The sequence below is a fragment of the Apodemus sylvaticus genome, chromosome 20 (assembly GCF_947179515.1).
Source record: "Apodemus sylvaticus chromosome 20, mApoSyl1.1, whole genome shotgun sequence".
Lineage (NCBI taxonomy): Eukaryota > Metazoa > Chordata > Mammalia > Rodentia > Muridae > Apodemus > Apodemus sylvaticus.
In genome coordinates, this window is record NC_067491.1 from 11,830,207 (window position 1) to 11,972,866 (window position 142,660).

Here is a 142,660-nt window from a genome sequence, read left to right on the forward strand (position 1 = left end):
GTTTTACTCCACTAGGTATAAAGGGGAATTGAAACATTCCAACTCCGGGAATAAACTCTTTAAACTCAGGAAGTAAACAATTCAATGATTCCCCAGAAACTAGACAGATTAACAAAACCACCCCTCCCCCACACTATACACTCTTAGACCAGCAGTACTGCCTGGGACCTGTTCCACCAGCTGTACTGTACACGCCAGGTGATCTGTCACTTATACTTAGCATCGGTGAGGTGGCTGTCTTTGCATCATTTCTGCTCCTGTAAGTAACCCCAGTAAAAGCCAGTGGTTCACCAAGCCTGAGTTTTGTGGTAGCCTCGTTTTATAATCTGTCATCAGTAGCGCATCTGGTACCTATCTGCAGTGAACAGATGTTTGTTCATGTGTTCCCCAGAAACAGTGTCACCCAAGATATGTCAAACACATGTATTAAAGTTAATTCATAAAATAGTCAGACCTGGTGGCAACCTGGAACCCGGCACTCTGGAATTTGAGGCAAGAGAACAGGTAAGGCCAACAAGTTTCAGGCTAACCAGAGCCAGGCAGACTCACCCCTGCCGCTAAAAGTTAGCCAAACCTTACCCTCTGAGGCTGATACTGTTGCACTCTACATACAATGAGTAAACTGGGATAGACTTAATGTGACATACATGACATAGAGGAGCAGGCTTAGGATTTAGATGAAGCTGCTGTGTTTATACCATTCCACACTGTAACAATAGCTCGGCATCAAATAAACAGTGAACGGGACTTCCTACGAATGTTTCCCCTCTCTCTCCTTTTTTTTTTTTTTTTTTTTTTTTTTGACTGTTTCTCTCTGTAGTCCTGGCTGTAAATCTGGCTGGCCTCTAACTCAAAGATCACCTGCCTCTGCCTCCTCTGTTTTGGGGTAATGGTAAACGCCACCATCACCCGGAACGCTTTCGGTTTTCTCTTTCTTTCTCTTTGCATCATTTCTTTTCTTTCTTTCTTTCTTTCTTTCTTTCTTTCTTTCTTCCTTCCTTTCTTTTTTTTTTTTTTTTGTAGGCAAATTTAGTAATATTTAAACTGGGCATGGTGGCTCATGCCTGTGATTCCAGGATTTGTGAGGTTTAGGCCAGCCTTGAAAACTTGAAAAATGGGTGAAAACCAGCCTGGGTTATGGAGTGTGATCTTGCCTCAAAAGCAAAACAAGTAAATAGAAATAGTGGATTTTTAAAAACTGTCAGATCCTTTAAGCTTCTGGACACGTGGGGCCACTGGAAAGGAATTCATCAACTGACTCAACACGTGGTTTGAACCACATCCACTTTTCCAATCTCAGGATGTTGGCACGACAAAGCTATCTGCCACCTGACCAGGTTCTTTTGGAGGAAGTGCAGAGTAAGGAATTCACGCAGACGCTCTAGGCAGGGCGCAACGTGGCCGGTCTTTTAAAAGCTAAGAGGACCTCAGTAACCTGGAGCTAGGAGGGCGGGATGCGATCTCCCAGCATGCACCACAGGCCCGTCGGTCACGCCCCCTGCGAACTCCAGGGAGCACGTGTGCGGTCCTCCGCTCGGAAGTGTCCCATGCGCACTGCACGCTGGGAATTGTAGTCCCCCGGGCCCAGCCCACGGGTGGCCATCTGCACTCTTCTTCCATGAGGCTGCTGCTGGCGCGGGTCCGCGCGGCACGACGCGGGGGGCGTGCCTCGCGCTGACTCAGCGGCGGCGTTAGCGGGCCCCTGCGCAGTTTTCCTTCCAAGGCCGCCGACTCCGCCCGCTGGCTTGCCAACCTGCCCGCCCCGCTCCGCGCCACGCAGGAGAAGGCGCCCGGGGAACGCAGAGCGCCGAGAGGAGCGCGGCCCGGGCCGGCTCCGGCGCTAGCGCTGCGGCTGTAGTGGAGGACTACAGCGACAAGGACGTGGGCCGCTCTCCGTGCTCCCTGCGTACGGCGCCGCTCCTTGCGGCTGGCCGACCCTCGGGAGTGCAGGCGAGGAAGAGATATTGGAGTGATGGTGACTGGAGGCGGCGGGCGGCGGGCGGCGGGCCGGGGACCCTACGTGGCCGGGAGAGCCGGACTTGGGATTGGGGACGATCGGCGGCGGCCGCGTCCCTAGTGCGTGGCTGCCGGTTGCCGGGTGTTTCATCACCCCAGTGGCCACGAGGCTTCGCCCAGGAAGGAATCCGGACGAAGGATAGGGGGCGAGGCCGGCCTAGGAAGCTGCCCCCCAACCCCATTTGTGATAGTTTTAGAGTGCTTCCCACCAGTTTGAGCTCTAGGGACCTCAAAGTTGCTTCGCTCCCCACCCCGGGACCAATAGGAGAGAAAGTGTTATTTCTGCGTAGTAATTTGCCAGCAGGGACAGCCTTTTCCTCTCTTTGCTGCTTTACACTCTTGTAGCAGTGGAGAGCCTTGATGTTTCTCTGTAACCTGAAGAACGAGTACTTTTTGGAAGCCTTAATTAGTTGTTACTGGGGGAAGTTACGTTGTATTAAAGCGACTTGTCAACTTGATGTTAAAAGGCTGGAAAGATTAAGTCGATCTCAAACAGGCTTAAGTAGGTGTGGAGGAATTTTCCACAGTGTTTAATTCTTCTTGACTTAATGGCTGAAGAAAAAAAATAAGGCTTCCTATTTTACGTGTATTTCTCGCCCCCGCCCCCACCACATCCACCTTAGCAGGTGGTATAAAATGTTTGCCATATTGTAACAATGTTTAAACCTGCAATATAGGTCAGCATACTAAGCGTCCTTTCCCGGTCTTTATTAGGAAATTGTTACCTTTTAACCCTGTGTTTTATTCAAAGATGGGTGATGTACTGTCTCATTTTATTTTGGTCTAATGTTTTTTTCCGAATGTGTAGAGGGCGAAGGTTTGTGAGGGATTCTTTTTCTATGGATAACTGTAACAAGTTTGCTGAGGATTTTTTGTTGTTGAGCATGTGCTCTGCCGGGCCTCTTGTTTTTTTTTTTTTTCCTCTTGTCAAGATTAGTGTGAAATGACCAAAAAAAAAAGCCACTAAAAAACAACAACAAAAGAACGCTTTTCTTTCTGAGCATTTATAAGAGGAATAATAAATACTGAGCATTTATAAGAGGAATAATAAATTTATTCCCTATTGGAGGCATGCTTCACACACATGCACACATATAGTCTTTCGGACTTTGCCCCTTTTCTGCTGACAAAATGGAATGCTTGGCCTAGCTTCGATTTTTGTTTTGTTTTTGAGACATTATCTCACTGTAGCTCTGGCTAGCCAGAGCATCCATATGTACATAGACCAGGTTGGTTTTAAAGTCTCAGATCTCTACCTCCCTCAGTGGGATTAAAAAGTGTGTGCATGCCTTTAATCCCAGCACTTGGGAGGCAGAGGCAGGTGGATATCTGAGTTCGAGTCCAGCTTGGTCTACAGAGTGAGTTCCAGGACAGCCAGGGCTACACAGAGAAACCCAGTCTTGGAAGAAAAAAAAAAAGCCAAAACAAAAAACAAAAACAAAAGGTGTGTGCAATTTTGAGTGACTGAGTGGTTTTCTTGGTGTGGGTGTGTGGTTGGTTTTTCCAGCCTGGGGTTTTCTCTGGGTAGCCCTGGCTGTTCTGGAACTCTGTAGACCACACTGGCCTCTAACTCAGAGATCCTTCTGCATCTGCCCCCTCAGCACTGGCATTAAAGGCGTGCACCAACACTGCCTGGCTGGGTTTTGTTTTTTGTTTACAGGATTGGAATATAAATCTAGGACTTTAAAAAAAATACATATATTTATCTTGTATATGTACAGATGTGTTTGCAAAGGTGCAAGCTCTGTGTACATCTATGAGTGTGTGCATGTGCTGTGTACATGCACAGTTCTCTTCCATCATAAGCATCTAGGGAATCGTCATCCCTGAGCCATCTCACTAGTTCAAACCCAGAGCACTAAAAAACCCAAAACCTGTGTTTTTAAATTTTAGGAACATAGCGATGCATGCATATTTCACAATGATTTTTGTTTGGTTGGTTTTTTTGGGTTTTGTTTTTTGGGTTTTTTTGTTTGTTTGTTTGTTTTGAGAAACCAAACTGTCACGTGGTAGACTGTGGAAGGGATTGTCAGGAAGGGACTATCCTGATTTGACGGGATTACATAGAGGGTCGGAGCTGAATTGCTGCATGAGTTGATACTGAAGTTGAGTATTTAGTTGTGGGGTTTAGTCTCGAAGCTGGAAAGAGCCTCGTGTGCATGGGTGTGAAGTGAGGTGTGCTTGAGAGCTGCCATGTCACGTGGTAGGCGCTGCTGGCCGTCGTCCTGAGGAGCATGAAGAATGGTCAGGGGGTTGTTCAGAAGTGTTTGTATCTTAATCCTGTTGGCAGTAGGAACTTAGATTGCTTTACTGTGGTCTGCAAGGTTGCCATGATCAGAGGAGGGGTTTAGCTTAGATTCCAAAAAGATCAAGCAAAACAGAAAAGTGTAGAGATCTGCATCTTGGCCCCAGCTTGACTGCTCCTAAAAGGCTGCACGGGATTCCCATTCATCTCTTGGTGTCTTTATGTTCTCTGTGGAAGCTAATAATTTAAAAACTCCTAAGTAAAAAAAGATGTATAGCTTTATAATAGGGAAATAAGAATATATCTGTATGTGCTTATATGTAGGCTTATATACATGTGCAGACGGTAGGTATGAAGTCCAGATTAGGTGTCTTCCTCTGTTGATTTTTCACTATATAACTTATTTTTTTTTGACAGTTTCATACATGTCTATAATACATGCTGCTTATTTTCCTGCTTTGCATATTTATCAAAACTCCCCACCCCTCCTTGTTTTTTGAGACAGGGTCTCGCTGAACCTGGGGCTTACCAGTTTGGCTAGAGTCACTGGCCAGAGAGCTTTGGGGATCTGACTATTATTTCTACCACCACTACCCTCCTTCCCCCAGCACTTCATGAATGTTTCTAGAAGAATTACTCTCTATACTTGGCTGGCGAGCGTTGCAGGACAGTATCACCTGAAAGCTTTAGTGGTGTACTTGGTTAGAGTCTACAGAATTATGCTGCTGTGTGCTACAGGGTCCACTCTAGTTCTCGTGAGGTCTAGGCTTTGTTAGCTTAAGGTGGGTTTTGACTCTGCAGGAGCTGTGTATTCTCAGCCACTTGTCATATTCTAGATAATCATCTTCTGTTTTCTGCCTGCAGATGATTGTGGATTCTCCTGTGGGATTAGAAGCCACGTCTCTTGTGATCGGAAAATTCCAGGAATAGCAGCAGAGATGGACGAACAGGCTCTTTTAGGGTTAAATCCAAATGCCGACTCAGACTTTAGACAAAGGGTAAGTAAGTCAGTGTAATTATTTTCTAAAGTGTGCAACCACAAACGTGCATTAGAGGATTTAGACAGCAAACACATCTGGTGATAGAGCTATAATTTGAATAAACATTAATAAAACCAGACAGATTTGAGGCATGCTCTGAATATTGAAACATCAAGTGTTGTGATTGATTTTTGTTAAATTGGCTGAGCCAGAGTCCTGAAATCAGACCTGTTAAGGCAGGTCTTTCTGCAGCATTGGACATTGCTAGTTTTTGCAACATTGTAACACAATTACAAAGACAGTGTTTTACTTTGTGGTTGCTTACCTTGGACTGTAAGTTGCTTAAGCCTGAACTTGGTGACAGTGAGCCTCCTTGTTATTTATATTTTAGTCTTTTCAGACTGAAAGTAAGCAGTTTCGATATGCCACACCTTAAGTTAAATGATTCTGTGACAAAATCCATTAGGAGATGCCGGTATATGTGGATAAATGTGAACAGTTAAACTCAAGTATAAGTGTATAAGTCTAGTAAGTACTGTAGCTGAATGATAAAAGAAGACTCTAAAAGAACAAATGTGAACAGTTAAACTCAAGTGTAAGTGTATAAGTCTAGTAAGTACTGTAGCTGAATGATAAAAGAAGACTCTAAAAGAACAACAAGCCTTTAATTAATTTTTAAAGACCTGAGCCTTCTGAAGGTTGGGATCAAAGGAAGGAGGGTTGCTCTTGTAGCAAAGGAGAGAACTTGTCATAAATGAGCCAGAATTAACAATCCCACTGTGTATTAGAGCCATACTTGTTTGGCTTTTACGTGCTTTAAGAAAAACACAATTTCCCAAGCAGTCTCTGATATGATGCATACCTCTGCTGATTAGAAGGCAGTAACCCTCCAAATAGAGCAAATAATAGGAATGTAGGTATCAGCATCTATTCAGAACATCAAAAACCCAGCAGTCAAAATCAGGTAGTGGCGGCGCAGAGTTTGGGAGGCAGAAGCAGGTGGATCTCTGGGTTCAAGGCCAACCTGGTCCTGGTCTACAACAGGATAGCCAACAGTACATAGAGACACTGTCCCAAAAATAAAACAAAAGGCCCCTAGAAGTCCAGACTTTTTGTATATGAATGGTTTTATTTTCATAGGGATTTAAAGCACCTGCTTTCTATTAAAAAAAATTATTATATATGAGTACACTGTAGCTGTCTAAAGACACCCCAGAAGAGCACATCATATCCCATTACAAATGGTTGTGAGCCACCATGTGGTTGCTAGGAATTGAACTCAGGACCTCTGGAACAGCAGTCAGTGCTCTTAACCACTGAGCCATCTCTCCAGCCCAACCACCTGCTTTCAAAGCAGCTGAAACATCACAGTCTTAACCTCAGTCTGCTTTGGTGTTGCATTTCGATTATAAATAAAAGTTTTATGTTTCAGATGATTTGGGTTTTTTTGTTGTTGTTTGTTTTTATAGTACTGGGAATTGAATCTAGGCAAGGACTCTACCTGTGACGTTTGTGCTTGGTTTTTTTCTTTTTGGACTTTTTGTTTGTTTGTTTGTTGTTTTGTTTTTTTGTCCTGATTTGTTTTGGGGGATTTTTGTTCCACTTCAACTCTGTGGGGTCTCAGGGATTTTTTTTTCCCAGCCTGCCTTGCAAACACAGTTTAGCTTGTTTGAGTCACAGTCTTGCTGTGTTACCTAGACTGTGGCCTGGTGATCCCCGTGTAACTCATGTTTACCTTGAACTCCTAGCAGTCCCATCCTCCCTCCGCCTTCAGCTTCCAGACTGCCAGGATTACTGCAGTAGTCTACCATAAGGCTTTTCTTTTAGGAAATTAGTTTTAGAATGACTGTTCCCGTGGCATGCATGTGGAGGTCAGAGGGCGAATTTGTGGAGAAGAGACTCTCCTCCCCCTTTGATGTGGGTTCTGGGATCACTCTAAAGTCACTCACTCATGAAGAGCTTTGTACCTGCTGAGCAATCTCCCTAGTGCTTTCCTCTGCTTTCATTAGTGTCTGTTGGACCGGTTAGGGGTGGGGGGTGGGGCAGCGTGGTTATTTTCCACTTATTTGGGGGGCGTGGCATTGTGAGCCTTGTCATAGTAAAAAACCCTTTTACTATGACCAAGAACTCTTTATAACGACAAACATTTACTTGAGGCTGGCTTACAGGTTCAGAGGTTCAGTCCAGTATCACCAAGGCTGGAACATGGCAGCATCCAGGCAGGCATGGTGCAGGAGGAGCTGAGCTCTACATCTTCATCTGCAGGCCTCTAAGAGAAGATTGACCTCCAGGCAGTTAGGATGAGGGTCTTAAAGCCCACGCTCACAGTGATACACCTGCTCCAACAAGGCCACACCTCCTAATAGTGCCACTTTCTAGGCTAGACATACACAAACCATCTTGACAAGCTGCAGAAGTGTTTCTCCCTCCCCTGCCAGGTGGGCTCTAGGAATCAGAGTGTATACCTCAACCATCCTGCTAGCTTTTTTTTTTTTTTTTTTTTTTTTTTGGAGATAGTCTTATGTAGCCCAGGCTATCCTTGAAAAGCCATTGCAATTGAGGTGGTCATGGCCATTCTGATTCTCCTGCCTCATCCTCCCCAAGTTATTATTGTATATGAATTATTATATTAGGCATGACCCGCCATGCCTAGCACTTCCTGTTTGGTGATTTTGTTGTTTGAGACAGAAGCTGACACTGTAGCCCAGGCTGGCCTCCAGGTTTGGTTGTTATTTGAGTTAGCTGTAGGTTTGACTCACCGGGTCTGGTTCTTACCCTATTTCTTTTTTAATGCACTCTTTTTTTTTTTTTTTTAAACAGCTGAGGACCGAACCCAGGGCCTTGCGCTTGCTAGGCAAGCGCTCTACCACTGAGCTAAATCCCCAACCCCAAATGCATCCTTTTTTAAGTTCCAATATTCATCATTTTAAAAATGAACAATTTAGCCGGGCGGTGGTGGCGCACGCCTTTAATCCCAGCACTCTGGGAGGCAGAGGCAGGCGGATTTCTGAGTTCGAGGCCAGCCTGGTCTACAGAGTGAGTTCCAGGACAGCCAGGGCTATACAGAGAAACCCTGTCTCGAAAAAAACAAATCCAAAAACAAAAATGAACAATTTAAGCCGGGTGTGGTGGTGCACACCTGTAATCCCAGCACTTGGGAGGTAGAGGCAGGCGGATTTCTGAGTTCAAGGCCAGCCTGGTCTACAGAGTGACTACAGCCAGGACTACACAGAGAAACCAAACCAACCAACCAAACAAAATGACCGATTTAGTTACCTGTGCGTGCAGGTGTGCGCTGTGGTGGGGGTGGGGCCCCAGCGCCGTTGTGTTCGCCTGGAGTCTGTTCCTTATTTTCCACCATACTTGGGTTCTGGTGGTTGAACACTGGTGGTTTCCAGAACAGAACCCTGATGTATTAGTGTTTTATTTTTGTTTTGTAGAATGGAATAGAGTTTATTTAGGGCATGGGTGGGGGAGTGGAGGGGGTAGAGTCAGAGAATGGCACAGAGCAGGGGGAGGGAGGGAGGTAGAAAGGGGGAGATGGGGGTGGGGGTGGGAGGGTAGAGGCCGGTCATGAACCCTTGGGGGGGATGGGGAGAGAAGGGACAGACAGGTAAGAGGACAAGAGAGTAAAAGTTATTAGCAGTTTTAATAATTTTTTTCGATAAGAATGTGTTCTGTGATGGGAATAATTTACGCCTCTGGTTTCATCCAATTTCATGTTGCGCCAGGGTGAATTGATGAAAGAGTGTTGAGAAAGCAAAGGTTTTGTTGTTTTTTTGTTGTTGTTTTTTTTTTTAAGATTTATTTATTTATTTTATTTATATGAGTATACTGCAGCTGTCTTCAGACACCCCAGAAGAGGGCATCAGATCTCATTGGGGATGGCTGTGAGCCGCCATGTGGTTGCTGGGATTTGAACTCAGGACCTCTGGAAGAGCAGTCAGTGGTCGGAGCCACTGCGCCATCTCTCCAGCCCCACAATGAAGGTTTTGATGGTCGTGCTGCTGCAGCACAGGGATAGTGAGAAGCTACCGTCGGTTGGGCCGACGGCAGCCTTCCAAGCGTCCGTATGTCAGGCCGTTGCTGTGTGGGCATCAGTCAGCAGCAGTGTCAAGAGGCCCGGTTGGCAGTTGCTGGGTGACACGGGAGCAAGGTGGAAGAACCTGGAGGTTGGGGCCGAGTCTTGTTCATCATCGCCACAAGATTTCTTTCTGATGCAAGTCGTACATGGATGCAGAATCCAGAGACAGGCCCTGCAAAGACTTCTGGCAACCCCCACCCCACCCCACCCCACCCTGGTTTCCCCAGCTTTGGTTTAAATACCCATCTTTAGCTTGAAATGTTCTCTTTAATTTTTGGAGACTTATGTAGCCAAAGCTAGCCTCAAACCAGCTGTGTATCTGAGAATGATCTGCTCATGCCTCAGAACTTAGAGAACCGACAAGCCCCTCCCACCTGACCTTGTGGCGCCTCAGGGACTTCGTTTGTTCTCTGTCCTAGCTTCTGAGATGTTCCCAGCGAGAATTCTGGGTTTGTAGAAACTGAAGTCAGACCATGTGTACTCCTAAGGACAGCCTCCTTCCACAGATTGGGTAACCGGCTACAGTGGCTCGGGACCCGGGAAGGCAGGGCACTTGGTATTGCCAGTCTGTTAAAAGGAAACAGCCAGTGGGAGAGTCGGCTCCCACGCCTCCTTCCTTGTCCCCACAGTGTTCGCCAGCCTAGAGGGTGGGGGCTAAAGAGATGGCCACCCCTGTCCCCTCCATGTGCCACCCTTGTCCATCCTAGATTCCTCGTTGGGTTGAACGTTCTGTTACTTTATGTCACATCTGCTTACAGCGGGAGGACTCGTGTGCTGCACGCCCTTCCTTCGCACGCCCTTCCGTGGCTGTGTGTGCCTGAGTCTGAATGCACTTGATAAAACACTGAGCCATTTCTTCTGTCACCGCCATCGCCCAGTGGCGCCCACAAGCCGCTCTTGCTCCATCTTTTTTTACCGTAAGGAAACGAGCTTAGCGGCTGATCGTTGTCACTTACTGATCTACTTTTAGGGGTGATCTGGACGCCGCCTGGATTGGATGTTTTAGCTTCTGTATTAATCCAACATTGCTGGGTTTTTTTGGTTCACTCCACCCTTTGTTTAGTGTGGGCTGGGCATCAGAATTCAATGTTAAACATGTTATTTCATTTTGCAATCTTTCAGGCCCTGGCTTATTTTGAGCAGTTGAAGATTTCTCCAGATGCCTGGCAGGTGTGCGCAGAGGCTCTAGCGCAGAAGACATACAGGTAATTAAGATAGATTCTCCATATTGTCTGGAAAGATAAGATTTCTATGAGGCATTATAGTTTTTTCTTTGGGAAATGTTTCTTTGTTTTGTGTTTTAAGATTCTGTGACTTGCCTTTTAGAAAACTGTTAGTAGCACAAAAAGATAAAAATCGCAAACCAATTTTTTTCCCTGAGACAGGGTTTCTCTGTGTAGCCCTGACTGTCCTAGAACTTACTCTGTAGACCAGGCTGGCCTCGAACTCAGAAATCCACCTGCCTCTGCTTCCCAAGTGCTGGGATTAAAGCTGTGCGCCACCACACCCGGCCCTCGCAAACCAATTTTTGAACTAATCCCGAATTGATTTTTCGGTAAAATCACCCTTTTCTTTCTGTGTGTGTGCCTGAGAGCCAGTCTTCACTGGCTTAGGCCACACTAACCATGTCTCTGTCTTATTATTAGGAGTTGGCAAGTGTTTGTTTGTTTGAGACAGTGTTTCTCTGTGTAACAAGCCCTGGCTGTTTGGGGCTGACCTCAGAGTCACAGAGCTCCACCTGCCTCTGCTTCCCCGGTGCTGGGATGAAAGGCTCAAGCCACCATGTCGGGCAGCAGTATACCAATATTCCATTACTGTTCTTTGGTGTTGGGACCACCCTGTAGGCTTTCCAGCATGGGACACAGTGGGGGTGAAAGCAGGTCTCAAAGCCCAGCTCTTCTGTCCCTGAGCACTGAGGCCAGGCCACATGGGAAAGGCTGTCGTCCCCTGCAGCCTGTCGTTCTGTTTAGTCTTTCAAGAGCAACAAGCAGTTTCACAGACATAGAAACTTGTATGCTCATTTCATTGTTAGTAAAGTTAGGTTTTTACAAAAGAAGACAACTGGCAGAGAAAAGCTTGTGAGAAGCAGTTAGCCAGCCGGACATAAGCAGCCTGCGGATGGGGGGGCAGTGGGATGGGGAGGCAGTGCATGCGGAGGCTGCTGCTGCTGCTGCTGTTCTGCTGCTGCTGGAGAGCTGTGGCTGCAGCTTTGTTTGGTCACAGCCTATATCAATTGACTTTGCACAGAGACTTTTCCTGAACATGATGAGTATCACCATTCTTTTTTTGTTTTGCGGGGGGAGTTCAAGACAGGGTTTCTCTGTGTAGCCCTGGCTGTCTTGGTTCTCACTCTGTAGACGAGGCTGGCCTCGAACTCAGAAATCCGCCTGCCTCTGCCTCCCAAGTGCTGGGATTACAGGCATGCGCCACCATCGCCCGGCCATTCTTTTTTTTTTTTTTTTCTGGATTTTTTTGTTTTTTTTTTTTTTCTGTATGGCCTAACACTAAAGAAATGGATAAACAGGCATTGTGTTTTATTTCCTCCCATCTTTCTACCCCATTTATTTAGTGTTTGGCTGTAAGAACACTGACTAAGGGCACTTAAGTTTCAAGTAGGCCAAAGACAGCATCTTTGATTTTGATCAGTGTCCTGTACCTGCACCGTCTGTCACCGGCGTCTCTATCCATTCTAAAGTCAAGCACAGAAATTGTTCCGGGAACCTCAGCTCTCCATGTTTGAGGCGATGACCTCTCTTTACAAAGTTGTGTGTTTAGGGTGTGTATTAGAGCTTGTGGTTCTGTGGCTTGTATAATGTAATGGAATTCCACATGTCAGGAGCTGTGTTTAGAGCTGTAACCCTTTAAGCAGAGGGCTTGGGCCTGTGGCTCACTGGTAGAGCCTTTGCCTGGAATTCAGGAGGGAGGCCCTGAGTAAGGTACCCAGCCCTGTCATAAAGCAAAGAAGATAGTAATTAAAACAAATAAAATAGAGTCGGTCGATAGAAACCCAGGCAAGAGGCCTCTTTTGAAAAGCATCACAGTTATTACTGGTATTTTGCCTTTGATTTTCCCAGTCCATTCTCTGATTATCTATTTTTCTTTTGCTTTTTCAGTGATGATCACATAAAGTTCTTCTGCTTTCAAGTATTAGAGCATCAAGTAAAATACAAGTAAGGCCATTTCACTGTTTTCGATCTCCAAGGTTTGTTGGGGTAGGAATGTTTTAACTTGCTTCTCCAGCCTTGAGGAAACCAAAGTACAGATGGGAAACTAACAATGTAGACGTCATCTCTAGGCTGGGCATGTGTTGTGATTTAGCCCAAACTGAGTCAGTCAGTCTACAGGCTGAGTCTGTAGACCACAGACCTCAGTACACAGTCTGTCTGAAAAATCACACACCTGTTGTTTTGTTCGCTCGAGAACTGAATGGAGAGTCTGAAATCAGATGACTATATAGCCTATCTGATACTCTGATCTGTGAGTTCTTCGATACTGTGACAAAGGGTGGTCTACCTTGTTTTGGGAACCCCTGAAATTAGCTCCATTTCTAATAGGTAAGGTTTACTTTGAGAAGCACAGACCACAGACGTGGCGACTATTGTGTCTTTACCAGGTACTCAGAACTAAGCACCGCTCAGCAAGAGCTCATCAGGAAGACACTTCTCTCTTGGCTTCAGGCTCAGGTAAAATAGTTGTCATCCCGTGCCTCAGGCCATCTGTTGCTTCATCCATTATATCCAAAGTGCTAGTCTTAAAGACCATGAGCAGGAACAGTATTAACTTGAGATTGTATTAATAACCAAGATTGTTGGACTTGCGGTAACATGCTATGGAAGCGTTCTTTTGGACCAGTCTCGCTGTGTATCCCTGGCTGGCTGGGAGTCGTGCCCCTGCCTCCCAGCAGCCAGGACCAAAGGTGCCAGCCTGCCAGCCTGCCACCACACCTAGCTGGAACTTGGGTTTTAAAAAGAAAGTTTTTTTTTTTTTGATTTGGTTTTTTGGAGACAGGGTTTCTCTGTATAGCTCTGGCTGTCCTGGAACTCACTCTGTAGACCAGGCTAGCCTCGAACTCAGAAATCCGCCTGCCTCTACCTCCCGTTTATTGATATTCTTAAACTCCTGCTTTTCTGTTTGGTCCTTAGAGCCGGCCTGTGCTGACAGCTTATTGCTGAGGCCCTTGTGGAACAATAAGTTGTTTATTCTCACACTCCTCCTGGTGAACTGTGGTTAAGCTTAACATATAAAGCCTCAGGTTTAACCGGAGCCTCTTCCTTTAAGATCTAACCAAATAAGGAAAAACAATTGAATTTTTTTTCTTAGAAGAAATTATGGGAACAGTTAAAATTCTGCTCTTGAAACTTAATTACTAAGAGTTGTGGGTTCAGGACTGTATCTCAGGGTTCAGAAGGCAGACGCAGGAAGATTGTCATTTTGCAGCCAGCTTGAAGTTTGAAACAAGTTAAAGTTGAACTGCCGACCTTGTTTTTCAAGGATGGACCTGGTGGCTCAAACCTTGATTTCCACATAGAGGCAAAGGCAGAAAGTCAGGCACATCTCTGAGTGAGGGCAGCCTGGACTACAAGTACTTCCCTGACTCAAAACAAGCAAACACCCCCTCTTCAAAAAAAAAAGTCCAGACCATGTGTGTCTGGTAAAATGCTTGTGTAACACACAGATTCATCCCCAACACTGGAGGAAAATAAAAATTCTGAGAGGCAGCCATTATATAGTCATGTGAGCAGTCACTTGCACACGTGGGTAAATTTGCACAGCTGTAGCCGGGCATGGTGGCGCAAGCCTGTAATCCCAGCACTTGGGAGGCAGAGGCAGGTGGGTTTCTGAGTTCAAGGACAGCCTGGTCTACAGAGTGAGCTCCAGGACATCCAGGGATACACAGAGAAACCCTGTCTGGAAAAAAAACAAAACAAAAAAGAAAAAAAAATTTGCACAGCTGTGCTGGCACGAATCTTGGCCGTGGTGAAGTCTGGCTTCAGTTTTGCCAACTAGCGTGATAAATAGAAGAAGACAGTGTGCTCCTGGATAGTTGGAATGTGTCTTCACGAATGTTTCTGTCTGTCAGATGCTGAATGCCCAGCCAGAGAAGACCTTCATACGGAACAAAGCCGCCCAAGTCTTCGCCCTGCTTTTCGTTACAGAGTATCTCACTAAATGGCCCAAGTTTTTTTTTGACATTCTCTCAGTTGTGGACCTAAACCCCAGGGGAGTGGATCTGTACCTGCGGATCCTCATGGCCATCGATTCAGAGCTGGTGGATCGGGATGTGGCTCACACGTCAGAGGCAAGTCACTTGGAGAGCACCGGGTTTGAGTTGGAGGCTGTGTAGGGGAGGCCAACATGACAGGAAGGCCAGAGAGCCTCCTTCTCTGTCACGTGCTTAGATTACATATGTACCGAGCACCTTGAATTTGCCGACAGTGCAATTTAACCCCTCCCACCCCCTAGATCGGGATTAAAGCATTTCTTAGTTCTTTAAAACTACGCCGCTGCCATCTCCACAAATTACACAAATTAACTGTTGCATAGCTCCTGTGACATGCTGTCCATACTTAATGCTTCTGAGCAGGGGAGAAATAACGGCTTATGACATGGGCCTCACTGCCTCCTCCTCCTCGGGAGTCTGAACCAGTCACAGTCCCCGAGCCCGTTACTCTTCTCTGCATACAGCTCACCATCTCCTTTGCCTTCTTCTAAAACTCTGTTTGTTGCTGAGTAGCACTAGTAGTTGAATATACTGTATCATCTCTGCCGGGGACTTTTCAGGACTGAGGAACACCCTCAGGCCAGCCTTAGGCGTGGTAAGCAAGAGAAAGTCCTGGCCAGCCAGCCCAGCAGTGCAGCACCGGCCTAGTGTGCAAGAGGCCAGTGTTTGATCTCTGTCACTTCAGTATAAAATGATGAGTACAGCGTGTGAGAGTTTTAATTGGATATTTCTAGTAAGCACTTGGGAATGGATTGGGGGGGGGGGGGGCGGTTCCCAGCTTGCAGCCATCCTGAGTCATATTGAGAAGCTGACTCAGAAAGAAAGAAACAATGAGGAAACTAGAGACGTCTTTAAATGTATAATAGTTTGATGATAGTAATGTAAATATTCATAAATCTAAAGGACATTGTGCATTTAAGTCACTGCCATTTCTAAATAGCTTAAATCCCATGTTTGTGCAATATTTAGAAATAATTTCACATGCTTAAGTTTCTAAGCAGTGCTTATTTATAGTTTGTATTTAATGAACTAAGTCTGGCACCGAGGAGTAGAGCAGAAAAAGGAAACGCAGAGAATCGCAGGATGTAATTGTAGAGCAGATAAATAGGAAGCCACGGTAGGGACTGTTAGGGGCCTGGAAGTCTCCTGTAGAGGAAGTCACTGTGTGCCGCCGGAATTGGACACCAAGCACTGTTCCAAAACCGCCCTGACTTTGCTGTTTTGTTTTCAGGAGGCCCGCAGGAACACTCTGATAAAAGACACCATGAGGGAGCAGTGCATTCCAAATCTGGTGGAATCGTGGTACCAGATTTTACACAATTACCAGTACACTAACTCAGAAGTGCTGTGCCAGTGCCTTGAAGTAGTTGGGGCCTACGTCTCCTGGATAGACTTATCCCTTATAGCCAATGATAGGTGTGTATGCCTATAGCTCTTAAACTGCAGATGTGCAGTTAGGGTCTAAGACTCGCGATCTGAAAACGTTAAGACTTTTATTCCCCCGTCACCAGGTTTATAACTATGCTGCTAGGTCATATGTCAGTAGAAGTTCTACGGGAAGAAGCATGTGACTGTTTGTTTGAAATTGTAAATAAAGGGATGGACCCTGTGGAGAAGATGAAACTCGTAGAATCCTTGTGTCAAGTATTACAGACGGCTGGGTTTTTCAGCATTGACCAGGTCAGTGGATGTCTTTGAAAACTTAAGCTAAACTCACGTAGCTTTTCCCTCCACTGGGTTTTGGGGACTGTCCTTGGACTGACGGTGACCACCGTACTCTGAAAGCCACAACTCGGTCACACCCATCCTGACACTTGACAGTGAGAATGCGTGTGCATGTTATGAGCTTGCAGCCCTGAGGAAGAGGATTCCTCGGACATGTCCGAGCTCTGTATATAATTTATGTAGTGCATGTCAGTGTGTGTATGCCCAGAGAGAGAGAGAACAACTTCCTGGAGTCAGTGCTTTCCTCCCACCAGGTGGGTCCCAGGGCTGATCTCGGCTTGTCAGGCTTGGTCCCAGACTTCTTTCTATTGGTGGTAATGACAGGAATATAGCATTAGCAGGTTCCTTCTTTGTGGACCTAAGGTGGCTTTATTGCCTTCTCCTGTCTTACTTAGGATCTGGGTTGCTTAAGAAAAGAAAATACAAAATGGCAGATGAAGAGCCCCTGTCTGTGGGAGAAAGGTTGAAGGGTAATTAAAGGAATAACCCAGGCCTGCCTGTAACCCTGGCAGGGACTTGAAGCTGCCACTGTGTAGTAACTTTGTGTCTCTCTGTAGGGAAGTTAAGGCCTAAGTGAAACAGTTGCAGAAAGGACTGTTGGTTACACATACAATGCAGCAGCACTGATGTCATAGACTGTGCTCAGTAAATTGAGCAGTTAGGGAAGAAGATTCTAAAACCCTTCCCCCTGCTCCCTGTTTTGTTTTGTTTTTTACAAGATTGGTAATATCCATAGAACTCTCATCATTAAAATACAGTTACTAATGGAGACATGACTCAATGTTAGGAACCCTGGGTGTCAGTCTTCCAAAGTCTGTAATTGCAGCTCCTGGGGACCTAGTGCCCTCTTCTGGCTTCTCGAAGCACCAGGCCTACATGTTGCATGGATGTACATGCAGGCAAAACCACCAAACATTAATTATTTTTTTTAGTTAAAAAACAAAACAGTTGCTTTTAAAGTACTATTGGGTGATGGCGGTTGCAGAAAAATTCAAATTCTGATGATTTTTCTATCACATTGACAAAATTGGTAGCTGTTGTCTTAGTGTTGAGTCCAGGCAGAGGGAGGAAGCGGACGGTTGGTTACTGTGGCACATACGCCCGCCCACACTGACCCCTGCTGTCAGTCATGGATTGCATCATTTGTCTTTTTAGACTGAACCCCGGAATTGGCTGAAGGTCAGAGGTCCTCCTTCCTGCGCAGGTGGTTGTAATCCAGGTCTTTGCTCCTTGCTTATAGGAAGAAGATTTGGACTTTGTGGCCAGGTTTTCTAAGCTGGTAAATGGAATGGGACAGTCGTTAATAGTTAGCTGGACTAAATTAATGAAGAATGGGGCCGTCAGGAATGCGCAGGAGGCACTGGGAGCCATTGAGACCAAAGTGCCGCTTATGTTACAGCTGCTGGCTCACGAGGACGATGACATCTCCTCCAACATCATCGGGTTCTGTTACGATTACCTCCATATCCTCAAACAGGTAAGCCAGTGCTGTCCATTAGAGCTGACGGAAAGCGAAAATAGAGAAAAAGTAAAAGAAAAGACACACAGATAGACAGACACCTCAACATCCTAGATTTTATTAATTCTTAGGAATATAACTGCTTACATGCAGAATTTATGGGATTTTAGCATTGGAAAAACTGACCTTCCCACAGTGTTTTATCTTAGAATTCTAAGCTTCATTTGCTTTGTTTTGGAAAGCGTGGCAGTGCATGCCTTAATCTCAGCTGTTGGTACGACTGAGGTAGATCTCTGAGTCAAGGACAGTCTAGTCTATAGCATGAGTTTCAGGCTCACCATGACTAAATAGTGAGACTGTCTCAAAATTGCCCTTCACTGCCTTACAGCATAGTTCTTTCTAAATGTATGAGAAAACCAATCAAAGTAATGTTATTGCCTATATATTAAGTTATTTATTAGACAAAATTATTACATGTAAATTTAGGACTCTCTTAACTATAGATTCGCTGTCAAATCACTCAGCAGAAGTGTGTGTATTTTATTTTCATATTGGACTCGGAGACCTGTGCATGCTAGAAAGATGTTCTGACCCCTAATTGTACCAGAAGCTCCATTGTGTATGTTTTAGAAAAATTGATTAGAAAAATACTTTGATAAGCAAATAGAGCATCAGAAAACAAAGTAAATTATTGTTTCCTTTTTATTTTCAGCTTTCAGTGCTCTCAGATCAGCAAAAAGCTAATGTAGAGGTAAGTGGCTTCTTTTAAACCAGTGGTAGATCTGTTTTCTCAAATCAGTTGGGGTCACTCAGCGGGCTGTGGGTGAGGGATTACTGCCCAGGCAGCTGCTTCACTGAGAAGCCACAGTCATGGAGTTCCCTGCACAGTGTGTCGGAGAGTCTTCCCTGTGGTCCTTCCTGGGTGAATGGCCCTGGGGAGGGAGGGCCTTAGTGAGGCTGCTGAGTTTCAGGGACTTCTGCTGAGTTGTTTGTTTCCTGAGTCTCACGTCGCCTCCACTGCACCTCAGCTCCACCTCTGCTCCCTTGAGATTCCCTGAGCAGTGGGTCAGACAACGGCCCATCTGAAGCTGATGATCAGTTCTTTGTCTGAAGCCTGCCTTGAAATGTAAGCGCAACTTCCAGATTAAAAGGAACAACTAACAGATGTTATTTTATTACTAATTTTAGGCAATCATGTTGGCCGTTATGAAAAAATTGACATATGATGAAGAATATAACTTTGAAAATGAGGTGAGGAGTTTTGCACCAAATAAAAACAAGTTTTAATTTTATTGTTTGTTTACAGCAAATTAGTATTTTATATTGTAGTTTTAGAGTTCCTTTAAAAAAAATAGCGTGTTTTAATCAACCTTGTTTATACTGATGTAGTTATTTATTCGCTGTTAGTTTGGGGCAGCGCTAGCAGAGCCCTCAGCATCCTTAAGGGGTTGGGAGGGCATCTGGTAAAGTGCTGTGGGCTTGATGACTGTAGAAGGCTGGATTTGGTCGTGCATGCTTGTAATCCCATAGCTGGGAAGGCAAGCAGGTAGATACCTGGAGTTCATTGCCTAGTGTAGACACTGAGTCCCAGGTCTTGATCAGAGAACATGCCTCACACACATAAAAAGTGGATAGCTCCTGAGGATAGTACCTGAAGTGTGAGCATGTGTGAGCAAGTATGCACATGTGTACACACATACACACACACACACACACACACACACACACTTACTTTCTACGCTGGGAATGGTGGCACATGCCTGAAATCCCAGCAGTTGGCAGCCTTAGAAACAATACTGTCTGTCATAAATGTGAAGCCAGCCTGGCTACATACTGGACCGTACAGTGGGAGCCTTTCTCAAAACAAGAAAAGATCCTATTAAAAAAACTGTGGGGTTTGGGCTCAGTGGCGGAGCCTTGCTTACTGTACACAGGTCCTGGATTATGTCTATAGAATGAAAAAAAAAGAAAAGCAATACTTTTGAGTTTGCCAATGACGTATTATTGATGATCTTACCTCAGTTTACATTTAATCAGTGCTGGATCAAGGCCCAATCCACAGGCCTCAAGTCACCAGCCAGGAGGGAGGGCAGGGATGGGACTCTCCTGGGCATCTTTAGCTACAAGCCTGCGCCTCAGCCTCCTGATAATTTTAGGGGCCGTCTACCACTTTCTGGAAACCCGGGTTACGTGTTGGTTAAATGCTGGGTTTGGAATGAATGTCAAAGGGGGATGGATACTGAGTTTGAGCAACACGTCAGCCCCAGTCCTCCCTAATGATGCCAGCGCTTGGGGAGGACGGAGGGCAAGCGGGACTGTGGGACCCACACCGCTCAGCCCTGCCCTCCGCCAGCCTTATGACGCAGGCCTTTGACTATTTTGGAATTACTAATTAATGAGAAATGGAAGTACTGCTGAGCATTTGTGATTGTTTTTTTTTTTTTTAGTTATTCGAAGTTAAAAGGTATGAGGTAAATCACTTATGTAACTTTAAGATCTCAAAATTAAATATATATTGGTGTATGTGGGGGTGTATAAATGTGTATATATGTGTGTGTGTATGTGTGTGTATAAATTATATATATATAAAACATTGCTGTCTGTGTGGTTGTGAGTGGGGTCCAGGGTGTTGCTGAGGACACTTGAGGACAGCTTTTGGTGTTGGCTCCCTGTTCCCACACCGAGCACTCCTAATGGCTGGGTCACCTTGATGCTATCACCTTCCAACTTAAGATGGGGCTTTTAACTGTGTCACAGGGCGAAGATGAGGCCATGTTTGTAGAATACAGAAAACAGCTGAAGTTACTGCTGGACAGACTTGCTCAGGTGTCGCCAGAGCTGGTGCTGGCTTCAGTTCGCAGAGTCTTCAGTGCCACGCTGCAGTAAGTTCTCCTGCCTGACTAAGCTCTTCTCTCGGGTCTGGTAGGGATTTGCAACCGCTGAGTCCTGTCGTGTTCGCCCCTCCTCATGTGCCAGCAAACAGTTGGCTTTGCTTCTGTAATACTTTCTGTCTCTCTCTACTTCTGTGGTTTAAGTTGCTTGGCAAAATTAACAAATGAATGCTATAACTTTTTAATCATTCAGGACTTTTTAAAGTGATTTTTTATTAGCATGTTAATTATGTGTAATAACTGGTTTCTTTGTGGTATTTGCATACCATACATGCACTTAACGTATTTCACGCACCTCCACCCTCATGCTGTTCCTGTCTCTCCTCCCCTCCTACAGTTGTTGGCAACCCGGGGTTTCATTAGGGTTGGTTATGGGAACGTGGATAGTGAGGGGTCGTTAGAGGAGGAGTGGCACTGCCGTTGCGAGGACTTTGTGGTGGGCTACTGTCCTGTGTATCAGGAGTCCTACAGACGGTCACGTTGAGATCTCAGAGACCCACAATCCTGTGCCTTGGCAGGAACTGGCAGAACACACGCTTCATGGAGGTGGAAGTGGCCGTGCGCTTGCTGTACATGCTGGCGGAAGCTCTCCCGGTGTCCCATGGCGCTCACTTCTCAGGTGACGTGTCAAAAGCGAGTGCTTTGCAGGACATGATGCGGACGGTAGGTATACACAGGACCCTCCCCAGAAACGTGTTTGTCCTTTGTGCTGTGCTGTAAGCTCACGGGGATCTTAATGGGTAGAGCTCGGTGTGATTTTACAGAGGGACTTTTGGATGCTGCAGTAAGCAAGAATAGGTTTCTTCATTTCCCCTCTAGTTGGTGACATCAGGAGTCAGTTCCTATCAGCACACATCCGTGACCTTGGAGTTCTTTGAAACTGTTGTTCGCTATGAGAAGTTTTTCACAGTTGAACCCCAGCACATTCCGTGTGTACTAGTAAGTGTGCGCTTTGAATGTCCAGCTCGCAGTCTAGTCTGGCTTTGTTGTCTGTAAGTTTTCTCTTAGTCTGTAAGAACTACAAGGTTATCTAAACCTGAGAGATAGTTACTAAAACCAGTCCTTAAGGGCCTACCTGTGTGTACCATAACATTACCTCTGTATTCTCGGTCCCTGCCTAGGATGCAGAGTTGGATGTGAGCGAGTGCGGTATGGTGCTGGGCAGTGGTGGGGCACACCTTTAATCCCAGCACTCAGGAGGCAGAGGCAGGCTGGTCTCTGAGCTTGAGGCCAGTCTGGTCTACAGAGTGAGTTCCATGACAGCCAGGGCTGCGCAGAAACCCTGTTTAAAATGTAAAAGGCAGCGAGCGTGACAATGAAGTCCTTGAATGAGAACAGAGATAACAAGTGTGTCTTTCCTTAGATGGCTTTCTTAGATCATAGAGGTCTGTGGCATTCCAGTGCTAAAGTCCGGAGCAGAACCGCCTACCTGTTTTCTAGATTTGTCAAATCTCTCAAGTAAGTATTGGCTTTCAGTGCTGCGTGTGTTTGCGTGGAGGCCGCCGAGAGTGGATGGTGGTTTGGATGTCTGTGGGGTGAGGAGTACATTCGTGTCGGGGCAGACGTGAAGAAGAGGGGACAGCCTTCCCACTGTGGGAGCAGGCTGACAAACTCGGGCCAGCAGGGTTGCAGGCAGTGCAGTCACAAGCTGAGCCGTCCCCCTAGGTCTCGGTGCATATGTGTTGTTGATTTTCTTGGCCCTGGGGATGACAAATTCCAGGTTGCTCCACCTCTGTCTCCCTCCAAGCACGGGGAAGCCCAGCTTGAAACACATGATCTGTTGTGTGCAGTGTTCTTTGTAACTCTCTTTTCGATTGGTACTTACTGGTCATGCACCATGCCTCAGTAGTAGTCACATCACTGCAGAGCGCACAGACTTTCTAAACTGCTCCTCGTTAGTTTCCGTGGTCAGAGCAGCTAGCGCAGAAGTAAGCTTCTGCTTCCTGGAGTTTGAATGGGAATTCGATCTTTCAGCAGCTTGAGAACATCTTACTTACATATTGTTTTCCTTTTGATTTTATTCAGTAAACAAATGAATCCTTACATTGAGGATATTTTGAATAGAATACAGGATTTATTAACCCTTTCTCCACCGGTGAGTATCTCCCCAGGTATCACTGAGACTGCTCCAGCCTCATTTCTCATGGTGGGAGGGTGGGCAGGGTTTGCTGTACTCTGTTTGCCGACTTGTCTTGGTAACAAGCACAGTGGTAATGGAAGGAGGTTGGCAGTGTGGAGTGTGTTCCGATTCCTCTCTATTATTAAATGTAGCTGACATATTTAATGAAGAGGGAAGAAATTCCACTTCTAAATTGTTCTCATGTCGGGATTGTGTTTGTCATGCTCAGTGCTACTTAATTTGAAGTTTTTTTCTTCAGACTTAGTGTTAAAATGTTAATCCTTCCAGTATCTAAACGGATTTAGGTTGAGATGGTTTATAAGTATATTTTGATCTACATGTGGTTTTGATTTTTAGTCATCTGTATGCCTGTTCTGCCTGCCTGGCATGTTCTCTTCACACCACATCTGTGTAGTAACTCCAGGGGCCAGGAGAGGGCGCTGGCATCCCCAGGAGTGCGGTTACACATGTCCTACTTGCCTCCCGGGTGCTGGGAATGGAGACCCAGTCCTCTCTGTGAGAGCAGCCAATACTTTCCTGTGCTGAGTCACCTCTCCAGCCCTCCTACACTGTTGTGTTGAAAGCAAGATAGTAACATTCATTTAACGGACTTCTTCACCCTTGGTACCCAGTTCATGCCAGCTTTTGTGAGCAGTTTGCTGACCCTTGCAACTCAGGCATCCAAAGAGTCAGATAGTAACAGTTATCTTAGGATCATCTGCAGAGTTGGTCAGGACCGAAGTGTAGTTAATTGATATACTGGCTTGCTCATGTCCAGGGCTAGGGTTTATCCCAGAGCCTCAGGTATCAGGACACAGGGTACCAGGAAGCAATACCCTTAGCCCAGCACAAGATTAGAACTGTGAGATTTTAACCTCTCCTTCCATTTTAAGTGTCCTCTTCAGTCTGGGATTGTAGCAGAAATTTTTTTTCTATGAGTACTTGGTATAAGAGCCAATGTGGTAGGTTCTATTTCCTGACAAAGTCTCCTTGTAGGAGAATGGCTACCAGTCCTTGCTGAGTAGCGACGATCAGCTCTTCATTTACGAGACAGCCGGGGCGCTGATTGTCAACAGTGAATACCCCGCAGAAAATAAGCAGGCCTTAATGAAGGACCTCTTGACCCCACTGATGGAGAGGTTCAAGGTTCTGTTGGAAAAGCTGATGATGGCGCAGGATGAAGAGAGACAAGCATCTCTTGCAGACAGCCTCAACCATGCCGTTGGATTTGCCAGGTGAGCCCTGGTGCAGCTAAGATTGCAAAGCTGTGCGTCTGTGTGGGTAAAGGTGTGCATCCACATAGGTAAAGGTGTGCATCTGGGTAGGCAGGACCTTTGTGTGAGTCTTCCTAACATCGGCACACTCAACTGTTTTCAAAGCTGAATCAGTTACTTGAGGGGTTGTATAACCCGTTGTCTCTTCAATAAGTTAAAAGGACAGCCAGCAAAGAGGACAGAGCCTTGGCTAGCCACATGTTCATCATGAAGACGGTCTAAACCCTTAGTACCCTGGTCCTGACGCCTAGTGTGCGTCAGTCTTGTGTTTCAGGAGGTCAGCGAAAGCTCTGTGTACCAGCAGCACGCTGCTACGTTGTGCTCTGTTGGCCCTTGAAGATGTCCTCACCTCCACAGTGTTACATTGTGTCTTAAAGACCCAGCCGCCGGCTACTTCCTCTTCCTCTCCCTACATTTTTTTTTATTAACAGCATGGAAATTGAAGTGATTGCTGATAAGTTGTCCTGGGAGGTTGGTCTACGCTCTAAAGTCCAGCAAAAGAGCCAGGCCTCGGTGACATGAATAGCTTGGCTGTGAATGTGACTAAGTTGTTTTTTAAATTTCCTGAGTAGCACAGATTGCCTGATGGCTTAGTCACAGGGAATACATCTTTATTCCTGCGGACTCTATCAGGGTTTTTAAAAGGCTTGTGGGTAGACACAGCTTATGTCTAACTGCATCTTGTTTGCTTAACTTATGTCAATGTAATGACATACTTGACTTACATAATTGACTTATGTCAATGTAATGACAATCTGGAAGCAGTCAGTTTCACATGACTGAACTAAGGATGGACTTGATTCGGTGTTAGGCTTCTTTTTTTATCTTATACTCTGAACTTTTAAAGACTAACAGTAAACGGGGTTGCTTGCTTTTTGGTCATGTAGTCGAACCAGCAAGGCCTTCAGCAACAAGCAGACTGTGAAACAGTGTGGCTGCTCCCAGGTCTACCTGGACTGCTTGCAGACCTTCCTGCCAGCCCTCAGCTGCCCTCTGCAAAAGGACGTCCTCCGGAGCGGGGTGCGGACCTTCCTCCATCGAATGATCATCTGCCTCGAGGAGGAGGTGCTTCCCTTCATCCCCTCTGCCTCAGAGCACATGCTCAAAGACTGTGAAGCCAAGGACCTCCAGGAGTTCATCCCACTCATCAACCAGATCACGGCCAAGTTCAAGGTAGCGCAGTGCTAACTGGACCGCAGGGTGCTGGGACTCCCGACTCCCGGGATTCACTGCTCCGCGGGCCTGAAAGCAAGTGCATGTGTGCATCGCGGAGAGCTGTTAGGTTTTGTCCCTTTTCTCTCTCCTCCCATCCTCCGTGGGTCCTGGGGATTAGACCTGGTCGCCAGGCTTGAACATTGTGTGCATTTGCCTGCTGAAACAGCCGGAATTAGAAGTTAACGCTCAGTGCGTTAAGATTACTCTCCGTGTGTGTGATGGTTTGTCTGACTGCACACCTGTGCGCCCTGTGTGCAGTGCCGGGAGAAGCCAGAGAAGGCACCAGGTTCCTTGGAGCAGAGCTTCCGGATGGTTGTGAGCTCCCCTGAGGGTTCTGGGAACTGAACCAGGTCCTCTAGAAGAGCTCTCCAGCCCCATACCTGCTGAGTTTAATCTTGAGTCTTTGGAGTGTGTGTGTTTGTGTGACATTTTCTCCCTAGAGCATCACTTCTGAGGTGCATTAACAGCTGTTGCTCTTTCCAGATGCAGGTGTCCCCATTCTTACAGCAGATGTTCATGCCCCTGCTTCACGCCATCTTTGAAGTGCTGCTGCGACCAGCGGAAGACAATGACCAGTCAGCAGCGTTGGAGAAGCAGATGCTGAGGAGGAGTTATTTTGCCTTCCTACAGACGGTCACTGGCAGTGGGATGAGCGAAGTGATCGCGAATCAAGGTAGGGCACACGCTGTGTATGGTCTGTGTAAATCAAGGTAGGGTGCACGCTGTGTATGGTCTGTGTGAATCAAGATAGGGTGCACGCTGTGTATGGTCTGTGTAAATCAAGGTAGGGTGCATGCTGTGTATGGTCTGTGTAAATCAAGGTAGGGTGCACACTGGGTATGGTCTGTAAATTAAGGTAGGGTGCACGCTGTGTATGGTCTGTGTAAATCAAGGTAGGGTGCATGCTGTGTATGGTCTGTGTAAGTCAAGGGTAGTGTGCACGCCATGCACAGTATTTGAATCAAGGTAGTGTGCACACCATGCACAGTGTGTGTAAATCAAGGTAGGGCGCCTGCTGAGTATGGTCTGTGTAAATCAAGGTAGTGTGCACGCCATGAACAGTATGTGAATCAAGGTAGTGTGTACGCCATGCACAGTGTGTGAATCAAGGTAGGGCGCACACCATGCACAGTGTGAATCAAGGTAGGGCGCACACCATGCACAGTGTGTGTAAATCAAGATAGGGCGCACGCCGTGCACGGGTGTGTGCGAATCCAGGTAGGGTGCACGCCTTGCATGTTACGTCCCAGTCACAGTGTACACTATGAGCAACAGCAAGGGGAAGTGGTGCATGTCCAGCAACCTAAGATTACTTTATGTTCAGTGTGTCCGTTCCTGTATTCTTTAGTTGCTGTAAGTAGCACATTGCACGGTGCAAGGATTGACCTGACCATGGAGTCTTGCTGCCAGTTTGAAATTAATAACTGACCAGCCACAGTAGTGCATGCCTGTAATCCCACTTACCTGGGAGGCTGAGGCAGGTCAGTCAGATGCATAAGAGTTTTTTTTTTTTAAACTTTATTTTATGTACACTGTAGCTGTCTTCAGACATACCAGAAGAGGGCATCAAATCCTATTACAGATGGTTGTGAACCACCATGTGGTTGCTGGGAATTGAACTCAGGACCTTTAGAAGAGCAGTCAGAGCTCTTAATCGCTGAGCCATCTCACCAGCCCTCAGGGAGAGTTCTTGAGGCCTTTTCTTAAAAAAGAAAAGGGATAAATTGGGCACAGTGAGTGTCTTGGGCTAGTTTTCTATTGCTGTGATGAACCACTATGACCAAGACAACTTTCAGAATACAGATCTTGTTGATGTTTACAGTATCAGCAAAGGCTCCAGCAAGGCCTCGCCTCCGCCAGCAAGGCCTCGCCTCCGCCAGCAAGGCCACACCAAACTTTGGGTCCCCCACTGGGGACCAAGCATTCACATACATGAGCCTGTGGGGGGCATTCTCATTCAAACTATCAAATGGTGCCTTTAAATTCAGTATTTAGGAGGCAAAGACAGCCAGACATCTGTGATTATGAGACTAGCCTGGTCTGCACAGCAAAGTCTTTTAAAAAAAGCATTCAGAGGAACAAACCATTACAGGAGTCTTGGCTTTTCATAGCTTAGTTTCATGCTCAGTTAATGGAGTAAGTGACGGGATTTTATAACGGTATAGGTGTGTTTTGACTTAACTGTATATTTTGAAATGGGTGCTTTAGGTTGTGTTTTCCATTTGAAGTTAAAGTGTAGTTTTTGTTGTTGTTTTTGTTTTCTCTTCAGGTGCAGAAAATGTAGAGCGGGTGCTAGTTACTGTTATCCAGGGCGCCGTTGAGTACCCAGATCCGATTGCACAGAAAACGTGTTTTATCATCCTCTCCAAGCTGGTGGAGCTCTGGGGTGAGACGAAGGTTTTGCTTTTGTTTGGGGTTTTATCCACCATCCCCACCCCCTACCCCCAGTCCTAGGCCGAGAACCCCAGGCTTTGGGCATTCTAGTCAGTGGCCCTGCAGCAGGCAACACCTCCAGCCTGCTATCATTGCTTTAACCCTTCATTCCCCAACCCATTTCCCATCTAAATAGAAGCAGGAGCTGGGAATTGGTTTTCCCTGGCCTGGACTGGTTTTGAAGCAAGATAAAACTTCGTGTTCTCTCGGCAGGAGGCAACGACGGACCTGTGGGCTTCGCTGACTTTGTCTATAAGCACATTGTCCCCGCGTGTTTCCTGGCGCCTTTAAAACAGACCTTTGACCTGGCAGACGCACAGACAGTCTTGGTGAGCGCCTCCGAGTCTGTGTTTACCATGTGAAGACCTCACACATCCTGGCTCTCCTGAAAGAGTGGCTTTGTTTCCATACGAATCAGTGACTTTCATCAGCTTACTTTTGTATTCAGGGGATGGAACTGGGGGTGTTATGCAGGTGCCTCACCACTAAACCTCCTTCCTCCCCGCCCCTCCCTCCCTTTCTTTCCCACTTGTCTCCGTCTTTCTCACTCTCCCCTTTCCTTCTTCCTTCAGTGTCCCTCCTCCCTTTGGTTTTGCTCTGTTGATGTCGCTGGTGGGGTCTCAGTGCGCGCCAGGCTGCCCTCAGACTGTAGGCAGTCCTCTTGCCTGCAGACCCCAGGCATGCTCGCCATCACACCCTGCTCCCGCCACTCTGCTCAGCAGTGCTCCCTTTGAGCCATTGAGGGAGTTAAAAGGCAGTCTTCTAGCCATGGCCTTTGACCCAGCTCAGAGCACCGTGTGGGAGAGAGTTCTTTTCTTGGTTCTCAATAGTTGGTAAAGCCCGTATATTAGGACTGCAGCTTGTATTCCATTGTTGCTCTTATGTTTGTGGGAGTTTGGGTGTGTGCTTGGGTGCCGTCTGTAAGCCTGGTGCCCTCTGAGGACAGAAAAGGGAGTTACATGCCCAGGACTAGAGTCAGGCATGGCTGTGAGCCACCATGTGGGTGCTGGGGTCCCCTGGGAGAGCGACCTGTGCTCCTGACCGCTGAGCCCTCTCCTTAGATGTGTTTGTCACTGTGCAGCCTTGTTATCCTGCCACTGTTCACGCCCTGCACACAGTCAGCTGTCAGTGTTTTCCGAGCAGTAGCTTGAAGGCGGGAGGGTTAGAAGGCGGATTTTGTAGTGAAGAACTGCTTGCATTAACGTTTGGACTTGTTTTTTACAGGCACTTTCTGAGTGTGCCGTGACTCTCAAAACAATCCATCTCAAGCGGGTAAGGCCCAGCCCTGGCCCCGTCTCTCTGGTGCACGTGCATGTGTTTCAGTTGGGTCTGCACTGATTCTGTGGGTGGTTGGGGAGGGGGAAGGAACATGGCTCTGACCAGCTGTCCCTCACACCACGGGTCACGAGAAGATAATTTCCAAGTTCAGCATCTACACAGCTACATTTCTCTGCCTTGTCTCTTCTCTGTGTAGGTGTGAGTATGTGTATGTGTGCATGTGTATGTGTGCATGAGCGTGTGCAGGGGCGAAGCTGCCACTGAGGGTGCGCATATGTGCTTGTGCAGTCGGGTCACTCCTCAGGTGTTACTGAGACCGGGTTTGTCACTGGGACCTAGGGCTCACTATTAAGTAGGCTGGCCATCCATCCCAGGAGTTCCGAGTCAGTAAAAAAAAAAAATCCTAATTCAATCACAGGTTTTTTTTCATTGTTCCTGTTTCCTGATTTTGAATATTTGAGTGCAAGTTTATTTTCCAAGAATAAAGAATAAACTCCCTTCCCCCCCCCCCCCCCCGTGTGTGTGTGTGTGTGTGTGTGTGTGTGTGTGTGTAAATGTGTGTATGCTGTAGCATAGGTATGGCGGTCAGAAGCCAGCTTTGAGGGGTCAGGTGTCTCCTTCACTGTGGCCCCCTGGGATTGCAGCTGCTCGTCAGGCCTGCAACTGATGCTTCTGCCTTCTGAGCCATCAGATCCCCTGGCCCCAAATCCTAGGTTTTTAGGGGATGTCCGTGCATGCATGCATTTGTGTCTCCCCCCCCCCCCAATAGTAATATGTTGTGTAAGAATGGTGGGCAGGTGGACTCATGGAAGGGAGAAGTCCCAGACTCCTCGGAACAAAGCAGGGGTCCTTCCCAATACTTGTCCTCCAAAGAGGGGTCAGAGGGCGGAGACCTAGGCCCCTCTTAAGTAGAGGGCCGTGAGTCAAGGCAGTAGGGAGGTGGAGGAATCCTGGGATTGAGGAGGACCGTGATGGCCGACAGGAACCCAGATGTTAAACAGGGAGAGGTACCCTGAAGACCAGGAGATCACCTTTTGATTTGTTTTGAGGCAGGCTGACTTCAACTCCAACTCCCAAGTGCTAGGCATGGTCCACCGAGTCTGTTGGGTTATTTACATTCAGGGTGGAGCCAGCAACTTACCTACGCCTTAGAAGTTGTCACAGGCAGCGCAGGGAAGATGGCTCCGTGCATCCACTCTTACCACATAAGGACCTGGATTTAGGTCCTGGGCACCCAGGAAAGGCGGCCGTGGCTATGCACATCTGTATTCTCAGTGCTGTGGAAGGGATAGGTCCAGGCAGGGGGTCGGCCCTGGAGTTGACTGACTGGCCAGCCAAGCCAAGTTGGCCAACTCCAGAGAGACCCTGTCTAAACAATAAGATGAACAACAGTGTGAAGACACCCGCTACCCACCTCTGGGCTCCAAGTGACCAGATCCAAATGTGTCCCTTTCCTTTTTTAAAGTATTTGTTCAAAATTTTTATTGCTGTCCTCCCAGAAATAACATTGCTAAAAAGGAAGTGTCTTTCAGAATGCCCTGGGTTCCCTTGTGGTCACTGGAAACTTGCACAGCTTAGAGTTATTTCTGGCCTCCTCTCTTGCACCCCTGAGTTTAGCACCCTTCTCCCAGAAAGAGGACTAAACCGTGGCTGATCTGATAGGTTGTACGCGCAGGGAAGCCAAGAATCAGAGCCTTGACCTCTGTGTTCTGACTCCTCCGCCTGGCCCCTCCCTTCCTGGTCTGCGTTCCCATCCCTGTCCCCTGTTCCCTGTCTTCTGCTCCCTGCTTTGTTGGAGAAGGAAAATCAGTCTTAGCCTGGGCCACTCAGAGGCTCCTCTCCCCACACCCTCACCTTCCCGCATGCCCCCATGAGCTGCTCTGCTCAGTGGCAGGGTAATGGGACCACCCTGGTCTGCCGGTCCTCCTGCTCAGGAGGTCGTGGCTGTCAGCAGGCTTTAGCAATACTTAGCACTGATGTTAACAACTACTGAGTGCTTAGTATTAACTCCAAGAAATTTATATGTTGGGTACTATGTATTACATAGTACATTGTCTGTATGTAATACGTAAGATACTTACATACTTCATCAAATCTTCCAATAACTTAATTTTTCAGATGGAGAACTGGGGGCTTAGAGCATCTCATTTGATTAAGTTGACACAGAGTCAGGCTCCCGACCAAGGCAGAGTTTGTGTTCTTGGTCATCATACTGTATTGCATTGTAAAGCAGAGATGCATTCTGTCCCTTCTCCAGCGTTATCAGTGCAGCGTTATCAGTGCCCAGAAAGGCGATGGCTCAGTTCTCTTTTCATCCGCAGGGCCCCGAGTGTGTTCAGTATCTTCAGCAAGAGTACCTGCCCTCCCTACAGGTTGCTCCAGAAATAATTCAGGTATGATCACTCTTAAAGATGTAAAGCTTTTATTAAATTAATGCTTATTACATTCATTTATAAATTTATAATTTTATTAATGTTAGTGTATACTTCAAATCTAAATTTTAATTCAAGAAAGCCAGATAGAATTCAGTGTGTTTGGCTGAATGGCTTGGAGTCTAGACTTCGAAGTAATCCATGAAACTGAATGGGAACAATGTTATGCTTTTAGTCTTACTAAACTCTGACACATTTAATCTCCTCCTATTCAGTAAGGGATAGGTCATGTGTGCACACATGTGCAGCAGCTGCTGTCCACCTCACAGACAGTCTCTCACTGGCCTCTGGCCGCTTCGCGAACCCAGCTGCATCCTTCTGTCCACTCCCCAGGCCATGGGCATCACAGTAGCCTGCCTGGGACCACGCTTGGCAGGTTTATTGGGTTCTGAGGGTCTGAGGAGTACCCCAACCCAACGTTACATACATTTTCATGTCATAGAAGGTGGCACTACTTGGAAATGTTATTTGGCTTGTCACTGTCTTGAAATTATGAGAGATTGAATTCTGCTACCAAACTAAATATTCTACAAATCAGAACGTGAGGCTCATTGGGTGAGAGCACTGGATGCCCTTGCCCAGAACCCAGGTTCACGTCTCAGCACCCACACATCCACCCGACTCCATCTCCAGGGGATCCAGAGATGACCCGCGAGGCCCTCTGGCTTCAGAGGCTCTTGCACATGCGCTCATGCCAGCACATACACACAAAGACACATGAATTCCTTTAAAATTGAAAGTGCTTTATAGTTGCTTTCCTTTCTAATCTTGTGGCATTTTATGCATTTGAAAAGAAGACATTACTGGGGGGCAGGAGTGGCCCACGCCTGTAGTCCCAGCACTCTGGGAGGCAGAAGCAGCCGGATTTCTGAGTTCGAGGCCAGCCTGGTCTACAGAGTGAGTTCCAGGACAGCTAGGGCTATACAGAGAAGCCCTGTTTTGAAAAAACCAAATCCAAAAACAAAGCAAAACAAACAAACAAACAAAAAAAAGCCATTAAGGTGGACGTGTCCTCCCATGCATGAAATCCCACCACTTAGGAGACTAGGGTGGGAGGGTTATCCTGAATCTGAACCTGCCTTAGATCATACACTGAGTTCTGGCCCGGCTGCGCTGCAGATTGAAAGTCTGTTGACAAGCAAACAAAAAAGAAATTCTTTAGACGTGCATGAGTGATGCTGTGCTTGCTTGTCTGCCACGGGTAGGACAGGACAGAGAGAAGACGGAAGGACATAGAAAGGGGAAGCAAACAGAACAACAGAACATGCAAGAGCCTCTGCTGGGGCCGCAGCAGGTTCTGGTCCTATGTACCATGTACGCTGGCACTTACGTAGCCCGTGCTTTGTTAGACAGCTCCCACACTGCTTGTCAGAGGTCCATGCAGCTAGCAAAGTGTCAGACTGAACCTGAATGTCCCGCTAGAGTCAGATGCTCTTGTATAAAGGGGCCGGCAGACAGGATGACCAACAAGCCACCAAGCCTGAAAACCCCACCCACACAGACGCTTCATTCTTCAGCTGTGTTTGGGGGTTTGTTCAGTTTCATTGAACTGAAAAGACATCACACAGGGTGTGGCGTAACATTTTTAAGTCTTCTGTGCAGTGTTAATGAAGGACCAGTGTTCTGTTTATACAGCATTAGATAGGTCTTTTTACATAATTTCTTCCTGTTACTAAGTTCTCATTTTCAGGTGCTGGCAACCCCCCTGCAACACTGATTCTATAACTTTGACTGTTTTAGAGTCCTCATAGAAGTACAGTTGTGCTGGGATTTGTTTGTTTGTTTGTTTTTTGTTCTTTCTGTGACTGGTTGTTTGATTTATCACAATGTCCACAAAGTTTATCTGTACTTGGTCTATACAGCAGGGTGTGTGTGTGTGTGTGTGTGTGTGTGTGTGTGTGTGTGTGTGTGTGTGTGTGTGTGTTTGTACATGTGTAGATCCTTGTAGACCCCAGAGGTCCACCCTGGGTATCATTTCTCAGGAGCCACCACCTGTTTCAGGGTCTGTCACTAGGACCTGCAGCTCTCTGTTGAGCTAGCCGGGTGTTTGTTCATGCAGGAAGACAGACACTGTGAGACTACCCCACATATGCTGACCAGTACTGTGCTAAGCGTGTAGTGCTTATGATGTACGATGTGTTCATTAACCATAATGTAAAAAGAATGCCATGGGCTTGGATTAAATGGAGTTTTCTATCTTCTCTTCCTTGTCACCCAGGAGTTCTGTCAAGCACTTCAGCAGCCTGATGCTAAAGTTTTTAAAAATTACCTAAAGGTAGGTATTTGGGAAATGGTCATCTCTTTGGTGATCTTTGAGCACGATGTTTAACTAATTCACCCAGGGAGGCTAGAGGATGGCTGCTCGAGTTAAGTTGAATGGATCTTAAAGCATAAAAGTTGGGGTGTAAATTATATGCTTAAATTTTGTTGTGAAACTTTAGTATTAGATAGCAGGCAAAGGAGACCCCTGGGATTTGTCCAACAGGGCTGGTTTTTTACACTAAAATAAATAAATGATATAAATTTTATAAATAGATAAAACAGAACACTTCAGTTGGAGTTGCATCCAGTAATCCCTGCAGTTGGAAGATAGAGGCAGGAGGATTACAAATGAACGATCAGCCTCTGCCATATAGTGGGACCCTGCCTGAAAATAGGCTGTAGGAGAGTGCCCTCCACACGTGGGACCGCTTTTTATGTGCCAGACACTAGGTGATGCTTTTCCCTGCTCAGGGAGCTCAGTCTCGGTACACCAGAGCCCAGCCCTGCGGCTCAGAACTTACACTTGTATAAACTGCAAAGCAAAGCCCCGCATGCTGTTACTTCATGGTAACAGGTTATAAGTAAATGGCTCTCGGGCTTAAGTTAGTAGAATTCTTAAATCAAGAGCTGGAGCTGATGGTAGAACATTTGCCTAGCATGTACAATTCAGTTCAGTTCCTAGCATGGCAAAACACCCACAACTAAACTAAATAGAAACTAAATAACATTTACCTTCCTTTCGGTTACATTGTCTCTTGTTAGCTACCAGCACGAAGGAAGAATTTTTTTCTTAAAAAAAAATTGGGAGAAACATGCATGGTAACAAGGAAAGCATCCGTGGGAATAGCTGAACCTTTGCTGGGGGGCAGGGAGGGGCACGGGTGGGGGGTGGGGGGGTGCAGATCTGGCGCATGGCAGGCTTGTGTTGAGTGTATCTGCGTGTGCATCGCACTGACAGAGGCTTGCCTCAGCTTTCAGTGACAATAGTTCTTGGTATTAGTGCCTTAATTTTTTTCTTTATATGAAACTTTAAAACTGACTAACAAATCGAATGTTCTATGTGTGCAGACACACAAACTGGGGAAACAATCAAAATGTAATCTTTTGTAGCTAGCCACTACATTTCTTTAAACTTTCAGTGCCAGTGTGTATTCTATAAGAGAATGGGTTCCTAGTTAAGCCAGTTTCAAAATGGTGCTGGTGTTACACATTTTTTATAAAAAGTAAACTTTACATAATGAAATACACCAAGTCTTTTCCAAAATTATTACAAAGACCCCCTCATTTTCCCACCTTAGGATTTTTAAAAAAATTTTTTAAAGATTTTTTTTGTATTTAAGTAGTCTATCTGCAATTATATCTGTGTGCCAGAAGGGGGCGTTAGATCCCATTACAAATGTTTGTGAGCCACCATGTGGTTGCTGGGATTTGGAGTGAGGACCTTTGGAAGAGCAGCAGTCAGTGCTCTTAGCCGCTGAGCCATCTCTCCAGCCCCACCAGCAGTTCTTTTAAAGCTGAAAATTTTAGTCTTTATCTTTGACTTTTTTTTTTCTATTTAATTTTGCATTGTTAATTTTATCAGTAAATACAAATCTTCCAAGAGCTCTTTCCTCATAGCAATAGTCTTTGTTACCAAAGGGTGACAAGCATTCAGAAGCCTGGGGGGAAAAACTATGGTGTCTGACGTGTGTGCTGTTTCAATGCTTGTCTTCCAGGTGTTCTTCCAGAGAGCAAAGCCCTAAGGACTGGACCTCCTGGCCCCCATCGTGATCATAATTTATAAAGAGCAGTCTGTGCGTGTGCCGTCTACACTGGTCCTTTACCACTGTCTCCAGCATATTGCGGTGTATGTGGGGTTTTCTGTAAAATGGGTGTAATTTTTCCCTTAAAAAAAAAGGTGTGTGACAACAAGAGAAGTTGTCTGCATGCCGGTTTAAAATAGTTTATGTAAAAATGCTGTTATAAGACATAGATTTATCCTAGTACCTTAATTTTTTTCCTTATACAAAACTTTTAAAGTTCTTTATAAAATACAGCAGTGGAACACTGACGCTAACAAATCGAATGTAAAGTTAGGAATGTTCAGTTCTATGTGTGCAGACACATAAGCTGTGGGGTAACAATCAAAACGTAATTTTTTTGTAGATAGCCATTACATTTCTTTAAACTATTTCAATGCCAATGTGTATTCTATAAGTGAATGGGTTCCTAATTAAGTTGGTTTAGAAGCAGGTGCTGGTGTTACACATTTTTTATAAAAAAATAAATTTTGCATAGTGAAATACACCAAGTCTTTTCCAGAATTATTACAAAGAGCCTCCTTTTCCCACCTTAGTCACGCTCTGATTCCCACCTAACGATCTGCAAATGGGAATGTGGGTGCCTTATTCCACAGACTGTGCCCCAGCGGTCACTCACAACATAGGTCTTTTTTAAATGCACCAGGAACCGGCTCTGTGAGTCTCTGATAGAATCATAAAGCCCAGTGTTTTCCTATGATGTTAGATGTCCTCAGAGCACAGCACATTTGAGGTTTTGGCATTGTCTTGAGGCTGGGTCTCACTGTACAGAACAGCCTGCCCCCAGCTGCTGGGACTAAGCTGAGAAGCACCAAGTCTGATCACTCATGTATCATGTTTGCAGCCACTATGATCACTACGTATGCTGCTTAGTGCTACAAGAAAGTCAGAGGAGCAGTAGTGGTGTGGGTGGGGGGCCTCGGGAAAGACAGACAGAAGTCCAGCAGCACGGCTGTAGGCCTTACATTGAAATCCAAGTTTGTATTGTAAACGCCCAGTGAAGGCCAGCTTCCATCCCAAGCCCTGCATACAAGCAGAGGGCTAGAAATGGATAGGGGTCAAAAGTTCCAGGTCCCCCTCAGCTACGTGGTAAGTTTGAGGTCAGCCTGGGGGGGCCTACCTGAGAGACTGTCTAACAGTGCACTCAGTAAAAGCCTGGTCTGCTGCTGGAGTATGTCACTTAGTGGTAGAGGGCTTAAGGGACCCACGTTCCATCCCTAGCACCACAGAACAGGGAGAGGGGACACAAGATTTCAGGAGACACTTGTCCTCTTATTCTCTGACTATGCGTTGTCTAGGGACATAAATTCCCTAGAATCTTTTTAAAGTGTGTTTATGTGCACATGTCAGGGAGGGGAGGATGAGAACTGTACTATTTGAAACGGTCTTCTACTCAATGTTTCGGCCGGTTCCCAGTCAGGGGTGGCAGGTGTTGACAGCTGCCGGGTTTGATATGGGATCCAAATTCAGGCCCCCGTCTTGTGGATCGAGCACATTGCCTGCTTGAGCCCACCACCCCTTAGATTTTATTCTAAATTGTGCACATGAATCTTTTTCTGATTTTTTTTTTAACTCCAGAAGAGATAGCATTTTCCTTACATTATAAAATAAAGGCAGTGAAGTAAATTGACAGCTAAGAATCTATTTCATCTACCGAACGATGAAAATAGTGAAGTATATATAGTACTTCTATAAATAATGATTTTAAAAATATAGGTAAGTGGGCCAGGTTCGGTGGCTTCTGCTTGCAATCACAGCATTCAGAGGGGGCCGAGGCCAGTCTGGGCTAGAGCGAGACTCTTGTTTCAAAAACAACATAAAACAAGAGGAGCAAAGCCAGGTGTTTCTTTGCTATGCTCCTGTGCACTGTGGGAGATGTAGCATCTGCGGGCCACAGTGAGATTGTACGAGGTATTATAGTGCTGCATAGCGGGGCCCAGTAGTTAAGAGCTTGTATAGTGTGGACTCTGGGTCCAGATTAAATAGGTTCAAACACCACTTAACACCAGTAACTGATTTTAGGACCTTGAGCAAGTTAAATAACTTATTTCTGCCCTGGTTTCCCTATCAGAAATGGAGGGAAAGCAACGGTAGCTACCTCATAACTTGTTAAGAATCCATTGAATTACCACACAGGTCTCAGTATTAGCTTGTATTACTGTACTATCGAGTCCATACATGACTCTTTAAAGCCCCACAGTGGGTTCACATGTGTTTAGACCTGAGAAATCAGGGCATAGAAACCCGAGTGTATAAATAAGGAACTTCATGTCAATGTAATCATGTCTAATAATCCTCATCTTCATTCCTTGAAATTACCCAAGTATGATCATGATCAAGAAACCTTTCCGTCATTAAGTACCTTAGTTTTAAAAGCAAGCACCCAAATAATTATCTCATTTGTTACAGGCGAGAAAACAGGCAAACGAGAGGGTTTTATGGTGCCTGAGTTAGTCCTGTGCCTAACCAGTTGTTTCAGTCTCCGTACTTACTAATGGTTTCACAAGTGGCTTGGCCTTTTTAGAAAGTATTATGTGGTATTTTACTGTGTATCACTTCTGTGGTAAACATGTGAAGTCCTTTGGCTTAGTCATATTTCCTCCATAAGTTCTGAGCTGTTGGGTTTTTCTGTTGGAAGAAACTTGGATGTGCCTGTCATGTCATTATCAGAACTGAAATAGATTTTATTGTAAGCAGGAAGTGCATTTGCTGTTAGAATGGTTTGGTTGCCTAAACTGTCTAAAATTCTAATAAAATAACTTTCTAAGAACTTGTTGGATTGGGCCTTTTAAAATCTCCATGTGAGTTTGATGAAAACAAGTCAGGAGTGGGCAGAGATGCAGCTTCAGATCCTTGTCTGTTTCAGTCAAAGCCTCTGCCCTTAACCACTTGCCCCTCCCGTCTGCTCGCCCTCGGTCTGGAGTCTGCCTTGGGTAAAAAGAAGGCTCTCCGTGATCCGTGGAAGTCACGGACTGCCGTGCTTCCGTGGAAGCAACTCCTTTGTAAGGAATACCTGCTTGAGCAGGACTCGATCACATAGTAGTTCAATGTCAAGACTCCAGTATTACCATTTTCAAAAACAGAAACCGAAAGAGCATGCTCACGCGGCAGAGATCGGCGGCCAGCCCTCTGTCCACCTGTGGCCGCGGGCATCGCCACTTCGCCACCGCGCAGTTTTTTACCTCCGCCCGGGAGACTGCGGCCCGGGCGAGCTCGGCCTCCGTGGAGTGCGCACGCGCAGGCGAGCCCCGCCATCGGTCACGTGCTCCGTGGCCCGGGCTGGCGAAGCCGGAAGTAGCCTGGGGCGCGAGAAGGCCCCGGAGCCGCGGGCTGTATGCGGTGGACGCTCGCTCGGTAAGCGGGGCGGGCAGAGGCTGGCGGGGGCGCCCGCGGACGGGGCGGGCAGGCGGGGGGGCGCGCCCAGGGGTCGGGGAGACGGCGTGCTGAGTCAGCGCGGGGCCGGGGCCCCGGGAGCCCGGCAGCCTCGCGCTCGCCCGGGATGGGCCCTGGCGGCCGCCCGGGCAGAAGCGCTGCCCTGCCCAGAGTTGACTCGCCGCTCCCACCCTTGGCCCAGCGGCCACCACGGGCAGTGTTTAAACGGACTGGCGTTCTCGAGGGTTGACTCACCCGAGGACACCGACGCGAGACGTTTTCAATGTACACACAGCGAAATGCAAATCCCCATGTCTTCTCGTTCCTCTCTCACCTGCTGGATTTATTTCCCTGATCCATTTCCCTAGTGTTTTTCTGCCAGTCGTCCCAAGGCAGATTATTCCCCGAGAACTGTCAAATGCATCATCAAAACGTAACCCTTCCCATTCTGGGACCTCTGCTCTCTGCGGAATAAATGGGTGACACACAGGCAGAGTTTGGAAATCCTGGAACTTTTGTCCGTACGCCATGCCACCAAACCTGTTTTATCCTTGGTAACTTTCGTTTTAAGCAATTGAAGGAAGACTGCCTACCGAATCAGCAATAACTTACTTGTTGAATGCCAGATAGTACACTTGTCAGAATTTGGGGAGATTTACTTAGCAATCGTCCGGTGGGTGTGCTGAGTCATGTTTTAGTCCTGAGGGGGTTCCTGGAAAAAAGTTTCAAATCATTACTATTGCGGACCCATCTTTTTATATTGGTATAGAGAGAGCTTATCTTATGTATCTTAGCTGATGTGTGTGTACTCCATTACCCACCAGACACATATGTGTATTTAGCAGCAATGCAGCATCACTTAGGGAAGGTTTTTTCAGTACATATTTGGGTTTATTGTCCCTTGAATGGAGCCTAGTTAAATGATAAGTGCGTTTATCCTTTGCAAAAAGGGGGGCCTTTGTTTGTTCAAATGGTTGTACAAGCAATTCCTTATCTAAATTACATAGGGGATAAAATTCTAAGTATAACTAGTGTGTAAGACATTGGTGAAACTTGGACTCTTGGCCATTTCCCATGATACTGTCCTTGGAAGATCAGAGGTTTAACTTACTGGAAATGGACTGTAAGCTTGCTGTTATCTGACCTTACAACAGGCTTAAAGGAGTCTGATGTGGGTTGTATGTGCCTCCACAGGTGTGTCTGGTGTCCGTTATGTTAAAAGTCAAGACTGCAGTTGGTGCATCTTAGGATTTGGTAATACATATTTGGTTTGTGTATACCCTGTCTATTTAGAAGTTAGGGAAATGACTACTTTTTGATGTTTTTTACATTTGTGTGTGTGTGTGTGTGTGTGTGTATGTGCGCGCATGTGTGTGGGCTCACACATGCTGTGGCACAGATAGTCCTCATGGGTCCCGGGGACTGACCTTAGGCTGTGAGGTTTGGCAGGAAGCCTATTTGCACACTGAGCCATTTCACTATCCTTACCCAAAATCAAAAGAGTTACTGGCTTTTCAAGAATAGTAACTTCTGTACTTTTCAGTTAAAATTTCTCTGTAGGTGGAATTTTGCCTTCTGGGACGATCATGTAGCGGTGACTGTTCTCTGTGCTTCCGTAATTTCTTTAATTGGTCACCCAGCATGTGAGAGGCAAAGGCAGGAAGGTTACAGGTTCGAGGCCAACTCTCGAAAGAGATTCCTGGTCAAAATATATATATATATATATATATATATATATATATATTTTTGTAAATCAGTAATTAATCTTCCAAAGCAATTGGAGGAGATAAATAGTCAATATTGTTTCAATTGGCAGAGACACTATTAGGTGGTAAAGGGATGTTTCTTACAGCTCTGAGATGTAAATTAAATTGAATATATAGAGAACAAATCCAAACATGGGGGCTGGCAGAGGCTAGGAACCCTTGCTACGCTCGCGGAGGGTGGGCTTGAGCCCCCAGTGCCCACAGCAGGTGGCTTACAACATAACCCCAGCTCCTGGGAATCCCACTCTCACCCTCTGGCATCACAGGCACGGACTCATATACTCACATCCAATTCTTTTTAATTAAAAAAAAAAGCCAGATATGCCTGTAATTCACCGTTCTGGAGGCTAAGACAGAAGACTGGTCTGGGTTATACAGAGCGTTGAAAGCCAGGCTGGGAAGTTTGGTAAAACACTATCTCCAAAGCGTAACATGAATGATGGAACGTATGTGGTTTACTATTGCACTGTTGCTGTTACATTGTTGGGGACATACTGTTCACCCTGGTCTATTGATGCACTTCAGTCTAATAGTAAATATCGGGCGGTCCTACTTCAGGCTAACCATGGCTGACACGTTTCTCAGCTGTGTTATTTCCTCAACAGCGTACATGCAGATCTCTGCTTCCCCCTTATCGTGAGGAGAAGCACCTAACCAAGCCAAGATGCAGAGCACTTCCAACCATCTGTGGCTTTTGTCTGACATCTTGGGCCAGGGGGCCACTGCGAACGTCTTCCGAGGAAGGCACAAGGTAGGTAGAGCGCTGTCTGTCATGCTCTCGGCGTGGTGTGTCTTCTGACAAGCACTGAAGAAAAGGGATTTTATGGTTTCTGTGATTAAGATCTAATTTGTAAGCCGGGCAGTGGTGGCGCACGCCTGTAATCCCAGCACTCTGGGAGGTAGAGGCAGGCGGATTTCTGAGTTCGAGGCCATTCTGGTCTACAGAGTGAGTTCCAGGACAGCCAGGGCTACACAGAGAAACCCTTGAAAAAAACAAAATCCAAAAAAACCAAAACCAACCAAACAAAAAGATCTAGCTTGTATTGGGACGGTGAACACATTTACATAGTGGTGCTAGTTTCTGAGATTACAGAATGGAAAAAAAACTGGAAGAGATTTCAAAGTGTTTCCTACCTGCCTTTCAGGTGGAGGAAGTGGAGGGAGGCCTGGTGGACAGGCAGATGCAGAGTTAAAGGAGCCCACAGGTGATTCGCATCGATAAATAGCATCATCCAGGGTAGATTGGAGTTGGAAGGCCATATTCTAGTATGAGGCAGTCTGCAGCTGGTGGAAACGGTGGGATTAAAGGGGGCTCCCCACAGTGCATCAGGAACCCACAGGGTTCTGTGGATTCTGTGATGGCGGATGAAAGTAAAGCTAACTAGACCAGCCAGGCGTTGATGGCGCACACAGGAGGCGGAGGCAGGCAGGTCTCTAAAGTGTGAGTCCAGAGCAGCCTGGCCCATATAGAAGAACCCAGTCAAAAAAAAAAAAAAAAAAAGGAACTAGAATCATTTAAAATAAAGAAATTGAAGATAAATGTGAAGAAAGCCAGAAAAGGGCTGGAGCAGGAATCCCTTCTCCAGGTGAAATGCTGCCTGTTTTCCAGCACTCTGAATGCTTTAGGGTGAGTTTTGATTGGAGCCCTGCAATTCTTATTTTCAGACACTGAACATGTTACTGGCGGGGTGGAGGGGCGGCGTTCTTGGTCTTCCCGTAGCTGTGAGATTGTCACTGCGTCAGCATGCGTGAGGGGTGAGGGGCTCCTTCCTCACAGGCAGCTGCGTGGCTCATAAAGCATGAATCATAAGTCACGTGCGGCGGCTTCTAGCGGTTTCCTCTTCGTTCTGACTCTGCTGCCCTCAGGCTCTGGAGTCTTCTTTATGTTCACTTCCACCCTTCCTGCCTAGGTCTTAGCTAGAAATTGCTTTATGTTGGTTTGTTTCATGCCAAGAAGAGAACAACAGAATTTAGTATTAACACATCCAACCTTCTGTCTTCCTTTGTTCCAAATGACCATAATGGTGACTTAGTGTGTGTCAGGCACTGTGGAGCCTGGAATTATTACATATAACATATGTCCCTGCACGTGACAGGTGTGATTTTGTATGGAGGTGGCATTAGGAAGGATGTAAGCTGGAAACAAACTGACAGTCAGGAGCTGTAACTTGGCTGAGGTGTTTAGAATGAAGGCATTGCTGGATAGTTTGTTTCCAGGTCCTTTCCCCTGATTAGCTACTCCGAGTCCTTCCTGTAAGTGCCTAGATGGCCGCGGTGGATCTTCGGGATGCTCTCAGAATGGAAGTGTAAATGGGTGGGAAGGTCCCAGTGATAGTGATGACAACTCCAGGTATTTACGATGGCACTAGAAGGCAGGGTGTGAGGCGTGGGAGTTGGGGGGGAGCGATGGCTCAGAAGTTAAGAGTACACACCGCTGGTGCAGACCTGATTCTAGTCCCCAGCACTTGTGTCATGGGGCTCACAGCAGCCTAGAATCCAACTCCAGGGAGATCTCATGCTTCTGCCTTCCACAAACATCTGCAGTCACTGGTTACACAGACAAGTAACCACGATTAGAAACAGGAAAATTGGGCTGGAGAGCTGCCTCTGGTTAAGAGCGGTGTCTACTCTCACAGAGGACCAGGGTTTGGTAAGCAGTGCCCACCCACATGGTGGCCCACAGTGGTCTGCACCCAGTCACAGATGATCTTATGCTTTCTTCTGCCCTTCAAGAACACCAGCAAACACAATTCACAGACATATATGTGGGCAAGATACCCGTGTACATAAAATACATATAATAATAAAAAATAAAGTCAAAATTAATCTCTCTTGTAAATCTTGCTTCCCTTTGGTTGTTTAAGAAATTTTTTATTTTTTTATTATATGGTTTTTCGAGACAGGGTTTCTCTGTGTAGCCCTGGCTGTCCTGGAACTCACTCTGTAGACCAGGCTGGCCTCCAACTCAGAAATCTACCTGCTTCTGCCTCCCAGCGGAAAATTTTGATTTTGATCATGATATTGACTTAGGACACCATGTCCATAAATACACTGCCATTCAAAATATATTGCTTATTTAATCTTTAAGACTGTTTTATTAAAACACATGCTGCCGTGACATATCTCCTGTCGGTTGTGGAATGGAACTCTGGTCATCCAGTGTGCTTGGCAGGTGCCTGTCCCCGAGCTGGCTGGCTAAAGGTGAAGAGGTGTGGCCTGTCGGCACGTTTGCTGACCATGCTGATCTTTACATAGAATTTGTGTAACTGGCCTGTGACAGAGAATGGCAGGTGACTGCAGGTGTTACCTCCCAGTGATAACTGCAAACCTTTCCAGAATGCAGACCCTGACTAGCCTGGCTTCCTCGCAACAATGTTGTTTCCCCTGCTAGCGCTTGGTCAGAGAACTCCTGTTTGAGGGATAAGGTGGTTTAGCAGGTCAGGTGTTACCAAGTGTAACAACCTAAATTTAATCAAGTCACACCCGGTGGAAAGAGAAAAGTGACTCTACCACCGCCTGACCTCCACCCATACACACCCAGGTAGTAAAATAAATAAATGTAGCAAAAAAGTTTTTAAGGAAAAGAAAGTTATGTTAGACTGAGTTTGAGATAGTTATAAGGAAATCGACATGTCTGTGTTTGGTGTGACCCGGGCAGTGGGGTCATTTAGAGACAGACGTCTTCAGGTCCTGATATTGAGAGGTGGGTCATTAACAACAGCAGATAGGGTTTTTTTGTTGTTGGTTTTTGTTTGGTTTTTTTTTGTTTTTTTGTTTTTTCGAGACAGGGTTTCTCTGTGTAGCCTTGGCTGTCCTGGAACTCACTCTGTAGATCAGGCTGGCCTCAAAACTCAGAAATCTGCCTGCCTCTGCCTCCCAGAGTGCTGGGATTACAGGCATGCGCCACCACCGCCTGGCTAGCAGATAGTTTTATACGCACATGCTTCTGGGGAGAAGAGAAAGGCGACTGGCTCTGTGGAAGGTGAGGTACAGTACAAGGGAGAGGTCACCCTGGATAAAGAGGGAAACTGAGGCTGATTGCAAACCTTGAGGGGAACTTGCTGGTCCCAGGGATTGAAAGAAAGTGGGTGAGCCTAGAAGGGAAGAGTTTAGGGCGAGGTGGAGCTTGTCGTGCTAAAGGTCGCAGCTGTGTGTTGAGGTGCTGTGTGTTATCTGTGACCCGCGGTGGCACGATCTAACCAGGAAGTACCCTCGACCTCAATTCTCAGAGGCCTCCTCACAGACACACATTGGCACAGCTAGTGGAAAAAAATGACAAAATTGAATTGCGTTACTTTGCTAACTTTGACAACAATGTTTGTATGTGGAGTGTAACTTCCCATGTCTCTGTTGTATTTGCGAGTGTTTGGCTCTGAGAGACCCTTGGAGTTTCAGTTTCAATTTCTTCTCTGAAGAGGTTCCCCTTTGACATTAGAGCTGTTAGCGTCTGTGACCTGTATAACTGTCTTTGCCACAAGTGTTTCCATTTCTAAGTTCTGCTTATAGTGTAAGAGATGGTGACCTTTGGGGGATCCACTCTTTACCTTTGGTAGGTCTGGAAGCTCGGTCGAGGGATAAATACATAAAAATTATTTATGTGTGAGAAGACACACTTGGGCTGAGGGTGTATATGCTGAGACACACTTGGGCTGAGGGCACGTGTGTGCTGAGACACACTTGGGCTGAAGGCGTGTGTGCTGAGACACACTTGGGCTGAGGGGGCGTGTGTGCTGAGACACACTTGGGCTGAAGGCGTGTGTGCTGAGACACACTTGGGCTGAGGGCGTGTGTATGCTGAGACACGCTTGGGCTGAGGGTGTGTGTGTGTGTGTGCTGAGACACACTTGGGCTGAGGGCGTGTGTGCTGAGACACACTTGGGCTGAAGGTGTGTGTGCTGAGACACACTTGGGCTGAGGGCGTGTGTATGTTGAGACACACTTGGGCTGAGGGTGTGTGTGTGTGTGTGTGCTGAGACACACTTGGGCTGAGGGGGCGTGTGTGTGCTGAGACATACTTGGGCTGAGGGCGTGTGTGTGCTGAGACACTCTTGGGCTGAGGGTGTGTGTCTGCTGAGACATACTTGGGCTGAGAGGGCGTGTGTGCTGAGACATACTTGGGCTGAGGGGGCGTGTGTGTGCTGAGACACACTTGGGCTGAGGGAGTGTGTGTGTGCTGAGACACACTTGGGCTGAGGGTGTGTATGTGTGCTGAGACACACTTGGGCTGAGGGTGTGTGTGTGTTGAGACACACTTGGGCTGAGGGCGTGTGTGTGTGCTGAGACACACTTGGGCTGAGGGTGTGTGTGTGCTGAGACACACTTGGGCTGAGTGTGTGTGTGTGCTGAGACACTTGGGCTGAGGGTGTGTGTGTGCTGAGACACACTTGGGCTGAGGGTGTGTGTGTGCTGAGACACTTGGGCTGAGGGTGTGTGTGTGCTGAGACACACTTGGGCTGAGGGAGTGTGTGTGTGCTGAGACACACTTGGGCTGAGGGCGTGTGTGTGCTGAGACACTTGGGCTGAGGGTGTGTGTGTGCTGAGACACACTTGGGCTGAGGGGGCGTGTGTGCTGAGACACACTTGGGCCGAGGGGGCATGTGTGTGCTGAGACACACTTGGGCTGAGAGTGTGTGTGCTGAGACACACTTGGGCTGAGGGGGCGTGTGTGCTGAGACACACTTGGGCTGAGAGTGTGTGTGCTGAGGCACACTTGGGCTGAGGGGGCGTGTGTGCTGAGACACACTTGGGCTGAGAGTGTGTGTGCTGAGGCACACTTGGGCTGAGGGGGCGTGTGTGTGTGCTGAGACACACTTGGGCTGAGGGGGCGTGTGTGTGCTGAGGCACACTTGGGCTGAGGGAGTGTGTGTGCTGAGACACTTGGGCTGAGGGTGTGTGTGTGCTGAGACACACTTGGGCTGAGGGGGCGTGTGTGCTGAGACACACTTGGGCCGAGGGGGCATGTGTGTGCTGAGACACACTTGGGCTGAGAGTGTGTGTGCTGAGACACACTTGGGCTGAGGGGGCGTGTGTGCTGAGACACACTTGGGCTGAGAGTGTGTGTGCTGAGGCACACTTGGGCTGAGGGGGCGTGTGTGTGTGCTGAGACACACTTGGGCTGAGGGAGTGTGTGTGCTGAGACACACTTGGGCTGAGGGAGTGTGTGTGCTGAGGGGATACAGGTTGCCAGCATGCCATCACTGACTCGTTCTTGTTTCTTTTAGAAAACTGGTGATCTCTATGCTGTCAAAGTATTTAATAACATAAGCTTCCTTCGCCCAGTGGATGTCCAAATGAGAGAATTTGAAGTGTTAAAAAAACTCAATCACAAAAACATTGTCAAATTATTTGCTATTGAAGAAGAGGTAAGTACTCAGGCTTGTGTTGTGTTGTGTTGTCTACTCAGAAGACAGGACCTAGGAAAGGGTTCCAGACACCGCAGGATTCATGGCTCCTATGAGAGTGTTCCATCCGCACACTTCTCTAATGCAAACAGTGTCACGAGGATGGAAGCAGAAAGAAGAAAGACAGGTGTCAAATTAGGCACCTTTAACCCCAGCACCTGGGAGGCAGAGGCAGGCAGGTTTCTGAGTTTGAGGCCAGCCTGATCTACAGAGTGAGTTCCAGGACAGCCAGGGCTACACAGAGAAACCCTGTCTCAGAAACAAACAGCCAGGCGGTGGTGGCGCATGCCTTTAATCCCAGTACTTGGGAAGCAGAGGCAGGCAGATTTCTCAGTTCAAGGCCAGCCTGATCTACAGAGTGAGTTCCAGGACAGCCAGAGCTACACAGAGAAACCCTTGGGGGGGGGGGGGACCTGGGGAAAAAAACCAAACAAACAAAATCAGTTTCTTGTATTATTTATGTGAAAAAGAAAAGAAAAACTAACTAAAGTAAAATTCACATAATTATAGAAAGACCAGGCTCTGGAGAATAGTTCAGGGCTAAAGAGAACTGGCCACTCTTCCAGAGGTCTGGTTTCAGTTCCCACACCAGGCCCTTCAAACAACCTGTGAGCCCAGCGTCAGCAGGTCCCAGACACTGCGAGCCAGACACTTGGGTGCCCACACACATACATGTCAATAAGGAATAAAATGTGTTACAACAAAACAAAAAGACAGTGACAGAAAAATGAGAAAACTCACAGTAATTTAGAGATTAACATCTTAATTAGAAAGATCTTGGGGAGAATGGCTAAAATTAAGTGTACCATTAGGAAAACTATTCGAGATAATGAAGCAGAGATCCTACTCTTAGATGTGGCTGTTCAGTAAAGATCTTCTTAAAATAGTGTTGTACACTCCTTTCCCTGGTGACCTCGTTCTGAGTCATTATTTCTTAGGGTTGATCAAGTATCAATTAGAGTTAGTGTGTTAAGGTGTGAATTGGTGCCCTCCTAGTAACGACTGCTTGAGAAGCTGTGTGAGTACGGCGCACAGCGGCTCGCTGCCCGGCGTGGCCAGGCTCAGACCAGGCGTGGCACTGCTTGTCTCTTAGCTGAGGTGGGGATGACCAAGCCAGGCCTTTGAACTCTTCTGCCGTCTTGTTTCTTTCTCTGTTTTCCTCAAGTTTGGTTTTTATTTTGAGTTCTGTGTTATGTGTATGTGTATTGAGTACATGTATGTACTGGTCAGGTATCCTTGCGAGCAGAAGAGGGCGGGCAGCAGGTCCTCTGGTGGGCACTGCAGGAGTCGAAAGCTCTCTGATGGAAGTTCAGCCCCCACCCTCCCTCGGAGGAGCAGCGCACGCTCTTAACCTCTGAGCGCCTCGCCGCTAGCTGATCATTTTCATGGCTAGGACTCCATTTCGTGAAGTAAAAGTACTTAGTGTAAGAAGGAGATTTGTCCTAAATATGTTGTTATGCAAAAAAACCTAAATGATTTGAACAAAAGCATTAACACTGCCACTATGAGATTTGCCTAGTTTTCACTGACTCACCTTCCACACGAACTGAACTTTAGTTTATAAGTGATATGATCTATCTATCTATGAAGATTTATGTTTTATTTACATCTGTATGCTCACGTGTGTTCTAGTGTCTGGGGAGAACAAGACAGTGATGGAGCCCCCAGAGCTGGAGTTATGTGAGCCACCCCGTGTGGTGCCTGGGTGTGTGAGCCTCCCCGTGTGGTGCCTGGGTGGTGTGAGCCCCTCCCCGTGTGGTGCCTGGGTGGTGTGAGCCCCTCCCCGTGTGGTGCCTGGGTGTGTGAGCCTCCCCGTGCGGCGCCTGGGTGGTGTGAGCCTCCCCGTGTGGTGCTGGCATCCCAGCACAGGTCCTCCTTATGAGAGCTCATAATCGCTGAGCTATCTCCAGCCCCTCAGCTTTATGTAATAGCAGTTTGGAAGCCATTATTATACAGATATAGCATTTTCTCAGTCCCGGTGAACAAGTTCTTAGTAACTTTGCCATTGTAGCGTGTCCTGCACTGGAATGAGGTCTGGTAGGCAGGTACTGCCTAGAGTCAGCCGGCTTTGGTCTTGTTCGTTTTCCTGTGGATTCTCAGTTAGTAACCTTTTTTTTCTTTTTCCAGACAACAACAAGACATAAAGTACTTATTATGGAATTCTGTCCCTGTGGGAGTTTATATACTGTTTTAGAGGAGCCATCCAATGCCTATGGACTTCCAGAATCAGAATTTTTAATTGTTTTACGAGATGTGGGTATGTTTATATGATTTTATATTTGTGTTTGCTTATATGGTTTCATGCATATATTATTTAAAGATACAGAATGAAAAAAATAATTCCCTACATTCAAAACAAAAAGCTCTTGTTCAGTTTTTTCTAGGAAACCACACTAAAAGCACAAGTGCATAAAAGAAAAATTAGATAAATTGGACTTTAGCAGCATTAAAAACTTACTTTAGGACTCGAGACAGGGCTAAGCAGTGGACCACACCTCTGCCCGCCGGAGGACCCAAGCTGAGTTCCCGGCCCCCACAGGGCTGCTCCCAGCCGGTCTGCTAGTGGCCTTCCCTGGCCTCCACAGGGACTAGGCATTTAGTGTACAGCTCTTCATGCAGGCAGAGCACACATACATAAAATAAACAAAAAATTAAAACCACAGCTTATTTGCGATGATAATTGAAAAGAGAGCCCATAAAGCAGAAAGTGTTTGAAGATTACACATGTTGTATGTTGTCCAGACGCCCTGCCCAAAAGACAACTTTAGAATTTGTCACAGGGTTTGACCAGACATTTGTCAAAAAGCATGGATAGACAGATGTTGGACAAGTGGACTAAACAGTACTCATCACCGTTAATCGTTGAGGCAGTTCTAAGGAAAATCAACTTCCTACCATGAAGATGGACTGCTTGGCAGACCAAGAGCAAGCGTTGGCAGAGTGGAGAGGTGGCTTTGCCTCGCACGGCACCGCTGTAGGGTTGTGCAGTAATGCAGCCCTTTAGACAGCAGTCCTAACAGTTCCAGAAGACTGAATACAAACTAACTATGCTGTGGCGATTCTGACAGGCATGCCCAAAAAGCTAAAAACACAGCCACATAAAATGTTACATATCTGTGTCCATTGAAGCACTATTCAAAATGGCCAAAAAATAAAATAAAATCAAAACAACCCAAATATCAACTGACAAATAGATTAAGATATTTTATAGCTGTATAATAAGAGTACTACTCATTCATGGAAGAAATGGAGCCACGTGAGGTAAGGGAAGTACATGTTTCCAGCACTTGGGAGGTGGAAGCAGTTTTTTCTAGTTTGGTGTTTTTTGTTGCTGTGTTGCCCACGGTGACTGAAAGTACTGGGGAGGGAAGGGTTGGCTTGGCTTCCGGTTCCTGATCACAGGCCTCTCTGAGTGAGGGAAGCCACAGCAGGAACTGGATGGACTGTGGAGGAACACCCTTGATCTCTCTCGATCGCTCAGGCTCGGTTTCAGGGCGGCACTGCCCACAGTGGACTAGGCCCTTCCACATCACTAGTAATCAAGATGCCACAGACATGGCTAAAGGTCAGTCTGATGGAGGCCTGTACCCACCAACCGAGGCTTCCTCTTCCCTCTTGATTCTAGTTTGTGTCAAGTGGGCAAGAACTAACCACACATACATATAAAAAATAAATACATCCCTTAATTAAAAAGCAACAAATGAAATCTTGACATATGCTAAAATGAGGCTGAGACAGAAATGGAAGAAGCAGGAGACAAATCAGAGTATCACACAGTCCCAACCACATGATGTGTCAATCCAGAGACAAATAGCAGGCGAGTGACTGCAGAGTCTGACAGCGCCTCCTAGTGGCTGTACTGCTAGGCCAGGTGGAAACAATTTTTATTTGGAGCATGAGAACAATGTGCGGTTAATAGTGACAGTTGTACAACTCTATTAAAAACTATTAAATGGTACACTTCCTAAATGAATGGCAAGGTATGTGTATATAAATGACTATTTTTAAAAGACAAATGAAATAACTCTTGGAAAGAAATGAGTCAAATGTTTGAGGAGCTGAAGATGGAGAGTCTGTGATGTCAGCTGATGCCTGCCCGTCAGCCCCACAGCTCAGCTGCCACAGCGCCAGGCCCTTTCCTCTGGAGAGGACAGAGACTGCCTGGTACTGTCACCGGAAGGAAGCCATCTTTATCGGTCACACTGCGTCCGCCCCCCTGCTACTCATTTACTGTTTTCTATGTTGAAGCCAGTTTATTTCTTGTGACTTTTTTCCCCAAAATAAAGCAAGGTGGCAAGGTGGCACTCAGCTTTAAGCCCAGCCCGGGGGGGGGGGGGGGGGAGCGGGGGGGTGTCTTCGTGAGTTCAAGGACAGCCTGGGCTGTCGTCTCAGAAACAACGACAAAGTGTAAAACTGGTGAAAGATGGCCGTCTGTGGGAGTTGTCTGTGTCACCAGAGTATCAGGAGGCCACAGCTTCGAGACTCTTTGGTCCATTTGCCCAATAATTACCAAAGACAGCACAATTCCGTGGACCATAATTCTTACTAAAACTTCTTGTGAAACATAAGAATGTCACACACTTGTGCCTAGGGAGTGTGAGTGTGGGCATTGTACAGAGGGGGATAGAATAGAAGGACCTCAAGCCAGCTTGTACAAAGCTGTACGTTTGGGTGAGGGTGAATGCATCCTGTCCGTGAGTTTGGGACTCGTGTACAGATGGAGGCTGACATTAAGATTCCTTGTTTTGTATTTACTGCTGAAGTGGGCGGAATGAATCACCTCCGAGAGAACGGTATAGTGCACCGTGACATCAAGCCAGGAAACATCATGCGCGTCATAGGGGAAGACGGGCAGTCTGTGTACAAACTCACAGACTTCGGGGCCGCCAGGGAGCTGGAGGACGATGAACAGTTTGTGTCTCTGTACGGCACAGAAGAGTACTTGGTAAGTCACGCGCTATTGGTGATTTCGTTTAATAACCAGATGGGTGTATTATACGTGGAGCTACTGGTCACAGGCCTATAAAGTATTCCATAATTATTGTTTTCTGTTCCGATGGATATGGTGTGTAATAAGGAAATTAGGAATTGATTTCTAACTATACTGTCATTTTCTGTTGGACAATCTCAGAAGTTGTCCCAGCTGTGGTGACTCACAGCTTTGATCCAGCACTCGAGAGGCAGGAGCAAGAGAATAGGTACAATTTCAGGGCTAACCAGATCTACATAGAACATTCGGGATCAGCACGGGCTAAATAGTGAAACCCTAACTCAAAACAAAAAAGCCAGCAATAAACATTCTTGATAGTTTTACAGTTATATACTAAATCAATGGATTTGTTTTATTTATTTTTATTTTATGTGCATTGATGTTTACCTGCCTGCATGTCTGTGTGAAAGTGTCAGGAGCCCCTGGAACTTAAGTTTGTGAACAGCTATGTGGGTGCTGGGAATGTAACCTGGGACTTTAGGAGAGCAGCCACTAGTCGTAAGCACTGAGCCGTCTCCACGGCCCCAGTGCATGGGTCTATCTGTACAAGAAGAGGCACAGGAGACTTGAGAAGCCCCTGGCCAGGAAAGGCCCCAGTGTGGGCGGGCTCAGTACAGTGAAGAAGGGGTCTGCTTTGATGGGATGCAGCAAATTAGGTCATTGCCACAAAGGAGGGCGGGGTCTGTCTAGAGTTGATGAGCTTACATTCTTATTACATGTGTGTTCTATGGCGCCCCATAGGAGTCAGGACACCTTGTGGCGGTTACCGCTCTCCTTTTACCATGGAGGTCCCAGAAATTGAACTCAGGGTCACCAGACTTGCTTGCAGGCACCTTTACCCACTGAGGCCATCTCCCCAGCCCAAATCAGTCTTTTGAGAATGGAAAAGTGAAATTATTATGAAACGTGATAGGACTTGTAGCATTGTTGAATACTAGTTTCATACTCCGTACGTCACCAGCCTGTGCCTTCTCTTTAGCACCCGGACATGTATGAGAGGGCAGTGCTGAGAAAGGACCATCAGAAGAAGTACGGGGCGACCGTTGATCTGTGGAGTGTGGGCGTGACATTCTACCACGCAGCCACGGGCTCGCTGCCCTTCAGACCCTTCGAGGGGCCTCGGAGGAACAAAGAAGTCATGTACGTGTCTGCGTCTGAACTTCCAGGTCATTCCTACTGTGTATATTAACTTACTGCTCCAGATGTTTGAGGGAGCTTTTTCTAATACTTCATGCTTCCTGGCCTTTGCAAGAATGTAACCTTCTAAAAATGTTGTCTTAGATTTCCAAGTCATGTTTAAATGTGTACAAAGTATCAGTGCTATCCAGCCTTGGGCTCAGCATTGCATAACCCCATCTTCTGAGCTCTCCCGCAGCACACTTCGTTTCTGTTTCCCCATGCGCTGAAACACACAAAAATAACGCTACATTCCTACAGAGAACAGGACCAAGGGAAGTCTTCCCTTCCGCTGAACCAAGGGGCTGACCTTTTTAAAAATGGTGTTTTGGACATAATTATTTTTCCGTGTTGCAGGCTCCAACCAAACATAAAGCATTTCAGTTCTGTAGTGAACATTTAAAAATTTTTATTTTGTGTGTATAGTTTGTATGTATAAGTGTTTTCGTGCATGTATGTCTGTGTACCTGGTGCTTAACGAAGCCAAAAGATTGCCTGAAATTGACGTTACAGGTGGTTGTAAACTGTTGTGTTGGTGCAGGGAACTGAACCCAAGTCTTGTGCAAGATGAGGCGGTGCTCTTAACTGCTGAGCCATCTCTCCAGCCCACAGCGTTGTACGCAGTTATACGCTGCCATATCGTTGGAGAAATGATCAGTGCGTGCAGTCTTGAATAGTAAACAAAAAAAATCAAGGAAAAGATAGACTTGTGGAGTGAAGCTTATTGTGCAATTCATCTGAACGCTGTGTGTTAGGGTCTCTGCTGCTGTGGTAACTAGCGCAGTGACCAAAGGCAGACTGGGGAGGAAAGGGTGTTTCATCTGACAGTTCGTTGGCCATTGAGGGCAGTCAGGGCAGGAACAGGGAGGCAGGAGCTGATGCAGAGGCCATGGAGGGTGCTGCTTCCTGGCCAGCTCGGCCTGCTTTCTTAACTATTCAGGGCCACCTGCCTAGGGCGGACACCACCGTGGAGGCCTCGGCCCTCCCTTGTTAATTATTAATTAAGAAAATGCCTTCAGGTTTTCCTGTAGTCGTCTTTCGAGGAGGCATTTTCTGTACTAAGATTTCTTCCTCCCAGACATGCCTAGATTTGTGTCAAGGTGACCAAAACCAGCCAGCACAGTGTGCTTCCTTTTATTTTTAAAAGGACCTGGCAGAGCAGTTGTGCCCCCACCACCCTGAGTGTGGGAGTCCTGTGCATGCCCCCATTCCCAGCTTCTCCTTAGTCACAACTAAAACTGAGCCTTCTTTCTCACCTCAGAAAACTGGTGAAGAAAGAAACGCATTTTTCCTTTAACGTTATTTGAGGAAGCAGATAAAACAAGTTCAGATGGTATATTGGCTTGTCCTGAAGCTTGAGCGTTTGCGTGCGTGCTAGTGGAAGCACTGTGTCTGAACATGGAGACGGTAGCACTAATTGCTCTAAAGTGATGCAGTGTCAGCCTGAACTGCTCTATAGCCACGCCCTTTTGATTAAACCTTCTCCTTAGCAAAGGCCAAGCCCCCTTTGTTTCCTCAGTAAATATAAGCTGTACCCGACGGCTCTTCTGCTCTCATAGATACATTTTAAAGCACTGACAGCTTACGCTGCTCTAAAAATGGATCAGAGTGTGTGTTGCTTGTAAGAAAGGAACCATGACTCACAAGCCACCTGATGGCTCTGGGATGCAAGGCTCTGTGCATCTATTACTGGGATGTCTTCATTTGCACAGACACTGACCTCTGTGCTGGGACTGATGGTAGATGTGGTGTGGCGTCGTTATCAGTGGCTGTCTGACCGTCCTGGAGAGTGGTACCTCCTCTCCCATCAGCCACTCAGCACGCAAGCTCAGTGCGCCTCACGTCAGCACATGATGACAGTTTACATGAAAAGCCTATAGAGATTAAACTTCTGAAGAATTTGCACAGCACAGCAGTGCGGTCGTTAATTCTCCTCCCTTCTGTCTGTGCATTAACCCCTCATCTCCACTTACTCCTCTGCAACATCTCTTTTTTTTTCCGAGACAAGGTTTCTCTGTATAGCCCTGGCTGTCCTGGAACTCACTCTATAGACCAGGCTGGCCTCGAACTCAGAAATCCACCTGCCTCTGCCTCCCAGAGTGCTGGGATTAAAGGTATGCACCACCACCGCCCAGTGCAACATCTCTTAAGGCAAGAACTACAGCCACCTGTGTGGAGGAAGCTACAGTCTGCATCGGTCTGGGTTACTGGTTGGCTCCGGTTTTAAAAAAACATATTGATTTACTCAGAGCACATTTGTGTAACTGGTGAACTAAAAATGATCAGACAGAAACCCTGATGTTGCCGATGTGAGACACTGCTGACTGGAGCTGGATGCATTCATGCAGTACAGAAATTCCCGGCAGGACCCGGTCTGCGGCCCGGGGGCCTGAGGTCTGGCCAGCCTGCTCCTGCCCGTCTGTTCTCACCACACTTGCCAGTGTGGACAGTCGTGTAGAGCATCTCTACTTGTGTCTGTACTTTTTGTCTACATGGAGGATTTTTCTGATACTGCAATATGTATAGTTTTATCTCCTGCATCTTTTAAAAAAAAGTAATTTGATGGCTCATTTTGCAGTAGCCTTATAGTCTACTTGGCTGGGTGAGGTGCTTTTTATAGTCCAGACAGACTCAGATGGACCTTTTTTTGTGTTTGCCTCATTTTTTCAGACGGAAAAATAATTTTGTGAATATCGGACACACTGGGCTCCCAAATGAAAAGTAACTGGTTTGTAGATGGTATTCTCACACCACTGTCCACCTCAGTCGGTCAGAGTACTGATTGTCTCATCGTCACAAAGGGCTCTATAGATGATTGCAGGCGCAAGTGAGGGGAGCTGGCAGTCTGTTAGGCCGTGCTGTAATGACCTGCCTCACCTTATTCTGCTCTTGTTTCTCTAAGGTATAAAATAATCACTGGGAAGCCCTCTGGTGCAATATCTGGAGTACAGAAAGCAGAAAATGGACCAATTGACTGGAGTGGAGACATGCCCCTCTCTTGTAGTCTTTCTCAGTAAGTGTGGTGTACCTAACTGGTGACCTTTAGAACCTTGTGGTTAAACTTTTGTATCCTAAAAATCATAAACACATGCAAATCTTCTAAGCATATTTCCAGGGCTGGCTTTGTTGTTTCTGTCAGTTTTGTTTTTTGAGTCAGGGTCCGCTGTGTAGCCCAGGTTAGCCATGAACTCAGTATGTGACACAGACTGATAATTCTCCTGGCTCTGCCCCCACATGCTGGGGTGACAGGCATGGGTATCACTGCTGGCTTTCTACTCAGCTTTAGTTTGATTAAGTTGAGCCGTGTGATGGCGTGCACTGGTGTGATGCCGTGTGCTGGTGTGATGCTGTGCGCTGTGTGATGCTGTGCGCTGGTGTGATGGCGTGCGCTGGTGTGATGGCGTGCACTGGTGTGATGCCATGCGCTGGTGTGATGGCGTGCGCTGGTGTGATGGCGTGCGCTGGTGTGATGGCATGTGCTGTGTGATGCCGTGCACTGGTGTGATGGTGTACGCTGGTGTGATGGCGTGCACTGGTGTGATGGCGTGTGCTGTGTGATGCCATGCGCTGGTGTGATGGCGTGCACTGGTGTGATGCCGTGCACTGGTGTGATGCCATTCGCTGGTGTGATGTGAACAAACATGCTGAGGTCTAGGCAGGATTTCCTGAGGACACAGGGCGTGCGCTCTTCAGATTGTTCTTCCCAAAGTAGGAATCATACTGATGACTTTTATATTGACTTTCATACTGATGGACCACGAATAGTGGTATAATAGGAGTTAGTTTTTAAAAATTGGACTTAGAAAAGAAAAAGATTAATATTCTCCTTACTTTAAAAAACTAACATTCATTTTATTCAAAGAATACAGAATAAGCATTTTTAGGCCCAGCACAGTGACTCAAACTTTTAATCCCATGGGAAGCAGAAGTAGGAGGATCTTTGTGAGTTCGAGACCAGAACTCTAAGAATTATATCATCAGACAATCACAAAGAAAGAATTGGTTAACAGTAAATTGAAAGTAGCTGGGTGTGGTGGTAACACACCTATAATCTCAACACCTGGGAAGCAGAAGCAGAAGGAGTACCACAAGTTCAAAGCTAGCCTGGGGTACACAATTCTAGGATAGCCTGAGCTGCATGGAGACCCTAACTCAGAAAACAAACTAAAAAGCCAGGTGGGAGTTCGTGCCTATGACCCCAGCATTTGGGCGGCAGGAAGATCGCCGTGGGTTTAAAGCCAGCCTGAGCTACCTAATGGGTTTCAGGATAGCCTAAAGTACAGAATGAGACCCTGTCTCAATCTCCCTCCTACCTCCCCAAGGTAAAAAGAAAAAAAGTAATGGTAACACTTCCCTAAGTTTTATTTTTTACTTTTTTAGAAAATATTTTCTGAAGTAAACTCATGTAACTAGATTTGCCAAAAGAAGTGTGTTATGTCACACACTGTAACTATAAAGAGCAGAACTTTACAGTTACAGTGACTTGTGTTATATTTGAATTAGGAAATGTTACTCTTCGGGACCTCGGGGAATCTGAGAGTGTACTGGCTCAGGCAGGGATCTTGTGATAGTTATTACTGTGTTCCCCAGTCAGTGACCTCACGGTGAGCTGCAGACAACGGCTCAGTTCTAGAGGGAAGCAAACCTCGCCCACCACTGCTGAGAAATCTTTCATCACAATTACAACATTTCAAAAGTTGCTTTTTGTAACTTTTGTTTGTGTTAAATAATACAATTTTAAGTCAAGTGGAACAGTGAAAACTACTACTCAGAGTGTAGTGACCTGAGAAAGAAAAGTGCGAGTTAGCCATCCTCCATCCTGCGTTACTCATTCTCCGTCCTCCATCCTATGTCAGCAGTCCTCCATCATCTGTCCTGTGCCCTCCGTCCTCCATCCTGTGTCAGCCGTCCTCCATCCTGTGCCCTCCGTCCTCCATCCTGTGTCAGCTATCCTCCATCCTGTGTTAGCGGTCCTCCGTCATGTGTCAGCCGTCCTCCATCCTGTGTCAGCTGTCCTCCGTCCTGTGTCAGCCATCCTCCATCCTGTGTTAGCCATCCTCCATCCTGTGTCAGCTGTCCTCTCCTCCGTCCTGTGTCAGCCGTCCTCCGTCCTGTGTCAGCCGTCCTCCGTCCTGTGTCAGCCGTCCTCCATCCTGTGTCAGCTGTCCTCTCCTCCGTCCTGTGTCAGCCGTCCTCCGTCCTGTGTCAGCTGTCCTCCGTCCTGTGTCAGCTGTCCTCCGTCCTGTGTCACCCGTCCTCCATCCTGTGCCCTCCGTCCTCCATCCTGTGCCCTCCGTCCTCCATCCTGTGTTAGCCGTCCTCCGTCCTGTGTCAGCTGTCCTCCATCCTGTGTTAGCCATCCTCCATCCTGTGTCAGCCGTCCTACGTCCTGTGTCAGCCGTCCTCTCCTCCGTCCTGTGTCACCCGTCCTCCGTCCTGTGCCCTCCGTCCTACGTCCTGTGTCACCCGTCCTCTGTCCTGTGTCACCCGTCCTCCGTCCTGTGTCACCCGTCCTCTGTCCTGTGTCAGCCGTCCTACGTCCTGTGCCAGCTGTCCTCCATCCTGTGTCACCCGTCCTCCGTCCTGTGTCAGCTGTCCTCCGTCCTGTGTCAGCCGTCCTCCGTCCTGTGTCAGCCGTCCTCTCCTCCGTCCTGCGTCAGCCGTCCTCCGTCCTGTGTCACCCGTCCTCCGTCCTGTGTCAGCTGTCCTCCATCCTGTGTCACCCGTCCTCCGTCCTGTGTCAGCCGTCCTCCGTCCTGTGTCAGCCGTCCTCCGTCCTGTGCCCTCCGTCCTCCGTCCTGTGTCACCCGTCCTCCGTCCTGTGTCACCCGTCCTCCGTCCTGTGTCAGCTGTCCTCCATCCTGTGTCACCCGTCCTCCGTCCTGTGTCAGCTGTCCTCCGTCCTGTGTCACCCGTCCTCCGTCCTGTGTCACCCGTCCTCCGTCCTGTGTCACCCGTCCTCCGTCCTGTGTCACCCGTCCTCCGTCCTGCGTCACCCGTCCTCCGTCCTGTGTCATCCGTCCTCCGTCCTGTGTTAGCCGTCCTCCGTCCTGTGTCAGCCGTCCTCCGTCCTGTGTCAGCTGTCCTCTCCTCCGTCCTGTGTCACCCGTCCTCCGTCCTGTGTCACCCGTCCTCCGTCCTGTGTCACCCGTCCTCCGTCCTGTGTTAGCCGTCCTCCGTCCTGTGTCAGCCGTCCTCCGTCCTGTGTCAGCTGTCCTCAAGGCTGCATAGCCAGCCAGCCACAGGGAGGAGCTGAGCCTTCTGGGAAGTTGGTATGGGAAATGCTGCAGAGTCATGATACCATAAATGGGAAATCCCACACATCTCCACATGTGCAACCAGAATGTGGACTCACTAAAAAGACTGAAAGCCTTCAAGCCATGTATATTGTGAATATGTGAAACAAATTACATATTTGGACTTGGATCTAATCCCCTGATAATCTCATATGTACAAATACCCCCAAAATCTATGAAAAAAAAATCTAAAGCTCCACCATTTTTGGTTCCAGATATTTTAGACAAAGGATATACAGTCTATAAAATACTATGAATTTGTCTTAGTGTTTTACTGCTGTGAAGAGACACCATGGCCAAGGCAACACTTATAAAGAAAGTGTTAGTGTTGGGGCTGCAGTTACAGGGAGAGAAAGAGAGCAGAGCAGCACCTTCTAAGCCTCTCCTGATGCTACTGTCCATGGTGACTGAGTCTTCAAACCTGTGAGCCTGGGGGCCGTCCTATCACACAGCGCACAAGTCCTTTGATTCGTGTTTTCTCTGTAGATGTGGCTTTGTACTATGATACTTTCTCTTCAAATAATTTTTTAAAATACTATTTTAGGGGTCTTCAAACACTGCTTACCCCAGTTCTTGCAAACATACTTGAAGCTGATCAGGAGAAGTGCTGGGGTTTTGACCAGTTCTTTGCAGAGACTAGTGATGTACTTCACCGGATGGTAATCCATGTTTTTTCGCTACAACACATGACAGCACTCAAGATTTATATTCATAGCTATAACACGTAAGTGACTCTGCATTTTTGTCCTGTCTGTGATTGTGTAATGTACTCTATTGCATAATGTCATAAACATCTCTTAAACCAGGAAAACAAATAGAAAAAAAATGCCTTACCTTCACAAATAGCATGTCTCATTAGTAAAACTACATTTAAGTACTTAGTAAAGTCCTGATCCTTATTGGAAATAAAAAGAATTAATTTTCTTAAATGTATAACTAAGTTACTTTGTACTGAAACTGCAAGTTTGACAGAGCTGATTCTATGACTTCTTTCAAGTGCTATGTATTTATAAAAATGAGCTGTTTTATTAAAGATATAGCCTAAGTCTTAATATAGTGGAGTTCTAAATCTAGTTTAGTTTGATTTGTATAGTTAACATAAAACACTTTGGATATTGAAGAAATATTCACTATTTGTTTTGCATAAATGAAAACATACCATGGGATTTTCTTAACTCTCGTGTAATAAGGCTGCATATGACTAAGGGTATACCTGCATGTCAAACCAGGGAAAGGGTTAGAGGATTGTATCAGAGTAAATGTATTTAGTGGTGACAGTTTACTATGTAGCAAGGTGCTATCACTGAGGGAACCTGGGTGGAGGGGCAGGCATCTGCCTCCATTATTTCTTATAACTGCATAATGCAGTTAGTAATCCTAGTACTTGGAAGAACGGGGCAGGAGAGTCATCCTGAGTTCAAAGCCAGCCTGGTCTACATAGGGAGTTCCAGGCTGGCCAGTACAGTATATGGTGAAACTTGGTCTCAGAAAACAACACCCCCCAAACAAAAAAAAGAAAGAAAAGAAAAAAGAATCAGATTTGTTCTTTGCACTTTAGTCTGTTTGACAGACGTTAAGTAATAGTTTTGATGTCTCAAAATCCATGGACAGAAGGCCGGGAGTCGGCTTAGTGATCCGAGCACTGAGGAGGACCCAGGTGTGATTCTCAGCACCCACTTGGGTCTTTATAGCCGAGTCACCTGGTGCTATTGTTATATGTAAGACATCCCCTTGAGCTTAATTAGCCATCCAAGCCTGAGCCAGGGAAAAGGGGGCTTGCAGTAGGCCTCATTGCAGCGTTCACTTCTGTGCTTCTGTTCTCTTCTAAAAGTTCATTCTGAGAATACTCTAATTTCTTAGTGTATTTTTAAAAGTCAAGTAGTTGCGTTTCGAGCCATGTTCTTGGTCTTCAGCATAAAGTTGGCTTGGGTTAGATGGATTCCATACTGGGCCTTTTTGGTGTCCTTATCAACAAGGCAGTGTGAGACCTGGAAGCGAGCGAGCGAGCGGTGCTGGCCCTGTACGATTTCCGGCTAGCTCTACCCTGCACTCTGACATTCCTTCTTGAACTCCCCTCACAGGGCTGCTGTGTTCCATGAACTGGTCTATAAACAAACCAAGATTGTTTCTTCAAATCAAGAACTTATCTACGAAGGACGACGCTTAGTCCTAGAACATGGAAGACTAGCCCAGCATTTCCCTAAAACCACAGAGGAAAATCCCATCTTTGTCACAAGCCGGGAACAACTCAATTCCATAGGACTAAGATATGAAAAAAGTAAGCTGTCTTTTTATCACACTTTAAATGGTCATTAAAAAGCAAACATCTGCCGGGTGGTGGCACATGCCTTTAATCCCAGCACTTAGAAGGCAGAGGCAGGTGGATTTCTGAGTTGGAGGCCAACCTGGTCTACAGAGTGAGTTCCAGGACAGCCAGGGCTACACAGAGAAACCCTGTCTCGAAGAAAAACAAAACAAAACAAACAAACAAACAAAAAGCAAACATCTGTCATTGTAAAACTGATGCTTTCTATGAAACTGACATTGGTTTTGATATAAAGCTTTCTATAAATGTTGATATTTCATATATTAGTTTATAAAGATTACAAAATTGAAAAGCCTTGTAATTTTCTTTAATTTTACTTCAATATTTTGTTTCGTGAAGTGATGGTTTGTTGTGGTTTACTGTAACTTCTTTTGGGATTTTGATAACTCCCAAAATAACATTCCCATCATAACTTTCAGCCAATATTATTCTAACCAGTGTACATTCTTCAGAGTTAAGAAAAAAGTAGATCTGCATCTTTGAAATTATTTAAAATGTGTTTAACCAGAGTTTTGCAACCATTTGAGACTTGAATATTAAGACAAGTATGGATTTCATTGTGTTAAATATATTTAATAAGAAATGAGGCTTGGAGTGGTGGCTCCCTGGGTAAAGACACTTGTCACGGAAGCCTGGTGCCTGTTCAATGGCAGAACTCTGGAGGTGGAAGGAGAGAGCAGCTCCATACAGTTGTCCCTGGCTTCTGCACTGCGCCATAGTGTGTGTGCGTGCGTACGTACGTGCGCACGAGCACTCAGTGACTGCTTAGGAAGTGAACACTATTGTCTCAAGGGGTGTGTGTGTGTGTGTGTGTGTGTGTGTGTGTAGGCAGAAGGCCAGAGGAGGACTTAACTCTGTCCTCTGCCTATCCCCTTGAGACAAGGGCTCTTGTCATTTTTCAGCTAGGCAGGCCAGCCAGTCTCCTCCCGTCAGTGCGAGGATCACACACACACACACTGAGCTGCTGCCCCTGCAGCTTTTCCGTAGGTGCTGGGTCAGGTGTTCTGGCCCAGCCACCCAGCATCTCCCTAGCCTTCTCTAAAGCCATGGAGAGGACTGGAGAGAGTTGCCTCACACGTGTAATTTACACATCTCCTTGTCATAAAGAAGGCAACCATTTATCCAAACATTCTTATTTCTAATTCTAAGTCTTTTACTTCATATTTCAGTTTCCCTGCCTAAAATACACCCACGTTATGATCTGGATGGGGATGCCAGCATGGCCAAGGTCAGTGTTCTGACGAGTTACCGGTAGGCTCACTCATCAGTGTGCTGTGTCTCTGGGTGACTTAGGAGAACATTGTCTTAAAGTATTTATTACCCACTCCGAGTTGTTTCTCATTCTAATGTCCTTTATTGAACTCAGTAAGAGGAAATGCTCTCCACTGAAACATTTATATAATGTTAATAGCTAAAATGTTTGTTATAGCTATATCTGTCTAGCTGTCAGACACTGGTAGTTTATTTTCCTGATGAAAATACAAAAGTCTGCAATGTTTTAAGTTTCTCGTACCTTGTCTACTGTCAGCAGCAAATCCTAACTTTGTCTCTCACTAGGCAGTGACCGGGGTTGTGTGCTATGCCTGTAGGACGGCCAGTACCCTGCTGCTGTATCAGGAATTAATGCGGAAGGGGGTACGGTGGTTGATGTAAGTAACAAGATGCAATCCTATACGCATCCTTCCCTCTGATTCGCTAAGCCAGGGGCGGCACCACACCCCTCTGCCACTGCCTGCAGGGGTCCTGACTTGATTTGGTTGCCTCTCACCTCTCACAGGCAGCACTATTTCTGTTGACTTCCTGCAGTTACGTAGAGACATGCAGGACAGACTGTGCTGTGACCTGCATGGCTCTCTGAGTGCAGTTCGCGGACTGTGGCGGTGCTCATTTGCTGTCTTGCTTCTTTTTTCTTTTTTTTTTTTCCTAAGATATGTGTATTGTGTATAGTGTTCTGTCTGCATATATGCCTGCATGCCAGAAAAGGATCTCAGATGGTTGTGAGCCACCATGTGGGTGCTGGGATTTGAACTCAGGATCTCTGGAAGAGTAGTTAAGAGTAGTGCTCTTAACCTCTGAGTCGTCTCTCCAGCCCTTGGAAGACTTTGATTGACATATTCAGCAGTCAGTTTTCTGGGGATTCCTCCAGTTCCTACCTTTGCATGCACATGACTTGAACAGAACTATTGAGCTATAATTCCTAACTATGTAATTCACCCATTTAAAGTGTACAGTGTGGCACAGGGTGGCGGAAGCCCCCCAGCCTCCTGAGATCGGACCATTCTGTGACTTCAGAAGTCCTGTGCCCAGTGGCCTTTACCCCCACTCCTGCAGCCCCTCCAGGTCACTGATACACCACCTCTGCATAGATTTGCCTGCCTTAGACCTTTCATGAAGATTGACCCAATGAAATAGTCTCCTGAAAATCATCTTAGGAACTCCAAGTGTTAGGTTGGGGATGCACTTAGGTGGTAAAGTACTCGAAAGGATGAGGATGGGAGTTCCACTTGGAGCCCAGACTTTTTTTTTTTTTGAAGGAAGCGGGGCGTTGTGGCATAGGCTTACAATCCACCCCTGAGAGAGCAGACCAGCAGCCACTCCGCCTTTCTGCCCGCCAGCCTAGTTTGCAAGACCCAGTCTCAGAGAAAGACCCTTCTGAAAAAAGAGGTGGTGGTACTGGAGGGAAGACTCCTGGCCTCCGTCCGCCGTCGCCTTCCCGTCTCCTCCTCTCCCTCACCCTCACCCCCCCATCTTTCTTTCAAGAGCTGTGCTGTGGCTGCACACATCATCTGTTCTTTGTGCTTCCCTCAGACATGCAGTGACCTGGATGCCAGAGGCACTGGGTGTGCTTCCCTGGCTCAGCTCGCTGCGTTGCTTGTGACAGCCCACGTCTGCACACACCATTCGTTGTTGCACAGATGTGTGCTTGTGTACTCTTTTTTTTATTATTATTATTTTTTATTTTTGTTTGTTTTTGGATTTGGTTTTTTTTCAAGACAGGGTTTCTCTGTATAGCCCTGGCTGTCCTGGAACTCACTCTGTAGACCAGGCTGGCCTCGAACTCAGAAATCCGCCTGCCTCTGCCTCCCAGAGTGCTGGGATTACAGGCGTGCGCCACCACCACCCGGCTGCGTGTGTACTCTTGAATCATTCCTACTCCGGGTTCTTGGTTTTTCAGTCACTGGCTTGCCAGGTAGCCCAGACTGGTCTCAGATTTGTAATCTTCCCGCCTCTCCCTCCCAGGTGCTAGGACGACAGGCATTTTGCTAGGTCGGTTGGTCTTAGTATCTTCGGTTTCCAGCAGTTAGTGTTGTGTCAAACAGAGCACACAGCCTTGTGCCTATAGCAGCTGCAGCTGTCATGTGGTCACAGGCTGCTGCAGAAAGCTCTGCTTGAGGGGTAGCTAGTGCTGAGGCTGCTGTTTGCTGTGTGTCTAGAATGAAATATGCTAGTATAAGTGGCAATCGCTTTTCCTCTTTTTCTGTCACCAGTCAATGGTTCAGTGTTTTTTTCCTTTTTTATTTATTATAGTTTAAGTTTTAAAAAGCTTTTCATGTAGCCCACCATGTCAGGTTTTCTTTTAGAGGTCCCCAAGGTGCATTAGACTTCATTAACACATGTGACGTCCTCTTTATCTTTTATTTTTAATTGCTCTAAAAGTAATTCATAAACCATAAAGGCCAGACTTTGGGCCTTGTTTGCTGATTGCTGTTGTAGTTGAAGGAAGCCTTTACTGTTCGTGTTCACTGTGCCGTCCTCTTTCAGAGATCACTGTGCCATAAGTAGCAAAATTAACTTACTGACATAAATGTCATGAGACTGTTGTCGGCGTTTGATCCTTACTGTAATTTTAGTGCCTTGGGTTTCTAAGCTATAACCTAATTTACTAGTGATAGTCTGTGAAGTATAAATGCCCCAGAAATGGAAGAGTTGTACTTTTTTTTAAATTAAGCCCACTACAAGAGGGTAACAAGCTGGCTGTAGTACTGCCTGGCACAGATAATGCTCTTAATGATACCTTAAAAAGTATGATCTAGCATTTGAAATTTGTGAAGTGCGTTTAAAATAGAATGTCATTATAATTAGTGGTAGCCCTTGAACAGCATGTGGACTAAGGGCCTTTGTTGTTTTCCAGTGAACTAGTTAAAGATGATTACAACGAGACTGTCCACAAGAAGACCGAAGTTGTGATCACACTGGATTTCTGCATCAGAAACATTGAAAAGACTGTGAAAGTGTGAGTGGGCCACGCCCTGTGGGGACTTGTAGATGCTCAGCTGGGTTTCTGCTAATTCCCTGTCGTGGAGGACGTTCCTGGGCAGCCTGTCCTCATGGCCGCTTCTCAAGGGAGAATAGCAGGTTTCTCACACAGAGTTAGTCCGTCATCTAGCTGGCTTTTCTCCACTTTTCTGCATGACGAGGCAGTGAAGGTGGGATCACCTCTTGTCTGTCTTGGGAGACAGCTGAACAGGAAAGAGAATGTAAGAAGCGGCTTCTGGGCCAGCATTTTGGTAGTATTTTTGGAATCTTAGGAATAACATCTTTTGGGGCCAGTAAGCTGTGTGAGTGGGTAAGGGCGCTTCCTGCACCAGCCTCACGGTGAGCCTGTGCTGGCTCTGGAGCCCACGCATGGCAGCGGAGAACAGCAGCACCACAGTTTGCGGACCTCAGTGTTGCCACAGCCCAGGCCCTGAGCATGCACACACAATGTTAATAATTTAAAGAAATTATAGAATTTTAGCAATGACTTTTAATTTAGTCTTATTTTCTTGTCTCTAAGAATGTATTTTGCAACAATGATACTTTAAATGGCGTTTCAGAATACATTATACTTCAGGGAAATATAGTAAATGTAGTCAGTATGTATAACTGGCGTATACATTTATAATAATATACATACATTCTGAAAGCTGTATTTTCACCATTCTGCTGGCAGTAGTATGGTTTGAACTTACCTTGCCCTGTGTATCTTATCCTAATCTGCCCGTGTATAACGGCCGTCCAGCTGTGTGATCTCCGTGCACGCATCCCCAGGCTCCCGGGAGTTCAGACAGTGCCACCCACAGCATGCTGCCCTCCTGCCCGTCGGCAGTTCACCCCTGACCACCACCATTACTAGACTGCGGAGTGGGTGCATATGCAGTGTGGATCCATAGGGCAGGGGCAGCCTGCTGTAGGTGGCAAGGAGTAGCTGGTGTGTGACTTGATCAGTCTGCACCTGCAGCCACCTAAGACAAATCACAGGCAGAGGGGACAGTGTAGAAAGCCTTCAGGAAGGCAGCCAAGAGCTCAGACTCTCTTAGCATATAGATCTCGAATGCATTGTGATTAAATAGTCATGATAATAAAATTAACTTCCTAACCTTCAGAAGTGCAGTGAAACCCGCATTGCCTTGCTCACCCACCTGCTTCCTGGTGATGTGTTTCCAAACAGATATGAGAAGCTGATGAAGGTCAACCTGGAGGCGGCAGAGCTGGGTGAGATCTCAGACATCCACACCAAGCTGCTGAGAGTGAGTACCGGGGCCCTGCTGCTGGGAGCCGGGGCAGCCTGAGCGGTCGCTGAGGCCCCTGGAGAAGAGTGTCGCCTTGCTCTTTCAGAGACTACATAGATGATTATATGAGTGTATCTTATTTTATAATATATATGTTAACATATGTAATTATATCCTATTCTCTCTATATATATTCTTACTTGTACACACATACATGCCCCATTTTGGCCATATAGGTCTTTGTAGTATTTCCAAATGCTTTCTGTATTTTCAGCACACGTGCATCTTTTTGCTCCTACCTCGCACCCACATTTTCTGCGGTTTTTTTGTTTGCTTTGTCTTTAATCCTTAGTGCAATCCTTAGTGCTGTTGTAGATGTTCATCATGGGGTTCTTTAACATGCAGTCAAATGCAGGAGCTTACACGCACTTAGAAATAACTACAAATCCTGAAATAACGGATGTCTTAAAACAAACGGGATTTGGAATCCTCGGGCAGTGAATTGTTTCTATGACTAAATGGCAGTGAGGGCACAGTGGGCCGAATGAAAAGTGGGAGGCGTCTGAATGGAGCCACGAGAGCAGAGAGCACACTCGGGCCGTGGACCGTGAGCGCTGGTTGTCTGTCACTCCTGGGCTGCCTCTGCTCACCCGGGACTCCAGGCCGCCTACGTAAGGGCCTTTTAAAAAACTGGCATCTTTAAATGATGTGTCTATGTGTGTTGTATGCACCTGTGTGCACAGGTGACTATGCCTTGAGTCCCCCTGGAGCTGGACTCACAGGCAGTTGTGAGCACCTGATGTGGGTGCTGGGAACTGAACTCTGCTCCTCTGGAAGAGCAGTACATGCTCTTTAACCACTGAGCCAGCTCTCCAGCCATCATGAGGCCTTCATATGTTCTTTGTAGCATTTAAGGAATTCATAAACTGGACATTAAGTTAAAATGTGAAGGAGGCCACAAGACAGTTTGCCGAGTAAAGGTACACATGCCACCAAGCCGAATATCCTGAGTGGGTTCCCAGAATCCTGCTGACAAGAGAATACCAACTCCATAAAGTGTCTGACCACCACACATGCTGTGGCCTGTGTCCACACACACCCATCCGCATAAAGGAAGAAATGTAATCAGGGTTTTTAGTTAAGGAAATAAGGCCTAGGGGTGGCTGGAGCGGTTGGTAAGCCCTGGACTCCGTCTCCCAGGACCAGTGTGCTGTGGAGCACATTGTCGTCCCAGGCTAGAGGACGCGCTCCCTGCCACTACCAGCTGCCGGCCCTGTGGTGAGGGCGATGGGGGAGGGCGCCCAAGGCTGGCCTCTGCCCTGCTCCTGCAGCACAGCAGCACAGGGGGCTAGCCCAGAGCAGCCTGCAGCTCCCCCTCTGTGTCGCCTGCTCTCCAGTCGCTCTCTCCGTAGCTTTAGAGCTACAGCAGTGGTTTCCACAGGGCGCGTCATGGGTGAGTAACAGTGCCTTGCGCCTGGCAGCCCTTCTCGGAAGGATGGAAAATATCAGAATGCATCACGGGTTATAAGTTGCTTCCCATGAAATCTTTATACACTTTAAGTGATATTTAAAATGTTGAAAAAAAATTTAGGTCTAATAATTTAAAAGTCAGAAACAAGACTTGAGTTAATGCCTAGCGTAGAAATTCTAATTTTAAAATAGCACACCACCAGCCTCACCACAAACAAACAAAAAACAGTAATAGAAAGGGTTTTGTTTGTTTTTAAAGGATTTATTTATTTACTTTCTGTATGAATACACCATTGCTATCTTCAGACACACCAGAAGAGGGCATCGGATCTCATTACGGATGGTTGTGAGCCACCATGTAGTTGCTGGGAATTGAACTCAGGACCTCTGGAAGAGCAGTCAGTGCTCTTAACCGCTCAGCCATCTCTCCAGCCCAATAGAAAGGGCTTTCCAGCATGTCCTGCAGCAGCTCAGAGAGTGGTGCCTGAACGGCAGGAATGGCCTCGTGTAGAGGCTCACGAGGGCCCAGCAGAGACTTAGAACTCGCCTCGATGGAGAGTGGATCTGACAGGGCGCGCTGACCTAACCCATTGTTGTATTTAGCTTTCCAGTTCCCAGGGGACAATAGAAAGCAGTCTTCAGGACATCAACAGCAGGCTGTCTCCGGGGGGATTGCTGGCCGACACCTGGGCACATCAGGAAGGCACGCACCCAAGGGACAGGAAGTAGGTTTCAGCCCATGGGTGGTGTGTGCCTATTAGTTCATTGTTCTTCGTTGCATCAATTCCAGTAATTAACGGGTTTTTCTTCCTTAAATAGTGTAGAAAAGCTGCAGGTCCTGTTGAACTGCATCACCGAGATTTACTATCAGTTCAAGAAGGACAAAGCAGAACGCAGTAAGTAGCATGGCGGCCCGCTCTCTCCGTGTCAGCTTAGGCGGTGTTACGTGGGGACAGCACTGTGCCGTGCTTCCTGTGTGGCCACCGGGGCCGAACGTACTAAGTTATTGTCAAACCAACCTTTCCATGTCTAAAATTAAGGTCATGACCCTAGATCTGTGGAGGCCAGTCAGGGGAAGGCTGCCCCGGGGGCCCAAGGATCCAGAAGTCAGCAGCCTTCCCCTGCGTTGCCCGGGATGCCCTTCTGGGTTGGTTGTTGGTTTTGGGGGTTTTGTTTGTTTTGTTTTTTTGGATTTTTTTCTTTTTCGAGACAGGGTTTCTCTGTGTAGTCCTGGCTGTCCTAGAACTCACTCTGTAAACCAGGCTGGCCTTGAACTCAGAAATCCGCCTGCCTCTGCCTCCTAAGTGCTGGGATTATAGGTGTGCGCCACCACCACCCAGCTTTGGTTTTGGTTTTTTGAGACAAGGTTTCTTTCTGTAGCCCTGGTTGTCCTGGAAATTGTTCTGTAAACCAGGATGGTCTTAAACTCACAGAGATCCACCAGTCTCTGCCTCTTAAGTGCTAGGTTTAATTAAAAAAAAAAAAAGAGAGAGAAAGAGATACAAGCTTTATTAAAAATACCCTGATGTGAGCAGGCAGTGGTGGCGCACACCTTTAATCCTAGCACTTAGGATGCAGAGGCAGGCAGATTTCTGAGTTCCAGGCCAGCCTGGTCTACAGAGTGAGTTCCAGGACAGCCAGAGCTACACAGAGAAACACTGTCTTGAAAAAAAAATACCCTGACTTAAATGTTGACAATTGATTTGTATTTTTAAATCATAACTTCGTACTGGCCAAATTAAAGCATCAGTAGGCCATACATAGCTAATGAGTCCCAAACTTGTTCTAATCACTTCAGACTTTGGCTCCTTAAAGAAAGCAGTGATCCCAAGGGAGAAGCTGTCGCCTGTGATGCTCACCTCTCCACTAACAGTGCGCTTCCCTTTCAGGACTCGCTTACAACGAGGAGCAGATCCACAAGTTCGACAAGTAAGTGCGCGGACTGGTCACGACTCTCTCTGCGAGAGGAATTGGATAACAGCAAAGTGGCCCTGCCTCTTGGGGTTGTTTGCTCTGGGTGCACCTGTCCAGGTCCACACCTCTGTCCCTTGGATTACCAAGACAGGAGGAAGACCTAGCTCTGCTCCCTCGCTGCCTCTACCTCTGCTGTGCTGCGGAGGGGGGGATCCCGTGAGGCCCGCACCACCATCTTAACTACCTCCACCCATGAGTATCTGGGGCTGGAGAGATGGCTTGGTCGGTGGTCGAGAGCTTGCTCTTCCAGAGGAGCTCAGGTCAGGGCCCAGCGCCCATGGCTCGAGGCGCATCACCGCCCTTAGCTCCAGTGCTGGTGTCTGAATATTCCAAATCCACAGTAATCATAAAACCATGAATTTTGTATACCTGAGATGTTTTTAATTGGATGTAGAAATAGTGAGGTTACTTACTAAGGCCTCTGGTTATTTCTGATTTGCAGACAAAAACTGTATTACCATGCAACAAAAGCAATGAGCCACTTTACAGAAGAATGTGTGAGGAAGTATGAAACATTTAAAGATAAGTCAGAGGAGTGGATGAGGTAGGTGGCAGTGCGCAGGGAGGGGGTGGGCGCTTGTCTGTGGTCCAGAACCCTGCGCATTAACGGAGGGGTTGCAGGAGGCTGCTCGTTAATAGACTCTCGTTGGTTTTCAGAAAGATGCTTCATCTTAGGAAACAGCTCTTATCACTAACTAATCAGTGTTTTGATATCGAAGAGGAGGTGTCCAAGTATCAGGACTACACTAACGAGGTAGGTAGGGCCCGCAAGCGCAGCGCGGGCTTTGCACGGGAGGGCTGCTCTCGTGTGGCCCTATGCGCTCCCACTGCGGGGACAGACACTCACTGTGTCTGTTGACTGCATGCATGCCAGGGGACAGCTTTCGGGGGCTATTATCTCCTCTGCCACGTGAGCTCCGGGTGGCACTCAGGCCGGCAGGCGTGGCAGCAGACGCCCACACTGCTGTCCCATCTCACTGGCCCATCACCCATGGGCAGTTACCAGCACCTGATAGTTCATCTCTTCACTGTTTGTAAGGACAATTGTTTCAGAGAGTGTTGATTTCAGTATTTTCCATTGGCAGTTTTGAAAGAGGAATTTAAAGCGAGGCTGGCACAGTAGATCAGAGGTTAAGCATCTACTAGAGAGCACAGAAGGATGTCCTACATTCCCTGGAGGGGCTGGGCAGTCCCATGCTTCCTGAAGCTGTACATTGGTCCTTGACTGGTAGTAAAGCCTGTGTGATGACCCGCTTGCTTTGCCTTGTAGTTACAGGAAACTCTGCCTCAGAAACTGCTCGCAGCCTCCAGTGGAGTCAAGCACGCCATGGCCCCAGTCTACCCCAGCTCCAACACCTTAGTGGAGATGACTCTCGGGTAAGGGCCTTCCTGGGACATTAGACAGCACACCATACGCTCTCCTTTCCATCTGAAATCTTGTTCTTACCTTTCAGAATTCTTGGTGTCTACTGTGCCTACTGTGGTTTCAGGGGCAGTTGGATTATAAAATAAAACAGTGTGAACATACTTGTAAGATGTTGACCAAAGTTACTTGTCTGTCTTTGCTTTGTACATCTAGTATGAAGAAGTTAAAGGAGGAGATGGAGGGCGTGGTCAAGGAGCTGGCAGAGAACAATCATATTTTAGAAAGGTGAGTGTGCGCTGTGTGCCGCCCGCCTGCCCGGCCGGCAGGGATATAGCTGCGGCAGAATCAGTCCCGGCTCTGCAGAAGTGACAGGCAAGGGATGCCTGGGCCCTGCCCATGCCTCTCTCAGTGCTGGGGAACTTGTGGTAATTGGTTTTGTTGTTGTTATTTTGTTTTTGACAGGGTCTCACTATGTGGCTCTGGCTATCCTGGAACTCTGTAGACCAGGCTGGCTTTGAGCTCACAGAGACCTGCCTCTGCCTCTGCCTCTGCCTCCTCTGCCGCCTCTGCCGCCTCTGCCTCTGCCTCCTCTGCCTCTGCCTCTGCCTCTGCCTCTGCCTCTGCCTTCTGTGTTGAAATTAAAGGCATGCTCCATTCACTACGAATAGCTTGACATTTACTTTCAATCGAATAGCTTGCTTATTTGACTCTGTGAAGATCATCTTCACAAGGTTTCTCCAGTTCAAGGGTCCAGTGACCCACCCGGAAGACACCAGAGTGCTGACTGGGCCTCAGCGGCCCACAGAGCCTCTGCTCACCTCCTCCCTACAACAGAGCACAGCACTGTTACATCCTAAGGAGTTAACAGCACAGCACAGCACAGCGCGATGCGATGACACGCTGATGTCATCTTCCATGCCGAGGACTGGCAGTGAGAAAATGTCCTCCGTGATGAACTAAGAGCAGAAACCTGCATTTCCAGCAGAGCCTGTGCAACTCCTGACGTAGCTGCTTCAGACCTGAGCTGTCCCTGGGACAGCGCTCATGCTGTGTGGCACGGCACTGGTGCTCGGGAGAAGCAGGGCTGCAGTAGAGTCTGGCGTGCAGTGCCAGACCTCCGCTCTGACCGAAGGTGCTTGCTGTGCTTCAGAAGCCTCTTGCTGTGCTGAGTTTTGTGACCCCCTTCCCGACCCCTCCACACAAATATTCAGTTACATGAGTGAAATGTTCTGAATCAGAAATGTTTGAGATGGCAGGATTCCTCCAGATAATGAAATGTAGAGGTGGGGCCTAAATACAGGTCCAGCACTTAACCTCTGCTCCCTATATTCCTTACACACAGGAGCTGGAAAGAAGTGTATTCACTGTCTTAGTATGCCTGCACTCTGAGTGCACCGTGCCCTGTGAGTCAGGTGTAGACTGTCTCCTGCCGCTTGTCAGTACATATAGGTGTTAAGTTCTGCGTTGTTTCAGGCTTTGAATTCTAAGATTCAGGCTGTGTGACACATAGTGAAAGCCAGGCCTGGTGAGACATTGTCCCCCACCCCGTGTGCACACAGGTGTCCCACTCTCGGTGCCTGACGTCATCCTCGGGGAGCACCACGCTGGCCCAGGAATCCCACTTCCTACCTCTTGACGCATCAGAGTCTATGGGCTGCTTCTCTAGTCCCCTGGGCTAGTCTGTCCTTTGTCTTCACACCGCCCCGCTTCCCTCACCCAGACCTCCTCCTCCTCCCGGGGCAGTGTCGGTGTATGGCTAATATGGTTCTGTAGCCATGTGCTGTCCTGATGTGTAAACACCGACATCATTTTATCCCTCTCTTGCTTAAAAAGTTCTGGCCACCTGTGGTGGTATATGTCTTTAATCCTAGCGCTATGGAGGCAGAGAAGGGGATCTCTGTGGGAGGGAAAAGGAGAAAAGAAAAGAGAAAAAATTTTCAGCTGCTGTTATGCAGAAAGTAGTGTAAATCCGTATTTCTGATGAGAGGGACGGAGCCCTGGTGCTGCCTCTACCCACTTGGCTACCGTCTGCTCCCCAAGGCTCCGTTCCGCTGAGATCCCGTCCTGCCCTGGCCTTGCAGTCTGCACTCTGGGCTCTGTACTTCAGTTTATAGACCTTAACCGCTCACTAAAACAACAACAACAAAAACGCCCCAGAGTTGTTTTTTATTATTTATTCACTTTACATCTCAATATCTGCCCCCTCCTCCCAGACCTCCCCTTCCCTTCTCTGAGAAAGGAGAAGTGCCACCCCACCCCACCCCACACCCAGGTATCAACCCTACCCTGGCACATCTCCCACTGAGGCCAGAAAAGGCAACCTAGTCGGGAACACTCCACAGACAGGCAAGAGCTTTTAGAGACAGCCCCCACTCCCATTGTTGGGGACCCGCGCGGTGACCAAGCTGCACATATGTGTGTTGGGCCTACGTCCAGCCTGTGCGTATTCTTTGGTTGGTGGTTCAGTCTCTGAGAGCTCCCAAGGGTCCAAGTTAGTTGAGGTCCTCCTATGGGGTCTTGATCTTCAGGTCCCTCAATCCTTCCCCTAACTCTTCCATAGGAGTCCCCAGGCTCCATCCAATGTTTGTCTGTGAGTTTCCTGCATCTGTTTCCATCAGCTGCTGGGTGGAGCCCCTCAGAGGGCAGTTACACTAGGGTCCTGTCTGCAAGCGTAGCAGTATCGTTAATAATGTCAGGGATTGGTGCTTGCCTGTGAGATGGTCTCTAGTTGAGCAGTCATTGGTTGGCCATTTCTTCAGTCTCTGTTCCATCTTTGTCCCTGCACATCTTGTAGGTGGGACACATTTTGGGTCAAAGGTTTTGTGGGTGAGTTACTGTCCACCTACGGTTGGTGAGGATCTTTTCCCGGTGCGTAGCTGCTGTGTTATCCTGATGACAGTGTCCTTTAACTTCAGAAGCTTTTCAGCTTCACGAGGTTCCCTTTCTACTAACTGTTGATGTCAGTGCCCGAGCTCTGGGTGTTCTGTTCAGGAAGCTGTCACTGTACCAGTGAGTTCAAGGCTCTTACTCGCTTTCTGTCCTGTTAGGTTTAGTGTATCCAGTTTTATGTTGAGGTCTTTGATCCATTGGATAAAACTTGAGTTTTCTGCAGGTGATAGATAAGGATATATTTGCATTATTCTACATGCAGAAATCCAGTTAGACCTGCTACTTACTGAACCTGCTTTCTTTTTTCTGTTATATGTTTTTGGCTTCTTTGTCAAAATCAGATGTCCATAAATGTGTGGGCTTATTTCTGGGTCTTTGATGCAATTCCATTGACCAACCAGTCTGATTCTATACCAATACCATACAGTTTTTAGCTTGAGGTTAGGAATGATGATACCTGGGTTTTGGCTATCCTTGGTGTTTTGTTTTTCTATATGAAGTTGAGACTTGTTCTTTCTGTGTCTGTGAAATATTGTTTTGGGACTTTGATGGGGACTGTGTTAAATCTTTAAATTGCTTTGGGTAATATGGCCATTTTTACTATGTTAATCCTACCAATCCTTGAGCATGGGAGCTTTTCTATCTCTGAGATCTTCTTTCTTCAGAGATTGGAAGTTCTTGTCCTACAGGTCTTTTACTGTTTCACTAAAACAAAACAAAACAAGCTCCAGTTCTTACAATACTTTTTTAATTACTTTAAACAGTATTTTTCATTCCTTGCCATTTTCTCCTAAAATGCTTCCAGGTCAGGGAGACAGCGCTAGCCACAAGCCTGACTGGCACCCACGTGGTAGCGAGAGGCCTACCGTCCCTCCCACAGCTGTCCTCTGGCCTCCACACGAGTAACCACGGGGCAGAGGTCATTAAAGGGGTTGGATTCCCCGGAACTGGAGTTAGAGATGGTTGTGAGCCGCCATGTCCGTGCTGGCAATCCACTCTGGGTCCTCTGCAAGCGCAGCCAGTGCTTGTTAACTGATGAGCCCGGTCTCCATCCCCAAGAAGGAGGTGTGGGTTTGGTTTTGGTAAGCTTGGGAACCATTGCATAGTTTCATATAACACCACTTTTCGTAAGAAATAGAGCAAATCACAGTTGTCTAAATTCTTTAAAAATAACTATTCCATGACCAGCAAGGCAGTGCAGCAGATAAAGAGGCTCTCGCTGTGCAACCTGGTGACCTGACTTCAGTCCCCAAAACCCACATTAAAGGTACACGGAGAGAACGGACTCTACACAGCAGTCCTCTGACCTCCAACTCTGTGCCTGATGATGATGATGATGAGGAGGAGGAGGAGGAGGAGCCATTCTGAAATCTATTCTGTAATTCTCTAGAGTGTTGGGATATCAAGAACTGGGGTACAGCTCATTGATGGAGTTCTGTCCCAGCACACCTGAGGATCCTACATTGAGTCCCAAAGACATAGGGGACCCTGGAGAGCACCTGAGTGCATCTGCTAAGATGATTTTTCTTCTCATTTTGTGTTTTAGGTTTGGGTCTTTAACAATGGATGGTGGCCTCCGCAATGTGGACTGTCTTTAGCTTCCTGAGGAGTCTGGGAAGTTCTAGTTTGCACAAGAAGATAACCCTGGGGTGGGGCACGGAATGGATGCCTTTCTGAATGGCGTTATTTCTACAATTCAGTACTTGATGAGGTCATGTAAATATGTACAGTTTGTAAATACATATATATATATATGAATTTTTGGCTGCTGTAAGTAATCAAGACAGATTGACCTCAGTGAGCTGTAGAAGAAAGCCATGACCAGCCGATGCTTCGGGGTGCTCTCCCTAATTCTTCATATGAGGCTGGAGAAATCTATTGCTTGGTGCCTAAAAGAAAGTATTTTTTGAATTGGCATCCTTAAAATTTTGAAAGGACTGATAGTTGACACAGTTGTAAATGGAGGAGACACAGGGCTTTGTGATGGGAACCAAACCGTGGCTTTCCTGTGGTCGGTTCCTCTGACAAGGATGAAGTGGCATTATTTCATTTGGCGAGGAGCCCAGATCTCAGTTTTCCTCATATGGTTAATTTCAGGTGAATTATTGAGCAAAAACTTTAAAGTGAATTCATTGTTTAAACTATTCATTTTTCCTGTGGTCATGAATGTGTGTCATTCAGATCCTAGTATCATTTCAACTGTCTTAAGATGTATATTTCTGTACTTTAATTCTGCTGTTTCATGAAAAATTCTGCTTACTATTTCATGAAAAAAATAAATTTCTCAATTTTAATGTAAAAAGCTTGTGTGCTTTTGCACCTCTAAAGATACAAAATGGTCTGTTAGTGTGTTTAAATCAGAGCACTGATCGCCCCACCTCTCACAACTAAACCACGTCTCACAAGAGAACCACATCTTACCACAGCCACATCCCACCTCTGAACCACATCCCACCTCTGAACCACATCCCACCTCTGAACCACATCCCACCTCTGAACCACATCTTATTATAGCCACACCCCACCACAGCCACATCCCACCACTGAGCCACATCCCACCACCCCACCACAGCCACACTGAGCCACATCTTACCACAGCCATGTTCCACCACTGAGCCATATCTTACCAGAGCAGAGTCACATCCCACCACTGAGCCATATCCCGCCACAACCATGTCTTCAGTCCACAAGTTACCATGACAGAGCCAGTCTTAGGAAGTTGTTCTTAGAATATTATACTTGGCCGGGCAGTGGTGGCGCACGCCTTTAATCCCAGCATTTAGGAGGCAGAGGCAGGTGGATTTCTTGAGTTTGAGGCCAGCCTGGTCTACAGACTGAGTTCCAGGACAGCCAGGGCTACACAGAGAAACCCTGTCTCAAAAAAACAAAAGAACAAAAAAAATAATCTTATACTTGAAGGTTGTGCTGTCCTTATAAACAGAGTAACACGACACACACTTCATACTGCACTAACTAATTGGGGTTAGAGAGGTGGCTCACTGGTTAAGAGCACTGACTGCTCTTCTAGGGGTCTTGAGTTCAAATCCCAGCAACCACATGGTGGCTCACAACCATCTGTAATGGGATCTGATGCCCCCTTCTGGTGTGTCTGAAGACAGCTACAGTGTATTCATGTACATAAAATAATAAAAAATCCTTTTTAACAAACTGTCCTTTAGGATTTTGATTGATTTGAGCTACGGCTGGTCAGATAGTTGAAGGACAGTTAGACAGGACCTGGGAGGCTTAAAAGACTTTGAGCACCACAACAGACGACTGTTATCCTAAACTGAGATGCATTTACCCATGATATTGATGGGCTATCATGAGTTTTCAGTGTCACATACACCCTTATGGAAGTAAGACCCAATGCTTGAACTACACAGAACATGGAGATGGTTACAGCTTACAGATGGTTGTAAGCTGTCCTATAAGTGCTGGGAATCAAATCCAAAAGTCCTCTCTGGAAGAGCAGCAAGTGTCCCTAACCACTGAGCCATCTCTCTCTCTGTCCATCTCGCCACAGATCCTACTGCTGTTCTTCACATAGACATAGACAAGGCTAGGAAATGTTTTCAGAAGCAAAAACACATATCACACATTATATACCACAGCCAGAAGGTAGACAACATAGGAAAGGCTGAAGTTCACTAGAAGGATACCAATTGGATTAGAACCTCAAATCTCATGAAGCAAGTGGTAACCTCACACTGAAGGGTCAATGAAGTAATAATGGGAGCCAGCCCAGCATTCAGTGCAGAGTCTGTGCTGCCCGAGGCAGAAGGGCCAAGAGCATTGCAGCTCCAATCCTTACAGTTACAGAGGCAAGGGATTGGGTCAGTCTCGGGAACCCTGTTCCCACTGTTCTGTTCCCATGGGCCTCAGTCCCAGGAAGACAAACGTGAAGAGGCCCTCACACCTGAGGAGCCATCTGGACTCTCAGTAGAGGAAATGGGAGACCCATCATGGGATTTGGTGACGTTGAAGTTTAAGAAACTGTAAGAGCCCACATCCTATCCAGACTGCAGGCGACCCAACTCGTTTCCTAGGAAACCACACAGCTAAGTATGGGATACCATGTTTGAAAACCTCATCATCCAGTGGATTGGAAATCAAGGCTACCTCTTCTGGGTTAAAGTTGGATCTCCTCTGCAAGAAGAGGACTTCTCATCCTTCCTGCTGTTATTTTAACCAGCAAGTCTCATAATGCATGCTTGCCCTATGTGCTGGGAATCAAATCCAAAAGTCCTCTCTAGAAGAACAGAGAGGGGCATCATGTCTGTCAATCATTGAGACATTTTACAGCTGCAGTGTTTCCTTAAGTATCTCTGTTGTCCAGTTCTGCTGAGCAGTGTGTGTGTGTGTGTGTACGTGTGCGCGTGCATTCATGTGTGTGATAAAAGCTATACAGCCTGTATCACACTTAGGAAATATTATTCTGGGGAGTAAGTAAAGGATTGGGACAGGGAGAGACAATTCCTTTTTTTTTTTAAAGGATTTATTTATTTATTATATGTAAGTACCCTGTAGCTGTCCTCAGACACACCAGAAGAGGGCGTCCGATCTCATTATGGATGGTTGTGAGCCACCATGTGGTTGCTGGGATTTGAACTCAGGACCTTTGGAAGAGCAGTCGGTGTTCTTAACCACTGAGCCACCTCTCCAGCCCCGACAATTCCTTTTTATGTCATTATTTTTATGTCTTCACTTAAAAGACTTGAGCTTTAGATGTAGCTCCATGTACAACACAGCAAATGTTCGATCACCACAGAAAACAGTAGTTTGCTTGGTGGTTGGTTGGTTTTGGCTTTCGAAACAGGGTTTTGCTCTGTAGCCCTGCCTGTCCTGGAATTCACTTTGTAGACCAGGCTGGACTCCATCCACCTGCCTCTGCCTCCCAGGTGCTGGGACTAAAGGCCTGTGCCAGAATTCCTGGCATTGAAAATGATGTCTTAAAAATAATTTTTAATTTTATGTGCATTGGTGTGAGGGTGTCAGATCCCCTGAGCTGGATCTGAACTGGATACAGGCAGATGTGAACTGCCTTGTGGGTGCTGGGAATTGAACCTGGGTCCTTTGGAAGGGACCATACAGTGCTCTTAGACAGTACTCTTAACCACTGAGCCATCTCTACAGCCCCCCAAAATTCTTTTTTTAAAGAGATAAAAAGACTAGTTATCAACTTAATCATCTCTCGATGTAGTTGTTTTATTTTTACTTTGTGTGTATGTTTTGCTGGCATGCATGTCTGTGCATCACTTGAATACCTGTGCCCAAAGAGGCGAGCAGAAGTGTCTGATTCTCTGGAACAAGAGTCACAAATGGCTGTGAGCTCCCCCAGCACCCAGACATTCAGAGGTCACTGTGGTCCGTAGCGGAGGATGGCAGAGTATCATTGTGTGATACTGTGGGTGCCGGGAATCAAACCCAGGCTCTTTGCAAGAACAGTAGCTATTCTTAATTACAGAGCCATCTCTCTGGCCCCAATACAGTTGTTTGTTTTTTTTTTAATAATTAAATATATTAAATGTAAAAAACAATTTCATTATCCACAGTTATGAATACAAATAAAATAATCAGAAACTCAGAAACTTTGGTAGACTGTGGTCTAGCTCAGTGCATTTGGGGCTGGCAGCACATTCAATTGTCTCTGCCAGTCACAGCCAGAAAGGGTTCCAGGCTGAGATGAGTTTGGGAAACACTGCCCCAGGCCCGTCTCCAAACTCATGGGGCACATTAAGGGTCTGTCTACTGTGAACGGCCCACTGTGTTGACTCATCATCTCTGGACAATTTAGACAGAGTCTGGGCCCAAGGTGGTATACAGCTTTCCCTGTCTCTGCCTGGTCAGTGCTCCCCCAGACATTCAGCGGTCACTGTGGTTCAGAGGGGAGGATGGCAGTGTCATTGTGTGATGGAGATGCTGCTGTTACCACACATTCAATACAGAGGGAGCACAACCGCGGCCATGTTGGCTGACCTCAGTCTATAACTACAAGTCCCCCTAAGTCATAATACCGACTGCACGGATTTGTGATGTGAAGACATGCCTCCCACCCCACCCCACACTACTCTCTGATGGCATTGAAGAGTAGACAGTATTAGTTCTAAGGCTGATAGAAATTCTGTCAGTTACCTGAGAGGCCTTTGAGGAGGACTGCCTGCAGGGACCAAGAGCATGACAGAATTTTGTCACAACTTGGAGTAGTAGGTATACAGGTATGTATATCAACAGCTTCCCAATGTGAACTCTGCCTGTTACACTTTGTAAACTATACGTCAGGGGCGTGAATCTAGGTCATCAGGGTGGCACTGTGGGAAAAAGCACTGGACTGCTAGAACTAAGCTGCCTTGATCCGTAATCCCGCCCACTACCTCCTATGCCCCTCTCGGGTACCTGCCTTGTAGGACTGACTGGGGAGGTTGGGTTGAAAGGGATAATGTGTTTATATATCGGAGCCTCAGCCATAGCAGTACTAATAGATAGCTATCTTCTCTTTCTAGTTACAGTGGTGCATGTAGGAAAGTGACTCATTTGAAATCCTTTAAAGCATAAATAAATAAATAAATAAATAAGCAAGCTTCCAGAGTGGGAGCCTAGATAGACGTTAAAATAAAATAAAATAAAATAAAGCAAAAATAAATAAATAAATAAATAAAAAGCTTCCAGAGTGGGAGCCTAGATAGACGTTAAATAGAATTTCATGTTTAGTTCCCCAGATTCCTGTTACTATTTCTGCTAGATCAAAGGGCCCGAGGCCATAGCTGAAAAAGAGGACACAGGAAATAAAAAGGAGGAAAAATACAAGCTGATGGGTTGACATTTCAGGTTGCTATGCAGTGCTCCTCCAGGGCACTGGATCCCCATCACAGAACCACCGCTGTGACTGCGGGAAATCCATCCCCACAGTAATGCTCGGCTTCGGAGGAGGGAGGCAGGACTCCGTGAGACACTCACCTCAATAGCTAGCCGCTGCCCCCAACCCAGAGTACGCAATTTTGCCCTAATTGCTTGAAGCTTCCGGGTCTTGGGGAGGGGCTAGAGTGTATGAACTTGAGAAGGCTGAGGGAAGGGAGCTCTATCCACTCAGCAGCAGGAAGTCGCTGGCCATGCTGGGTGCACGGCTTCCGGTGCGGCCGCTTTAAGATCAGCCATGCTCCTGCCTGCAACCCTTCTCCGTGCCCTGTAAGGGACTCTAATAAACTCACTGGTTCCCCAGGGTGAACTTCAAGTGAACTTGAACTTTTGTTTTTCATTGGGACCTTAGGAGGGAGGGGTTGATGTTTGTGGTATCCCCTACCAAGGACAAAAATTCTCAAGACACCCTCAATAGGTACACCCTCAGTGTGGTGGTGTGTGAATAGGGGTGGCCTCCACAGACTCATGTGTTTGAATGCTTGGCCAGCAGGGAATGGCACCATTAGGACGCCTTGTTGGAGGAAGTGTCACTGAGGGTGGGCCTTGGGGTTTCAAATGCTCTCCCTTCCTGTGGCCTGTGGATCCAGATGTAGAGTTCTCCAGCGCCCTCTCCAGCACCATGTCTTCCTGCATGCTGCCGTGCTTCCCACCATGACAGTAATAATGGACTCAATCTCCAAACTGTAAGCCAGCCCCAGTTAAATGTTTTCCTTTATAAGAGTTGCTGTGGTCGTGTGTGTCTTCACAGTAATAAAAACCCTAAGACACTCTGGAGAATCTACACTGAAGTCTAGAATGGAGAGGTTCAAATGTCTACAGGCCCTACGGAATTAGACATGGGCTTCTTCAGAGCCAGGAAAAGTGGCTTCAGGTGGTTAACCAGGATTCCTGAAGACTCCAGGGATAGCCTTCTAAAGAAAGAGGCTTAATAACGGATGGGCGGTTACTCGGCCACACTCTGTGCGCTCTGTGTTCTGCTGAAGAGGGCGTGCAGGGCATGCACAGAAGTCTGGAGAGGGGAGCGTCTCAACCAAAACGCAAGTACGAACTGTGTGGCTGCAAAGACTTACACCTCCACAAACCTAAACTAGGCTCGCTGTCACCCTGCTTCTGACATCAGTGAGTGTAGGTAGTGGTGGGCAGTTGTGCCCTGTCCCAGGTGTGGCACCACGGTGAACAAGTCAGAGACTATGCTAGGGAAGTCGGGAAGCCGAGGAGTGACCAAAGGCAAGGAGGAAGAGGGCTCAGGGCCTCCAGGAGGCTGTGACCAGGACCTCAATCTAACAGATGGCATTTCTGCTGTGGTTCTGTCTCCGCCGCATCCATCTCCCTGCAGCAGGCCCTCAGCCCCCGGACTAATGACACAGAGGCCCTGAAAGTGGGCAAATAATCCTCTTAGGCTAGACCTCAAGTTAGGAAGTTTCTCTTAACAATGACAGTTTTTATTTTGTTGTTGTTGGTGGTGGTTTTGGTCTTTTATAGACAGAGCTTCTCAGTGTAGCCCTAGCTTTCCTGGAACACACTGTCCTCCCTCGCTCTGTCTCCCTCCCTCTTCCTCTTCCCCCTTCACACACCCCCCTCTAGCCTTGAACATGCCCAGAGATCCGCCTGCCTCTGCCTCCAGAGTGCTGGGATTAAAGATGTGCACCACCACTCCCGACTTAACTCTGACACTTTAACCTGATGATAAGATGCTGGAAACTGATGTGCGGATCCTGTGACCTGCACACAGGCAGGAGCCGTAGTATTTCTTCCTTCCTCAAACTTTCTTGCCTGTTTCCCAGGGTACCATCACCGTTTGACTAGCTGCCTTAGTCTGTACTGAAACTCTGTGACCAAGGTGGTGACATTGTTGCAAGGTCTCTCCTTCACAGACCACACAGACTGACTCTTACAGTCAGAGAGAAATCCTTTATAGAGCTGGCAGCTGCCGGGAACTTACCCAAATCAGGCAGCCCCAGGGCATGCCCTTATTAGTACACAAAAACCACATCCTGGGTTGACACATTTCAATTAACAAGAGCTGTCAGCAAGAAGCTGAAATACAGAAGCAAGGTTAGTACATTTAAGGATTTTCCGCCCCCAATCCTGGACGTTGGCTTCCCAGGCTTGAATGAGCTTCTATCGCGGCATTCAGCACCCTAAAGCACTGAGGTCTGGGAGCCTATGCTACTGTCTTAGCCCGGAATTCCAGCACTTAGAGGGCCGAAGAACCCATGTTCAAGCCAGGCTAGGCTACACATCAAGTCCTGTTCTCAAAAAGGACAAGATGAAGAAATGTTTTAGACCTCCTCTCCAAATGACAGGATCTGGCTCCCTGCTGGCTTGGTTGAATCAGCTCAATGGGATGAAACTGAGTTACAAAGTTACTAAATTTTAATCTCATAGTTATGAGTTAAAACAAAACAAAAAAGCCTCAGGTGTCTGTGCCTCCGTGGCCCCAGTGAAATCTGTAAAACAACATTTTACAGACTGAGGCGAGAAATGTCTCCTGGGACTTTGCGAAACACCCTGTACAGAAGTTGAAAATCTCACTTGGCAATTTCCTAAACTCTCCTCCTTCTTAGTAGCTGGGACCAAGAAAAACCAAGCTAATTAAGATGGGCCTGTAGTTCTCAAGAAGCAGTTTGCTCTGAACTTCTTCCTTTTCTCTCTTCACAGGGATTCCTATGGCCTGGCCGATAATCCGTTCTTTGAAGTTGACTCACTGACCTCCAAACTCGCTTTTAAGAATTGCAGTGCTTTGCCTCATAGTCATTTACATAATTACAACCTTCCAACCACATGCAGGCTTAGATGGCTGTGCGCATATGTGGATGAGGGTGGCTCTGGCACTGTGGTACAGAAAGCATTAGGTCAGGAAGTTTTTTACAAGGTAGAAGCTAAATGTTAGATAAGGATTTCTCACAAAAACTTGTTAAGACCCAGGGAGTATAAGAAACTTCAAACTCTTTGAAGGTTTACTGTAAACTAATAGTGACTCTGTATTCTAATTAGGAAGTTTGATGGCATCTGTAAATTGATCCTCTGTATCTGTTACATGAGAAACATTGTACCTGATTGATTTTGCATTTCCTTGTACCAAATGGTTATGATAATTGTGCCTGCTTTACTGGATACATATTTTGAAATGGTAATAGCAACTCTTTGTGTATAAAAATCCTTGCTTTAGAGCTCAAAAATACATTCAGATTCAAACTGCCTCTGTGTGTGTGTGGTTGTTTCTGTCTGTCATCCTGCCGAACCTGTGTCCTCTCCTGAGATCCAAAAGTTCCCCCTGGGATCTGAAAGCTCCCGGCTGGGACGCTCCGTGACATGTCTGGAGAGATGAGTCAGCAGTTAAGAACACCTGTGGCTCTCGCAAAGGACCAAGGTTCAATTCCCACCACCTGTCTGGTGGTTAACAAGCTTCTAGAACTCCAGGTCCAGGTGACTTCCTTAGGCGCCAAGCGCACACATACAATGCACAGACATATGTGCAGGCGGAACACACAAAATAAGATGAATCAATCTAGTAAATGTTAAAAAATAAAAAATAGGCCGGGCAGTGGTGGTGCACACCTTTAATCCTAGCACTAGGGAGGCAGAGGCAGGTGGATTTCTGAGTTCGAGGCTAGCCTGGTCTACAGAGTGAGTTCCAGGACAGCCAGGACTGTACACAGAAACCCTGTCTCAAAAAGCCAAATAAATAAATAAATAAATAAAATAAAATAAAATAAAAATTAAAAGTAGAGCTGGAGAGATGGCTCAGTGGTTAAGAGCACTGACTGCTCTTCCAGAGGTCCTGAGTTCAATTCCCAATGACCACATGGTGGCTCACATCCATCTGTAATGGTATCTGACACCCTCTTCTGGCATGTCTGAAGACAGCTACAGTGTTCTCACATGTATAAAATGAATAAATAAATTAAAAAAAAATAAAAAACAAAAAATAAATAATAAACTCAGGCTCAAGCACTCTGTGAGGACCTGAGCTCTGATCCCCCAAGCCGTGTAAAAGCTGGGGTGACAGCACATGCCTGTAATCCCAAGGGTGGAAGGCTAAAGGTAAGGAGACCGGGGCATGCTGACCAGCCAGCCTAGCCAAATCCATAACTTCCAGGCTCAGTGAGAGGCTCTGTCTCAAAAAAATAAATAAATAAATAAGGTGGAGAGTAACTGAAGAAGACACCTAACATCAACTCCTGACCTTCACACGCACTTACACAAGAACACATACACACATGTTCACTGTATACACACACACTAGCAAACTTAGAGCTGGAAGTGTAGTTCTGTGGTAAAGCATGTACTGTGCATGACACATGGGGGTTCCAAAGCTCAATTCCTACCATCACAGGACAGATATAAAATGAAACAGGGAACCTTCTGGAAGCCCAAAAACACACAAAAATAATAAATAATAGTCAATACATCTGAAGATGTTCTGCGTCTCTGAACATTGTGCCCCAGACAGATCTGGAAAGCGAAGTCAAAAGAGACTGTTCTTCTGTGTAGCCCTGGCTGTCCTGGAGCTCACTCTGTAGACCAGGCTGGCCTCGAACTCAGAAATCTGCCTGCCTCTGCCTCCCAGAGTGCTGGCATTACAGGCGTGCACCACCACACCCAGCTAAAGAAACTGCTCTTGAAAATACCACAGATTCTGTGAGGAGGAGGAGCTCTTTAGGTACCCGCCCACTTCACACCTTCTTCCCTCCCCCATCCCTTCATCTCCCTCCCTTCCTCCCCTCCCTTGGCATATAAAATAAAAAGCAGAAATTTCAGACTCTGATCTCCAGACTCAAACCTGAAATCTTCATCTGGGCTTCAGCTAAGGGGTGTGTGTGGGGGGGGGGGGGGGGGATTGATAGGGATCCAACTTCAATGTCCCTTAGCTGCCAGGCACTGCCACCATGGTGGGCCCTGGTGATGGACCGCACGGGTAAAATGTCTAATCCCTAATCCTCTCATCCCTCTTCCCTCCAGGCTCAGCCTGCACACAGCAGCATAAAAGCATTACACATGTTACTAACCCCAGGTCCTTGACAGGAGCCATTTTGAAGTTACCAGTTGTCTTACTTAGAATTTCTATTGCTGCAACAAAGCACCCTGACCAAACCAAGTTGGGGAGGAAAGGGTTTATTTGGCTTAAATTTCCCACAATGGGCTGGGCCTTCCATTAATCACTAAGAAAATGCCCTACAGGACTGCGTACAGCCCAATCTTATGGAGGCGTTTTCTTCATTGAGATTCCTTCTTCTCTGATGACTTTAGCTTGTGTCAAGTTGACATAAAACTGTCAGTGAGATTAATTTGTTGCTGTTGGCAGTGTTGGTAGTTTTGCAAGACAAGGTAGACCAGGCTGGCCTTGAACTCACAGAGATCTGCCTCCCCAGTGCTAGGATTAGAGGCGTGCGCCACCACGTCCCCGGCTTCTATTTTAACTCTGTAGAGACAGTGCCATGCCATTTCTAGAATGGCTGACCTAATTTACATGGGCACCAACACTGTAAGCCTGGGCCAGGACTCAGGCTTCCTACTTGGGCTCACCAGCGCTTGTCACCTTTAGCTTTTTATACAAGTTTTCATTAGAGTATGAGGGGCTGTCTTCCAGTAAGATGTTTGCCTGAAGGTCAGTGGTGTTGAGCATTTTTTTCTTTCTCTGTCAGATCTTTTGTGAAAGAAAGGTGTGGTCAGGTCTCTTACCTTCACAACTAGGCTGTTACTTTGCTATTAGTGTTTGAGTTTGTTCTAGGGCAGTGGTTTTCAACCTTCCTAATGCTGCAACCCTTCAAGACAGTTCCTCATGTTGTGGTGACCCCCCAACCATGAAATTATGTTCATTGTTACTTCATAACTGTAATTTTGCTACTGTTATGAATCGCAATGTAAACATCTAATATGAGACTCTCAAAGGAGTCAGAACCGCAGGTTGAAAACCACTGGTCTAGATATTAGCCCCATGACAGATGTATAGTTTGAGATAAATAGAGAGATAGATAGATAGATAGATAGATACATAGATACATAGATACATAGATGATAGATAGATGATAAATGAGATGATAGATAGATGATAGGTAGAAAGATGGTAGATGATAGATCAATAGATGATATATAATAGATGATTGATGGATAGATAGATGGTAGATAAATGATAAATAGATAGATAGATGATAGATAGATAGATGATAGATAGATGATAGATAGATAGATGATAAATAGATAGATGATAGATAGATGATAAATAGATAGATAGATGATAGATTGATAGATAGATAGATAGATAGATGATAGATAGATAGATAGATAGATGATAGATAGATGATAGATAGATAGATTATAGATAGGTGATAGATAGATAGATAGATAGATAGATAGATAGATGATAGATAGATGATAGATAGATAGATGATAGATAGATGGATAGATGGATAGATAGATGATGGATGATAGATAGATGATAGATAGATAGATGATAGATAGATAGATGATAGATAGATAGATAGATGATAGATAGATAGATGAAAGATAGATGATAGATAGATGATAGATAGATAGATGATAGATAGATGATAGATAGATAGATGATAGATAGATAGATAGATGATAGATAGATAGATGAAAGATAGATGATAGATAGATGATAGATAGATAGATGATAGATAGATGATAGATAGATGATAGATAGATAGATAGATAGATGATAGATAGATAGATGATAGATAGATGATAGATAGATAGATGATAGATAGATAGATAGATAGATAGATAGATAGATAGATAGATAGATAGATTTCTTTTCCCTCTCTGTACATTGCCTCTTCACTCTGTTGCCCAGTTCCTTTGCTGTGTCCAGTCAGCATTTTCTAACACCTTGATGTGCACAGATGGTGCAAATCCATCCAATGGACCTGGTAAGAAATTAAGCACTCTCTGCTAGGTGTGGCCCTAGAACTACAAAGGACCTTCACCTTGTGACAGGCTGCTCAAGTATAGAAGGAGAGGGGGTAGGGTTAGGGGGGACTTGGGGTATGTGCAGGGTGCCTGCAACCTCGATGGCCAGAAGACAATGACCCAAGGAAGGCTAGAAGAGAGTTTGATTCTATGCAACCCAGTAGTTGGTGTTGATTCAAACTGACCCCAATCAGTTTATTTTAGGTACATTTAAATGCAACACAACTTGTTGAAAAAATTTCCTGGGGATAATTAACTCAATCCAGTGTGCACAATAAAGTTTATGACATAACTACATCAAAACTCTTTGTAAGATGCAAGTGACATAGTCCATAGAATAGGTTCAATGTGTTAACTGGGAATGCGGGCTCAGGATAAAGGTCTAGGGAAGGACAGCGCTATAGATTGGCTGAGACAGAGAAGCTCAAGATAAGGGTGTGGGGGAGGGTCCCTGTGGCCTCGGCACACAGATAGTACAAAGGTCACCAGGCTATTAACCACATCCAGGCCCAGCCTTCTGGGCAGAAAACAGGTCACGCATGTCCCCCTTTGAAGAGATAACCCTGTGTGTTTAACATTCCTGGCTCATCTGGAGCACAAGGACCTCCAAGTCTCCTGCGGCAGCCATCTTTCCTGAAGATGGATCACTGCAGAGAAACAGCAGAAAGATCATGATAGGTCAGGGGCCAGGATGAATCGCAGGGCTTGAGTATATTAAACACACATCACTGGACTACACGCCCAGTGCCAAGATCCAGTGATCTCTGAGCTTTTAGACCCATCAAGCAGAATGAAATATATGTATGATATATTATGTGCATGCATGCAGTGTGTGTGTGTGTGTGTGTGTGTGTGTGTGTGTGTGTGTGTGTAAACACAGTAACACTGCAGTGCTCAGGCTAATTTCAAAATCATGGGTTCAAGCAAGCCTTGCACCTCAGCTAGAAACCATAGGCATATTCTATCGCTCCTAGGGAGAGATGGGTTTGTTTGGTTTAGTTTGGTTTTGGTTTTTCTTTTTGCAACAGAGTTTTGTATAGTGATCAAACTCACTATTTAGCTGAGGTTGACCTTGAAAAAATATATATACACACACATACATATACATATATACACTGACCCTCCTCTGGAATTACACATGTACACTGCCATGCCCAGTTTATGTGGTGACGGGGACTGAGCCCAGGGCATCCTGGGTACTAGACACTCTTCCATCTGAGCCACATCCTCGGCTGAATGATCCTGAGTTTCCTGTTCAGTTTATCAACTCTTTCATTCAGACTTGCAGTGTTTGGACTGGTGGTGCAGCTCTGCGGTGTAACACTTGCCTAGCATTCAAGTGTCAGCTCACGCACGTGCACGCACTGCACACACTGCACAAAGGAGTCAAAGGAAAGGATTTGCCAGCCAGGGCGAGCAGGCCAAGAGCAAAAGCTTGCTACCCCTGCCTTCTCTATCTGAGCTTCCAGCAGAAGGTGTGGCCCAGATTAAAGGTGGATCTTCCTGCCTCAAAAGATCTGGGTAGAGCAATGTGAAGAAGCAGTGAGGACGACCCCCCACCCCCCTACCCCCCCCACCTTCCCACCCCCCCACCCCCCACTTCCCCCACTCTCCTCCCACCCCCTTACCCCCCTCCTTACCCCCCCACCGCCACGCCCAAAAGAAAGGCTGAAGGGGACGTTAAGGAGACAAAGAGAAGATCTGCAAGGTTGTCTGCTAAACCTGCTCCTCCAAAGCCAGCACCAAGCCTAAGATGGCCCCTGCAAAGAAGGGAGAGAAGGTACCCAAGGGGAAGAGAGACACCTGGCACGGATGCAAATAACCCTGCAGAAAACGGAGCTGCTAAAACAGACCAGGCACAGAAAGCTGGAGATGCCAAGTGACGTGTGTGCATTTTTGATAACTGTGTACTTCTGGTGACTGTACAGTTTGAAATACTATTTTTATCAAGTTTTATAAAAATGCAGAATTTTGTTTTACTTTTTTTTTTAAGCTATATTGTTAGCACACAGAGCACTTCATTATTGGGGGGAAGGATCATGTGTCACTAACAAAATATCTCCCAAGTGGGATTGAGGACAGAAAACCTCTTTCCCTGATAATTTTGAAAGGCTCCTGTTGGCTCCCAGGAGGGACATCCTGGTCTTGACACAGGTGGTCACCAAGGCACAAAATGCCTTGTGGTCTGGGAAAACTCTAAATTCATTTTTATATTCTCTTCCCCCGTACCATCAGCATAGACTTAATTCCCTTAAAACCAGAGACCCGTTGGAACCTGGCCCCCAAAATTGGTTTTCCAATCAATTGGGCTATGTGGACTTTGCCATGACTTCATCGGGTGTTCTCAGAAAAGCTCTGGTTCCTTTTATAAAAGATTGTGGATCTTCAGATTGATAATTCTGCCATGTTCGCTTCCTGAAAGTCAGGGTCGACTTGTGAAACGTTGTTAAACAACATCCTTAATGTGAAATGTCAACCCTCACTCTAAGCTACTCCTCCCTTTCAAAGCATTGAATGAAGACTGCATTGGGTTTTATAGTGGATTTCTGATTTCGGTAGTCTATACAAGAAGGGAATTTGGAGGTTCTTGTATATTGTTGAGTGTCTACCTATGTCCTGCCTGAAATACCATGACTGTTTATGAAAAGTACCTTTAATAAAGCTGGTTACAGTTAAAAAAAAAAAAGATCTGGGTTAGAAGTGGGTCTTCCACTTCTTATGATTTAATTTAGAAAAAGAATCCCTCACCGGTGATCCAAGCGGCTTCGGTTTTAGTTAACTCCATATGTAGTCAAGTTGACAACCAAGACTAGCAAAGGCAGGTGTCCTCAATGTGTCCCCATGTTTGCTTCTAGCACGCTCCTTACCAGGGGACATTTTATGATTAGACATCCGAACTCTTGTGTGTGTGTGTGTGTGTGTGTGTGTTTTGTTTTGTTTTGATTTGTTTTGTTGAGACAGGATTTCTCTGTGCAGCCTTGGTTGTCCTGAAACTCACTCTGTAGACCAGGCTGTCCTTGAACTCACAGGCCCGCCTATGCTTCCCGAGTGCTGGGATCAAAGGCCACCACCTGAGTTTAAGATTTTTTCCCCCCAGGATCCATTTTTAATTATCACTCATTTGTGGTGTCAACATAGAAAGTTCATTAGATAATGCTCAAAGGATTCACCTTCTTTCCCTCCGTCCCTCCTGCCTCCCCCTCCCCCTCTCTCCCTCTCTCTCTCCATCTTCTTCCTCTCTATCTTCCTGTTCCTGGTTAGCCTTTCCCCTTCTTTCTCTCTCCTCTCACTTCTGTCCTTCTCTGCCCCCTCTCTTTCTCTGCCTCTGCCCCCTTCCCACGTCCTCAATGAACTCCCTTTAATAAAACACGAGCAAAGGATATCAGAAATGCGGACTGTCATGATACTCTCTTATGCTTGTGGTCAGGAGCCTAGCATAACTGTGCTCTGGGAGGCTCCATCCAGCAGCTGACTGAAACAGATGCAGAGAGACCCACAGCCAAACAATAGACAGAGACTGGGGAGACTTGGGGAAGAGTTGTGGGCAAGGATTGAGGGACCTGGAGGGGATAAGGACTTTACAAGAAGACCAAGAGATTCAACTAACCTGAACCCTGGATGGCTTCCAGAGCATACAAGGGCTGGACCCAGGCCCCCTACACATATGTAACATGTGTGCGGCTTGGTCTTCAGGGGGGCCCCAACAACTGGATCAGGGGCTTACCCCGCCTCTGTTGCCTTCCTGTGGATCCTGTTTCCCTAGCAGGACTGTCTCGACTGGCTCAGTGGTAGATGATGTATAAAGTCCTAGGGTGACTTGAGCTTCCTGCGAGGTTGACACCCAAGGGGGACCTCCCCTTTCTCAGAGATGACGGGGAAGGGGTAAAGGGGGAGGGGCCATGTAAAGGGGGCACTCAGAGGAGGGGGCTGTGGTTGAGATGTAAAATGAATAAATAAGTTAATGAAAAAGAAAAAGAGCAAGATACCCAGTGCCCTCCTCTGGCCTTGTAGGCTTGTGCAGGTATAAAAGAAGACAGACAGACAACAAAATATCTCAAGCATAACTGTACTGAATATACTGGCTGCTTTTCTATTTTGTCAATCATCCACATATATAATGTTCCAAAGCTGGGGAAGTATTTCTTTCTTTTTTTTTTTTTAAGATTTATGTATTTTATGTATATGACTACACTGTAGCTATCTTTGGACACACCAGAAGAGGGGGTCAGAGTTCATTACAGATGGTTGTGAGCCGCCATGTGGTCACTGGGAATTGAACTCTGGAAGAGCAGTCGGTGCTCTTAACCGCTGAGCCATCTCTCCAGCCCACATATGTTTATTTTGGTTGTCACAGAGAATAATGGATCACACTGCAATATCAGTACTGATGTTCAAGCCTGAAGCTAAGTAAAAATAACTGTAGGATTTATAAAGTAATAATATTTTTTTAAAAAGACAAAAAGAAATGCTGACTGTCTCAGTGCCGGCTGTGAAAAGGACCGGCCCTTCCCCACTCACTGACTTGTCTTTCTGTGTTTGAAGTCAGTTGACCAGCGTGCGTGTGTGTGTGCGCGCACGAGCGTATGGATTCACTTCTGTACTCTCAATCTCCTCAGGGCCATGTTGTTGTTTGGGGGGTGGGGAGGTTGGGTGGTTTGGGTTTGTTGTTATGGAGTCTCACACAGCCCAGGCTGGTTTTGAATTCCACTAATTTAAGCTGAGGATGGTCTTGAACTCATGATCCTTCCTCCTCAGTGCTAATTACAGGCTGGTGACAACACGCTGGGTCTGAAGACTGCTCTTTATGTTTTTATTGTGTTAAAGTGTATATAACATAACATCTGCCCTCCTTCTGAGAGAGAGAGTATATCTGTATAGCCTGGGCTGACCTCAGATGACATACTCCATTTTAAAGGCCGGAATTACACATTTTAACAATTTAAAATACAGAACACAGTGACATTAATCACATTTACACTGTGGTGCTATTGTAAATTACTATTTTTCCCAAAATGAACGTTTTTTTAAAAACCACATTTTTCCCTGGGGGGGGGGGCGCTTTGGAATTTTGAATGCCACTCCCTAATTTTCTAGTTTTGTTTCAAAAGAAATTGTTGTAGCTGAAAAACTGCTCAGTGGTAGACAATTTGCCAAGCATATGTAAGTACGTTCAGTTCCCAAGACAACAACAACAAAAAGAAGAGATAAACTCTGGTCAGCTGCTGGTTTTTGTGGACTTGATGGCTCGCCTGCCCCCCACGGAGAGATGTGTTAAGGACTCTCAGAGGTCCTGTAGAAACATCGCTCATCTCATAGAGGTGACAACCGAGACCGGGGAGACACTGAGTGACAGAGCCAGCTGGGAGAAAAAGAACTGCTATTTTTGTGCGGTTGGGGGATTTGACCAAATCCTCACAGCGTCACTCTGCTGATCCGACTTTGGTAAAAATCCGCTTTCCTCACTTCACAACACCAGAGGAGTGTCCTCGAGAAGTTACCAAGGGATAAAACTGGTGGCCAGCAGAAGGCGGGGCTCAGGGATAGAAAGGTGGGATTTCTCACCACAGAGGCTCAGGGACGCTGAACCAGAACGCGCCCAGTGGCGCCCTCCTCTGGCACGGATTACAGATTGCGTCTGGGAATAAAACCCTGACTGCTTGGCAGCCTGGTTAGAGCGTCTTTAAGCAGCCTCTCCTCCTGTCTCAGTTCTTGACTATTATTACAACGTTCCTCTCCTCCGACCCCGAGAACCTGTATGGAATCAATCCCCAAGAATAATTAATTACATGATGTGGAGAGTTCCTAGAATACTTAGAAGTATCTAGAACTAGTACCCCAGTCAGTCAGCCACCCTGCTCATTAGTGCTGATTTCCTTAACACGGAGCAGGGAGGCTTTCTTTAGATACCATTAAAATCAGTGCTCCACCCATGACAACCTACCTATGCATTTCCCACATCTATTAATGACGCAGTCAGGAAATGGTGCAGCGCTCCCGAGTATTCCAGCGGGCTGTAGTTCGGATCCCGGCACCCACACCAGGCAGCTCACAAGTGCCTGGAACTCCAGCTCCAAGAGATCCAACAACCACCCATTCCGGCCTCTGTGACTGCAGATGGGGCTCGGAGGAGGAGCTTGCTCAGCCTCTAGCGTGAACAAGGCTCAGTGGGCTCCATGTGGGGTGCTATAAAGATAAAACTAACCTGAATCTGATGGGAACTATCATTTCCCTCAACTTACAGAAGAAATGGAGAAACACAGAAAGTTTTGTAAAGTTGCTAAACATTAGCCAGCTCTAATTGTCTCTAATTGTCTGAGTCCAATTGTCTGAGTCTCTCTCTCTCTCTCTCTCTCTCTCTCTCTCTCTCTCTCTCTCGGTTTTTCATTATTTTGTCTTTTTTTTTTTTTAACAGACCTGAGGACCGAACCCAGGGCTCTACCGCTGAGCTAAATCCCCAACCCCTCTCTTGGTCTTTTTTTCTTTTCTTTTCTTTTTTTTTTTTTTTTTTTTTTTTTTTTTTTTTTTTTTTTGGATTTGTTTTTTCGAGACAGGGTTCTGTGTAGCCCTGGCTGTCCTGGAACTCACTCTGTAGACCAGGCTGGCCTCGAACTCAGAAATCCACCTGTCTCTGCCTCCCAGAGTGCTGGGATTGCAGGCGTGCGCCACCACCTCCCGGCTTCTCTCGGTTTTTCAAGACAGGGTTTCTTCTCTGTGTAACCCTGACTGTCCTGGAACTCACTCTGTAGACCAGGCTGGCCTGGGACTCAGAAATCCACCTGCCTCTGCCTCCCAAGTGCTGGGCTTAAAGGAGCACACCACCGCTGCCCAGCTGCTTGAGGCTATCTTAACTAGTCATAGGTACTAGGCACCTCTAATCAACCCTACAGTCTCTCTTCCTTTTCCAGTGTGGTTTATGGACCGGACATAGGTGCGAAACAGCACTGAGAGGAGTTCACTGAGTGTGTTGGTGGCCTGTTAGAAAAACACACGGAGCCCCGACTGGAGTGACTGAGGCCGGGCCCCTGCCCGGCAGGGTCTGAGTAGGGCTGTCCCGCTCAGCCTGTCATCCTCAGCTGTCTCTCCCTGCTACACAGCAGGGCTGGGCTCAGTTCAGAGATGGGGACTGCGATTTATAAGCTCTCGGATAAAATCAACTTTCAGGTGAAGAAAACCCCCAGACCGGGTAAGCCCTTCCCCTTGGTTCAGATGTCTGAGGGCCCCAGGGCTGCTGGGAGGGGCAGGAACCCACGCTGATTCAATTGTTTACACTTTTGATGTTGCAGGACCCAGCTGGTCCTGGGGGGCCAGGGATGGGCACTTCAGTCAGGCCTGCTGTGTGTGCGTTTCTCATCATCTGAGGACATTTGTAAGCATTTCCCTAGGAGGTTCTGTTTTCCGTAGGCCAATGCGCTTTCTTTCAAATGTGGCATTGGGTCCGAACAAAGAAAGGATGGTAACTTCAGTTGGAGGGACAGCTCGGAAGGTCTGATTCTCGGTGACAGATGGAACGCTGACTCCAGCGTTATTTTGACCAGTTAAAAATATCAAGGACATGTGTCCTGTTCAGATTCTTCCTCAAAGGACGCAAGAACTTTTCGGGCTCGTTGAGTCTGTGGCTGCGGGTCTTTCTCAGCAAGAGAGGAGACATTTGGGTAGTGATTAGTTGAAGAACAGGGGGGAAGGGGATGTATTCAGGTGTCACAGCATCTCTGAAGAATGCCACCCCCCCACACCCGGGAGAGGGGTCCCTGGGTTTTCAGAAGTTGAAGAAGTCTTGGCTATTAGCAGATGTTTTAACAGAAATGAAATACTGAGGAAAAGGAAGGTTGTTAGATGACCCATCCCAAGACTTGTAAAGGCTTCTGCATTAGAGATTGGAAACATTCCAATCTCAATGTGTGTGTGTGTATGTGTGTGTGTGTGTGTGTGTATATGTGTGTGTATATGTGTGTATGTGTGTGTGTGTATGTGTGTGTATGTGTGTGTATATGTGTGTGTATGTGTGTGTATGTGTGTGTATGTGTGTGTGTATGTGTGTGTGTGTGTGTGTATGTGTGTGTGTGTGTCTGGGGAGAGATACACAGAGAGAGATTGTTAAGGTAAAAAGGGTTGGAACCTATGACCTGTTTTTTTCTCCATGTGCTCACAGCAAGCTGCCAGACTTTAAACAATGACAAAAGTCACTGCTGTGGCTTGTCATATGAGCACCTCACCAATGTCAGAGGCTCTGGCAACTGTAAGCAGTCACTTGTCTGGAACAGCTTGGGGTGGGGGGTGGGGGGGTAAGGGGGTGGGGAGGGGGGGACATGACTGTTTTCTAGTTGTTGTTCCTTTGAGACAAAGTCTCAAACTCTCAGAGAACCACCTGCCTCTGTCTCCTAAGGCTGGGATTCCAGGTGTCAACCACCACAGCCAGGATCATTTTTTTTTTTCTTCCCAAGACAGGGTATCTCAGATACCTCAGGTTGGCCTCGAACCTTCTGAGGATGATCTTGAACTTCTGATCCTCATGCCTCTGTCTCCCAAGTGCCAGGTGGGATTGTAGGGAGGCATCATCTGTGCCGCATATATGCGGTGCTGGGTCAGGTCCAGGGCTCCAAATATGCAAGACGTGTGCTTTACCTACCGGGCTTATCCCCAGAAGCTTCTTGCTAAACACCATCATTTTCTATATCTGTAAGGATGGGAAAGTGCCGTCGATTATATTGTAGCATGTCTTTCATTATAAGATGTAGGCCCATTCAGCAACGTGTATATATGTTGCAAAGAAGTCCCTTTTAGGAAGCTGCCGATAGCAAGCACAAAGTTCTGGGTTCGATTCCCAGGACATATAATGAGCATTGTGGTGCATGCCTGTAGACCCAGCACTTGAGAGTTGGACTTGGGAGGACTGGATGTTCAAGGTTAGCCTCAGCTACACAATAAGCAGGTTTGAGGCTCTGTTGCAAAAGCACAGAACAGTCAGTAAGGGTAAAATGTAGAGCTAGTCCCATGGTGCCTTGTCATCTTGCACCTCAACACATCTTCAAAAGACCATAACTCTATCGAAACTACATGTACGGAGGGCAACTTGTACCTTGCTTGGGGCTGTGTTTGCTTCTTGTAAATGTTATGTTAGTAGGGGAAGGTCTGTCTGCTGTCGGCACACCACCACAGGGATGGAAATTAATCTCGAGTAAGGAAGAAAATGATTCTTCTTATTATTAAAGAGCTCATGTGTTGACCTCACTCCCACACAAGCACACATAAGGGGGCAAAAGGGTCACTTCATTTAGTCCCCGGGGAGGAGCAGACTGCCTGGGACTTCTTTTAAGGCAAGAGTAGCTTTAGATGGGGAAGAGCATGAAGTAGGAAATTAAAATGTACCCCGTATCCTGTTCTATTCTGAGTCCCAATACAGAATTCTATCAAATCGGCTCTGATTTGTTCTGACCTGTACTGTTCTATCAGGTTGTCACTCTAGTCCATGGGGTGTGGGTAGACAGGTAAACCACCTTTGCCTTTTTCCTACCAATGCGACATCTCAATTGTACTAGTGACTAGTGTGACCCCCACGTGCTCTGTGGGCAAGTTCTAGGCTTAATGTCCCCGAGACTCCCTGAGTCAAGTCCTGCCCTTCTCTCTCTTTTCTTGTGTCCTTTTAAGGCAAGTCTCTGCCTTAGACTCACAGCACCTGGCCTCTGGCTCATCTTCGCTGCTGTGAGACCATTTTCTTTCCTTTATAAGAGAGAGAGAGAGAGAGAGAGAGAGAGAGAGAGAGAGAGAGAGAGAGAGAGATTTATTCTGTTTTTTAAAATTATTGTTATTATTATTATTATTATTTTGGTTTTTCAAGACAGGGTTTCTCTGTATAGCCCTGGCTGTCCTGGAACTTACCCTGTAGACCAGGCTGGCCTCAAACTCAGAAATCCACCTGCCTCTGCCTCCCAGAGTGCTGGGATTACAGGCGTGCGCCACCACTGCCCGGCTTTTTAAAGACTTATTTATTATGTAGTGTCCTGCCTGCATATATGCCTGCAGGCAGAAAGAGGGTCACCAAGATCCCATTACAGATGGCTGTGAGCCACCATGTGGTTGCTGGGAATTGAACTCGGGACCTCCAGAAGATCAGTCAGTGCATTCAACCTCTGATTTTTTTTTAAGTGTTATTTTTATTTATGTCTGCGTGAGTACTTGTGTGTCTATCTGGACACCAAGTGTGTGCTTGGTGCCTATGGAAGCCAGAAGAGGGCATCAGATCCCCTGTCTATTTATTTATTTATTTATTTATTGTAAGTACACTGTAGTTGTCTTCAGATACACCAGAGGTGCTGGGGACTGAGCCCATGTCTTTTATTTATTTGTTTGTTTGTTTATTGTAAGTACACTGTAGTTGTCTTCAGACACACCAGAAGAGGGCATGGTTGTGAGCCACCATGTGGTTGCTGGGATTTGAACTCAGGACCTTCAGAAGAGCAGTTGGTGCTCTTAACCGCTGAGCCATCTCTGAAGCCCAGCCCATGTCTTTTACAAGAGCATTCAGAGCTCTTAACTGTTACTCTATCTCCCCAGCCTTCTACTTGTATTTCTAAGCATATGTAAGTCACTATCAGTGTGTGACTGTGTGTACATTTGATATCAAATCTCCCTGAAATGGAGTAACACTAGGTTGCGAGCCACCACGTTAGTGCGGGGAACTGCACCCAGGTCCTCTGTGAGAGCAGCATGCAGGCTTGCTGCTGAGCCATCTTCCCAGCCCCCGATTGTTTTCTTGAAGCCCATTGGTCTTGATTTTCTTCCCCACAGTCCCCACAGGTATCTTCCTCCTTCCTTCTGATTTGATACCTTTGCCCCCCTAAAATGCCCCCACCCCCACCCCCACCCTAGCACCCTCCACAGAAGCACGCAAGCAAGTTTTTGCCCTGATTCTTGCTAAGGTAAAAATCAGCTGCCACCTCGTCTAAGGTTCCTACCCTAAACCATTCTTACTGCTGTCTCCAACTTTTTCCGGCATTGCAGCACGACATGACATTGTCGTCTCTAAGGCTCACGCTCAACAGCTGCTACCCAGTCATGTTACAAAATAAACAAAAGGCTAAAAATGTCTCATCGTGTTTTAAGCCAGTTTATGAGTCAGCGTCGGCCTTCGTTCGGAGTCTGTTGTGCGATTTGAATCAACAGCCTGCCTGAGCATCTCGGGCGGAATAGGGCTGATTCCATAGCTTACACAGGCTCACCGCTGGGCTGTGTTATGAGCGTGGTGCATGTGCCCACATGACGGAGGCGCGTCAGGATGTGAGGGGGTCACGCTGCCTAGGATCGCTCACCATAGCTTTAAGACAGGTTCTGTCACTGAACTTAGAGCTTACCAATTCAGCTAGACCAGCTGGGTGACAACGTCTGGGAGTTTGCTGTCCCCGCTTGTGCTGGGTCCACAGATATGGCCTGATATGTTTGACTTCTGAGAATCCAAACTCAGCTCCTCCAGTAAGCACTGTCTTACTCAGGGTTTCCATTCCTGCACAAACATCATGACCAAGAAGCAAGTTGGGGAGGAATTTGAGCATTCAGAGCTCTTAACTGTTATATATAAAAAAAAAAAGGTTTATTCAGCTTACACTTCCACGTTGCTGTTCATCACCAAAGGAAGTCAGGACTGGAACTCAAGCAGGTCAGAAAGCAGGAGCTGATGCAGAGGCCATGGAGGGATGTTCCTTACTGGCTTGCTTCCCCTGGCTTGCTCAGCTTGCTTTCTTATAGAACCCAGAACCACCAGCCCAGGGATGGCACCACCCACAAGGGGCCCTCCTCCTTTGACCACTAATTGAGAAAATGCCTTACAGCTGGAGCTCATGGAGGCGTTTCCTGAAGGGAGGCTCCTTTCTCTGGGATAACTCCAGCTGTGTTAAGTTGGCACACAAAACCAGCCAAAACAAATGCTATTTTATACTACAGACAGACTGACTCAACAGACATTTGTTTTGTTTTAGATTTATTTATTTATTTATTTATTTATTTATTTATTTATTTATTTATTTAACATATATGAGTACACTATAACTGTCTTCAGACATACCAGAAGAACTCACAGAATCCCATTACAGATGGTTCTGAGCCACCATGTGGGTGCTGGTAATTGAACTCAGGACCTTTGGAAGAGCAATCAGTGCTCTTAACCACTGAGCCATCTCTCCAGCCTCAACAGACACTTGTGTGTAGGTGAATTCTAGCATTTCCAAGCCTTGGGCTCGTAACTTATCTAGCCCCCAGCCTCAGTCTTTAGAACACTTGCCCGAGTGGACCCTGTGTCTGTGTGTCTAAAGCCAGTCAACAGCAGCAGCCCAATAGCTATCCCTCCACCACCACCTGCACGTGCTGTCAGCCCTGAGGCTTCTGGGTAAATAGTTAGCATCCACTCTGGGAGAAGAGCTCAGAAAAGAGAGGCCTGGGTTGGCCCTGAGATCAGACTGGAGGCCACTTAGACTCTGCATTCCTGGTTACCCAAAGGATGACATCTGGAGACAGAGGACCAGCTATAAATATGATCCTTTAGCCTTGTGAAGAAGACCATCGCCAAAGGAAGAGACGGCCTCTCAAAACCCTTAAGTCCCGGTGGTCCGTGCCTAGAACACTTCACCTTAGGTTTAACCTGGGATGAAGTCAAACCTTCCTTAGCCTTCCTAGGTAGCCATGTCTCCTCCTGAAGGCAGGGGTTCTCTGCTGCCAATGCCTTCTTCCAAAACTACACAATTCTGGGGTTGGAGTATGGACTGGCTCTTTTTGCATGGGGCTGGGTGTGGTGGTGTGTGTCATTAATCCCAGCACTTGAGAGGCAGGAGCAAGAGTTCAAGGTCAGCTGGAGAGATGGCTCAGTGGTTAAGCGCACTGACTGCTCTTCCAAGGGTCCTGAGTTCAAATCCCAGCAACCACATGGTGGCTCACAACTATCCGTAACGAGATCTGACTCCCTCTTCTGGAGTGTCTGAAGACAGCTACAGTGTACTTACATATAATAAATAAATCTTAATTTTTTTTTTTTAAAAAAAAGGGATGCTGATGTAATGGCTCAGTGGTTAAAAAGCACAAACTGCTCTTCCGAAGGTCCTGAGTTCAAATCCTAGCAACCACATGGTGGTTCACAACCATCTGTAATGAGATCTGACACCCTCTTCTGGAGTGTCTGAAGACAGCTACAGAGAGCCACCATGTGGATTTACATATAATAAATAAATACATCTTTTAAAAAAAAAGGTCAGCCCATTGTATATAGTGAGTTCAGGGACAGCCAGGGTGTAGAGAGACCCTGAAAAAAGGAGAGAGAGAAGGCCTTGGCCAACAAGCACTCGGAGCTGCCTCGTGTTCCCCTGTTGTGCATCGTGCTTTCTCTGCTTTGATAGGATGTGTGTCACTGAACAGTAAGCCACAATAAACCTTTCTTCCCTAGCAAATAGATAAATAATACAATATATTAAAATGTATAGATTTGTGTTTTTTGGAGACAGGCTGGTACTGTCAACTTGACATAAGCTGGATTATCATAGAGAAAAGAGCCTCCCTTGAGGAAAGTCCTCTATGAGATCCAGCTGTGGGGCATTTTCTCAATTAGTGATCAAGGGGGGAGGGCCCATTGTGGGTGGTGCCTTCCCTGGGCTGGTAGTCTTGGGTTCTATAAGAAATCAGGCTGAGCAAGCCAGGAGAAGCAAGCCAGTAAGGAACATCCCTCCATGGCCTCTGCATCAGCTCCTGCTTCCTGACCTGCTTGAGTTCCAGTCCTGACTGGTGATGAACAGCAGTGTGGAAGTGTAAGCTGAATAAACCCTTTCCTCCCCAACTTGCCTCTTAGTCATGATGTTTTATCCAGGAATAGGAACCCTGACTAAGACGTAGGGTTTCTTCTCTGTGTAGCCCTAGCTCTACTAGAAGTCAGTGTGCTCATATAAGTAAAATAAATAAATCTTTAAAAAAAAAAAAAAGAAAAAGAACACTGGCTTTCCAGAGGCCCATGTTTGATTCTCAGCACCCACATGATAGCTCACAACCACCTGTAACTCCAGGTCCAGGGGGATCTGATGCCCTCTTCTGGCCCCATCAGCATGTCATACACGGACATACATGTGACACCTATACACATAAAATTAAGTTTAAAAAAAAAAAGCTGGGCGGTGGTGGAGCATGCCTTTAATCCCAGCACTTGGGAGGCAGAGGCAGGAGAATCTCTGAGTTCGAGGCCAGCCTGGTCGACAGAGCGAGTTCCAGGTCAGCCAGGGCTATACAGAGAAACCCTGTCTCGAAAAAAACCAAAATAAATAAATAAATAAATAAATAAATAAATAAATAAATAAATAAAAATAAATAAAAAAAGCTTGAGGTGAGGTTAGCCTAGGCTGTGGAGTGAGACTATCTCAAAAAACAAAACAAAACAAACAAACAAACAAACAAAAAACCAACCAGACAACACACCTAATACCCTGCTTTTATAAAAGATAATAAAGCTCTGACTGGGTCTCATAGAAAGCCAGTATTGCCTAGACTTAAGCAGTTTAGCCTTTTCTTGTGAACAGACAGGGCTAATGCGTTTGTTTTCATTCCTTTGAGTCGGATATGACGTTGTTTGGGGGACTTAGATTTCCCTTTGCCCACGGGCTAGACAGAGAGCCCTGTTCATCTCCACAAGAACGGTCTGTGTTTTCCATTTCAGAAGGTAAATACATCTGCCACGCCCACTGCCGGGACCTGCTACATCTGGACGACCCTCAGAATGGCAAGCGGCCGAGCATGTCCCCTTCTGAAGTAAGACACCCCAGCAACAGGAACGGCCAGGTAGGAAGGCATGTCACTCGCTCCTGTAGCATTCTGAGCTTCCGGGCCAGCCTGCTGGTCACGTGCTGGTAGAATAACCCGGGGCTTACCCAGGTAGCGTCTGCGGTGCGATCCGTGCCAACTCTTTATCATTATTTCTTTCCCGGGGGCGTATCGCATCAGAAGCGCAACTCTGGCTTATAATTTTATAAATAATATGGTAGGGTTTGCCAATAGATTTGTCACAGAGCATGGGACTTTAATCTGACAATCACTCGTGCGCTCAGGGTCGGTCTTGTTGAGAGGCAAGATTTCCGTGCCGACAGAACATGGAATTTGAGTTTGTGATGGTTGATTTTTTTTCCTTAGGTATTTATTACCTTTCCATCATGGTCATAAACACATGAACAAGGCGATTTATAGAAGAAAGGGTTTCTTTTGGGGCTTATAGTTCCAGAAGGGTGGAGTCTATCCTGGCGGGGAAGCATGGCGGCTGGTGTGGCGACAGACACCTGACCCTGAGGCTTGCCACTTGAACTGTAAGCGTGAAACAAAGAGAAAACTTGAAGTGACATTAGAGTCTCTATCCATCAAAGTCCACCTTCAGTGACAAGCCTCCAACCTCTTAAACATGCCAAACTATCCCACCAACGGGGGACCAAGTGCTGTAGAAAATATTTCATTCCCTGCCCGGGGTTTCTACCTCGCCTTTAGTTACTGAGTTCCCTGATGAAAGGCACACTCAGAGCCGTTAGAATTACAAGAAGCCTTAAATGTGACAAGAGCGGCTCAGCTGCCTGCCCTCCATGCTGTCAGAATCTACTTTCCCAGGGATAACCCTGAGTTTTCACTTACTAGTTACTATGTTTCATCTGGGGGGCTCTTAACTCCCGTCGCCCCCTCCTCCCAGGGCCACGTTCCTATGCCAAACTACGTCACCAACTGGAGGCCTAGTGTCCAAATGCCTGAAATTATGGGGGACATTCCTCATTTTAACTCTCATCACACCTGAGGTGAGACCATGTTGGGCGTTCATCTGCTTCAATGAGGACAGAAGACACACCTGTAACATAGGTGTGTTCTAAATCCTCAGTTGATACCTTGAACTGCAAAGAAGTCCCAACCTCTATTTATATATTTTTTTCTATATGTACATACTTTATTAAATTAAATATTTTTAAGTAGGCATAGTAAAAGATCAACAATGACTAATGATGAAACACTATAATAAACGTTCTTTAAGACAGGCACGGTAGGTTCACTCTTATAAGCATAATCCTACCACTTGGGAGTCTGAGGCAGGAGGATTACCATGGTTTAAAAGTAGCCTGGGCTATATACAGTGAGTTCCAGGACAGTCTGGATGACAGAGTGAGACACTGTCTCGAAAAAAAGAGCAACAGTAATGATTTTTCAACTCAGGAGTTAACTGATTTCTGCAGTCTTGCACCTAATATCTTCAGATCAAGCTTGTCTCCGAGTAACTAGAACCATGAAAAATGGGAACAGCTGAGAAGCGACATTAGCTGGTGAGGTGACGGCCTGCTCAAGGGCCTCAGCTGGTTCCTGTCAGCCCTCCAGCGGCTGTCCTCCATACCTGCTAAGATTCCAGAAGTGCCAGAAAAGGGCAAAAATGGCCACTCCTCTGCAAACGTTGACATGCCCTCTCCTGACATATACATATCAGTTATTTACTAAAAAGCTGCTAATTTCTTCCAAAGCCTGGGCACTAGCTTGAAATGATCTTCCAGTATCTTGTCTGGAGTTTCACAACACTGTCTGTCAGCCCCCTTTCCATGTAAGCGGCACTCTTTGGAGCCAAGAGGCTCCCTGTCCTTGGCCCCTAACCAACACCGCGCACAAAAGACCAGCTACACAGTTCAGCCCTTGCACTTTCCTTGCAAAACTGACTCTTGATCAGAACTGCCCAGGCTGTTTTGAAGAGTTTGTTCTGCATGTGTGGTTCGCATGTGGGGGTCCCCCTGCTCAGCTTAATTACACTTGGCAGGAGCAGAAAGAGCCCATGAGGAATTGAATAACTTCCTGCTGGCAGCCCGATGGCTTCGTTCTAAGGTTCTAAGTAGTAACGGATGATGGATTGTTGACTGCCGTGGGTGGGAGCTCCTGTGAGATGCTCCAGCCTGAACAATAGCTTCAGAAGGCGCCCTCCTCTCCGGGAGACAAGAGGGGGATTGGGGCTGCAGCTGGGTACCTTAGTAGGATGACTCAGAGGCGCCCTGTGGAGCTCCAGAGACAACATGCTGGCTGGACTTGAGCTCAAGTGTAATGCTTAAACTAATGCTCCAGGAAGTTGCTGCTCACAGGGTCCTGAACGCCTCAGCTTGTGTGACTCACCTGCCTTTTCTTAAGGGGGCAGATGCTACTTGTGAATATTTAAAGAGTACAGAGTCAGCCCGGGGTGGTAGGGCATGCCTTTAGTCCCAGCACCCAGGAGGCAGAGACAAGGGATCTCTTTGGCTCTCTGTGTGAGTTTGAAGCCAGCTTAGTTTACCTTAGTCAGTTCCAAGACAGCCAGGGCTTTGTGGAGAGACCCTGTCTTAACACCTCACCACCACAAAAGGCACAGAGTCATAATTTGCTACATGCATACGATGTGGAATGAGCAAATTAGGGAAACTAGTATTTTTAGCTTCTTAAATAGTATTTCTCTTGTTTTATGAAACTTCAAATGCTTCTCTTTTTGTTGTCTAAAGACTGTAACAAAGCCCAGTGGTGGTGGTGGCGCACTCCTTTAATCCCAGCACTTGGGAGGCAGAGGCAGGTGGATTTCTGCGTTCAAGGCCAGCCTGGTCTACAGAGTGAGTTCCAGGACAGCCAGGGCTACACAGAGAAACCCTGTCTTGAAAAACAAAAACAACAACAACAAAAAGACTGTAACAAATAGTCACCAGCTGTAGACACTGTATCAATGTTTTTAAAGAAGGGACCTAGAAAGTCAGTAAAGTTGGTAAAGTACTTGCTCTATACTCAAAAGAACGGGAGTTTGCTCCAAAGCCCTCACATGAAAAGCCTGATCTGACGATGGATTCTGGGGATCTGAATTCAAGTTCCTATGTGCATACCAGATGTTTTACCAACTAATCCATCAAAATACTGGGTTAAAACACTTTTCAACTCTAAGTCCTCCTTTAAAATGTATTCCGGGCTGAGGGGATGTGAAGAGATGTGAAGATGTGAGGAGGCTGTGAAGAGATGGCTCGGTGATCTAAATCCCTTGTTACTTTTGCCGAGGACTTGAGTTCGGTTCCCAGGACCCACTTGGAGACTCACGAACATCTGTAAGTCTAGGTTGGGAGATTCCAAGGCCCTCTCCTGACCTTCTCAGATGTCAGGTGTGCATGTGGTGCCCATATACATATGTAGGCAAAACACTGATGCACATAAAATAAGTCTAAAGATAGATTTTAAAAATAAAGCATAGCTGGGCTGTGGTGGCGCACGCCTGTAATCCCAGCACTCTGGGAGGCAGAGGCAGGCGGGTTTCTGAGTTCTAGGACAGCCTGGTCTACAGAGTGAGTTTCAGGACAGTCAGGGCTATACAGAGAAACCCTGTCTCAAAAAAAAAAAAAAACAAGAAAAAAAAAGCATATTTAGCAATGGGAATGTAGTTCATCTAGAACAATTCATGGAGCCCTGGGTTTCACCTTAGCACCACATTAATCTCAGGACACAGGAAGCTGACACAAGAGGTTTGCCAAAGTTACATGGTGAGATCTCAGGCCAGCCTGGGCAACAGAGAAAGACTCTGTCTCCCAAAGCAACAGAAAAACAAAACTGTAAACTTGACCTGTAGTCCCAGCTCTACAGGAGGAGGCAGGGGTCAGAAGTCCAAGGTTCCCAGCAGAGGAAGTCTGAGGTCAGTCTGGGCTTCAGGGATGGGGAAACAGTTTCATTGGTGACATACTTACCTTTGCCTTGCAAGCAAAAAGACGTCTGAACTCATGTCAAAAAATCAGGGCACACACATGTAATCCCAGAGCTGAGGAGGCAGGGCACTCCCAGGGCTCACTGGCCAGCTGGACTAACCTACTTGAAGAATTCCAGGCTGGTGAGAGACTTGGCCTCAACAATTAATTAATAATTAATTAATAATTAATTAATTAGTTAATTAATGTTTCTTTTCTTAAGATTTTATTTTATTTATTTTATGTATATGAGCCCACTGTAGCTGTACAGATGGTTGTGAGCCTTCATGTGGTTGCTAGGAATTGAATTTAGGACCTTCGCTTGCTCCGGTCAACCTGCTCTCTCCGGTCAACCTTGCTCCTTCAGGCCCAAAGATTTATTTATTATTATATGTACGTACACTGTCGCTGTCTTCAGACACACCAGAAGAGGGCATTAGATCTCATTATGGATGGTTATGAGCCACCATGTGGTTGCTGGGATTTGAACTCAGGACCTCTAAAAGAGCAGTGGGTGCTCTTACCCTCTGAGTCATCTCTCCAGCCCTAATTAATGTTTCTTGAGGAACAATACCTTGAGGTGGATCTTCGACTTACTAACCACACAACCACACAGACACAGACACACACACACACCTACCTGCATATACACAGATATACTTAATAACAAAAACCTCCAATATATTTAGTTATTCCCTAAAATTAGATAAAAAAAAAAAAGATTTGTGTTACAAGTGCTCTATTTCCATGTGTGCCTGAATGACAGAAGAGGATATCAGACAGAAAAGGACATTAGCTCCCTTTATAGATGGTCGTGAGCCACCATGTAGTTGCTGGGAGTTGAACTCAGGACCTTTAGAAGATCAGCAAGTTCTCCTAACTGCTGAGCAGTCTCTGTAACTCCAAACTTAGACTTTAATGAACCCTAATGTTCACTTTCTAGATTTATAGCTGTGAAGATCGTGAAACTCAAATCTGGCTGACTTTTGTAGTGCACAACTTTTCTTCTTATGAACGTAATAGACAATTATTACCGAGAATGTAACAATTTGGAACACGTAGCAAAGTTTGAGAAAAAAAAAAAACACGTAAACTTCGTTCTCCCAAGTGGAGACATTTGCTCTGAATTCCTTTGATTCCTGTCATTTGCAACTGTCCACTATTTACAGTTATTGCTTGGTAAAACTAGAATTGCATAGACAGAAAGGCATGGATTCATCTCTGCACCTCCCATTGTGAAAACATGAATGTGTTGCTGCTGGGATTTGAACTCAGGACCTCTGGAAGAGCAGTCAGTGCTCTTAACTGCTGAGCCATCTCTCCGGCCCAGGAATACTGTTTTTATATAACCATCTATCCCTACTTTCTGCTCCATTCCTCAGTGCAGGTTCCTAAGGGAGACTTCCTGGGTTCTGCACCACTACCAGCTCTCTTTAAAATGTCCATTATTTTAAATTGTGTGTCTATGTGTGGTTTGTGCCCGCGAGGCCAGCGGCATTGGCTGCCCCTGGAGCTGGAGTTCCAGTCAGTCGTGAGCTGAGCCTCGTGAGTGACAAGAATGGAGCTCCGTCCTTCACACGAGCAATGTGCACTCTTAACTGCTGGGCTGTGACTCCCAAAACACCTACTTCCAAATTCATAAACAGAGGGGTGTCATGTTACCCCTTTACCAGCTGTGGCGGTTTGCGTAGGTATGGCCTGCATCAGACTTGTGTGTTTGAATGCTTGCCTCGTAGGGAGTGACACTATCTGGTACTCTTAGTGTACTAGATAGCATGATAATGGACTAAACCTCGGAAACCGTAAGCTTGTCCCCCCCCCTCCAATTAAATGCTTTCTTTTATAAGAGTTGACTTTGTCATGGTGTCTCTACACAGCGATAGAACACTGACTAAGACACCAGAAGTTCATAAGCAAGGCTGTCAAACTATAAATTTATCTGTAGTTTCCCGAACAGTCATCTTAAAATTTTATCTTGTTTTACTTTTGAGACAAGGTCTCCCTATGTAGCCCTGGCTGTCCTAGAACTCACTCTGTAAATCAGGCTGGCCTTGAAATCAAACATATCTGCCTGCCTCTGATTGCCTCCCGAGTTCTGGGAGTAAAGGCGTGCGCCGCTAACCATGACCAATTCATAGGCATGTTTAAAAATTTAGGATTGGACACATCTAAAACCGGCTACTCACGAGGCTGAAGTAGGAGGATCACTTGAGACCGTGAGTTCAAGACAGACTGAACAAAGTAGCATCTCAAAAAAACAGATAAATTAAACTAAAAATCAAGTTAATATAAATACTTAAACTCCATTGAGTGTTTTGGTCTATTGCAATTGTTTTTAGACTGGATAGCCTGGTTTGTTTGCAGCGCCACCAGCAGAGGGAGCTCTAACACTAGCTCCTTATTGTGCCATGTTGGTCAGTTTCCCTTGAAAGACGGACCTATGCCTAAAGGCTGCAAGAGCTGAGCTCTGACTCCCGACCAGGTCGCTATCACTACTGTGTATGTTCAGAATGACTCAGTGCTGTTCAGAGAACCTTGGGGTCACGCTTGCAACAAGTGTGAGGTATTTCTGTTTTTTCCCCTCTGCGTGCCCGTGCCCGCACGCCCGGCATGTGGATGTCCACATTCTGGAGGGAAGGAGGCATATGTGCCACAGCATACATGTGGCGTCCCCAGGACATCTTCGTAGAGTTGGTTCTCTCCTTCCAGTGATCAACCTCAGGACCCCGACCCTGTGCCCATCACCTTTAGGCACTGAGTCCATCTTGTTGGCCCTCAGCCGGAAATGATATTTCCAATATTTACAAATGAGATCAAGTTTACAAATGGGATCAGGGTTTCGAGAGGTTAAATGACTTATGAAAATAAGGAAAAGATAAGCATTTTTATATTCAGGCTCGATCTTCCACTAATGCCTGTTCCCCCTCCTCTCCTTTCCTAAGCACTCCTAAAGGACAAAAGGTTCTACTTTAAAAGGGAGGGGGAGGGTAGAGGGGTCGCCTTGCGCTAGAACATTTGTGCAGCACATGTGAGGCTCTAAACCGAATCCCCAGGACCTCAAAAACCAATTAATTTTAAAAAGGGAAGCTAGAGATGTAGCCTATGGCAAAGTGCTTGCTTAACATCGTCGGGGCTTGCTGCCACACGTCTATAATCTCAGACCCCGGGAGGTAGAGGCAGGGGGATCACTAGCTCATGGCCAGATACGGTTGCTAAGTGCACTGCAGCCAAATATTCTGTCGGAGGCCTATAAATATAGAGAGGAGAGGCCTAGCTCCAGGAGCAGAGTCCACTGCTCCCAGACTGATAGGCCTTGAAAGATGAGGAACTCCGCCCTCTGCCCTCCAGGGTAAATGTCTTAAGGTTTCTCTCAAGAACGGCTGTAAGGATGATTACAGTTGGTACCGGTCCTTCCTCCTCAGAACCCAACCACCCTGTCAGTCAGCGGGGTTTGAGGGGATGTGGTCTTCTATTGGAATTTCTCCCTCCCTGGGCCTCCCACCTTCCTCTAGTATAGAGACAGCACTCCAGTTATTCGACGATCTTGTTCCCAGAATCACACGCTGTTTTAACTAGCTCCCGAGTCCTGTGGGTCATGAGCCCTTGCCTGCCCCTCTGGCCACACTAGTCAATAATAGCAATGCGGCCTAGTGGCTCCTGAGACTTCTGTGGCACCGCCTGGCCTGTATTTCTTCAGAACCTTGTCATATCCGTGGACATCAATGAGCCCAGTCCATGACAGTGATTTCCACCCTCAGTCCTGACCGGAAGGGAAGAGCCCCTTCTTAGAGATGATGGTGCCTGAGTTGAGCCCTGAAGGCCTTAGGGACCGAATACCTCTGGGTCCTGCCAGGGTCATCTTCCTTGGCTTCTCAATTTCTTCTCACTTGGCAGAGCTCTCCACTTTACTCATCTCGGCCAAGTCCTTCTCTAGGCTTTTTTTTTTTTTAAGATTTATTCATTTATTTTATATATGTAAGTACACTGTAGCTGTCTTCAGACACTCCAGAAGAGGGCATCAGATCTCATTACAGATGGTTGTGAGCCACCATGTGGTTGCTGGGATTTGAACTCAGGACCTTTGGAAGAGCAGTCAGTGCTCTTAACCACGGAGCCATCTCTCCAGCCCCCGTCCTTCTCTAGGCTTTGAGGAGCCACCTTAGTACTGAATTTGATTTGTCTTCCGGAGCCCTTTAGTTATTAAACCCCACGTCTCGCTCCGAGGCAAGCTAGTGAAGGGATTCGTTTTTTTAATAAAAGAGATTAGTGTGCTGGAGAAATGGCGCAGCGGGTAAGAGCATCTGCTAAGCAAGCTTCAGGATCTGAGTTTGGATCCCTGGCACCCACGTAAAGAGCTGGGCATGGCCTCGCCTGCGGCGGTAATGCCAGCACTCCGGGGCAGAGACGGTAGAATTGATTGTTGGGGCTTGTTGGTGATGGCTTAGCCATCAGTTCCCTGAGAGATCCCGTCTGAAGAGATTAAGGTAGAGCATGATAGTGTAGGCCACTCAATGTCCTCCCTTAGTCTCTGAGAACGCACACACATACACGCACACACATATGCACACACACTCGGGCACTCTAGTGCGTGTGCGCACGCGTACACACACACTCATATGCTCCATATATGTATGCCACACACACACATCCACGAAGAGGAGGAAGAAAGCTTAGACGTATTTCTCAGAACACGGGGTTAGCGTGTGAAAGCCCCTGGCTTCAGTGCCTCACACGGACAAAAGAAAGAAGCAAAGAAAACCGTGAGAGAGAAAAAGTGTGAGCGAGAGCCAAGGTATTCAGCTCAGGGTCAGGGAGGCTCGGGCGCCTCGTACAGCACGAGCCAGGCAGACAGTGTCATGTCCGCACACCTCATGTGAGGGGAGGTGATCACGTGGATCACAGGAGGCCAGGTTGTCCAAGAGTGGCATCTTCCTGTAACCTGGCCTGCTAGGTCCCCACCCAATGTTGCTCCACTGGGCACCAAGCTTTTAACACGTGGAATGGACCACAGTGATGATGGGTAAACGGGGCCTGCAATCCCAGCTACTACAGAATGCATTCAAGACCGCTCTGAACAACTTAGTGAGACTCTGACTCAAAACTTAAGATAAAATGAAGGTTGTCACTCAGTGGTAAAGGATTGCCTGGCATACATAAGACCCTGGGTGATCTCCAGCACCCTCCCTCCCCCCCCCCCCCACAAACACACGCATGTGCACATGCACACACAGAGACGCTGCTCGTATCCAACATAAGCGTGCACATACATATATACCACATCGCATACACACGGGAGCACACTTACACATAGAGATACACACGTTCACACAAGCATGTGCACACATACATGACACATCTCTCTCACACTCATATACACATAGACATGGGTACATGTATATACTACATCACACACACAAACATGTGCACACATATACATCATTTCTCTCTCTCTCTCTCTCTCTCTCTCTCTCTCTCTCACACACACACACACACACACACACACACACTGATGATCTAGATCTAGAGCTTCTGTCTACTCCAGTTCTGGCTTACATCATTTTATGCTCCATTACATTACCATATATCCTTACATACGCAGGCTCAGTTATAAAGTCCTTTACCTTTCTTTCTTTCTTACTTTCTTACTTTCTTTCTTATGTTCTTATTTGCTTTCTTTCTTTTGGGGTGGGGGAGGGGTGTATAACCCTGGTTGTCCTGGAACTCACTCTGTAGACCAGGCTGGCCTCGAACTCAGCAATCCTCCTGCCTTTGGTCATAGTCTCCCCCAGATCCTTTCAATATTCCGACCTTGATTTCAGTCTCATTTCAAATATCACCTTCTCCCTGAAGCCTTCCCTGACTGCCTGAGCTAAAGCAACCTCTATGCCTTCTCTCTGCTGCAGCCCAGTCCTGGACCGTTTTCTTCATATCCATTGGCATCCTGTGGGCTTCTTCTGTTACATATCCCTCCTCCTACACTGTACTTCCATCACGGAAGGGGCCGTGTCTGTTTTCTTCACTGCAGTCCCCAGTGCAGCCCGGCACAATGACTTCTGGAAACTGTGCCCAGGGGCTGAGCTGAATCCTGCCTTGCGTTTTCACTGTCTACTTATCTACTTAGCTGCCTCGGTCTCTGTAGAATCTGATCATTGCTTTTAGCTATTGATACACAGTATCCTGAATGCTAGGCTTGGTCTCATAAGCCTTCAAACTGATGTAACAGTTTCAGTTCTTGACTGATAAACAATATTTACTATTTGGCAATGAAGAATGTGCAATTTCCAAAGCAAACAACAGAAGGGCCCCACCTCTTGGTAACTATTAGCCTAACTCTGTTGGAGTAAGCCCTGATTCCTTTCTTCAGTCTCTTAGATTCAGTAAAGACTTCTCTCCCACCATATTTTTTTTTGACAATGTAAACATGGATTTCTTGAGGAAAAAAAACGAGAAATAACTCTGAAGAGTAGGAGAGACCCCCTATGGGATGAACAGTCTCTCTAGTACATTGTCATTTCCAAGGGAGAAACAAACAACCATCCTTTTTAAAAAATTTTTAAAAATTTTATGTATATGAGTACACTATTGCTCTCTTCAGACATCCCAGAAGAGGGCATCAGATCCCATTACAGATGGTTGTGAGCCACCATGTGTTTGCTGGGATTTGAACTGAGGACCTCTGGAAGAGGAATCAGTGCTCTTAACCACTGAGCCATCTCTCCAGTCCAATAAACGTCCTTTACGTCTTGATTTTATTTTAGTGAGCCCAGGTTAGACCCCACATGAGGAAGTAGATGGTAAGTGAAAGCAAAATGTCCTGGGAACCAGAAGCAAGAGGTTGGTGCATGATGGAGAAAGCGATATCTTGCTTTGGAGCTGAGAGTGTATCTCAGTGGTCCCTGCGTGGCCCTGGCCGCAGTCCTCAGCACTGGACCGTGCTCCGGGAGACACTTGTCTTCATGCACCAGTTACTGACATCCAAAGGACGGAAGAGTTTTGTAGCTGGAACTTACTTACCAGAAAGGTTTTTGTTGCTATAGCAACATATGTGAAGCATCCGATTGGCTGGAGGATGGAGAGCTATTTAACCTACAGCTTCGGATCCTGACGGCACAGACAAGGCTCTGGCCACAAAGTCAGGTCTCCCCTTGACTTTGAACATTATGGCGAAATCCACGTGTATCCCAGAGTCTGACTGATAATACACCTTCTCCCCAGAGGCCATCAGGACTGGTCAGAAGGACTTAATCTAACTTAATCACTTCCTAGGGGCCTCACCTCTGAACTCAGTAGGTAGGGGTTCCATTTCTTTATTTATGCTATTAACCTATGATTTTGGAGATTAAACTTAACCATCAGGTGTGGGCGTGGGGGATGGGCGCATCCTGAAACCCCACATCCAGAGTATAGATGAAGAAAGCTTTTCTAAGAACGTTCAGCATCCTAGCCATTCCTGCCTTTTACCCCAAGGAATATGAACCATCTTGCTTTACATCTTTGTGTTTTGCCATTTAAACCATCTGCATGGCGCTGTGGCAAAGCATCCAAGGAACGCCATCCAAAACCAAAACTCACTGGAAGCAAGGCCAGTGACCTCAAAACTCGAGGTCCGGTACACCCAATAAGTCAGACCCACAGGGTCCTGAAAGGGCCCCCGAAGGACCCAGAGCTCCGCGGGTGGCTCAGGCACCACCTAGTCAGCAATGAATACATTCTCAATTATCCACGTTGAGAGTTCTAAAAACGAATATGAATAACACTCCTGAATTTTCTCAGGCAGAGGCCAGGGAAACATTGGCCAGTGTGTGAAAAGCTCGCGGTTATAAAGTCCAGGGTTGGTCACGTGGCCCACACCTTTAATCCCACCACGCAGGAGGCAGAGGCAGGCCAGCCCGGTCTACTCAGTGAGTTCCAGGTCAGTCAGAGCTACACAGTGAAACCCTGTCTCAAAAACAAATAAGTACAGTTCAACGGGTCAAACGCGCTTGCTGGCAAACCTAACAACAAGGTTTCAATAATTAAGACCCTCATGATGGAACTAGAATTCCCACAGGTTTGTCCTCTGATCTCAGCTCTAACACTGTTTCATGTGCACGAAAATATATACATAAAATAAACACATACACAAACACAATCTTAAGGTTTTTGTTTGTTTGTTTTTTAAGATAAAGCCCAGATAAATACTCACACACTTGGCGTCTGAAATGGACGTTGCAATGCATGCTGGTCCCTATCTCCGGTGGAGTAGTGTTCCTAAACACCTGTGTTTATCGTGTTGCCAGGTGGGGACGGAGGGCAAAAGGCTGTTGTTGGAGTGCTTAGGTCGACATTAGACTTAGCTTCATAGGCGTGGCTGGGGCACAGGCTACAGCGGCTCGAGGTCTGTCTGTCGTCAGGATAATTGATTCTCTCCCCACCGCCCGAAGCAAGCCGCAAGGCAGCATCTGGGGCTTGCAACTGTTGGGCAGATGGATTTCAAAGAGGCCTGAAGAGAGGAGACCTGTGGTAGAAGCACTGCTCAGAGACAGACGTCTGGTGACGTCAGTAATTGCCCGCAGGCCGAACCTGAGTGACCTCTGACATGAACCTTAGAGAGGGATTCTTGGCCCAGCCTTTCTTGGCTGGGACTGGATAAGGGCAGATACAGAGATGTGGCCACTGGATAAGGGCAGATACAGAGATGTCCAGAAGGACCGGCCAGTGACTCCACGCCATCATTTCCTGTGTGGAGAGGCAGGATTTACCATCCCTAACTCAGCATTACACCCGCAGCCTGTGGCCGGGAAACAGCCCTTAGCCTACATCCTCTGCGTCCCGCAGAGAGCGAGCATCACAGAGCGCAGAGCTGTGGTGTCCTCCCTCCCCCCCCCCTCCGCGCACTGTAACACGGAAGGATCCTTGACCGTCCCTCCCCCCCCAGTGCCCCACTGGGCCACCTCTGACACAGTAGAGTTTGAGACCTCTCTGAAATAGGTTTGGTTGTCTGGAGACAGGGTTTCTCTGTGTAGCCCTGGCTGTCCTGGAACTCACTCTGTAGACCAGGCTGGTTCTCTGAAATTGTTAACAAGCCCTGAATAGTGCCCAGCCTCTGGTCTGGTCTTCCTATAGCAGATTATCTGAGACAAGACAATTTCTAAAGAAAAGAAGTTTAACTCTTGGATCAGGGATGCTGGAAGGGCAAACCTGGGTATCTATACCTGTTGTGGGTGTCAGGCTGTGTCTGTCACACAAGAGAAAGCAGGAGAGTGTGTGTCTGTGTCTGTGTGTGTGTGTGTGTGTGTGTGTGTGTGTGTATGTGTGTGTGTGTGTGTGTGTGTAGCATCCTAAGCTCCTCCCTCCAAGACTGCTCCTAACACTGCCACCAGGAGGAATTAACCTTCTAATTCATGAGCTTGGTGCATATTAAGCCACAGCTCAGACTGAGAGTCCTTGGTGGCACTGCTGGCTTTGGGGATGGATGTCCACAGGGGGAACCCTTCAGAGGCTGGCATGGAGGGAGGGCTGCCTCTTCCCTCCTGTCCCCCTCCCCCGTACATCAGGAGGGCAAAGCTGCAACTGCTGCTCTAATTCAGGGGACTTCTGTGAAAGAGTCACTATGTAGATCCCCTTGCCTTTTCTCTGGGAATCTTGCGTGAGTGTACAGAGGTGTGTGTGTGTGTGTGTGTGTGTGTGTGTGTGTGTGTGTGTATACAGCCAGGGTTATACAGAGAAACCCTGTCTCGAAAAAAAAATCCAAAAAACTAAAACAACAAACAAACAAACAAACAAACAAAAAACCCCAGAACATTCAGGGTCTTGGGCAGGCTAGGTGGCTCAGTGGGTGGCGGGGCTTGCTGCCAAGTCTTACCACCTGAGTTTGATCTCTGGGAGGCACGCGGTGAAAGCAGAGAACTGACTTCCTACAAGTTGTCCTCTGACCTCTGCACACACACCCACACATACATGAACAAATGCGTCCACACACACGAATAAATATATAAATTTAAATTTAAAGCCATTTAAAAGCACAGCTCCTTATATACCACATATATACCACATATATACCACATATATACCGCATAAATACCACATTTGCCTTTCCTCTGCTCACACCTTGGGCTCCGACTCTCTGCCCCCCTCCATGCCCCCACCCCCAGGGCTGCACTCTCAGTTGCTTCTTGGTCGCTTGTGACTCTCTCTGACTTTGGCCCACAGGGTGCACGAACTAGGGAAGGGTCGCTTTCTGGACTTCGTCTTTTCTTTGAAACCAAAACCCCCAGCAGAGACCTCGTCTTTACAGATGGTTGGTTTAATCAAACTGTGGATGGACGGAGCTAATGACACGCATTGCTTCCCTTGAAGGGCTTGTTCAGTGTTATCCTGAAACCAATGTTCTGCGGCTGTCCAAACGGGAGGGCAGATGTTAGGGCTCAACCCTGCCTCCGTTGTATTTCTCATCTGGGAATGATGATATTATCAAGGGACGAATAAGGCTGAACTCAACACCATTCTTGACCTCATTTCTGATTTATGGATTCTTCCTGCGACCATGCAATCCGAAGAGAAGGCGGGTCTCTGAAGTGGGTTTTGAATTTTAATATCTTTTCATACTGGCCTCTTTCTTTGTCAAGCCACAATTCGTGTAGCTGGCGTAACTTGCTGACTGGAAACTAGAAACATACTTTTCCTCAGCAGGCAGAAACAAAGGAGAAATTTGTCTTTCGGAGAGCGGCTTAGCTGCCCGCCCCCGCCCCCGCCCCGCCCCCACCACTCCCTCTGTATAGGAGCAGCCTGCAGGAAATGGGACCCAGCCTCTGACTGTGTGCCAGTTGTGGCTTTGCTCACGGGATACTTGTGTGGCACAGAACAAGCAAGCCCCCTGTCCTCTCAGCAAGGTTCGTCACAACCACGGGAAGTGGGCTCTTCTGCCTCGGAGGAAAAACTGGAAATGACCCTTAGCCCTCGGGTCCCTAGTCATGCCAGGATAGAAAGGATTTAGTGCCTGGGCACGTAGTTTAGTTGGTAGAATACTTGCCTGGCATGCGCAAAGCCCTAGGTTTAATCCTTAGCACCACGTCAGGTCAGCGGAGCTGAAGGTCGCAGCAGGGCGATCAGGAAGAGGCCAGTTTAGACCTGAGCCCCTTTCAAAAATAATTTTTTAATTAACTGTTTAGAAACATCATTAGAAGATTTTTGGTTTTGTTTGTTTGGGTTGTTTTTTGTTTTTTGTTTTTTTGTTTTTTGTTTTTTTGTTTTTTGTTTTTTTGTTTTTTGTTTTTTTTTTTTGTTTTTTTTTTTTGTTTTTTTGTTTTTGCTTTAAACTCTGCCCGTATCGCAACTCTTTTTTTTTTTTAAAGATTTATTTATTATATGTAAGTTCACTGTAAGCTGTCTTCAGACACCCCAGAAGAGGGCATCAGATCCTATTACAGATGGTTGTGAGCCACCATGTGGTTGCTGGGATTTGAACTCAGGATCTCTGGGAAAAGAGTCAGTGCTCTCAACCGCTGAACCATCTTTCCAGTCCATCTCAACGCTTTAGAAACAGATCAGACACTTGGGAAAAAAATCACATTGATGTCATCTGGAAGCATTTTCCTGACACATGTAAATATTTATCCCCTAAGAGACTTTCGAACTGCGGAATCGTTTATATCCGTGTGTACCCTCTGGAGGTTAAAAGCAGCTTAGGGGACACTAGGAGGGGTCCCTTACTAATTACCAAACCGGTGAGAGGGTACTCAAGTTCAGTCGGCCAGCAGAGCACACAAGAAGCCCTCGGGTTCCATGCCCAGTCCTGGAGAAAATAGAAGTGGTGATGGCTCAAGTCTGCAATTCTAGCGCAATCGGGGTGTGAGGGTGGGGTGGGGGTGGAGGTGGAGTGTGTGTGACTCCGGTAGGATCAGGAGGAGTTCAAGATCATTCTTGGTGTCCTGGGAGTTCAAGGACATCCTGGGACACTTGAGACACTGTTTCGGAAAAGAAAAGAAAGAAAAAACCTTTTCTCTAAGCCTCTTCCTGCTCCGCGCTTCATCATGACACCGCTGCGGGCCCTGGACAAAAGCTAGGGACGGTCAGCCTTCAAAGCCAGGATTTAAGAGGCCGCCCGGCAACAGGAAATGAAAGCACTCCCCTCTACCCCAAGCCCCTGGAGCAAGCCAGGAAGCTTCGCGGTCACCTGGCAACACAGGAAGTGTCAGGCGCAGTCAGCTCTGAATGGCTAGGCTGGGCTTCCGGGCAATTGGTTTCCTGCTCGCTCAGTTCTCTCGGATCCACTTTTTCTTTAAGACACCTGTGTTTTTTGGCTGCCAGGAGAGGAGGCCATGCCAAGCTTCCTGGCAGCGCCTGTACTCTGGCAATGATGTCACATCAGTCATTCCCAGTAATTAACTCCTATCACAGTTCTGTGGGAGAGATCTGAGCGGGTTCCCTTGCCTCCCTTGCGTCTCTATGGCCTCTTCACACACGCCGCCCCCCATCCCCGTTCCCACGTGCTTGGGCATGGCCAGTTATATATAAACCCAAACCTGAGGTCAGGACAGTAAGGGCAAGCAACGATTTTATTTATTTATTTATTTATTTATTTACTTATTTGTTACCCACAACTAAGACTTGACTCTGGGCCTCCAGGACAAGCAGTGATTTTTGAAGTTTTGCTGATGCCAGAATCAATGGCTCTATTGTTTTTGAGAGAAGAGGGCAAGGGTTCTTCCACCAAGCCCAGAAATCACAGGGCCATTTGTAAGTTTCCTTCCCTTTGAGTTAGGTTCTGTGGTAATTCCCCCCCCCCCCCAACTCTATAGCCAAGAATATAGTTGGTAGTCAGGGATTTGAGTGTATGGTCATTTATTTGATGGTTTCTTTCCTTCGGAGTGCACTATGGGCTGATTTGAGTCAACTTTTAGGTCCCAACCCTCTCTGTCAATGGTCTTAACCTTCCTAATACTGTTACCCTTATTTTCCGCCTCTCATGTGGTGCTGACCCCCAACCATGCAATCATTTGTATTGCTACTTCATAACTGTAGTTTTTACCACTATTATGAATTGTAACATTGTGTGTGTGTGTGTGTGTGTTTTCTGATGACTTTAGGTGACCCCTGTGAAAGGGTCGTTTGAAAGGGTTGTTTGACTCTGAAAGGTGATCGCCACCACAGGTTGAGATGATACAGCATATAGCCAGTAATTAAGTTAAATGAGCAGGTCACGGGAACAGGCCACCTCACGATGGCACCAGGGCTGTTGGGTGACCAAGTGGCAGATGCTATGCTTACCATTCGTGGGCCCTGAGTTTGATCACTGGCACCAAAATAAAATTAAAGAGATACTGGGCCCCTGTCTAGCCTCCTTCCCTCCCCCATATGTGTGAGTATCTGAGACAATTGCTTTCTCTAAGCCAGCTCACAGAACCCTCAACAGGACCCAGGAAGGCTGGTTCTTTTGTCTTGGACTTCCAAATACAAGAAATTTACATTTATAACCAGCATGGTTCGGTTGCACGTATGTATATGTCTGATATGCTACCTGTGTGGAGAGTACAGGACAGGCAGAGAGCTGCAGCTCATCAAATGCTTGCTTGCTAATACTTCATTTGTACTCACCAGCTTCCCCTGGGAGAGCGTCTGCTGTGCCCGTTTACCAGCCGTGGGAAGGCAAACACAGAAGTAGTATTGCGGTGGTGGCGCACGCCTTTAAACCCAGTACTTGGGAGGCAGAGGCAGGCAGATTTCTGAGTTCAAGGCCAGCCTGGTCTACAGAGTGAGTTCCAGGACAGCCAGGAGATTTCTATACAGAGAAATCCTGTCTCAAAAAAACCAAATCCAAAAAACCAAAAAGAAGAAGAAGAAGAAGAAGAAGAAGAAGAAGTAGTAGTGTTGCTCAGTCAAATTAAACTTTTCACCAGGTGCTCAAACTGTTCTGCACATTTGACCTGTATTTATAATTGCATTTAGGGCTGGAGAGACGGCTCAGGAGTTGGGAGTGCAGGCTGCTCTTCTAGAGGACCTGGGTTCGATTTCCAGCGTGCACATAGCAGCTCACAAGAGTCTATAGGATACAATGTCCTTTTTGGCTGTTTAGGGCATCAAGCGCACATGTGGAGCACAGACACATACAGGCTAAACACTCATACACATCAAATAATAAAAACATTTTCATTAAAAAATGCATTTAGCCATTCAGTCTCAGCACTCCAGTAATTCCAGAACTCGGGAGACCGTGGCAGGTAGAGCTGGGAGTTTGAAGCCAGCCTGATCTACAGTGTGAGTTACGGGATTTCTAGAACTATACAGTGAAACCCTGTCTCTCTCTCACACACACAAAGTGTCACTTTATAAAATGAAGTTAAATATAGCAATTAGCCCCACCTCCAATTTTCTCCCTAGCTAAACCTTGGTTAAATTCCCAATGATCTTTTTGTTGTTGTTTCGTTTTAAAGATTTATGTTTGTTTTATGTAACTATACTGTCACTTAAGAGACACGTGAAGAGGACATCAGATTACATTACAGATGGTTGTGAGCCACTACGTGGTTGCTTGGGAATTGAACTCAGGACCTCTGGAAGAGCAGTCAGTGCTCTTAACCATTGGGCCATCTCTCCAGGCCCCTCCAATAATCTTTTATAATTCTCTTATTTCTTTCTTTATGATCTTGTAGATTAGATTCAGGAGCTCAAGAATGCTAGGCAATTACTGGTGATTATAAAAATCTTACAAATTAATCAGAAAAATAGATTTGGCCCTACTGGGGCCAAGAGTAACTGAGATAGATTTGAAGAAGACAACAAAGGAAGTGTCTTTTTTTTTTCTTTCAGAAAAATCAAACCACTATAATTAAATCTGTGATATCGGCTCAAGAATAAACAATAAAAACCAAACAGAATGGAGAACTTAGCCTGGCGTGGTGACATTCATGCACAGTCCTTGTCACTAAAGGAGTTGAAACAGGAGGCTCGCTTCAGCCAAGAGGTTCAACTCCAGCCTTGGAGACAGAGTAAGACTCCCATCTTGGTAAAATCATAAGTTTAGAAACCACCTTACACCTTCACGGATGCTTAATGCTTTATTTACATGACATTCATTCATTCTTTCATTCGAGATAAGGTCTTGCTACATGGCTCTAGTCATGTATTCGTTATGTAATGTAGACTGGCCCTGACCTCACAGAGATCCTGCTGTATCTGCCTGCAGAGTACTGGGGTTAAAGGTGCCTGGCTTTCAGGATTCTGTCTAAGCTCCACCCCCACAGTTACCTGGCAACAGCCAGGTATTCTGGCCCTGTAAAAGGGGATGCTTGCCCCTCCTCTCTCTGTCCCCTCCCCCATGCCCTAAATAAACTGTTCTATACTATACCATTGTGTGTCTGGTCCCTCAGGGGGAGGGGATGCCTCTGCAGGGCCAGCTGAGGCACCCCTCCCCCCACACCACGTAAAACATATTCTTAGCGGCTTTCTCTATTTATTTATTTATTTATTTATTTATTTATTTATTTATTTATTTATTTTGGTTTTTTGGATTTGGTTTTGTCGAGACAGGGTTTCTCTGTGTAGTCCTGGCTGTCCTGGAATTCACTCTGTAGACGAGGCTGGCCTCGAACTCAGAAATCTGCCTCCTGCCTCTGCCTCTGCCTCTGCCTCCCAGAGTGCTGGGATTACAGGCGTGTGCCACCACCGCCCGATGGCTTTCTCTTTTTATGATCACAACACTGGCTTTTTTTTTTTTTTTAAGGCAGGATCCCGTTTTGTGAACAGGTTGACCTGGAATTATCATCCCTCTTCCCTCAGCTTCCATGTGTGAATACTTAGTTCTTGATTTGTGGAGTCCCGATCTGAGTCCTATCACTGAGTTATACCTAAACTAACAGCAGTCTTTTTCTTTTAGTGTGTGTATATGTAGCATACATGCACACACACACATGTGCACTCGTGTGCCGTCCTAATGTCATCCTAAGGAACACTGTCCACGTCCTTGGAGACAGAACCTCTTCGTGACCTGGAGCTCACCAGCAGAGCTAGACTGGCTCACAACCCCTAGGGATGTTCCTGTCTCCATCTCCCCAGCGCTGGGAGGACAAAATGTAAAAGCTAAAACAATAAAGAAAACAATTCCCCACTCACTGCCCACCTTAGGGTAGCAAAAGATACAAAAAAGCAGTGACTATAGAGGAACTGGTTGACAGATAGGCTGTGAACTGGCAAAGTTAAGCCATAGCACAAGCCCCTCCCGCTCATTTACATAGTTGCTATGGCTTCAGGCCACGCCCAGAGCTGCTCATTTACATAGTTTCTATGGCTGCAGACCCTGCCCATTCATTTGCATAGTTTCTATGGCACCTCTACCGACCTGGCAGAGTTATTCAGGGTCAGAGACTGTGAGGTTTACAAAACCTGAACTACTTCCTTGTTGGCCCTTTTTAGAAAGTGTTTGCCAGCCCTTGAATTAAACTAAATTAAAGTTAGGCGTATCAAATCATCAGGTGGCACAATTACAGAGACAGAGGAGCTAAGTCTCAAACTGGGAGAATCAAATACAAATACAGCTAAGAAAGGATTTCTGCCCAGTAGATCCAATGAACTCCTATAAATGAAGTTGGAAAAAAAAAAAACAACTGAGCATAAATATGAGGAAAAAGACTGAGCAAATGTATACGCTAGAAAACAAGTAAGTAACAGATTTAGTGAAATATTCTCAGCCACATCAGAAAATCAAACCAAGAGGTTCCAAACTCAAATCACAGAGAGAGCAAACGGAGAACTTACATCCTCACGCACGGGAGGCCGTAGTCGTTTACTTTACTGCTGTGATAAATTACTGTGACTTAAGGCACAGTAAGGGAAAGAGGAAGCTGTCAGGTGGCATGTGGCAGGCAGTCGTGGTGACCGTAGTGGTGGCGGCAGCTGCAGCACATGCCCTTAATGCCAGCACTCGGGAGGCAGAGAGAGGCTGATCTCTGAGAGTTTGAGGCCAGTCTGGACTACATAGCGAGATGCAGGACAGCCAGAGAGAGATGCAGGGCTACACAGAGAGAGGGGGACAGAGAGAGAGAGAGAGAGAGAGAGAGAGAGAGAGAGAGAGAGAGAGAGAGGGAGGGAGGTGTCAATCTTCATGCAGTAGGGACAAGAATTTCAAACAGAAAACAGAACAAAGAATTGTGGGCTGCGTACTTTCAAAGGCCATCCTTACCGACATATTTCCTCCTCCGTGTCTTATAAACCTCCCCAGACAGCGCCACCCACTAGAGGATAAGTATCCCAATGTCTGAGCCTGTGGGGCACCTCCCTCATTCAGTCATTCAAGAGGGCAAAACAGCCCCCGTTGAAATGTCGGCTGGGCCAAGCCTGCTGGCCCAGTTTTAGCTCTTCGGGGTAGATGCAGGAAGGTTAGGAATTCAAGACCCTGTCTCAAAGGCATAAGACACGGGGATGTGGCTCCACTGAACTACTGATTGTTTATGGTACGTGGAGCTCTAGAGTCAATCCTGGGGCTGAATAACTACGTCAGGAAGATGCATGTCTGTAAGCAGACACCTCTGAAAGCGGAGGCAGAGGTATGGCGGTCAATCAGTCTCAGACATACAGGTTAGTGAGGGCTACATGAGAGCCAGGTCTCTAAAAAAGAAAAGAAACCACTGGGGTCAGCAAGACGGCTCAGTGAGGTTCGTAGCCAAGCCTAATCTGAGTTTGATTCCCATGTATAATGCCCATAGAGTGGAAGGGCAGGCCTGATTCCTGAAAGTTGTCCTCTGATTTCTACATAAGCACCATCAAAGGACATGCTCGTGTGTACACACACACACACACACACACACACCCCACACACCACAAAGAGGCCAACCTGAGCTTCAGATGGACTCCTTGTCTCAAAACAAAACGTCTGGAATGACTTCCCCGCCCCCCCTCCCAAACTGTCTTAGAAGTCTGCCAACTTCTCCTTCTCTAGGGATGAATCAGGTGCACGGTGGCACTGGTTCCTGGTACCGAGGGCTTCGGGGTGTATAAAAGACTTAGTCTTTATAAGCCACCATTCTGACTCAGCTGTGCAGTCATTCCCTACGGCTCTGGTCAGTTCTCAGGTGCACTTATTTTCTTGTATTCCATAAGGGAAGACTGAAGGTGTGCAGAGAGATCTGAGGCTTGGAGGGATGGGGGTGGAGGATGGGGGCGGGGCTGGGGCCTGGGGGAGGTGTGTGTGTGGTTTGACTGAACTCCACTGAACCCCACCCTTCCTGGGGAAGCTCTTGAGCAAACCTTAACAAAACAAGCCAGTCACTGTCCACTCTGGAGAGATTCCCTCACCCAGCCCCCACCTGCTTCTACCCAAGGCGACAGGAAGAATCCAAGGAAACTGTTATAGGGCCTTAAAATACTGAACCTTTGTTCCCAAGGAGGGCTGCCTGGTCCACCTGCTGGCACAGCTAATGCAGCCACTTTGTTTGGGCCCTTTCTGGAATTAAAAGAACTTTCTCTCTTGACACAAGGTTTGCTTAAGTGTTCTGAGTCAGGTGGAATCGGATCTGTGCTTTACATAACACCAGGGCATTATCATTGTGACTTTTGCTGGCCACCGACCCACTGCACAGCCCCTTACCGACCCTGCCCTCCCACAAATCTACCTGGATCCTGATCCTGACAATAGAGTCACTTGACTTTCTCTCCCCAAGCCTGTCTGTCCACTTTCCCCACTTCCTGTTTCTTTCTTTTCTTTTCTTTTTCTTTTTCTTTTTGGTTTTTCTAGACAGTGTTTCTCTGTGTAGCCCTTGCTGTCCTGGAACTCACTCTGTAGACCAGGCTGACCTCGAATTTTAAGTGGCACATATGATGGGTTTTCCTGGGCTACCAACTTCCTATCAATTCATATTTTATTTTTAAAGATTATTTATTATATATTATATCTAAATACACAGTAGCTGTCTTCAGACATCCCAGAAGAGGGAGTCAGAGATCTTGTTACAGATGATTGTGAGCCATCATGTGGTTGCTGGGATTTGAACTCAGGACCTTCGGAAGAGCAGTCAGTGCTCTTAACCACTGAGCCATCTCTCCAGCCCCTGGATTCATATTTTAATGTTTGCCAGCTGGTGCTCTAGGCGCTCGTGTGGCTTAAATGTGACCACACAGTTCCTTTCCAGAAAGAGTGTCACCAACTGAAACCCCATGTCCAGGTAGCTCACGGTGGATTCTAGCCTCGAGCCCTGGCGGCTGTGCGGTAACCCAAACCATCTGTTCCCCACAACAACGAGCGCCTCAGAGCTCTTGGGCACTTCCTTCCTCTGATGATGAGTCTCAGCAGAACCCGGAGAGAAGCCGTCGGGCAGAGCAGGCTCGGGAGCCAGTTTGGCTACTGCAGGGTGGCTCTACAGAGAGAAACCCCGCTTCCTGTGACAGCTCTTTCCTCCGCGTCTAATAAACCTTGAACTTTCCATGATTTTGATCTCTGCTTTTCCCCAGAGGGCTTGGAGAGAAAGCTTCCATTTAGGGAACCAGGCTTTAAATTTCTCCTGGGGACCTTTATAGCTCTCGTTTTCTCATTCGTTTGACCTTGCCTCCCACATGTTATGCTCCCAGAAGCATTTGCTCCAGAACCCCCCACCCACCCACTCTAGTCACAAGACAGACAGATAACAGATGGACGGTCAGATGGATGGACAGGCAGGCAGGCAGGCAGACAGTCAGGCAGATAGGCAGGCAGAAAGACAGGCAGACAGGCAGACAGGCAGACAGGCAGACAGGCAGACAGGCAGACAGGTAGACAGGCAGACAGGCAGGCAGGCAGGCAGACGAGCAGACAGTAAGGCAGGCAGGCAGGCAGACGAGCAGACAGTAAGGCAGGCAGGCAGGCAGACAGGCAGGCAGGCAGGCAGACAGGCAGACAGGCAGACAGGCAGACAGGCAGACAGACAGGCAGACAGGCAGGCAGGCAGGCAGGCAGACAAGCAGACAGTCAGGCAGGCAGGCAGGCAGGCAGGCAGGCAGACAGGCAGACAGGTAGGCAGACAGGCAGACAGGCAGGCAGGCAGGCAGACAGGCAGACAGGCAGATAAACAGGCAGGCAGACAGACAGGCAGGCAGATAGACAGACAGATAGACAGGCAGGCACGCAGGCAGATAGACAGATGGGCAGACAGGACAGGACAGCAGTGTGTATGCTAGGCTTTAGAGTACTTGCCTAGTACACATGAAACCCTGGGTTGGATCCCCAGAACCACCTGAACCTGGCATGGCAGCACACACCTATAATCCCAGCATTTAGGAGGCGAAGGTCACATGGAAAGTTCTAAGTCATCCTTGACCATGTTGCTAGTTGCAGGCCCGTGAGTACCACATACAAAGCTGGCCCAATCCAAACCAAGGCTGTGTCATCGCTCAACAGATAAAGGCGCTTGCCATATAAGCCTGATGTCCAGGAGTATGGTCCTTGGAACCCAGTTAAAGATGGAGGGAGAGAAATGACCACAGAACTGTCCTCTGACTGTCACAGGTACACAGTGACATGGTGGACAAGTACATGAAACCCAGGTTAACAATAAACAGAATAATTTAGAAAGAAGGGAAAGTCAATGTTTGATTTTTAAATTTTTGTTTATTTTTATTTCCTGAATATGGGTGCTTTGCCTGAATGCATGTGTGTGTGTGTCACATACACACATGCATTGTGAACAGAGCGCAGAAGATGGCGGAGGATCTAGTGGCACTGGTATTATAGGTGAGCTGCCGTGTGGGTGCCGGTAGCTGAACCCAGGTCCTCTGGAGGACCAGCTAGTACTTTTAACCCCTGAGCCATCTCTCCGGTCCTAATGTTCCATGTCTTACTACCCTTCTCCCCTCTCAGCCATCCCACATCTCCACAGCTATGACCTCCCATGATTCCTAAGGAAATGCCTGACAAAAGCATGGAAAGGTTGGCTTTGGCCTGTTTCCTGGTGCTCCAGTAGAGTACCCGGGAGGAGATGACTTGTAAATAGTTGACAAGTCTCTGCCTTGTGGTTTTAGAGACTGGGGAGTCTAGGAACAAGGAAGCAGCACCTTCTTGTGCCAGGAGGGCACCATGTGGCAGATTGGCAATCATGCAAGCTCAGGTCTCTCTTCCTCTACTTGCAAAGCCACAAAAGCCATTAGGGGGCTCCACCCACGAGTTCATCTAATCCTAATGACTTCCCAAAGGACCCGCCTTCAAGTGCTATTAACTGAAATTTAGTGGCTGATTTGTTGACACTGGGATATTTTAAATTTTATTTGTTTGTTTATGTCTCACCAAGTATATTTCTGTATATGACATGTGTGTGGGATATATGCGTGAATTTAAGAGCATAGCCCATAAAATGCATGTGGACCTCAGAGGACAGCTCTTGACAAGTTGTCACCTTGGCGGTTATTTATTTCAGGAGCAGCAACAGAGACAGCAGAGTTCCATTGGAAAATATCAAATGTCTTACCAAATTTCAGGGCTATGGTTTAGCTGGAGTGTGGCAGCCACATGATTCCCCTGGAAAACAGTAGTTTTTAAACTGGGATCTCCAGCAGGCTAGAAGCTGCCAGTCTTCTAAGGACCCCGATGGACATTTCTTGGATGACTTGGAAAATCCAAGATCATACAGATTGATCATGCTGGACATGTGTGTGCGCACCCATAATCCCAGATCTCAGGATCAGGAATGTTGTGCTGTTTCTCAAGGCCAGGGTTTCGCAGAACAGCTCCGGGCCAGATGCTGCATGTGGAAGGCAGGAGGAATCTCTTTCTCAGGGTTTCTTCAGAGCTATGGCTTCAGCTTACAGCTGGGTTGGTAACACAGGCATAATGTTCATGTCCACAAAAACCTTTACATCCATCATTGTCTTACTGGATCCACTTAGAATTTTATGAACTAAGGTTTTGTTTTTTTGTTTGTTTGGTTTTTTTTTTTTTTTTTTTGATTCTCATAAAAGAAACAAAAAGCCAGGCATGGTGGTGGCAGAGCCACAGGACGTGGGAAACAACAGAGGATCTAGAGTTCAAAGCTACTCTGAACAGAAACGCAGGCTGGGCTCTATAAGACGCTCTCTCATAATGAGAGTGAAGGGAAAGGCAGAGAGGTTAGGAGATGGCTCTGCAGGTAAAAGCACTGGCTGCCAAGCCTGACGACCTGAGGTCCGTTCCTAGAATACACAGGCAGAAGGAGAGGATGGACTCTGGGAAGTAGTCTCTGACCTCAGGAGGCTCGCCACAACACACACATTCATTCACAAGAAAGGAAAGAGAGGGAGGGTGGGAGGGAGGGAGATAGGAGGAGGGACAGAGGGAGGGAGGGAGGAAGGAGGAGGGAGAGAAGGAGGGGGAGGGAGGAAAGGAGGGAGGGAGGAAAAAGAGTGAAAGGGGGAGGGAAGGTTGTGGGAGGGGGAGGAAGAAAGAAAGGAAGGAGGGAGAGAGGAAGGGAAGAAGGGAGGGGGAAGGGAGAAAGGGAAGGAGAGAGGGAAGGAGGAGGAAAGAAACACAAAGTCGTGGGTTCAATCCCTAGCACTGCCTAAGCCACGTAGAAGGAAGGAAGGGAGGGAGGGAGGAAGCAGCGAGCTCCCTGTAGCTCACTCTCCAGATACAATCTGTCTCTGACTGTAATCAATAGGAACACTACGACTCTGGTTTGCAAACGAGAAAACTAAGATTTAAGAAAAACAAACACCTTACCCATAACGACACAGCCAGTAAGTGAAATGTTCCCTCTAACGCAAGTCCATATGCTCTAGTTAGTCCAATGCCTTTTAACCTGCATGGTGGTGCTCGCCCCGCCTGCCTGCGCTGGGGGGGTGTGAACAGGAGGAGCCCACAAGCTTGCTGCTGGCCAGCAGCGTCCTAACCCGCAAATCCCAGATTCGGTGACATGTGTTCATCAGAAGAACACATCTGATGTTGATCTCTGGCAAGCCCTGGGTACACACACACACACACAAACACAATACTTGAACAGGCATGCATTGGGCTTTAAGCTTTAAGTCGAGTTTTCTATTGCCCCTCCACACTTTTTCGTGCATGGAAGCAGGGAGTAGGAATTTGAGAATGACCTAGGGTGGCTAATTTATATATAAAATGTCATCTTGCCTGACCAGAGAATTCCCATGTGGGAGGTAAAGTGCACTCTTTAATTTAAAAGCCCTTGGGTTAGACAGCGGATACCCATCTGCAGGATTAACATGACCGAGCCCACTGCTGTCACCATGTCCTTCTCTGTGCCCCTTGTGGAGTAAAAGGAGATGCTTCAAGGACACAGGCTGGGGTCCTGCTGGTGTTCTCCAGGATGCTGTGCTGCCACACCTGGGGCTTCTATGCTAAGATCCCAGGCCTGTGATTCGCTCTTAGGATCTCACCCGCTTCAACCAAGGAAAAAAAGAAGGAGAAGAAGAGAAAGAAGGAGGAGGAAGAAGAGGATGAGGAGGAGGAGGATGAGGAGGAGGAGGAGGAGGAGGAGGAGGAGGAGGAGGAGGAGGAGGAAGAGGAGGAGGAGGAGGAGGAGGAGGAGGAGGAGGAGGAGGAAGAGGAGGAGGAGGAGGAGGAGGAGGAGGAGGAGAAGAAGAAGAAGAAGAAGAAGAAGAAGAAGAAGAAGAAGAAGAAGAAGAAGAAGAAGAAGAAGAAGAAGAAGAAGAAGAAGAAGAAGAAGAAGAAGAAGAGGAGAAAGGCAGCCACAACTTCACATCTCTAACCCTAGCATTTAGGAGGCTGAGACAGAGGGAGGCTGAGGCCAGCCCAGGCTACAGAAAGTAAGATCCTACCTTGAAAAACAAAACAAACACAAAGCATCAACAAAGCATCTACAGCAAAAAGATAGAAAATTGAAACTATTGCCGAAGGTAGAACAGCACTGCCTGCCATCTCTGTACCCTTCCTTGGTTAACCAGGGAGTTCAAAGTCAGACTGTGGAGAGAGAAAGAAGAAAGACAATGTAGCAGTCTTTTGTTGTTGCTAAACTTATTTCACGGACATTGGTTTTGCAATTCAGTATTTCTCAAGATCACATTTGACTGGTGGCTGGTGTTGACTAATTGACATCCCTCTGTGTCTGCAGGTTCCTAATCTCACCAGAACCCACTCATGGGGGAAAAAGTGTTAGTCCAAGTTCTGCTCAAGAGGTTGGGAAGAATAAGGAGGAATCACTGGCAAATCACCAAAAAAATAATTTCTTTTTATTTGGGTTGCTACTGTTCTAAGGATCAGGGTAGGAAAGTGAACCAATGGGTTTTCTGGTCATTTTTTTTTCTTTTTTCTCTTGTTTGTTTCCGTTTGTTTTTTTGTGAAGCAGGTTCTCTAGACCAAACTAGCCTTGAACTTTGTGGCGTGACAAAACTTTTCTTGGAGAGATGCAACACGCCCCATTGAGTGAGCCCATGATGGGCCAGAGTACGAATACTGCCAAAGTGCAACTTGGTGAACCAATGAGTTTTATGGGGGAAACTTACAGGAGCAGAAATGACTCAGTGACAGCTGCATCACCTAAGCCCATCCCAGCACAGGTGACAGCTCGTAAAAGCCGGGAACCTGGAGCGCATTGCACACCCTGTAAGTGGCTCAACCAGTTGGAATCCCTTCCAAGTGACTCGGTTGGTGTCAATCTCTTCCAGAAGCTGCTCTGGTGTCAGAGTCTTTGCAGCTTGGTTTGCCTCAGAGGGACTCTCAGAAAACAAACAACACAACTCATTATTCTGTGTAGTCAAGGATGTCCCTCTGCAAGTAAAAGACAACAGTCCTAGAGTTAAGGCCGCCCACAGCAATGGGAGCAGACACGAAAACATTTGTGCATTCTGGTGACAACCTATAGCCTTTTTTCCTAGAAAGAATATTTTTTGAGACATCAGCTTGCTCTGCAGCAGAACAACTGTGACTGATATATCATGAGCATTAACCTAGCAGTTCGAATCTCTCTAGGTGGTAGGGAGACCAGACTCTGCATACAGCTTGAGTAAGCACTGGACTCCCCTGTAATTACATTGTAGACACAAGCTTGCCTTTCAAGAAAAAGGGGAGAAGACACCTTTCATCTTGTGAATAGAGAGGACATTGGGAAGCAAAGACTAAGAGGTTTTTAACTCATTCTAGACTGTTCATTATGTATAAAATGGAGGGGTTGCAGGTAGTCTTTCTAAAGGGTACCACCTATGAAGCCTCTCCTGAAATGCAAACTCCAGACCTAGACCTTCACGCTAGTCTGTTGGTGACTTGAGTGTCAGTATTAGCTTGGCTGTGATGGGGAGATAGACTTATCTTTGCAACCCTCATTTTCCCACCTGTGAAAAGGAAGTCATTGCAGTCCCTTTAGGCTAAGATAAGGACGTGGGAAAGTGGTGGATGCCATTTTAAAAAGCATGGCCCAAGACGTTATAGAGCTATCATTATTATACTCTGCTATTTAATTTTTCTGGGTGGAGATGCAGCCATCAGCGGGCGTAGCCCTCCATCGCATGGTGAAGCCCTATCTTTAAGATGTTAAAAGGACTCTGAAGATGAAAGGGGAGCTTCCATGTTTCTTTGCCCAGGGTCTGGTCTCACCCAGATCAAGTGGCACGAGGGGGCTGTGATCTCCTCTTCCTAAGTTTTACTTTAAAAAGTTCACACAGTACGGCCCAGCAGGTAAAGGTGCTTGCTGCCAAACCTGATCAGCTAAGTAATCTGGTCACCAGAGTTCAATCCCAGGAACCCTCATGGGGAAAGGAGAACCAGCTCCCACAGATTACCCTCTGACCTTCACATAACTGACATGGCTTCTTTGAAAAGATGCTTTGTGGACTGGAGGTATAGTGATAGAGTTTACTTGGCATGCTCAAGATCCTAGGTTTAGATACATAGGCACCCCCTACACACACACACAAACACACACACAAACATGCACGCGCACATGCAGTTCCATGTAGCTAATATGTAATCAGAGACGTTATTAAACTCAGAATGGAGCCAGAGAGCTGACCTTCAAATGGAGCTCAGAGCTACAGGGGTTTCTGAGACAAAGGGAGGAAATAGTCTATGAAAGGTTAGGGACTGGAAGTAACATCAAACAGTGACTGTTATACAGATGAACTCTCCCAGGGACAGTCACCTGTGGTCATCTGTCTAGATCAAGTGTCCTCTTCCATGGGGGTGGGGGGTAAAGTTCCTTCTAGGAAGAAAGAGGGGGCAAGGTTGTACCTGCACTGGCTACTGATGCATAATAGATACAAAGTTCTCTTATAAAAGGTTAGTTTTTCAGAACTCTTTTTTTTCTATGACTGCTGAGCATGGTTTCTCTGAATATCCAGAGGAATGTATTTGAGGATGTATGTTTTATTCTCCCACTAGAGATGGGCTGTTTTGAGATGGGTTTCAGGCTGGCCTCAAACTCACTTTGTAACCAAGGATAACCTTGATCTTGCCTCCCAATGCTGGGATTAAAGGTATGTGCCACCACTGCCCAGCTTCGAATAAGGTTTTGGTTTTTTAAATTATTTTATTTTATTTTGGTTTTGGTTTTTCGAGGCAGGGTTTCTCTGTGTAGCCCTGGCTGTCCTGGAACTCACTCTGTAGACCAGGCTGGCCTCGAACTCAGAAATCCGCCTGCCTCTGCCTCCCAGAGTGCCGGGATTAAAGGTGTGCGCCACCACTGTCCAGCTTTGAATAAGGCTTTCTTTCTTTCTTTCTTTCTTTCTTTCTTTCTTTCTTTCTTTCTTTCTTTCTTTCTTTCTTTCTTTCTTTCTTTCTTTCTTTCTTTCTTTCTTTTCTTCCTTCCTTCCTTCCTTCCTTCCTTCCTTCCTTCCTTCCTTCCTTCCTTCCTTCCTTCTTTCCTTCTTTCTTTAAATGATCTCTCTAGAGATAAAGCTAACATCAACATATGGAGATTGTTGTGAGGTTATATAATATTTATTTTAACCAATTGATCAGCTGATGGATAGTTTTTCATTCTTTTCCTATAAGTTTTAAAATTTTAATGTTTTTACTTAGCATGTGTGTGGCAATGGCTCGTGTATCAATATCAGAGGATCACCTGTGAGATCATTTCTCTCCTTCTCCCACTGGGTTATGAGAAATGGACTTCAGATCATCAAGCCAGTGCCTTTTCCCCCTGAGCCATCTGGTGGCTCTTTTTATTTTTTATTTTATTTTATCTGTCTGTCTATCTATCTATCTATCTATCTATTTAATTTATTTATTTTTGGTTTTTTTTGGATTTGGTTTTTTCAAGACAGGGTTTCTCTGTATAGCCCTGGCTGTCCTGGAACTCACTTTGTAGGCCAGGCTGGCCTCGAACTCAGAAATCCGCTTGCCTCTACCTCCCAGAGTGCTGGGTTTACAGGCGTGCGCCACCACCGTCCGGCTTCTATTTTTATTTTTGTAGGACTGGGGCAATGTCCAGCAGGCTAAGCTAGTACTCTCTGGTTGTTATAAATAATGGCACTGGCTGGTGGTCCACACTGTAAGCCCTGCACCCTAGCACTGGGGAAGCTGAGGCAGAAAGAGCGAGTTCAAGGCTTGCGTGGACCATTTACCTAGACATTAAAATACTTAAGGAAAAAACAAACTCATTGTGCCTTTTATACACAACAAATTTCCCTCTTTTCCAGGGGATAGTTCAACAAACTCAGACAGACAAACAAACAATTGGACAATCCACCTTGGCCCCAGTAGAGGTTTCAAACAGTTCCTGGGGTTGGAGAGATGCCTAACTGTTTAGAGCACTTGTTCATCCAGAGGACTAGAGTTCCTAGCAGCTGCTTTGGAGAGCTCTCAACGGCCTGGAACTTCAGCTCCATGGGGTCTAGAACCTTCTTCTCCTCAGGCATCTGCACACACATTTAACTACATAATAAATTAAACATTTAAAACAGTTCCTGGTGTTTGCCTTCTGCCTCAGCCTATTATATTTTGTCACAAGGCTCTATCTTCTTATGGCTACGAGAGCTATTAATGTAACCATTTCTTTATTCTTTGTAATTGTCTTTCATGCTTTCATTTGCTTTTCGGTGCTGGGGACTGACCTCTGGGCCTCGTGCAAGCTAGGCAGCCTCTGTACCTCTGAGCTGTATACACAGCCTCTTTGTACTGAAAACAAATATATTATAAAGCTCGAATATATACGTGGTGGGAGTAGTAACAATGTATTGTTAACATTCATATAATTTTTTTATGGAATACAGAAGACCCTGTCTCAAAAAAAACAACAACAACAAAAGAAAGGAAAAGGAAAGGAAAGACAGACAGGCAGGCAGACAGACAGACACATTATTCTTCCCTTCCTGGTACAGGAGAAGAGAAAGGTTTCATAAGTAGAAACTTCCTTTGTGTCTATTGTGTTGCTAGGGATTGAACCGACAGATCTGCACATGCTAAGGACATGCATGCTGCAGCCCTAGGCTACAGCCCAGTCCTAGGAAAAGAGAAATATACACTCTATTTTTAGACACTCCCTTGAGTGGTGTTGCTCTTCAGTTGCCTTCAGCTCAAAATAATCTTCATACCAGAGTGGCATATTTTAGAGCAGCATATTTTAGAGCGGCATATTCTGGAGCGAACGCCTCATCCCTCTTAGAAGCATGTTAGAAATAGTAAGCCTGCCTAATTTCTTTAGAAACGGCCCCATTTCCTCCTGCTCCCTCCATCTTCACATTGAAAAGGAGGAGGTACGCTCTTGACAACATCAGCCAATAAGCTGCAAAGGCCAAGAACCTGGAGTTGCGTTTCCCAGTGGCCAACCAGAAGCCATCCTCCGCACTGTAGGCTGGTGTCATCAACAAGGGAAGTTAGCCAAGCTCCGGCCAGAGCTTGTTTGTCTGCCCCTGTTCCGTGCTCTTGCGTCACAGCCCCCATCCACTGGCCCATAACAGTTCTGCATGACATGTCCTGACTCTTTCCAAATTCCTGGTAGAGAAAGGCTTACTTCCTCAATTATGTTCAAGCCCTCGGCTAAAGACATGTATCATCAATTCTTCTATAACAATTCTAAATGTTTCAGCAGGGGGCTGAGAGTGTGATTGAGAGCCTGGGTGACTGGGTAGTGTTATTTATTTATTTGCTTTAATTGGTTTTCTTGTTTAGTTAGTATGGTTTTTCAAGATGGTTTCTCTGTATATCCCTCGCTGTCCTGAAACTCACTCTGTAGACCAGGCTGGCCTCGAACTCAGAGATCCGCCTGCCTCTGCCTCCCCAGTGCTGGGATGAAAGGCGTGTTGAAAGTGCTGCTTCTCATCCCAGTATCGAGGAGGCAGAGGCAGGCGGATCACTGTGAATCTGATGCCTGTTTAGTCTCCGTGGTGAGTTCCAGGTCAGCCGTGATGATCTCCTTATACAGTCTAGACTATCCTCTGGCTCCTCCACCTGCGGTAGTCTCCTGATTGCTGGGATTACGTACAAATGCTACCATATCTGGCTTTTCGAGAACTGCTTTTCTTTATTTTCCTCTTGCCTCCCTGCTTCTCCCTCCTTCTCTTTCTTCTCTGTGCTGGCATTTGAATCTAGACCGTTACGTATGTTTTTTTGTTGTTATTGTTTTTGGTTTTGGTTTTTTGGATTTGGTTTTTTTTTTTTTGTTTTTGTTTTTGTTTTTTTCGAGGCAGGGTTTCTCTGTGTAGCCTTGGCTGTCCTGGAACTAACTCTGTAGACCAGGCTGGCCTCGAACTCAGAAATCCGCCTGCCTCTGCCTCCCAGAGTGCTGGGATTACCACTGCCTAGCCCATATGTTAAGCACACACTGTATCTCAGCACACACTCAATGCCCCCGTGACCCCATGGTCTCATTCCTAATTCTTCCCAGTTTTATATTCCATGTGCACATGACTCGCACTTTGTGTTTGCAAGTGACCGTCTTTCTCCCCCCTCAGACAAAAAGCTACCACCTCCTCTGAAGCCTTCCTAGACCGAATCTTATCACGTTCTTCTGATCTTTATATTTTGACAGACGCTTAAAGGACTTATTGATCTGCTAATTACAGACCATCTGCCATTATGATATAATTTGCCCAGCTAAATTACAAGGTTCTGGAAGGCAGGTGCCAATTTGACACGTCTTTTATGTCTTGCCCGGTTTCCCCTGTTCTCTGGATGTAATGAGGTGTCAGCCCTTGAGATTCGGAAAGAAGTGGGGCTCCTGTCACACAGGGATTCACAGCAGCTGAGCAAAGCATCCCTGCTGGCCCGCCTCTCCGCCAGGATCGCAGCTTGCATGTGGGTGATTACGATGCTCAATTCCAGCAGTGCCTGGGCAGCCTTCACAGACTCTGTAGCCACAGTGATCCCACTCCTTGTAAAAAGGCAGCATTGGGCTGGGGAGACGGCTCAGCAGTTAAGAGCACTGACTGCTCTTCCAGAGGTCCTGAGTTCAAACCCAGCAGCCACATGGTGGCTCACGACCATCTGTAATGGAGCCCAATGCCCTCTTCAGGCGTGTCTGAAGACAGCTAGCTACAGCGTACTCACACACATGAAATAAATAAGTAAAAAGGCAGCTTGAACTCTCAGGAAATGCTTGTCTTCAGCAAAACTCGCCTGTTCAGCCGGGTGGTGATGGCACATACCTTTAGTCTCAGCACTCGAGAGGCAGAGGAAGGTGGATCTTTGAGGCCAGCCTGGTCTACAGAGTGAGTTCCAGGACAGCCAGGGCCTCACAAAAAGAAAACCTGCCTTGGAAAAACTAAAACCAAACCAAACAACCAAACCAAAACCAAACCAAACCACACCACAGCACACCAAATCATACCAAACCACACCATACCACACCACACCACACCAACCCAAACCACACCAAACCACACCAAATCATACCACACCACACCAAACCACACCACACCACACAACATCACACCACATCAAACCACACCACACCAAATCACACAATACCACACCAAACCACACCAAACCACACCACACCACATCAAACCAATCCAAACGACACACCACACCAAGACAAGACAAGCCAAACCACACCACACCAAACCAAACTACACCACACCAAACCAAACCAAACCACACCACACCATACCACACCAAACCACAGCATACCACACCACACCAAACCACACCACACCACACCATACCAAACCACACCACACCACACCACACCACACCAAACCACACCACACACCACACCACACCAAACCAAACCAAAGCAAACCAAACCAAACCCTTGTCTGTTCACCAGAAGCCGTTGGCCTAAGATAGACTTTGTGGATGGTGGCGTCTACCTGAGGACCCTATGTGCTTCACAGCTGTCTCTGTCAGTAAATGCCCTGTTCTGAGAATGGGCCATGACTCTGACAAATATCCCAGGACAACAAACAAACAAACAAACAAACAAACAATTTAGAATCACCCTACCTGGCCAACATCGGGGCTGGAGAGCTAGCAGCCTTTAGCAGGTGCAGGTGAACTTGGAGAAAGCAATTGACAGCAGAAGAACCTGTCAGTAAAGTACTGGAAAGCCAGGCTGAGGGAGCACACAACTGTAAGTCTAGCACTCATAGAGCGGGACTGTACGATCCAGGGGACCCTTTCTATGAATGAGCAAACCAACAGACATTGGGAAGCTCAGTTCCCTGGTTAACTGAATGTGTCTGTGTGCCTGTGAGCCACAGCTCTCATGTGGAGGGCAGAGGAGGAGGAAGCCGAGGCCGTGGAGCTTGGCCGCAAGCACCTTTACCTACTGAGCCATCTCGCTGACCCTTTCACCCAATCTGAAGAGCAAATAGTTCTCATCCCTTCACACTGACGCAACCTCTCTTGCATCAGACATTAAGTCAATACCTAGTAAACCATTTGTGGGCGGCAGAAACCTGGATTTTTTTCTTTGAGGCTGGCTGACTCTTTCCCCTAAGTGACTGGGCCCCACAGACAAGGTACACAGTGGTTCGAAGGTGACCTCAGGTGTGAAGATAATTCTGTCATTCCTGGCTGAACACACTGCCCTTTGGTCAGGGTCACTGGGAAGTTTATGAGGTGTCAGTGAGCTCCTACAGATCAAAGTGCTAGAATAGTGTCTAGTGTAAGAGCTCAAGTAATATTCAGTGAAGGCCAGGAGGCCTTCCTTAGGGATAATGTTTCTGAACTAAAAAAAAACAAAAAACAAAAAATAAAAAACAAAAAACAAAAGAAAAAGAAAAAACAGAGCAACTACTTTACGTTTCCCCCTTTCTATAGGATGCCTTCAATTTTGCCTGAATAAACTGGTACTGGCTTGGAAACAGTGTCAAGTGGGTAGAGTACTTACCTGGAAATATGAGATGTCAGCAGTCTGATCCCAAGCCCCACACAGAGGGAGCATGGTGATACCCACTCGTGATCCCAGCACTTGGAGGTGAAGATAGCGGGATCAGAAGTTCACAGTTCCTAGGCGTAGCAGCTCACACCTTTAATCCCAGCACTCAGGAGGTAGAGGCAGGCAGGTCTCTGTGAGTTTGAGGCCAGCCTGGTCTACAGAGTGAGTTCCAGGACAGCTAGAGTTACATAGTGAGATGCTTAGGGGTGGGAGAAGAAGGAAGAGGAGGAGGAGGAAGAGGAAGAAGAGGAGGAAGAGGAAGAGGAAGAAGAGGGGAAGAAGGAGGAAGGGGAGGTAGAGGAAGGGGGGAAGAGTAAGAGGAGGAATCCAGGGTTATCTTTAACTATCTGATGAGTCTGAGGCCAGGCTAGACCCAGTCAGACCCAGTCTCAATAAGAAAGCACTTAACTAATCAAAGTGTGTTTATCCGAGGGTGTTTACCTAGTAAAATTTGATGAATGGACCCTCAGGACTTTTAATTTCAGATGACTTTTGAGAATCCTTTACATTTGTCAAAATAACCCAGGTGTCGGTGCTGTTTTGCTTTCTGAGAGAAGCTGGGATTCTGCTTGTCATGAGTCTTTTCTGTTGGCCTTCTTTTCAGCTGTGACCCAGGGTGGGGATCGGTGAGTGGAATTACCAGAGAGCATCTTAGAGCCCAGTGGGCTAGTATGGGGCTGGGCGTTTTAAATTTAGGAAGCTATAACTTATGCAAAGTGTGTGTGTGCACATGTGTGCATGTGTCCGTGCGTCCGTGTGTGTGTGTGTGTGTGTGTGTTTGTTATATACAAGTGCATTGGACATATGTGTTCAGGTGTATGTATGCATGGAGACCAGAAGTCAATATAAGACATACATATATGTGTGTGTGTGTGTGTACATGTGTACATGTGTACATATGTATGTATATATGTATGTATGTATATGTATATAATGTTTATGTAATTACAATGATTATTATTTTTAATATCATCATTATTATTTTGGAGCAGGGTCTTCCTATATTGCACTGACTGTGCTGTAACTCACTATGTAGACCAGGCTGTCCTCAATCTCATAGAGATCCACCTGCTTCTGGGTCCTGACTGCTGCTATTAAAGGTGTGTGCCACCGTGACCAATGAGAACACCCTATTTTGGGGGTGGGGGACACTGATCTCTTGATAAACCCGAAGCTCACTGATGTAACTAGACTGACTGGCCAGCGAATCATCAGGGCCTCCTGTCTCAGCCCCCAAGTCCTGGGATTACAGGTGCCGTCTGTCACACTTGGCTTTTTATGTGTGCTCTGGGGAACTGAACTCAGAGCCTCATGCTTACACAGCAAGCACTTGGCTCAGAGTCATCTCCTCAGCCCAAATGCTTCAAAGATACTATACTGTGTGTGTGCATGTGCGCGTGTGCATGTGTGTGTGTGTGCCTGCTTGTCTGTATGTGCACCCCATGACTACAGTGCCCAAGGAGGTCAGAAAAGGGGCTCAGTTCTCTAAGCTGGAGTCACAGGCAGTTGTGAACCACTCAGTGTGCATGCGGGGAACCAAACCCAGCCCCTCTGCAGGAGCGGTCAGGGCTCCTAACTGCTGAGCCATCTCTCCAGGTCCCTTACACTCATTTCTAGTCTGGAATAATTTTGCTCTTTTTCTGTTTATATTTCCTTGGGGAAATGAACCGTCAGATACAGAAGTGCTGATTTTCCTTTTTTTTCTTTATATGTTGGAATCCCACAGTGCCCAGATCAAGATCATACCTGAGTTGTACCCAGCTGGACCTTCTTGAAGCCATTCTCATAGGGACAGCCATTTGTGTGTTGTATTTTTTCACATAGTTGTGGGAATCTTCTTCACTGCCTTGATGTAAGTTTGAGACTTGTGGTGGTTTGAATAGCAATGGTGGTTTGAATGGCCCCCATGGGCTCACAGGTCATTAGGGAGTGGCACTACTTGAAAGGGATTAGGAGGTGTGGCCTTGTTGGAGGAAGTATGTCATTAGGGGTTTCAAATGCTCAATCCTGGTTAAGCGTCTCTCTCTTCCCGTGGCCTGCCAATCCAGATGTAGACCTCTCGGCTCTCTCTCCAGCACCATGTCTGCCTCTCTGCCACCCTGTATCCAGCCATGAAGATAATGGATTAAACCTCTGAACTGTAAGCCAGCCCCCAATTAAATGCTTTCCTTTATAAGAGTTTCTGTGGTTGTGGTGTCTGGTATAGCAATAGAACATTATATGTATGTATGTATGTATGTATGCATGCAGTTTGAATATTCTCATTCCCATCCTTCTTTCTCTCTCCTATTATTATATTTCTATTACTGTGACAAAGCACCATGACCAAGGAAACTTATAAAGAAAACGTTTAATTGGGCTTATGGTTTCAGAGAGTTAAGAGTCTACATGGTGGAGTAAAGGCAGGGTGGCAAGCACAGGTGAGAATTTACATCTTCATCCACAGGCAAAAGGCAGAGAGGGAGGTTGGAAGGGGAGGGAGGGAGAGAGAGCAAGTGTGAGCACCTGCACACACATACACATGCACGCACGCACGCACGCACGCACACACGCACACGCACACACACACACACAGACACGCACACAGGGAATGATGCAACATTAAAGCCTACCCCGTGACACACCTCCTCCAACAAGGCCACACCTCTAATCCTTCCTAAACAGTTCCACCAACTGGGGACAAAGTATTCAAGCCTGGGGCATGTGGGGGACTCTCTCACTCGAACCGTCACCACATCCATGTGCCATACGCATGCTTGGTGCTCAAAGAAGCCAGGAGAGTGAGTCAGACCCCCTGGACCTTGAGTTCTAGATGGTTTGTGAGCCACCATACTTGGGATTGAACCAGAGCACTCTTTTTTTTTTTTTTTTTTTTTTTTTTTTGGTTTTTTGGATTTGTTTTTTTCGAGACAGGGTTTCTCTGTGTAGCCCTGGCTGTCCTTGAACT

At 46.6% G+C, this 142,660-nt stretch overlaps 2 protein-coding genes across 5 annotated transcripts; both read left to right on the forward strand.

Moving 5' to 3' along the window:
• Positions 1 to 1,612: 1,612 nt before the first annotated feature.
• Positions 1,613 to 38,203, forward strand: Xpot (exportin for tRNA). 3 transcript variants are annotated; one of them, XM_052164955.1, is made up of 26 exons: positions 1,613 to 1,975; positions 5,126 to 5,259; positions 10,448 to 10,530; positions 12,439 to 12,495; positions 12,939 to 13,008; positions 14,406 to 14,624; positions 15,778 to 15,962; positions 16,058 to 16,226; positions 17,512 to 17,550; positions 17,671 to 17,748; positions 18,443 to 18,481; positions 18,919 to 18,981; positions 20,488 to 20,612; positions 21,140 to 21,284; positions 21,441 to 21,560; positions 21,985 to 22,079; positions 22,647 to 22,716; positions 23,737 to 23,975; positions 24,902 to 25,187; positions 25,713 to 25,902; positions 27,499 to 27,615; positions 27,876 to 27,991; positions 28,887 to 28,934; positions 31,262 to 31,333; positions 33,591 to 33,647; positions 35,350 to 38,203. In XM_052164955.1, the coding sequence occupies exons 2-26, from the start codon at positions 5,200 to 5,202 to the stop codon at positions 35,374 to 35,376; spliced, it is 2,769 nt and encodes a 922-aa protein (XP_052020915.1). In that variant the 5' UTR covers positions 1,613 to 1,975; positions 5,126 to 5,199; the 3' UTR covers positions 35,377 to 38,203. The 3 variants fall into 3 exon arrangements, with proteins under 3 accessions (XP_052020915.1, XP_052020913.1, XP_052020914.1); XM_052164953.1 differs by having other exon boundaries at positions 17,512 to 17,748; XM_052164954.1 differs by having other exon boundaries at positions 1,867 to 1,950; positions 17,512 to 17,748.
• Positions 38,204 to 38,703: 500 nt separating this feature from the next.
• On the forward strand, positions 38,704 to 77,238 carry Tbk1 (TANK binding kinase 1). Of its 2 annotated transcripts, XM_052164957.1 has the most exons (22): positions 38,705 to 38,787; positions 40,000 to 40,059; positions 41,177 to 41,322; positions 46,793 to 46,933; positions 49,100 to 49,229; positions 51,736 to 51,917; positions 52,942 to 53,102; positions 56,041 to 56,151; positions 59,979 to 60,158; positions 61,516 to 61,712; positions 62,930 to 62,988; positions 63,318 to 63,409; positions 65,893 to 65,994; positions 67,192 to 67,270; positions 69,326 to 69,447; positions 69,542 to 69,618; positions 70,612 to 70,651; positions 71,139 to 71,240; positions 71,354 to 71,450; positions 71,967 to 72,073; positions 72,276 to 72,347; positions 76,498 to 77,238. In XM_052164957.1, the coding sequence occupies exons 3-22, from the start codon at positions 41,236 to 41,238 to the stop codon at positions 76,547 to 76,549; spliced, it is 2,190 nt and encodes a 729-aa protein (XP_052020917.1). In that variant the 5' UTR covers positions 38,705 to 38,787; positions 40,000 to 40,059; positions 41,177 to 41,235; the 3' UTR covers positions 76,550 to 77,238. The 2 variants fall into 2 exon arrangements, with proteins under 2 accessions (XP_052020916.1, XP_052020917.1); XM_052164956.1 differs by lacking the exon at positions 40,000 to 40,059 and having other exon boundaries at positions 38,704 to 38,787.
• The last annotated feature ends 65,422 nt before the right edge of the window (positions 77,239 to 142,660 follow it).

What these genes read in the sequence shown, in the direction of transcription:
- Xpot (XM_052164953.1), top strand. Translation starts at nt 5,200, where the DNA reads ATGGACGAACAGGCTCTTTTAGGGTTAAATCCAAATGCCGACTCAGAC. An exon ending in TGCAGGACATGATGCGGACG is followed by an intron (nt 21,285 to 21,440) that starts GTAGGTATACAC and finishes TTTCCCCTCTAG; the next exon opens with TTGGTGACATCAGGAGTCAG. An exon ending in TTGCTCCAGAAATAATTCAG is followed by an intron (nt 31,334 to 33,590) that starts GTATGATCACTC and finishes CTTGTCACCCAG; the next exon opens with GAGTTCTGTCAAGCACTTCA.
- Tbk1 (XM_052164956.1), top strand. Translation starts at nt 41,236, where the DNA reads ATGCAGAGCACTTCCAACCATCTGTGGCTTTTGTCTGACATCTTGGGC. An exon ending in CGGAGGAACAAAGAAGTCAT is followed by an intron (nt 53,103 to 56,040) that starts GTACGTGTCTGC and finishes TGTTTCTCTAAG; the next exon opens with GTATAAAATAATCACTGGGA. An exon ending in AAGTCAGAGGAGTGGATGAG is followed by an intron (nt 71,241 to 71,353) that starts GTAGGTGGCAGT and finishes GTTGGTTTTCAG; the next exon opens with AAAGATGCTTCATCTTAGGA.